Consider the following 121040-nt stretch of genomic DNA (forward strand, 5'->3'; position numbering starts at 1 on the left):
AATAAAAAGTATTGTTAGACCAGGACGCAAGAAAAGACCACTGACTCCAATTAAAATCAAATTAAAGCAAGCTTATTATTTTGACCGGCCAGGTTGCCTCTCCCTCCCCAAACCGGGCAAACAAGACAGCAGCAGCAGCTTTCCTGCAGCCCAGCTTTATAGCCCAGAAAGTTACACAAAGGGGGGTTACAGATAACAGAACTCTGTCTGACAAGCATCACACTAATGGTAGTTTGCATTTTTTGCTGGCCCCAACATCAGAATTTATGAGGACCATTAGAGCCTCAGAGAGGGTAGTTATCTGGCCAGGGAAGGCCAATATTTATGAGGTGTCACTAAAGTTTCAGAGAGGGCTGCTATCTGGTCAGAAAGCCAGGCATGGGTGAGTTCAAGGCACTGGCAGGCATTCCAAGCAGATTCAGAATTTGCAGTAATTTATAGTAAAGCCGAAATTATCTTTTCATGGCTTTGTGGTGAGATGGCTCCCAATTTTAAGAAAAGATCAGGTTGGGTCTATTAGTATCTCATTTTGATATCTAGCCTCAATTACTATTAATAGAGAAGGCCTTAAAAATCACCTACTGGAACCTAAGATCAGAGGGGACCTCTCAAAATTAATATAAACCAGAACAAATTCAGGGAGATTTTCAAGAGATCCAAATACATGTATTGTAATATTTCAAAATTTATGCCAGATGTCTAACCTTACCTAAAGAAATATTATGCTATTACTTAGCTAAACTTTGAAATAGAAGGCCATCTTGAAAACAATTTTAAAAGAAATTTATCTTAACTATGTCCCAGTAACACAGAATAGGGACAGACCTGATTGTCTGAAATACAGACAACCCCCCAAAACATATATCCAACAGATAAACAAAATGCCTAAAAAAATAATTTTAGTAAGCCTTTAGAAAAATCCTGCTATTTTCATAGAGAGACTTAAAGAGAAAATACAACACCTAAACTTATAGGGGGGCACTCATTTTCTAAAGATGAGTTTATCATCCAGTTAACCCTAGACATTCCAGGGGATTTACAAAGGTTAGCATATTCTAACCAAGTTTAGATATGACACCATAGATAAATGGAGCCCAAATGAAGAAAAAGAAAGGCAAACATACAGAGATTAAAATGCTAATCTTACCCCAAGAAAAATAAGCTTTCTGATTAAAAATTTTATTCCTCTTCTAAGTTAAAAACAGATTTTAGAAGCTTCTAAACATTGAAACAGGGCCTTACTTCTGTAAGGGTCCGGCGAAGCATCGGAGAAGGAGAGACCACACGAGACTAGCTTCATGCAATGGCAAGGGGGATTTTTATTAGAAGGATCCGTTCCAGTGCGCTGGGACTCTGTGCTCACTCAAGAAGGGAGAGCAGCCCAGAGCCCAGAGCAGAGGTCAAGCAGAGCTTAAGTACACTTTTTGGAGAGGGCGGTGGGCTTTGCATACATCAGAACAAATCATCATGAGGCGCGGGGAAATTGAACAACAATTCTGATACATGATTAGTCCATTCATTGGTGGGAACAGTTTGGGCAGGGGTGATTGGTCGCTTCCAAGTGGGGTACACATTCAAACTGATTGGTCCTGGGGCCTATATGCTTACGTGTCATGTTACCTGGAGCCCTTAGCTATTAAACAACCAGGGAATCAATAGAGATATTTACTGGGCAGCTCTCGCATTGTCCTAACAACTTCACAGAGATTACAGGTTCCGGGGATAGCAGGGGAATTGTAACAATAGACTTTTACCTTTTAGCCCAGGCCTTGTAATCTAGAAGCTTTACAATGCCCTAGTCTTTTACACTTTAACTCAGACTTTTGTAGCTTAGAATCAGCTTAGAAATTTTACCCTTACACTTCAAGCCCCTATCAACAGTTTGTCACTGAGGAAAATAACACTAAAATAGTTACCCCTAAAATATCAGACAGCTATAAATAAATCAGCTCAATAGCTGGTAGATAATTTTAATAAAAAAAAATTAAAAAATGATAGACCCTTTTCAACTTTAATAATATGAGATAATGCCCTACATATATTGATATTTTTAAATTAGCAAAGTCATACATAATTATTAGAGCTAATTTTACTACATTAAATAAAGTTACTAAGGATACTCATAGAGCTATTTATTTATACACAAAAATTGTTTTGACAATAATCCCTCAAGATGTCATTGCTAGGTCAGTGTAACACAAATTCTAAATTAGATCATTTTCTTAAACAACACTGTTAACTTTTTTTACCCATTAATATTTAAAATACTAACTCCTCCTCCTTAGGTCAACACTAAACTTGATAACAGTAATGATAGTTTTTTATGGATTCATAAAAAAACTATTTATTTCTCTATTTCATTCTTTATTAACGATAAAAACCAAAACACTGTCTCTGGACTTATTTAACATATGTACTTCCTATTTTGGATGTTTATATAATTTCTCATTGCCCCTAGTAAAAGCCACCATTCCTAAGTTAAAAAGTCTGTTTCTCACTTCATTCCAAATTAAGATAATTATTTAAGTTAATCTAGAGCTAATTTCAAACTACAAATTTTTATATACAAATTATTGTATTCTTTATTTTTGGTAATTCTGTTAAAGTCAAAATCAAGTCATACATTTAATAAAGGCTAAATTTTCATTTATCATGATCCCTTTAAATGACTTTTGCCAAGTCTCATGACCAGCTAGAGATAATAAATCTTTTCTAATCATTTAAATACTTGTACTATTGTCAATAATTTAAACTAATGATATTATAATTTATGCCAGCCTTTCACTCGATGTTAATATAGTAAAACAGGGGGAAACAGGACCCACAGGCACATAATACATCTTACAAAATATTTTAAAAATTTTTCTTAAATTGTAATATTGAGAGTCTTACTGCTGCTGAACATGATTCAGTAAATTAAATTAGATTTCAAAGATGGAGTTTAAATCGGTCATCAAGGAAATGTTGAAAACACAGGAAGGTAAATCTCCCAACTGCAGAGTTTACAGCCATGCCGCTTTACAGGCTTGTCAGGTAAGTAAAAATTATGAACAAAGTTCTATGGATCCATTTCTCAGGTCCACCTTTAATATACCTTCTACCCATGTAACTAGATTAATCATACTGACTGTAATGGTCAGTTATCCCTATATGTTGATCCTATGGTAAACAGGTTGTCTGGGAGTATCTTTTGAGAAAAAGACAGCATATGAGAAACCTCAACCAGCCAATTATGCTGGTCCTTAAAAATTAAGACTATGTATCTGGACAATTGTCAAAATAGAGAGGTTGTTGAAATGGAACTTTCCTATACAGGTCAGTTATTTACATAAAATATCCACCAATGCATTATTGCCCTAATCATTCTATAATAGAAATTGGCATCTTTCCTAAATTGATAGATTGTGCAAATGTTTTGCAAGTACAACATAAAATATCTAGAAATGGTGGATATATTTTAGGCTGGTCTCCTAGAATGGACAAGTACAATTGCAGAAGGTTGCAATGACTCCTAGAAACCTTAACCCGCAGTGAGATGGCACCCAAAAGGATGTTTGATGTTTGACTTTTGCCTTCAGAGTATTTACATTACTGACAGACCTAGAAGACTTCTTAAATGTGAGAAGTGAGAGAAAGGATGATTAAATATCCTGTGACAACTTACCTAATTTTATCACTAGTTATAGTAGAGGAAAAGGACATTGATCCTTCATCAATGTTCCTTTGTCCTATTGCCAGATAGCATGCTGAAGTTAACATTCAGGCCTTGAAACAGGTTCATGTCAATTAACCAGACCTAGGCAAGCTCTTGATCTTATGATCCTTGAAATGACTACTCAAAATATTATTCATTGTTCCTACAATACAGTCTTCATGGCTATGTTTTAAAACTTACAACATAGATTTTCTTAATAATTTGACTTAAATTACTTCCAAGATCCTTCATGGTCAGATAAGTGCTGATGGAAGGATTGGAACTAAGTTAAAATGCTGTAGAAGACACAGTGATGAATAATGTGAATGAGCCCTCTGCTCTATGGTTTATGGAAAGGCTTAAATGCCATGCCAAATAAATATGTCTATGTCACTAGGCCAAACACAATGCTTCCCAGTAAAATTGGGAAAAGATTAAGAATCTTCTGATGAGTGTTTGGCAGAGTAACAATAATTACCTGAATCTTCCAAGTTGGTTATGTTATTGAAATGATGTTTTCTACTAATTCCTTTTGTGTTTCAATAATAGATCATGATGACCTTGGACCAAGAATCCAGTAACTGGAAGATATAATTCCCCAGTTGCCTTTTTTTTTTAATATTAAGAAAAGGGGAGGATGTTGGGAGCTGCCCTGGATGCAATCCTGATGCCCCAGCACACTGATCAATTATTGCCTTTGGTGCCAGGCCTCACTGTAACTTGGGTGTTACCCCAGCTCGGGTAGCAAGGCGTGCATGGCTCCAGGTGTAGGCGTCACCTTCAGGGGTTGAGCTACACTTACCTGATCCTTTGTAATCCTATTCCTTTGCCCTTTTTGGGATAGAATGTTCCATGGAACCTCCCCTTGTGTGTTCCCTATGTAAGAATAAAGAATTCAGTGGCTTGTTCTCTTTCCACAGAACTTTAAGGTTGCAGAGCCATCTCCAGAATATTGAAAATGGCATTTCTGTGTGGTTGCATGATTTCCTTGTCATTTTCTTGAGTTATTGGAATAGTCAGATTTTGTGAACCCAGCATTAGGTCGCCAGCTGGGACAGATGGCAAAAGCCTGCTTTCAATCTGACATTAAAATTCAGGCTCATCTGGAATTCCAGATAGGTGACTATTTTACAAAACTGAGCCTTTTTGGTGGACACCTTATATCCACATGAGGTGGGTTGCTTTAGTGCAGGAGTAATATTTGAGAGGCAGTGTTCTTGGTTGGGGTTGGCTCTAAACAGGTCATCCACATAATGCAAAAGGAATCCTTTATCCAGATGTAACCCTCACAGCTAACACTTATGTTAGACACTTATTATAATATATAAGAATATAGAAGAGATTTTAGATCCCTGACATGACGCAGTCTGGAAGTACTGGATGTGTTATTTTCATATTGAAGTCTTGTCACTCAAAAGCAAACCATAATTAGAATTTTTTTTTAATGGAATGCAAACAATTCATCTCTTCAATGTAGTGCTTTGAACCACCATAGTTACCTGGCCCTGCAATTATCAGAGTGTATGAATTAGAACCTGTGGGCTGAATATTATAAACAATGTTAGTTTTATCAACAAGACCCTTATTGCACAAATTAGTATTCATCAGTGTGAGGTCTTGTTTTTGTTTTGAACTAGCAGGGCTGGAGTATTGCAGCAAAGCCAATTCCATCCTGTAAAAGAATTTGTCTACAAGAGGCTGGATCCCTATCAGCACTTCTGTTAAGGGGGTACTGTTTCTTCCAGGGCAGGTGACCTCCTCCTTAAACAGCATTGTATTGGTGATGACATTGATCCTCCTCCTCATTGTCCCTTTGGCCCACACAGCCTTACTCACTTTTTATCTGAACTCCAGAAGAGCTGGCTGTTTCCTTTCCTGGATGGCAAGAGTAGAGACTGAATCAGTGCATATTCTGGTGGCACTTGCAAGTGGAGTTATGACTTATTTGGGTGATGAGTTCACCTGAGAACTTAATTTACACAGCAGATCTCAACCAGGAGCTGCATTGGACAACCTGACATGTACAAAAGCTCTGCCTTACTCTTCATTTCCCTGGTAGCATTCTAGGAGTTGGAGCACAGGGTCTGGTTGAGACTGATTGGTCCTGTTATGCTCGAATTCGGGACCCCCAAAGACCACCAGAGACTGACCCAAGATCGATGTAAGCAGCAAAGAGGTGTTTATTGCGAGCTAGCTCGGTCCTCCGTGTGCACACAGCAACTGGTGACACTGAGAGGCCCCGAGCCCAGGGTTTGCAGCAGTTTTATACATTCTTTGGAGAGGGCAGGGACTTCACATACATCATAGCAAATCATCACACACCACGGGAAAATCAGATAACAACTCTAAAACATGATTAGCACATTCACTGGCGGGAACAAGTTGGGTAGGGGTGATTGGTCAGAACAAAAGGGGTATTCATTTTAACTGATTGGTTTAAGCCAAGAGGGGTGTATGTGCTGAACTACATGGTTTCCCAACATGTTATCAACCACCATAAACTACTGGGAGGGTCATCTGGCATCCCAGGTATTTCCCTGTCCCATGCTGATTGGTGGCTGCTAGGGGGGTTGCTATGGATCTCCACCTAGCCTGACTGAGTCAGGGACACCTGGCACAGCAGATCTCTCCTGTTATTTGTAGATAAACAACTTAGCAGGGTGGGAATGTGCTTAGGAGTGCTCTGTGGGTTTTTCCAAGGACAAAGGCCATGTCCCTTCCTTGGACAGGCTTTGCTCTGAGATAGAGGCTGGTTTTTCATTCCCTGTTATTATCACAATGTCATCAACTTCAGAAGAGTCCCCACTGTCAATTGTACCCTGCTGGGCCTATTCTTACTGTGGGCATGTTTTAAATGGAGGGAGGCCCTGCCCATGCTGTCTTTAGGCTCCCTTGATGACCTCTTTGTGGGGGCAGCCAACCCAACACAAGCTGGGTTTAGTGTCTGTTCTTCCAGGCATTATCTTAAAGACACTATCAATTGGCTTTGAGGGGTTTATGTCATTTTGCCCCCTCCACCCTTCAAAGCTTTTTCTCTATGTCTAATGAAGATCACACTGACCATACAGAGTTGTTTTTGTTTTTGGTCAATGGACCTTTATTTAATTTATTTACATACATTGCTGAGAATAAAGCCCAGCCCAGTGCCTCACACATGCTAGGCTAGCTCTCCACCACTGAGGCATGACCACAGCCTCAAGATTTTTTTTTTTAATACCAGGGATCGAGCCCATGGTCCCTTAACCACTTAACCATTTTTAAGTTTTATTTTTGACACAGAGTCTCCCTATGTTTAAAGCCTCAATAAACTGCTTAGGGTCTTTCTTGCTAATCTGGCTGAGACTGGCCTCAAACTTTCAATCCTCTTGCTTCGCCCTCCTAAGTCCCTGGGATTACAAGTGTGCACAACCAAACCTAGTCCATACAGAGATGTTTAGAAGCCTCCTTTTGCAGAAAACAGGAGGGCCTGAAGCAGGTGTGTGCATACATGTGGACTCCAGGAGGCCATTGTACCTGCTAAGCTCTGTGGGCAGATGGCAGGACCCCATTCAGAGCCATCTCTTTCAGGAATAAGCTGAGGTTCAGTACACACATGGTGGAGGAGCTTGCACTGAAGGCCCTGTTTGTCCTCAGCCACCCTGGCCTTAAGTGACAGTCAGCGCCTGGGTGGTTGGACCTGGGCTCTGAGGCCGAACAGGTGGCTCCTATGTATCTCCACATGGGTATGAGCCCTGTGCTTGTGGTGCGGCTGTAGTGCAGCCTGGGGAGCCCAGGGTCTTTGGCCTTTTTAACCAGAACTTATCTGCTGCTTTTGCCCAGAGCCTATGAGGCTGGAGATTTCTCTCTTCTGTAGCCATCTGCTTTTCTCCACAGCTGGTTTTCCTTTCTGCAGTTGTTTTTCCTTTCTCACCTCGGTAAGTGTTCATGAGAGAGTTGGTATGAAATCTCAGTCTTCCTGACTTCCTGAACAGCAGTGGGGCCTCTGAATCCCCTATGTTTTCTTCCGTTGCCCCCCACCATGATGGGATGCACCAAGAGAGCCCTTAGCAGAACTGAGGTGTCCAGGTGCCATGCTGTGGAATCTTCAGAACTGTGAGCAAAGGAAACCCCTTCTCTTTATAAAGTTAGCTTGCATTGAGTAATTTATACCAAAGAAAGCTCTTCTAATAGGTATGCTTTTATGAACAAAAACTTACCTTCACTTCCTCCTTGACCCATCTAAGATTTAAAATTTTTTTATAATTATTATTTTAGGGGTATGCATTGATTTATATAAATCCAAAAGCATGTGTTTCTCCTCATAACAGAATACAATTTGAAACCTTAGTTATATTACCAATGTGCTCAATGACATGTCATATTTAAATTGTTTACAGGTTTTTTAGAGAATGTTAAACTTGAGTCTGTATGGCTATCTAGCCACAAGAGGCTTTTAAAAGAACAGAGATTATTATGTGGTCAATTCACTATTCTTCCTGCAATTTCACAAATAATCAGGCAAAAATTGATAAAATTTAATGGGTCAAGCCAGGATAAAAGGATCCTATGCCATGTACTCCCTGTGGAGGTGACTGGTGGCCTGGGATGTAGGATATCTGGACCCCAATCCTGTAACATGCTTCAATGAGGTCCACGATGAGAATCACAAGTTTATTACATATTTTTTGGTAATGTTTTTTGTTAATTTCTGTTTGAAATCCCACTTAAAAGTAATCTAGACCATATTATTTATCCTTTCATTATTGATACATATTCAAATGGTTTCCAGATTGTACATAATGTTGCTGTGAACATTCTTTCACATGGTGAACACAGGTCGGCATTTCCACTGGGTGTATGTCTTAGAGCAGGATCTCTGAGCATCAGCTACAGTCTACTTCCATCTCAAGAGAGGCCACCTCGGAAGTTTTGGAAGTGGTTGTACCCATTTGCATGCACAGCAGCGTGTGCAAGATTCCAGTTGCTCTACATTCTTACAACTCCCATCAGTGGTTTTAAGCCATTGCATATTTGTATCATAATGTGGTCTTTCTTTTAAATGAGCTAAACCTCCAGCTCTGTATTGCAGTTTTAATTTAATATAATTATTAATGGTGTGGAGCAGCTTCTCATATACATGGGGGCAATTTTGTGTTGTTCTGTGAAATGGCTGATCAGATACTTGTCAGATACTTGATCAGATACTTGTCCATTCCCCCAACCCTCAATCATCTCTTCTTATTCACAGAAGGAGGAGTCTGGATGTGGGGTAAATGCATAGGGATTGCCCTAAGGCCAAGACCTTTGTGCTTGTGCAAAAGTGTATGGTGCTGTCAGAGACCTGGGTATTCCAAAACTCACGTCCATCAAGCAAAAGCCATGTGAGAAGGCTGGTAAACCTGCACGTGCCTGCCTGGCCCAAGTTGGCACATCATACAGTATTTATGGAGCCCAAAACTATGTCCTCATTCAGTATGTAGATATGCTGGTTCACATCAAACCCCTCATTGTATTATCAGAAACTGAGGCCCAGACATAAAAAGGGACTGGTCTAGAAACAGGACAACAGCTTTCAGTAGGGTGCTGTTCCCTCCCATAATGTTTATTTTGGAATGATATCACCTGTCATCCTGGAAATCTATTCCTCATGTTGTGTTGACCTTGTTTTTTCATTGAGAATACACTGTATTTCTTCACATGAGCAATTTTCCACTCCTTACTCACCTATGAGTAAGGAGTGCATACACACATACATACATGTGCATGTACACATACGTGTGTGTACATAACACATGCACAACTTCTAAGGTTGGCACCCTGATGTTGGGGACAGAGAGAGAGAAGACAATAAGGGAGTAACTAGTGGGAAAATTCAGCTTGTAGGTATGCCATCCATGGGGCAGTGACATCTAAAAGGTTTTTAGGGATCTAAGGAAGACAGGGTAGTATTTTATATTCTTTCTACCTAAAACTAAGATAAGTCCATCTACCCTGTGTAAAAAAGAATAAGAGAAGATAGAGTTTCGGTTTCTTCCCATATGAGCTGGGTGTTTTAACTGGATGACTTTTTCTTAGAATGTGTTGACCTTGTTTTTTCATTGAGAATACACTGCACTCTGATTTTTTTTAAATATTTATTTTTTAGCCCCTGCACTCTGATTTTATGGGGAAATCAAGACTAAGTTCCCTATAAATCCTTCAGATTAATGTGAGTCTCTTGAAAGAGAAATATTTATTACTGGACCCCCTCCATGTTGAGAGTAAACTGATGTTATTCTTAAGCTACGTAGCCTAGGGGACTGTGTTGCAGTGAACTGTATTTTCTGGTAGAGAAGCAGCATCCCTTCGATTCTATTGCACATTATTGTTAAGAATCGAGTCACTAACTGCCTAGTGTTGGGACCCACTGTGTGAGCTGGGCCACACATCCATCTAATTCTAAACATAGCAAGATAACAGGGCAGGGTTTATTGTCAGAAGATAATTGAATGTGAGCTTCATTTGATTTCAACAAGTATCTTGCTGATGCAGAATGCAGTGAGTCCCAGAGGAGGAGGACCTGCACAAGATCTGCTAGAACTCAGACCTCTAGAGGTTAGTCTCTGGTGTTTCTCACCTGTCGTGAGCCATCCATGAGCTGCATATGGACTTTGTTGGCATTGCAGCTGAGTGGATAGGAACATCTGGTGTCTGGGAACGTCCAGTGGACATTTCCTCTGTATAGGACTGCCTAGAGACATTGTGCAGTTCCTATTCCACTCTGCCATATCCCACACAGCACCTGAGATGGGTGTGACCTGACAAGATGCCAATCAACCTGCTGACTGCAAGACATCATGAAGCAAGACTTTACCCTGGCAACTTTATCCCTGCCTCTGATTCACCCCCTTAAATAAACCTCTGGAACCATTTTCTTTGTCTAGCTCCAGCACCTGTGTGAACTAAAACTATCAGCAGTTCCACTTTTGAAAATAGTCTTTTGTTCTTTACTAATTATTCTAGACTTTAATTTCTCAGGTGGATTACAACCTCCTCAGCTGGAAGAAGAACCCCCAACAAGATGCTGGCCATCACCCCGTATTCACCCATTGTGATTCTCACCTCTCCAAGTTTCAGGATTTTCTATGGTTGACACCAAATTGTGAATTGAAAGGGTTTATTTTATTTATGCTTTGTGATCTCCCCAGGAAGTAGATGCCAATGTGATCCCCATTGTGTGTGGGGGGAAAGCCTGAAAAATCATGATCACTTCTCTAGGATCACAGGAATGGTAATAAAATGTAAATTCTGAAGCCAAATCTGTCCACTAAGGCCCTTGGCTGCATTTATGACTGCCCAAAGAGGTTGAAAGGCCATCTGTGTTTGCATACTTTTATACAGTTGAGAAGATTAAAAAGTCAGTACCCCAAAGAGTACTTGGGGAGTCCTAATTATAGGAAGAGGCTCACTGAACTAAATTGTGAAGAAGTGACCTCAAGCTTTTGGCATTAGAACCCAACAGAACTTAGAACTCTTTTAACCAGACACACATTCTAGACACAGTCCCTTATCCAGCTCCCATGAAGGAAGATGCTCAAGAGAGCAAGCTGTTTTCTTCATGTGTCCAAAACTTCCAAGGTTGTAGCCACAAAAATGTCCAGAATGGGAGCATTTGTAGATGTTGACAAGGCCAAACACCAGACCCTATGGCCATCGATCAGGAAGCACCCACAGATAAAAGAGGGTGGGCCAGAGAAGACCAATCCAGAAAAACCCCTTCTGTGGTCACACCTGAGAAGTCCTTGTCCTTCCCCTTATGTGTGTGTGTGTGTGTGTGTGTGTGTGTGTGTGTGTGTGTATGTGTGTGTGTATATGTGTGGGGGAGAGGGGAATTGCAGGGGACCTGCAATGACAGGAGGAGATTACCAGATGCTGGAACTCTAGTGGTCTTTCATATTACTACCACTGGGCATGGCTGGCCAGGGTGGATATTTAGGCATTGGATAGTAATTTTTCTACTCAGGTATTTATACAGGGTTCTTATTCTGGTGTTACCCCTAGATGGAGGTCTATATGTATATTTGTAAATTCCTGATCTGGGAATAGAATTTTTCAATGGAAGTGTTTCCTCTGGGGCCAGCCAGAGTCATCAGTGTTATATGTTGTACTGAATGTCAGGTGATCTGTTTGCACAGTGCCATGCAGATCATCAGGGAGCCATTTTTAACTGTGTCTACTTGAGAAAAGATCAGGTGCACCACATAACCAACAATAATAACTTTGGACTGAGGTTAGATGACCCCCTCTGGAGAAGGGTTTCCACAGGCAGGTAGTTGAGATGGCCAGGATAGGGCAAGTTATAATACTCAGGTATGAGGACTTCTCTATATTCTGTTTGAGCACTTTACCACTTAAATGACCTGCATTTTCATTCCAAAAGGAATCTGGACTGTATTTACTACCCCTGGCAGTATAGTAGGTATAAATCTCCAGATCACACACTTGTAGAAATAACAAAGAAAGCATTTGGCATCATTTTCAATTTGTACTGGGCATTGGGTATTTTTTAAATTTTATTTTACTGTTACTAGTTTTTGCTTCAGTTTCTGGCCCCAGGTAGCTCATGTAGCGGTTGACTCCTCTATGCTTCTAGTCCTTCTATAAGACCTAAAAACTAGTAGCCTTACCAGGAAAGTGTTTCCATGAGGAGGACTGAGGGTTACACAAACAAAGGGAGTCAAACTCTGCTGCATGGTTTTTGGAACTGTGATGTATCACAAATCACATTACTATGTTCCCACCGGGTAAGGAGCTGATTCCTCACCTGCCTTCAGAATACTCCAGTAAGAAAAGCCATTTCTTGCAGCAGTTCAGCCTTTCAGTGCTGGAGGAAGGTGATGTGATCCAGTTGCATCTTCAGTCAGCCGTGCTGCAGGGACAGTATGTGTGTCCTAGTGGGCTGCCTCCATTTCATAAGGCTGCCATAAGACACTACCACAATGGTGGGCTTAAGGACAGTAATTACTTTGGTAATTTCTAATTCCAGAGGCTACTCATCACTGTGCTTGCTGGAATGATTTTCTTTTTTTTAATATTAACTTTTTTAGCTGTAGTTGGACACAATACTTTTATTTTTATTTATTTAAAAAAATTATTTTGTTTATTTATTTTTATGTGGTGCTGAGGGTCGAACCCAGGACCTCGCACAGCTAGGCGAGCACTCTACCACTGAGCAACAACCCCAGCCCCTACTTTTATTTTTTATCTGCTGCTGAAAATCGAACCAAGGCCTTGCATATGCTAGGCGAGCACTCTACTACTGAGCTACAACCCCAGACCTGGAATAATTTCTTTTGAGACCCACTCTGACATGTATCACCATCTTCTGTCTCTACATTTGCACAACATTATTTCTATGCTCCTTTGTGTCCTTATTGTCACTTCTTATAAGTGGGACAAATGGATTTAATTAGATTAGGCCCCACACCAAATAACTAGATAAACATTGATTATGTCTTTAAGAATCATATGTGCAAACAGTCACAGTCTGAGGCACTGGGTGGTTAGAACATCAACATGAGATTTAGGGAGGGGACACAATTCACCTGAAAACGTAAACTGGTTTCCTAATGAGGGTAGAATCTGAAGAAAGGGAATACTGAGTGAAAGAATATGCACATGTAACATTGCAGTAGCTACAGGCAGAGCATGGTCACATTGAAGCTGCAGCTCTTACATTGCCACCAGAAATCTCTGACTGTACCTGCTTCTCTGCAGGCAGAAATCCCTGGGCTTTGGCCTCCTTTTTACTTTTGGCCAATCTCTTGTCCATGTGGCAAATAAAATCACACTGTTCCATTCATTTCCAATTTCCCAGCTGATCAGCTTGAGTCATCTTTCAGTTAATTCTCAGTCATTTAGGTTTGTTCTTAACCGAGTCAGATTCTGGACCCTGTAATGTACTCTGTTGCACCTGTAGTCTCCAAGCATCTGCCGCTAGGAGGAACCTGGGGTGACAGCTCTGTCTCTGAAGACCTCCCATAACATAAAAGGACAAGCAACTGTGCCTCTTAAGACAAAGGTTCTCCTGGAATGTTTTCTCTAGGTGCTCACTTCTAACTATGGAGGAGAGAGGTTTTCTCCCTACAGGAGCAGGTTTGAAGGAATTTCATACAGTCCTGTCTGGGCAGTTCCCAATTGGGATGCATACTGCCAAGAAGCCATTTGACATGTAGAAGCCTACGTTTTCCCTGTATTGGGGATGTTTTTGGAGGACTCAGTCGGATGAAGATCCTCATGGAGGCTATAAAACACATATGTGCTGTAGCTCCATCACGGACAAAACCCTGGAAGACACCTTGCAGATAATAATTGTTTCACCACTATCTGCCACTCATACCAGTTTTCTTTTGCAAGTTTACTATAACCTTTTCTTAATAGGGACTAATGCCATCCACACGCCCAAATACAACATGTTGAATCTTCCTGGTCTGAACTCCAGATTCCTATATCAGATGATTCATGGCACTGCCAATAATCACAGGTCCCCTTGCCCTCCTCTGATTCTATGCCTACAATAAAGAAGTTTTTTTTTTTCCTGCATTTCTGTATAGCCCATGTCCATCTGTGTTTGAAATCATAGGACTTGGTAGTCTTTTACATCTCTCTAGAGCAGCCTGTTCCATAATTCATAAACCTACCACATTTTCAAAATCAGCCTATATTTTTATTTGCAAAGGGGAGTTGAGATTAATTCTAGCTGGTGTTTGCCCTTGATGTAAACTGAACCAAGTTTTCCTGGATCCTGGAATTGGAGTCTCATGATGACTCAGTATATAAGAAGGTTCCATCTGTGCTATGATGTGTAACACATAGTACTGTGTTTCATATACATATAATCACAAGTGCTGTTTTTTTTTTTAAATATTTGTCACTTTCCAAGTTTTTTGAGAATAAGCAATGTTGCATGAGTCCTTTGGTCTGGTGGAGGGGTTTTGGCTTTGGAATAAGGTACAGCTCATGCTGAGTCCCAGTCCAGCTGCTAATTAGCCATGGGGCTTTGGCCACAGCATGAAACAGACATCATAGCCTGGCCATTAGGTCTAAGGCCAAATTGTCAAATAAGAAGTATTCATTTCATGTTTGAAACAATAGAGTCAAGTCTGTGGACAGATCTGAAGACATGTGTCCCCCACCTCCTAGGACCCCATTTTCCTTTGTTTGCTCTCTGATAGCTGCAATGGGAATGGACCTGTGGCCACCTTCCAGTGGGAAAGAGTGACCTACTATGGCACTTCCCTGTCCTCACTCAGGGCACTGTCTCCTGGTAGGTTGGGTTGGAGGAGAATTATTAATAAGAAACTGTGTCCCTCATCTCTGTCATAAAAAAAACAGGTAACCAGGCCCTTCACATTTCAGAGGACAGGGCACCTATAGCTGTCAAATCTTGAATGTGTTTGCTACAAAATGAGATATGCTGGAGGCTTTAAGTCCAGTGAGTTTGGGGATATACTTCCTAAACTACATATGCTTCATTGATGATTTCATATGGGTCACACTGATGCAGGACAGATGAGGTCTGAGTCTCAAGGAATTTGCACAATGCAGATTGATTAGCTTTAGTGGTCCAGAGGAACTAAGGCTGGATAATCTCTGATCCAGGGTTGATAAATCCTTTGAGATTCATCTTCAGTGAGTGTTTACGTAACAGTGGGTGGTTACATAGCAGAGAGTCTTTGTCCCAAATTTTTGGGACAGACAGGTTTTTCCAAGGAAAACAAATAATAACGTTTTTACAGAAAGCTCTCTTGAGACAGAGCCTGTTACAACAGTCTGCAAACCTGGCATTTACAAGAAAGATGAAGCTTCAAACCATAGTGAGCTCTCTGAAAGAAAAAAAAAAAAAGAAGAAATCCTGCTAACATTCTTTTGGGGTTACATTAGCACAATGATAATAATTTGGATAATATTCAGGATATATTGGTTTATGTCGTTACAATCAATTTCACCTGTTTTAATTTTTAATGTGAATATTAGGAAAATTTAAATGACCCTTGTGATTCACATAGGATTTTCATTGGCCATTGCTGCCTTAGGGGATTGCTTCCCAGGCCAATCTGCAGACTCACAGGGTGAGAGAGCAGGAAAGTTAAGTGAAATTGCAAAGTGATTGTCATTATATTATTATATTATTTCCAGTGAATACAATGCAGACATATAATTCATAAGGTGAAGTCACCTTGTATGCGAGGTTCATCGCACACGTCCTCTGGCCCTGCTAGATCACTCTTTTAAGAGGAAACTTTGCCTTCGATTAGCTGTAGTCTGAGGCCCTCTTGTTCAATTCACAGACCTCAGGAGGAAAGTAAAAGCTGACGCCAGGAACCTGTCATTCTGGCCTCACTGATTCCTAGGTTGGATGTCATCTACTGTCACTCAGAAAGAAGGCTCTCTGGGTTCAGCCTGCGGGGCGGGTCTGCAGCCCTGTGCAGTGGAAAGAGCACTCAGGGAGAACCGTCCAATCCCGGCATAGCCCGGGCGGCTTCCGCGTCTGGCCGTGCCCTTTCCTTCTGAGCCGCGCTTCTCGCGATTTCGGCTTCCGTCGCCAGCCCTGGGGTCCCGCTGGCTTTGCCCTGCAGGTGCTGAAGATCCCTGGTGGCCGCCTGGCTCCCGAGCGCCAGGAAATGGTGAGTGGGGCGGGGCCTCTTGAGCCCGGGGAGGGAGGTCGTTGGAACCGCGGGACTGGCTGCGGTGGGGCCAGGAGCTGCTGGGGACTCCGGGATCCGCGGCCTGAGCCTTCCTCCTGGCAGCGCCCCCTCAGTCCCCCTGGCCAGCTAGGTCGGGAGCTTATCGGCAGCGGAGCTCCTTCCCAACCTGCTGCACCCCTCAGCTAGCCCTACAGAGTCAGCAGCCGCGGTCTTCCCAGGTGGGTGGTGATTGACAGGTGGGATGGCGGTCGGAGAAGTCTCTCCAAGTGGGATTTTCTTGCAGGAGAGGAGCAATGGCTCTGGGCCTCGCTGCCGCCGTCCTCCTGAGCTAGATGGCTTTCTTGCTTTTTCTCCCTCCTTCCCAACCTTCCTTCCGTAGGGTGCTTTACCAGGAACTCCATCCCTGGTTCTGATGTAGGGAGGAGGGGGCGGCACCTGAGGAATTCGCGGGCAGCAGGTTTACTTAAGTCGCAGCCTCCAGAGGGAGCAATGCGGAGACCCTGGTAGGGAAATTCTCTGAGATTTATAGTCAGTGCGTGGTTACAGGGCAGCTACTCCTTATCCCATATTTGTAGGTGACACAGGTTGTTACTAAGGGAAACAAAAGCGAAGCCTCTGTTCAGCAAGCTCCCTGAGACAGTCTATGACATCTGTCCGCAAACTTGGCTTTTACAAGAAAGAGCAAGCTCAACCCACAGAGAGCGCTCTGGAGGAAAAATACTGCTGACATTCTTTGTAACGATCTTGCTGACAAGAAGAGAAGCTTAATTTTGCTAGTGGTTGTTTTGGAGCTACATGAGTACTTTCTATTTTTTATTTTGAGACAGGGTGTAGTTAAGTTGTTGAGACTGGCCTAGATATGGTCGGATTTATACAGACCTTTCTAGTGGATTTAAGAGTACACGTTTCAGCCGTGAAAGGACACTTGCAATGTCCAGGCAAAGTCCAAACACCAGGCCACACCCCGGAATCCCAAGCCAGAGCTTTATTGTCAGTAGCAGGAGGCAAAGCCTCAGCCCTCCCAGGGCAGGATTTAGCTGGAGGAGGAGTTCTCTAAGCCGTTTAGGGGTTGGGTCATAAGCCAGGGTGGGGTTGGATCCTTCAGAGCTCACATGTTCTTGTGGGAAGCTAAGCAGTGTTGCCTCAAAATGGAATTTAAAAGCCTCTAGATAAAATGGCTCCTGACCTAAAATGGTGAATCTGATGCCAATATTGATCTGATGCCAATAAACTGGGCTCGGTGATGCACACCTGTGATCCCAGAGGCCCTGAAGGCTGAGGCAGGAGGATTGGGAGTTCAAAGCCAGCATCAAAAACTTATCAAGACTCTAAGCAACTCAGTGAGACCACATCTCTACATAAAATTTCAGAAAAAATGGGATGAAGCTTGGTGGTTAAGCACCCCTGGGTTTAATCCCTGGTACCAAATAAACAAACAACAAGACAAAAACAATTATATGGATTCATCTATGGATTTTTTTTATACTGTGAATCCTTGATTATTATGGTAGTGTTATAGTTTCATGATATACACTATCTAGTAATGATAGCTATTTCTTTTGCTCTTATAATTAAAAGGTTTCTCTGCTAAGTCAACATGTGTTTAGCTTTGTGGATAAAATATAGAAACTTATTCTTTCGTTCCTTATTCCATTACAAATAAAGCATGCTGATTTTTTAAATTTGTTCATTATAGTCATACATGCTGTTGGGGTTCATTTGCTGTAATTATTCAAGCATGAGTTTAATTTGCTCCATTTTAGTGGTACTGTTATGCTTGAATTCAGGACCCCCAAAAGACCACCAGAGACCAAGATCGATGTAAACAGCAAAGAGGTGTTTATTTCGAGCTAGCTTGGACCTCCGCTCTCACACAGCAACTGGTGACGCTGAGGGGCCCCGAGCCCAGGATTTGCAGCAGTTTTATACACTCTTTGGAGAAGGCAGGGACCCCCACATACATCATAGCATCTCTTAGCAAATCATCACACACTGCGGGAAAATCAAATAACAACTCTAAAACATGATTAGCACATTCACTGGCGGGAACAAGTTGGGGAGGGGTGATTGGTTACTACAAGAGGGGGATTCATTTGAACTGATTGGTTTAAGCCAAGAGGGGTGTACGTGCTAAACTACATGGTTTCCCAACACGTTATCAACCACCATAAACTTCTGGGAGGGTCATCTGGCATCCCAGGTATTTCCCTGTCTCATGCTGATTGGTGGCTGCTAGGGGGTTGCTATGGATCCCCACCTAGCCTGACTGAGTCAGGGACACCTGGCACAGCAGATCTCTCCTGTTATTTGTAGATAAACAACTTAGCAGGGTGGGACTGTGCCTAGGAGTGCTCTAGTGGGTTGTTTCCAAGGACAAAGGTGATGTTCCTTCCTTGGACAGGCTTTGCTCTGAGGTAGAGGCTGGTTTTTCATTCCCCCCTTTGTCTGGAAACGGGAACCAATCATGGTTCCCTCAGTTGGGGCCTATTTGGTAAACAGTAATCCTCAGGGGACAGTCTTCAACTTCCCAGACTCACTCAAAATTGGGTTCCTAGATCCAACCTGACTCGATTTACCTATCTACACTGCCTATCTATTTCTGGCTTCACTCCTCCCTAATTTTAGAAACTCTTTATTGCTGTAAGGAGAAGGGGCAACGGCTCATTCTGGCTGCTTCAGAGTTGAAAAGGGGTGTCGAACAAGAGGGGGCTCGACGATGTGGGGGATGACATGGGGGACGACAATGTGGGGGACGTGAGTTCCCTTTTAGAAGTCATTTCCATTTGAAGTCTGGTTGGGGAAAAACAGGTTGTCATCTGGGGATGGGTGCTTCTATGAGAGAAACAAAAACCATGAGTACTGACTAAATGTTGCAGCAGCTGGATCATGTCACTGTACAGAAGTTCCCTTACCAGGCTTTAACATCCCCAGTTATCAGGACTGTAAACATAACATTTAACTTTTAGGGTTACAGATGTCCTTCCCCTTAAGATACAGTTTAATAATTTAATGTAATCTGATCTTGCAAAATCCTTTTACTAGTATGACCTCTGTGTCTAATAGAGAAACCTTTAATTCTGTTACTTAGGGATGGATAACCTTACTAGCAAACACCAAGCCTACCTGTGTAGGTTAGAAATATCTGTAGGCCTTAAACTAAAAACTACTCTGGCAGTTCCTTTTGATAGTTATCAGGCATTCCTGCCTAAGAATCTCTTTTGTAGCCTACATTTTACTTATTCTTGGAAGTTACATTTAACTATTATTATTATTTAAAATGCCCAGAAATAGCTGTGTTTTTGGCTTTAACTGTCTTTGCTAGGTGTTTAAGATGAAGCAAGTCAAACTGACTTTTTTCTATCTATTGTTAACAGTCAGCTGAGTTTCCCTGGGAGTCCTGGGGGAACTTTACAGCAGCTTCTCAGTTCCACTAGTGCCATTTGTGCTAGGATGGGTCCAGGCCTTGCTTGACCATGTGGCTTCCCTTGGAAGCATCAGGGATGTCTCCCTTCTCTGATGACCCTCCTCTTCATAGCAAATGCACTGATTGGCTTTCCGTTCTCCAGTGGTCTCATTAATCTCCCTGATCGGGAAGTTATGTGGCCCAGAGTTGCAAAGCTCTTTAGAGAAGTCCCCTGTTCCCTAGATTCAGACTGACTCAGAGGGAAAGAGCCAAATATTGGTTTTCTTGGCCCTTTTAATTTAACTTTAATTTTAAAACTTAATCTTAAACATCCAGCAAATAAATTTCAACAGCCTTATATTAAGAGTACTGGGCTTTAATGTCTATCTCTCTATCCTGTAGGTGATAACTCATTATCTTAAATCAACCCAGGTTGTGTGTTCTTAAATCAGTACCTCTGCAAAACATTAACAGGCAATCTTTAGCCCATTTATAAGAAAACTACAAAATAAAATTAACAAGAGTAAAAACATATTTAGTTCATGTAATAGCTACCTTGAATTTTGGCAGAGTTATACATTATATCCCCTGTTTGAGATCCAAGTAATCTTGACAAAAACCAACTTTTGGACACAACTTTAAATGTACTGAAATCTGGCCTACTTCCTTCGTAGTCATTTTTACAGTTGTGAGATGGGACACAGAGCCTTATCTCAGGTAAAGCGGGGCTCTTCATAAATCTTAAGTACTGTAGTTCTGCAGCTAAAATTTGCTTTTTAGACAACATTTTACAAAGTCTACATAAATTGTTGCTCAAGTTCACATGAATATTACCTAACACAATATAATATCACATCTAAAACATGAATTAAAGAAAGGCTTAAAGCTTTTAACCTTTTGTAGAAAAATAGCAAGTACTTTTGTGTTTTATAATATCAACCTTCACACAGATTAGGTTCTCATTAACTTAAAAATACATTTAAATTGTATCTCAGTGTACAAAGTAACATAGAACTTTACATATCTTATTGATAACAAGTCTAGTTATACAACACAAATGATATAAATAAATCTCCAACATGTTTTTCTTTTAAGCCTAAAATTACCATACAACTTTAGAACCCCAGCTTGATATAATGTTCTTTTAAAGCTTCTACCTTACAGACTTGTATACCTGGAAAATATGAACACATTAATAGCACCACAATTACATTGATGATTTTATATTAATCAAGTTTAGCTTTTAAGGAAATAACATATTACAATATTGAGAAATAACAGTTGTTGTTTAACTATAGTTGTATAATTTTTAATTTCTTTAAGATTACTTGCTCAAAAAAAACTTACACATATAACAAATTTATAGAGACCTTCTTTATCGCTTACTTAAACCCTCTTATTTACTTAATCACATAGACTCTCTTATCCAGAAACACATTTTCCCTCTATTAAATCCATACCTAAAACCTTTTAATTTCTCTTTTCCATCTGTTAACCTCTTTTTCTGTTCACATTTTTAAATAATCCTTATAAATTTCTGAATTTTGGCAGATTATTTTATAGGCATCAACATTTATTAGTTTTTTTGAACACCTAGAAAAACTTATAAGTTTAATTTTAAAGACATCTTTACTTCCATCTATTTACCCAATTTAAATTGAACCATTTAAATCATGTGAATCAAAGATATTTGGGTCCATTTTTTTAATTTCATGAGGCTCCTCATATATCTGCCAATTGTCATATTATTGCATGATATATGGACATACACACATACAGACATACAACACATAACACAAGTGTGCACACATAACACAAGGCCTTGTAGCTTTTCTCAGGTGAAATCTCCATTGCAATGCTTAAAAAATCTCCACAGTTGATCAAAAATAGAAGTGATCAGAAACACATTAACTTAAGTCTGTAGGATCAAAATCATGAGCTCAAAAAAAAAAAAAAAAAAAACAGAATCTAAGAAAAAGCAAGAGTCCTAGAAAAAATGACTGGCCAGTAATTAGTAAATGCCATACAATTTACTTTTTGGTTTGGTCTAGTTTGAGTTCCGGTAAAAGACACCTTTACTTTTTTTTTTTTTCTTCTCTTGGGCCTCAGATCTGTCTCCTACTGAGCTTGCAGGCTTCTTCTATTGCATTTTAACTTAAGTCCTGGCGGAGGTCTGGAAGGAGCAAGAAAAACTGGAATTCTGAGGAGAAGACTCATGCCTAAGGCATTTTAACCATAAGTCACAATTTTCAGGTTTGGATGTTGAAAATTATGACACAAGTTTAAGATACAATTCACAAAATTTCATACCTTTACATCTTCCTACACTAGAAAAACTTGCTCACACAAAACTGAAAATAGGATCTTGCTTGATAATGTAAAAGCTACCATCAGAAGAAATTCCTTCAGGATCATTAAGCCACTTCCTTTGTTCTGAAATTCCTAAAGTAGTATTAAGTTACATTAAATTACCTGAAAAAAATTTCAAAAAAGAACCACATACTACCATGTACATCCAAAATTAAGTTTTGAAAATTCCCAAGACTGTTGCTATTCAATGTCATTCAATAAGCTAGACTAACGTCCCAATCCAACACTTTCCTTTCCTAAATCCTATACACTGAGGGGAACAGATACCATATCATAATTTACTATCCTTGTCCAAATTAATGCACTGGTACACCTAGTGAAATCTTTTCAGGCTACCCTGTTCAAAAATTGATGAAAAAATAAAACTAAATGATTGGGAGTTACTTGCCAACTTGGAAGTAGAGTTCTTTAATTTTCTATCCTAAGTATTTAAGTTCTCTGGCATGAATTATCTGGAATCATAAACTAAACAATTACCTATACCCAACTTTTAACTGCAAGATTGTGCAATGCTTCAAAAACCCATTCAGATACCAGACTGTTACAATAAAAAAATCATCTTTTAGATACACATTTAGCCAAGATCATCCCCAAGAAACAATCTATAATAACCTTTAAAACAGACCAGATAAGAGAAAAATCTCCCCAGGTTTCTAACTCCCATTACGACTCCTACATCAGTGGCACCATAGATTTCCCCATGAGTGGACCAGATGTTCTCACATAGGGGCAACCAGAAATGTAAAATCAAGGGTCTCAGTGTGGTGACTTTACTGCATTCAGTGTCCCTTTCTTTTTAAGTAAACAGAGATGGAGCAATCCTTACAGTGCAGGGAAGAAATGAGGGAGGTTCCCCGAAGCAAAAGGGGCTTCAGCAGCTGCTGGGAGTCCCTCAGTCCCTCCTTTTACTTACAGGATTAGCTCCTTTGGTTAGGTCTGATCCCAGGCACGCTGGCATATCTCCTAACTTTCCAGCAGTCAGCTCTCAAAAAGTTAATCCTCTGCTTGCAGTTGTTTGAGGGCTAGGCTTCCCCAAGAAGGCAGAATGGGGACTCCTCTAAAGTCCCCTCTGGGGTGCCAAAATTTGTGACTGAAAGTTTGGTTCCTGTCCTCAAAGCCAATTAATGCCAATAATGAAGACAGGGTTTTGAGAAAAAGAAAAAGTGAGATATCAAAGTTCTTAGATCCCCAGCAGGCATTTCCCTCTGCAGTGGGTGCACTCAAGCCAACTATGGTAAGAAAAGAAAACATTGCTTCCCTAATCTCACTTAACAAAGGGGAGTAAAGCTTATCAAAGTTCTTTAAAACACAGCTAAAAAGGATGTAAAAGTTGAGAACAGAAAAGCTGGCAGTTCTACTGACTTTTGGTCCCTTACAGGAGAAGCATACTAGGGACATTCTTAGGCTAAAATTTAGCTAAAGTTACCTCCACACATCTAAGGCAGATTGGAACTTGGGACACTGCATCTGTCCAAAGTAAAACAATGCCATCACACTTAACACAGACACAGACAAAAAGACACACAAAGACATAGATTCCCTTTTCAGATTGTCAAAAAACCAAAAGTGGGTGCTGGCCCCAAGCCAACTGGGGCCTTCCCTTCAGACAAAGGGATTGGGGGATCATCCCCCTCAGATTGGATCTGACGACCCCAGATTGGGAGATTAGTTCTCTTGCCAGGGTGTTGGGGTGGAGACAGACAGGACAATAGAAACAAACACACAATTCACAGCGTGGCCACAGAATTCGCAGCACATCGTGGATTGCTACCCAGAAACTAAAGGCTCAGGCAGACCGCAGATCTGTCAGCTACAAAATACTTTACCAAATACTTCACAAAATACTTTACTACAGGCAATCCACTCAGAACCCAGAAAGGGGCTGGGGATGTCTCCCACAAACCCCGTCGGCTGCCCTTCGGTGCGTCCACCTGGACCTTTTGCCAACCACATAACACAGAACCAGAACCTGCATGCAACCAGAGTACAGAAACTTACAGATCGGCAATGCCTTTACTTACCGGCCAGGTTTTCATCACCTCTGGATCGGGGTGTCTGGGTAGGCTTATTAGGGGATCCCGGAAGAGCCCCCTATGTTATGCTCGAATCAGAGACCTCCAAAAGACCACCATAGACCAAGATCGATGTAAACAGCAAAGAGGTGTTTATTGCGAGCTAGCTCGGTCCTCCGAGCGCACACAGCAACTGGTGACACTGAGAGGCCCTGAGCCCAGGGTTTGCAGCAGTTTATACATTCTTTGGAGAAGGCAGGGACTTCACGTACATCATAGCATCTCTTAGCAAATCATCACACACCACGGGAAAATCAAATAACAACTCTAAAACATGATAGCACATTCACTGGTGGGAACAAGTTGGGTAGGGGTGATTGGTCAGTACAATAGGGGTATTCATTTGAACTGATTGGTTTAAGCCAAGAGGGGTGTACGTGCTGAACTACATGGTTTCCCAACTTGTTATCAACCACCATAAACTACTGGGAGGGTCATCTGGCATCCCAGGTATTTCCCTGTCTCATGCTGATTGGTGGCTGCTAGGGGGTTGCTATGGAGCCCCACTTAGCCTGACTGAGTCAGGGACACCTGGCACAGCAGATCTCTCCTGTTATTTGTAGATAAACAACTTAGCAGGGTGGGAATGTGCCTAGAAGTGCTCTGTGGGTTTTCCCAAGGACAAAGGTCATGTCCCTTCCTTGGACAGGCTTTGCTTTGAGGTAGAGGCTGGTTTTTCAGTACCAAATAAACAAACAACAACAAGACAAAAACAATTATATGGATTCATCTATGGATTTTTTTTATACTGTGAATCCTTGATTATTATGGTAGTGTTATAGTTTCATGATATACACTATCTAGTAATGATAGCTACTTCTTTTGCTCTTATAATTAAAAGGTTTCTCTGCTAAGCCAACATGTGTTTAACTTTGTGGATAAATTATAGAAACTTATTCTTTCGTTCCTTATTCCATTACAATAAAGCAAACTGATTTTTTTTATTAGTGCATTATAGTCATACATGCTGTTGGGGTTCATTTGCTGTAATTATTCAAGCATGAGTTTAATTTGCTCCATTTTAGTGGTACTTCCCCCTTTCTCTCTCTTCCTTGCTCACCATTCCCCCTCCTCTCCTGGTCTTCCTTCTATTTATTTATAGTTTTAAACTACTGCTTTATAGATAAATTCACTGTGATATTTTCATATATGTGCAGAGCAGTTTTGATGGGATAATATAGATAAGTATGGGGGAAATGGTCATTGCTGTAATGATGACTTTTTTTACTGGTGCATGGGATGTGTAATGGAGTCTTTTATGGACTTCTATATATTTTAGTTTCTCATAAATCCTACACATTTCTCTTAACAAACATGTTCCCATGTGAGATACAACATTTATGTGAATCTGTATGAAACTCATGTGGTGTTGGTCTTGGTGGCCCCGAGTCTGTTACAACAGTCTGTAATCCCAGTGGCTCAGGAGGCTGAGGCAGGAGCATCCTGAGATCCATCAACCTCAGCAACTTAGCAAGGCCATAAGCAACTCAGTGAGACCGTGTCTAAATAAAATATAAAAAAGGGCTGGGATATGGCTCAGGGGTTGAGTGCCCCTGAGTTTAATCCCCAGCACCAAAACAAATCAAAACCAAACCAAAAAAACCTCAGGTGGTGTAAACTTGCATGTGTCCCTCCTCACCTTGTCAAGATGACTTTCCCCCATGTAGACTTTATGTCACTGGGTTCTTATTATGCCCTGGACCCATGTTTCAGAACTGCCTGATGTGAGGGTCCCACAGCTGTCTAAGTTCTTGGAGTGTCTCATGAACATCAGTACCTGGGTACATTTCTTTTTTTTTTCTTTTCTTTCTTTCTTTCTTTCTTTTTTTTTTTAGTTGTAGATAGACACAATATTTTTATTTTATTTGTATGTTTATGTGATGTTGAAGATCGAACCCAGTGTGCCCACTGCATACGAGGCAAGCGCTCAACCACTGAGCCATAAACCCAGCCCTAAATACATGTCTTGATGTGGTTGGATGTGTAGGCCCTTCTGTTGCACTTAACAATACAAATGGTTTTGATATACATATTGATGTATCTGTGGAATGTTCTGTGTTGTGATTCTTGGGTCCTTATTATTGTAATAATATAGTTCACTCATATACATTAGAGTCAGGAAATGATAGCTGCTGCTTTTGCTATTGTAGTTCAGAGATTTCTTGGCTAATTGGATACATAGTTATCCTTCCAGAAGAATTACAGAACTTTTTGCTGTGATCCCTTCTTTTATTAAAATAAAGCATGATGAAATTTTGATGGAATATTATTCTAGATTAATTTGGGGGAAATGGTCATCTTGATACTGAAGAGTTTGGTCATCTATGCATGGAGTGTGTAATTGAGTCTTTTATGTTCTTCTGTGTATTTTATTTTCTCATAAATTCTACACATTTCTTTAAAAATATGCTTATGTGTTAAAAACAACATTTGTGTGACATTTATTGAAAACTGACATGTTGTATACTATTTTAATAATTGTATGTACTATGACATAAATGTGTCTGGCTCCTAGAAACCATTATTCCCCACAGTTTGTTGTTCCTCTTTCTGAGTGTGCAGGCTCCTTAGGCACACCCCTGGGCCTCAGGCCTTTGAGCAATACAGCTGTGTCCTTCTATGTTATTAGGGTTCACGTGTTTCTGGTGGGGGAGTATCATGTATCTTTAGTGGCAAAATAGTTTCCACAGATAGATAATGACAACTTAAACTCTACCTTCACTTCATGAGCATTCATTTACTTCATATGTTCTTCATTACTATTTACTTTTGTGTGTATGATGTGATTTTATTTTACATTTCTCTAATTTCCTAAGAGGTTGAGTCTGTTATGATTATTGAACACTTAGATGTCTCCTATAAAAAGTGATTTTTCAAGTCTCTTGCCTGCTTTTCTTTTGGGGTGTCTCTCTAAACCTTTCTTCCTGTGTTTGATTATATGTGAGGAAATGAGTTTCTTTGACTCTGTCACTTCTCTTTGCATCCTTTAATGACATCATTTTATTAACAGGATTTTCATTTTAATATTGTGTAACATGAAATTTTAAAAAATATTGTTTTGTGTAACTTTGCAGAGAAATAGGTCTCTTTTTATTTGTTGTTATTCTTTTCCCCTTCTACTGTGATACTGGGGATTAGAGCCAGGGTGTTCTATCACTGAATTGCATTCTTAGCCCTTTGAAAAGTTTTACTTTGCCTCAGGGTGTTGCTGAATTGCTGGAGCTGGCCTCACAATTGTGATCCTATGGCCTTAGCCTCTAGAGCAACTGATATTGCAGGCATGCACCATGATATATACCCTAGCCCACCCTTTCTTACATTGACTTTCCAATGCTTTATATTTTCTTTTTATTTCAGAACTTATTGCATCTGAAATGAGTTCTTATGTGGTAGGGGTGAAAGGTACAATAGAATTTTTATTTTCACACAGGTGTCCCATTATTATTGTATTACTTTCTTTGGAAAGAATGCCATTTTTTTCCTTCCCTGCACTGCAGTCTCTATCATTTATTATTGTCTAATAGCAAGAGATGTATAAAGGGTTTTATTTTTAATTCCACAGCCTAATAATTCCTTTCATTACAAGGTCTACCACTGAACACTGTAGCTCTGTAACATACATGGGTAACCTACATGGTGTTTGGGTTAGGGATAGACTTCAGGTGCACTGGCTGTAGCATATAGCCTATGCACACAGTGGTTCATACCATCTAGGGCTTGTCATTACTCTCTATGATGACAGAATCATCCCACAATGAATGTTCTAGAATGTATCTTCATCATTAAGTGAAACATCATTGCATATGTACATATATGTGCAATTATATAATATATATTTAGCACAAATTTTCTTGTCAAATTTACCAGAGCTCTGTCAATTTCAATTGTTTTTTAAAAACACCAACATTTGACATTAGTGATCCTCTGTGTAGGTTCATTTTTCAATACCTTCAAATTTTGCTCTTTTGCTTAGGATTTTCTTTACTATTATTTTCATAAAGTTTGCTTTTTCTAAACTATTGAGCCTGATTACTTGCTAATAAATTCTTAGTTCTTTTATAGTTAACTGGTTAAAGACTGTATATTTTCCTTTTTAACCTCAGCTTTAGATGCATTCCACTTTTTTACAGCCTTATGGAGGTTTGATGGACATATATGTTAACCTACATACATCAAAGGTTTATGTTTTTATGTTTAGGCATATATACACACATGCTCAAAAGAGTTCAATCCTGACAATAACCCCACCAGGGAAACTTTATTACCCCCATATTTACAGAGGAGGAAGCAGATCCTAAGAGAATAAATAACTACCCAAGTTCACACAGCCCAGAGTTATGAAGTGGCCTTGTGGGAAATCATGCTCAAGACTTCTGGCTAGGAAGCCTCTCTTCCCACCACATCTGAGTCCATTTAGATTCACCACACTTAAGAAATAAGTGGATTGCAATCAACAAAATTATCATATCCATTACTAAAAATGTCCTCTAGTGCCCATTTAAATCCCTCCTTTATGCTCTTACCTAAACTTTTATGTAATAAATTTGATCTTATTGAGCAAGAAGAGGGCAAACTTCAAAATGATAAAGATCCCTGAATTACCATGGAGGGAGCACTTCCTGTCTCTACTGCCTCCAACAAGACACAGAGCGTTGATGATCCCCCAACAACCCCCCCTGCCCTCTTCCTCTTACCACCCTCCATTCTCCCCAGTGGTTAGTGCTGCTTTCCTTTTTCATGTAGTTCTAGAAAAGAGTTAGTTAAAGGCAAAGCAAGCAAACAGTAAAAGGGAAGTGTGACTCCCTCTTTACTCAATCATAGAAAAAGGGGAGGAGAAGGGGGCAACAGTGGGCTGGGCTGCAGCACTGACCCCAGCCCAGCCTAGTGCTCTCTGATAGGAGGAATGTGAGGTGAATCCTAGGATGAAGAAGAGGCTGGGCAGGACATGAGGCTGTGGTTGCTAGGAGAGGCTGGCAGACTGCAAGCTGTAGGAGTGGGGAAAGGAGCAGGGAAGCGGGGGCAACTGGAGACCAGCTGGAGGCTCAGATGCAGCAGGCTGGAAGGTGTAACTGTGGCAGAGGGAGGGGGAGTGCCAGCACCTGGGGAGGTGGAGTTGAGAAGGCTGGTGTGAACTCAGAGACATGGGATCAAGGGCTGTGATGAAGGGAGACTAGGTGTTTCAAAGTGTGAGGAAGAGGACTCAAAATCCATGCTGAGCTCCCTGAGTTTGAAGAACAGAGTCCCTGAGGTTTTATTGTAGGATCATAGAAGATATGAGTATAAACATTGCAGTGGATATATTGTTTAAAAAATGCTTCTGGATAGGACTTGGTCAAAAGTGAAGTAATTAGAAAGTATAAATTTGCAGAAAGATTATGAATCGTTCATCTCCTATCACTCAGCTGTTTTATTTCATTTTGTAGAAGTTTTCAGTGTAACAGAATCCACTGAAGACTCCCAAATTTGTTTAGTGAGTGACAGATTCAAAGAGAGTGAGCATATTGTCGTCTAATTTATCATCAAATTCAATGTAAAAGAGGGACATGAATTTTTTTATGCTCTAGATTACTTTTCTTAAAAATTAAAAATTTTTTTTTTTAGTTTTAGTTGGACACAATATGTTTATTTTTTATGTGATACTGAGAATCAAACCCAGTGCCTCACTCATGCTAGGCAAGTGCTCTACTGCTCAGCCACAACCCCAACCCCTATATTTCTTCTTTTCAGTTGGATAACATCAGGCCAAGGAGCAAGTTTCCTAGTTTATTCTTTGTTTCTTTTGTTATATAAATTTATGTTGTTTAATAGTATGTTTAGCAATAAATATAAAGAGAAAAACTAGTTATACAGGTAACCAATTTAACATATGCATCAGAAAGTATGTTGTGTATTCACAATGGTGTATTATTATCCATCCTAGACAAAGATGGGATCCTGTCATATCCAACAAAATAGATGGAACTGAATACTGTAATGCTAACTCATGAACGACAGGCACAGAAAGAGGTATCACATGCTATCTATTAGACATGGCAGCTAAAATAAAACTGATATAAACATAGAGTGTTGACTCTGGCAGGAGAGGGCTCTGGGTCATTAGGAGTGGAAGAAGGGTGGTTGGACATGGTCAGAACATGTGCGTGTGTATATGAAAATATGAAAACATCACACCAAATCTCATTAATAAATACAGTGGATATGTGTTAATAAAATTTATCATCTCCCATAATTACTTTATTCTGTAGTAACAACATCTAAACTTTTACTCTTTGGAAGTTCTGGTATATGATACACCATTATTAATGTTCAACCTCTAGTAACCACAGTTCTCTGTGCATTCAAAAATTTCCCCCAGATTTCACATACAGAGTGTGCAAAATGTTTCTTTCTTTGTCTGGATCATTTCACTTACCATGATATTCTTCAGTTTCATCTATGTTATTTTAAGTGGCAGCATATTTGTTTCTTTTGTTACTGTTTGGCCACTGAGATGTATCCACAGCCTTTTTTTTTTTTTGTACTAGAATTTGAACGCAGCATATTTCACCACTGAGCCACATCCCTAGCCCCTATTTTGTATTTTATTTAGAGACAAGGTCTCACTGAGTTGCTTAGCACCTCACTTTTGCTGAAGCTGGCTTTGAACTCATGATCCTCTTGGCTCAGCCTCCTGAGCTGCTAGGTTCAGTGTGTGCCACTGAACCTGGCCCTGGTTAATTTTATTTTTTATTTTTAAGATAGCATCTTGCAAAGTTGCTGAGGCTGACCTTGAAATTTTGCCACTGCTTCCAACTATAATATACTTTAGTATAAAAGCTGAATGATAAGCCAGGTGTGGTGACACATGCCTGTAACACCAGGTATTCAAGAGGCTGAGGCACAAGGACCACAAATTTGCAGCTAGTCTCAGCATCATAGTGAGATCCTCTGCATCTTTAATAGACCCTGTCTCAAAATGATCTTAAAAAGTGAACAATTTTATGTAGGTATGAATTTTTATATATTTGACAGGAAAGCTAAGAATAACCACTGAATACTCAGATTTTTGAAAAATATTGGAGTTTGGGATGTGGCTGAAGTGGTAGTGCACTCGCCTGGCATGCTTGCAGCCTGGGTTTGATCCTCAGCACCACATACAACAAAGATGTTGTGTCTGCTGAAAACTAAATAAATAAATAAATAAATAAATATATATATATATATAAATTCTCTCTCAAAAATATTATTAGTTGTAGATGGACACAATATCTTGATTTTATTTTTATGTGGTGCTGAGAATGGAACCTAGTGCCTTACATGTGCTAGGCAAGTGCACTATCATTGAGCCACACCCCCCGCCCCAGGACATTCAGTTGTTAAATATCTTTGTACCTCTTCTCAATTTATCCTCCCTAGGCACAGTTACCATATTACAATGCCATTTGGTTGTGTCTCCCCTTAGGTGACTTGACAGGATAAAATGTCCTCAGTCACTGAAATATCTCTTCCTCATCCTCATTTAAGACCTGCATGAGACTGACACAGGCACCCACAGGTTCTTTGTCCCTTACAGTTTCTAGGGACATATCAGCCTCTCTGTTCTCTCCTACAGAGCAGCTTGAGTTCTGGGGATGGAGGTTCTTGTGGGAGCAGCTGGATCTGCTGGAGATTACAGGAATATTCTGGCCTAGGTTTCCTAAGGAGGTCATGGATTGGGGCTTAGGGTTGTCTTCCTCCAATGCTAATTTCAGTTCTTTGGAGACACATTGTTCTTCAGTCACTTAGCTTCTCATGTTGAAGAGAAAGGCAGGGTTTCTCCTTATTCTTGGGTTCTCAAAGTTGGGAAAGGAGATAAACAATTCCAAAGAAGTAGACAGATTATCCCAGTGAATTTTCCAGGTGCTTGGAAAGAAGGGCCCAGCACAGTGCCTCATGGTGGGGAATGTCATCCAATACTTGGATGAGCAGGATACTTGTGGAAGAATTTCCCATTTGACAGGATGACCTAGACCCTGAGCCAGACATATTTGTATTCTAGTCCGCAGTGCCCATCTCTGGGTTTGTCAAGGCTCAGCTTGAAATGTCTGTTGTTCCTTGACAGGAGTCAATCCAACTATCCACCGGCCATTGTCCATGAACTTGCTTTTATCAGTGAAGAGGCCTAGTCTGGCTCAATGATAGCCAACTGAAGCAAATCTCACTTGCTGAAGAGTCCCCAAGCTCTCTGAGAGGTCATGCTGTTTGGCCCATTACCTTCTGCTGGTAACAGGGTTGCTTGATTTAAGGTGGGCATGGTTCTCTTGAGGGTGACATTTGGATTGTCTAATAGGATAGCCTGGAGTCTTCCTACCTTCCCAGCAGTCCATTGATACCCACCCTGTTTGAGCAGCACAAGGATTCGATGAGGAACATGCAGAGTACTTGTTTATCCTAGAGTGGGTTTCTCAACCTCTTGTAGTAAATCACAAAGGCAGGGGACCTTTCCTTTCTTGTGTGGTCAAAATGTTTCCACAGGTAGGCTACTGGTTGCAGTGTCTCCAGTGTCCATGGGAGAACTCCAAAGGCTGTACCTTCTTCCACATTCATATATGGTAGTTTTAAAATTTGTTCTAATTAGTTATACATGACAGCAGAATGTATTTTGATTCATTGTACACAAATGTAGCACAACTTTTCATTTCTCTGGTTGTACATGATGTACAGTCATACCATATGTGCAGTAATACATGCACCTAGGATAATGATGTCTGTCTCATTTCAACATCTTTCCTGCCCCCATGATCCCTCCCCTCCCTCCATTTGTCCAATCAAAATTCCTCCATTCTTTCCACACCCACCCCCATTATGGACTAGCATCCACTTATCAGAGAGAACATTTGGCCTTTTTTAAACAGGGGATTTGGCTTACTTCACTTAGCATGATATTCTCCAATTCCATCCATTTTCCTACAAATGCCATAATTTTGTTCTCTTTTAATGCTGAGTAATATTTCATTGTGTATATACCATAGTTTATTTATCTATTCATCTATTGAAAGGCATCTAGGTTGTTCCACAATTCAGCTATTGTAAATGGTGCTGCTATAAATAGTGATGTGGCTGCGTCATTGTAGTATAAGTTCTTTAGGTATAAACCAAGGTGTGGGATAGCTGGGTCAAATGGTGTCTTAATTCCAAGTTTTCTAAGGACTCTCCATAGTGCTTTCCAAAATGGTTGCACCTATTTGCAGTCCCACAAACAATGTATAAGTGTACCTTTTCCCTCACATCCTCACCAACACTTATTATTATTTGTATTTTTAATAGCTGCTATTCTGACTGGAGTGAGATGAAATCGTTAGAGTAGTTTTGATTTGCATTTCTCTAATTTCTAGAGAAGTTGAACATTTTTTCATATATTTATTGATAGATTGTATATCTTTTTCTCTTCAGTTCCTTAACCAATTTATTGATTGTGTTATTTTTTTTTTTTTTTTGGTGTTAGGTTTTTTGAGTTCTTTATATATCCTGTAAATTAGTGCTGCATCTGATGTGTGTAGTATAGATGTTCTTCCACTCTGTAGGCTCTCTCTTCCTGTTATTTATTTTTAGTTTAGCTGAGAAGAAGATTTTTAGGTTAAATCTATCCCATTTTTTGATTCTTGATTTTATTTCTTGCACTTCATGAGTCTGGCTAAGGGAGTTGGAGACTAATCTGAAGATTTGGGCCTCAGTTTTTCTTCTAGTAGGTGCAGGGTCTCTCGTCTAATTCTTAGGTCCTTGATGCATTTTGAGTTGAGTTTGTACATGATGAGAGATAATGGTTTAACTTCATTTTTCTGCATAAAATACTTGGAAATCAATCTAATAAAAGAGGTAAAAGATCTATACAATGAAAACTACAAAACATTAAAGAAAGACATTGAAGACCTTAGAAGATTGAAAGATCTCCTTTGTTCTTGGATAGGAAAAATTAATATTGTCAAAATGGCCATACTATCAAAAGCATTATGCAGATTTAATGCAATTCCAATCAAAATCCCAACAACATTTCTCATAGAAATAGAAAATGCAACCATGAAATCATTTGGAAAAATAAGGGACCTAGAATAGCCAAAGCAATCCTTAGCAAGAAGAGTAAAGCAGGAGGCATCATAATACCAGACCTTAAACTATAATACAGAGCTATAGTCCCCCAAACAGCATGATATTGGCACCAAAATAGATATGTAGACGAATAGTACAGAAGAGAAGACACAAAGACAAACCCACATAAATACAGTTATCTCATATTTGACAAAGGTAAAATATAGTGTCTTCAACAGATGGTGCTGGGAAATTCATATATATTTTTTAGTCAGGCAGGCCTCAAGCCAGGGCTGTTATGAGGCTTTGTTTTAACTTCTCAAAGGCAGCTTGGCATTCTGGTGTTGAAGTCAAATGTTAGATTTCTATTCCTTTTAGGGCTTAATATAGATATTTATCTATTACTAAAATTAAGGAAAAAACTATGGCAGAAGCAAGACTATTTCAGGAACAAATGTAACTGTCTCTGGTCCCTGATGTTTTAATATAGCTTCCTTTCAATCTGACACACAAACTCAGGCTCATTGGCTAACCTGCAATTCCAGATAAGTGACTTTTTTACAAACTGAGCTTCTGGGGCAGTGTAGTACAGAGAGGTGCTGTTTTTGGTTGTAGGTTCTAAGCAGGTTATCTATAAGTCGTGGCATGATACCGATAAATCACTAGGTAAGTCTTGAAGCAGGACCTAGGACTTTATTCATCTGCAGGTCAGAAAATCAGGAAATAAGTCACCCCTGCAGCCTTCAATCTCTTGCAGAAGAAAGGGTGCACTCTTCTAGAAAAAAGCTGCAAGCCACGAGTAAGTCAAAACCGTAGCAACATAGGGAGTGGGTCGGAATGACCCAGTACAGTCAGGGTACATTGCCAAGGAAAGATGGGAACCAAAAAGAGAAAAATTTTACATTATATAAGAAGACAGATTTTTCAAAGCTGTGTGTTTCTAAACAGGGTGGACTGAGCAGCATCAGGATTACAGAGGCAGAGTTTCCTCACAGGAGAAGTACTTCTTATATGAAATAGAGTCTCAGGGTAAAACTGAGTTTGTCTGGTCAAGGCATTTATATGCTGGCCCATATCACACATATTGCAAAAGGAGTCCTTTATTTACCCTCACAGCTAACTCTTTTGTTAGATACCCATTAAACAAAACAGATATATTTTAAATTACTGAGGTAAAACATTCTGGAAATACTGAATAATTTGCATTTGTATTGAAGTCCTGTCACTCGAAAGCAAATCATAATTACTAATACCTTTTCAGTGGGATGCAAAAGGATTCATCTTTTAATTGTACCAGTTTCAACCAGCCATAGTGACCTGGCATTGCAATTAGCAGTGTGTATGAATTAAGTCCTATGAATTGAATATCATAAGCAATGTCAGTTGTGGGAAGCCATTCTGACACGTGATTGGGTGACTCCCGTTAAGGGCCTGAGGCGCTTTGGCTCTGTCGAAGCTTTCCCGACCCTTTCCTGATGAGAGAGCCCATCCGTGTGGGGGTGTGCCTGACCACTGACCCCGGGGACCCAATCACTGACCCTGACCTTGGAGTGCAGCCCCCCCTCAACCTTCATTGGATGGAATTCTCCCCTGAATCTTTTGTTCCCCAATAAAGGGCTACTCCCAGGCGTGTTCACTCTCTCTCTCTCCTGCTAGCCCTGAGTAATCCTCGCTGCCCTGCTGGGCGGCTAGAGGTGGGAACCAGAGAGGTGAGCCATCTCGGACCTAGCAATATAAATAAGGTAACTGGTCTGTGTGTTTTATTTCGATCTCTTCTAACTAACTTTATGCCTAGAACCTCATTAATGAAACCACTGCACAGGCCGCATGGTAGAATTGGCGCCCACGAGGGGGGCATTCTAGATTAGTTAGATTGAGTGGGAGTGTGCTATAAAGATAAGGAAAAAATAAAGATAAAGGAAGATAAGGAATAAAAATAAAGATAAAGGAAAAGGTGACAATTGGGTCACAAAAGTACCTGGAGATATTGAAGGAAAGAGACGTTAAATTACTTAAAATGGGAAATTCAACTTCTATGGATAAGGAAATGTATCTGACTATTTTAGACAGTATAATTAATCAGAAAGGAAAACAGATAAAGAAAACTCAGTTATTACAATTTTTAAAGATTGTAGGTGAATATTGTCCTTGGTTTTGTGACCAAGAGTCTCCAAATTTACTTACTTGGGAGAAATTAGGAAGGAAGTTACAGAGAGTCTGTCTTTCTAATGAACTACCTGGAGGCATAGAAAATATACAGAAAACTTGGACAGCCCTAGAAGTTTGTCTTTTTGAATATATGGGCCAAAGTTCGTGGCCCCCTGAAGACCTTTTAAAAGGCATTCAAAGAGCTGTTAAGTCTATTCAAATGGAAAATCAGCCTGAGGCTAAGTTAATTCCCTTTCCCTTAAGCTGATTAAAAAAAAAGGCACTAGGGGCCAAGCCAAAGGTTAGAAATGTGAACTTAAACTCGCAAGATCAGGCTAGCCCGCAGGCAGATTGTACAGAACAGCATCATACAGGAGAAACATCCCTAATCTTAGAAAGTCCGGAAGAGGTAAACGATCTTCCTAGAGAGGAAAATATGGAAGAGACTCCTAGAGGGGCTCAGGGTTCTTCTCAACCACGTGGTTTAGAAACCCAAATTCCAAATGGCGATAGTGCAGAGTCTGACCTCGGCTCACAGTCTGAGGAAGAAAAATCAGACGTTGAAATTCAGGACTTAGAGAGAAATTTTAATAGGCTGCGTTTAACACTGCCTGCCCAAGCTATTCGAATTTGGCCGGTACCTGCTAGAAGGACCAAATTTAACAGGTATGCTGAATTAAAGATGACTTTTCTTACTCCAGTCCAGCAAGGTATTAAGAAGGCTCAAGAAATGGGAGAGGATACTACTGGTTTTCACCTCTTTCCAGTTTTTGAGCAAACTAATGAACAAGATCAGAGAGTTAGAGTTCATGCTGTAATCCCATTTAAAACTATTAAAGAATTAAAAAGTGCATGTGAGACGTATGGTCCAAATTCGCCTTTTGTTCAGAGTCTGATAGAAAATATTTGCTCACAACCCCTTCCTCCTAGCGATTGGATTTTTCTAGCCAGATCTTGTCTGAGCGGGGGAGATTACTTGCTTTGGAAGACTTATTGGACTGATTTTTGTAATGAACACGCAGAAAGAAACAGAAGACAGGGCATAGAAACGCCAGTAATGATGTTTTTAGGGACTGAAGATTTCGCTGATTTAGAAAGACAGTTAAATTATGATTTTGTAGTATACAATCAAATAACTGATTGTGCAAAACGCACTTGGAGACAGATCGTCCCCAAGGACCAGTCCAATTTAGTTCTTACCAAAATCAGACAAGGTGCCAGTGAGACTTATTCAGATTTCGTAGCCCGACTGTATCAGGCTGCGAACAGGTCCATCGGGGACCCAGGAGCAAGCGAATTTATCGTTAGGCAATTGGCTTTTGAGAACGCAAATAAAATTTGTCAGGATGTTCTCCAACCACATTGTAAAAAAGGAACAGTTTCTAAGTATATTCGCCTGTGTTCTGACTTAGATTCCACACAGTTGCAAACAGTAGCCTTAGCGACTGCATTAAAAGAAACTTTGGGGCCGCAAAATTTAGGTCAAAAGTCCCGCGGTAGATGTTACATTTGTGGAAAAAACAATCATTTTGCCTGCGAATGTCGCATGCGCAATTTTAAGTTTAGGGCTCCATCTACTGGCGATAATAGATATTACAGGACTCAGCGCCACGGGGTGGATTCAGATGGCGCGCATGAGCCTGCCTTCTCGCCGCCGGCATTTCCTCCTAGCAAGAGGACAAAAAATTCCGTTCGGCCCCTCCCCGGGCCGGGCAACAATACGGGGAAATTCAGGGAAGGTCGCACAGTGTGACGTCACTGGCGCCGACCAGGACAGTCCGCGATTTTTACCGGGACAGGGACAGAGATCACAGACAGTTTTCTTAGGACCTTCAAAGACAGTTGAATTAAATCCTGAAACTGGGCCAGAACAAATTCCTACTGGGATTTTCGGGCCGCTTCCTGATAATACTGTAGGTTTGATTTTGGAACATAATGAATTAAAGGGAGCCATTGAGGTAATACCTGGTGTGATAGATTCAGAATTTAAAGGACAGTTATATGTTACTGTAAAATCCAATTATGCCCTAAGGCTCACCCCAAAGGATATTTTTGCTCAATTAATATTACTGCCTTGTGTCTCAGAAAGGCACCTGCCGGTAGATTCAGTTTCTAAACTGCCGGAGAGAGTATACTGGTCCCAGTTAGTACGGCAAGAACACCCTTTATTAAAACTTAAAATTAATAATAAAAATTTCCTAGGAATAATAGACACAGGGGCAGATATCTCAGTATTGTCCAGTAGATTTTGGCCTAGGAACTGGCCTTTGCATGTAGCACCAGCTAACCTAGAGGGAATAGGACAGGTTTCACAGCCTGCTCAAAGTGCCAACTATCTCCGTTGGGAAGATTCCGATGGGAACAGTGGAGTATTTAAGCCTTATGTGTTAGAGTCTTTACCAGCTAACCTATGGGGAAGAGATATTTTAGCCAAAATGGGATTGTTATTAGTTACTCCAAATTCTATAAGGTCAGTTGAGGAAGTTAATCAGAGTTATTTTCCTGGAGATGATAAGGAGACCCTTCAGGAAGAGTATCTGTTTACAAGCCAGTCTCCACGACAAAGATTAGTAAATGCTCCAAACCAAAATTTTTACTAGGGGCCCTGAGTACTTCCCCGATCCCTAAGACAGCTGAAAAAATCACGTGGCTCACAGAGGAGCCTATATGGATTGCTCAGTGGCCCATCTCAGGGGAAAAGCTTAAAATAATTCATAGATTAGTTGAGAAACAACTTCAGGCTGGTCATATTGAACCAACACTTAGTCCTTGGAACACACCTATTTTCATTATTAAGAAAAAGTCAGGAAATTGGAGATTACTACAGGATTTAAGGGCAATAAATCATGCAATTCAGCCTATGGGATCATTACAGCCAGGACTTTCCTCCCCCACAGCCATTCCTTTAGATTATAGCTTGATGGTAATAGATTTAAAAGACAGCTTTTTCTCTATAAGGTTACATCCTGAAGATTGTGAAAGATTTGCTTTCACTGTCCCAACAATTAATTTTAAGAAACCTGTTAAAAGATATTGCTGGAAGGTACTTCCCCAGGGAATGCGTAATAGTCCTACACTGTGCCAAAAATATGTTGACCAGGTGATAGATCCCATAAGAAATAGCTTTCCTGATGCATATATTATTCATTTTATGGATGACATATTATTGGCTCATGCTAATCCAGAGGTACTTTCAGAAATTTTTACTCAGTTAGAGACTTCACTTACAGCAATGGGTTTATGTATAGCTCCTCAAAAAATTCAAAAGGTATCTCCTTTTCAATATCTAGGTCAAATAATTCAAGGACGTACAATCCATCCTCAAAATCTTCAGATAAGAGTTAAGGAGTTACGTACACTTAATGACTTTCAAAAACTATTAGGAGATATTAACTGGCTAAGGCCATCCTTAAAACTAACTACTTCTGAGTTCAGTCCTTTATTTCAGATATTACAAGGAAATCTTTCTCCAACCTCTCCATATCAACTAACCTTGGAGGCTAAGACAGCCTTAAGAAAGGTTGAAATTGCAATTAAAAATGCACAGCTTACTAGAATAGATCATAAAGAAATAGTGTATTTATTAATATTTCCAACTGAGCATACCCCAACAGGAGCCATATGGCAAAGATTAGGAGTTATTGAGTGGATTTATTTATCCTACTCCCCTCAAAAAACGTTAATTCCTTTTCATGATTCTATAGCTCAATTAGTAATTAAAGGTAGAACTAGGATATTACAATTAATTGGATCTGAGCCTGATGTTATAATTATTCCATTTTCTGTTCAACAGACTAATTGGCTTTTTCAAACTTCTAGCTCATTGCCGATAGCTTTTGCTGATTTTCCCGGCCAGATAGATAGCCATTATCCTCGTGATAAGATTGTACAATTTGCATCATTAATGTCACTTATCTTTCCAAAGATTGTACGTGCTTATCCAATAGAGGAAGCTTTATCGGTGTTCACGGATGGTTCCAACTCCGGTATGGCAGGCTTTTTCAGCCGTGTTCACACAGAGGTAATACAAACTTCTTATACTTCTGCCCAAAGAGCAGAGCTTCAAGCTCTGATTTGTGCCTTAGATTACTTTTCAAATGAGCCTATTAATATCTATTCTGACAGCTTATATGCAGTCGGAGTTACCAAAAATATTGAAACCTCAGTTATTGGGTTTACTTCATCACAGGAGTTATTTAAATTATTTCATAATTTACAAAAGACAGTGCTAATGTGAAAGTTCCCATGTTTCATTGGACACATCCGTGCGCATACTAACCTTCCCGGACCCCTAGTTACAGGTAATGATAAAATTGATAAATTAGTAGCTTTTTGTCAACAGATGTCTTCATATGACTGTGCACTAGCTTCCCATTCCTTACATCATCAAAATGCTTCTAGCTTACGTAAAAAATTTAATATTACCAGAGAACAAGCTCGTCAGATTGTAAGCCAATGCCCTAAGTGTGTTATTCACACTCCATCTCTGCCATCAGGGGTAAATCCCCGTGGATTAAAACCAAATCAAATATGGCAAATGGATGTAACTCATATTCCTCAATTTGGTAAGCAATGTTATGTGCATGTCATAGTGGACACTTATTCTAGATTTATTTTTGCCACAGCACGTACTAAGGAAAATACTCAACATGTAATTTCTCATTGCTTAGCAGCTTTTTCCGTTTTAGGGTGCCCTATGCAGATTAAAACAGATAATGCTCCAGCTTATGTAAGCTCTTCTTTTCAACAATTTTGCCAAGAGTTTCAAATTAATCATAAAACAGGAATTCCTTATAACCCCCAAGGTCAAGCCATTGTAGAACGAGCTCATTTATCTATTAAGCTTCAATTACAAAAATTAAAAAGGGGGGATAAGATTGTGACTCCCCAAAATAGCCTTAATCATGCCTTGTTTGTTTTAAATTTTTTAAACTGTGACACAGAAGGTCACACTGCTGCTGAGAGGCAAATGTCTCTCTCAGTAACAGGCCCTTTAGGCAGAGTTCTGTGGAAAGATTTACAGACTGGTCAATGGAAGGGTCCAAACCCGGTAATAATGCGGGGAAAAGGCATGCTTGTATTTTTCCAGAAGGTGCTTTCCGTCCTATTTGGGTGCCTGAACGAGCTATCAGACATGGAGGAGATAGAACCCAGATTCAAGCGACTGAGGATCGACCCGGAGGAGCCACTACCCAGAAGGAGGAGATATCGGAAAAAGATGAAGAAAAACCAGATTGAACCAGCCGAAAAGCTGATTTCGTGGAAAGATGTGAAAAAACTAACAACCCAGGCTTCCCGAATACTTCGATGCCTGGGAAAGAGCAGGACCCCAGTGATGATGGTAGCGACCGTAATTGCCCTACTGGGCTGTCAGGTAAAAGGGAATCAAGTAGACACTTATTGGACATATTTCCCAGATCCACCCCTGGTACACCCAGCTGTGTGGACTGGAGAATCTATTCCAGTATTTACTAATGACTCATTTATGATGGGAGGATTTACAGATACTCATATTACTCCCAATCATGTGACTAGATTTAATTATTCTGGCTACAGTGCCCAATTACCTTTGTGTTGGTCACATGATAAACATGCTGGCTGTCTGAAAGTATCATTCGAAGAAAAGACAGCAATTGGTAAACCTAGACTGACAAATAATTCTATTTATGTGGACTTAAAACCTAATACTAGATCAGTAATTAAGATGGGACTTTCCCAAAACAAGCCAGTCATTTCTGCAAAACCTCCACAGATACCCCACTGTCCAAATAGTTCTACAATTGAAATTGGCACCTTTCCTAAAGGATGGATTGTGTAAATACCTTTCCTGTACAACATAAGGTGTCTAAAGCTAGTGGGTATATTTTAGACTGGTCTTCAAAAATTCATAAGAGACAATTACGAAGAAATTCTGCTATGACACCTGCAGCATTTGTTAGTAATATTTTGACTTATAGTGAAGGAGGTGTTCAAAAAGATATTTGACGTTTAATTGCTGCCTCAGAGTATTTACATTTTACAGATAAACCTTTACCAAAATTTGTCGGCAAGAACTGTAAAGAGGGATCTTGCTATGGCTTACGAGCTTTTGTCCAATCTCCTTATGTTTTAATTATTGGAAATGTAAAAGTTAGATGGATAGATGACAGATATGCTGTTACTTGTAATAAGTGCAACCTAACCAATTGTATTACTAGGTATAATAGAGGAAAAGGAGTGCTGATACTTCATCAGCCCTCTTTCGTTTTATTACCTGCTAATATTTCAGAGCCATGGTATGCTGATGCTGGTTTACAAGTCTTGCAGCAAATTCATGCCCAGCTAACAAGACCTAAACGTGCTATTGGAGTCATAATTGTTGGTGTTTTAGCACTGGTCTCTTTTATTGCCTCAACTGTCTCTGCATCTCTGACATTGTCTCAGAATATTCAGCATGCAAAATTTCTTAATAATTTAGCTCAAAATACTTGCAAGGCTGTGCGTAATCAAGGAAATATTGATGAAAGGATTGAAACTAAATTAAATGCCTTAGAGGCGACTGTTATAGACATAGGTAATGAACTTTCAGCCTTAAAATTTAAAGAAAGGCTTAAATGCCACGCTAATTATAAGTATGTATGTTTTACAGCTGCCAAGTACAATGCTTCTCTCTGGGATTGGGAGAAGATTAAAAACCATTTATTAGGTATTTGGCAAAATAGTAATAATAGCTTGGATATTCTGGAACTTCATCACCATATCCAAGACATTCAAAATAATAGAGCTGATTTTTCAGATCCTTCTTCTTTGGCTAACCAAATATTGAAGGAGTTAAATGGATTCAACCCGGAAATATTCTTAAACACTCCGCTTGGTACATTATTGGATTATTCTCTTTGCTGTTAATTCTCTTTTGTATTGTAACTATAGGATGGCGATTCTTCCAATCAAGAATCCAGGAACTCCAGAGAGTGAACTGCCACCTCATTGTTAAGAAAAGAAAGGGGGGATATGTGGGAAGCCATTCTGACACGTGATTGGGTGACTCCTGTTAAGGGCCTGAGGCGCTTTGGCTCTGTTGAAGCTTTCCTGACCCTTTCCTGATGAGAGAGCCCATCCATGTGGGGGTGTGCCTGACCACTGACCCCGGGGACCCAATCACTGACCCTGACCTTGGAGTGCAGCCCCCCCCCCCAACTTCATTGGATGGAATTCTCCCCTGAAACTCTTGTTCCCCAATAAAGGGCTACTCCCAGGCGTGTTCGCTCTCTCTCTCTCCTCCTAGCCCTGAGTAATCCTCGCTGCCCTGCTGGGCAGCTAGAGGTGGGAACCAGAGAGGTGAGCCGTCTCGGACCTAGCAATATAAATAAGGTAACTGGTCTGTGTGTTTTATTTAGATCTCTTCTAACTAACTTTATGCCTAGAACCTCATTAATTAAACCACTGCGCAGGCCGCATGGTAGAGTCAGTTATAGCTCTTAGGTCCTTTGCACAAATTAATGTGTATTAGTGTGAGGTTTGTTTTGTTGTTGTTTGTTTTAAAACAAGCAGGGATAGAGTATTGCAGGGTATTTGGCAAAGCCAATTCTATCCCTGTTTTATGAATTTGTCCACAAGAGCCTGGATCACTATCAATACTTCTCTTACTGGGGTACTGTTTCTTCCTGGGCAAGTTACCTCCTCCTTCAACAACATCATGTTTGTGATGACATTGATCATCCTCATCATTGTCCCTTTGACCTACACAGCCTTACTCACATTTTAGATGACCTCCAGCAGAGCAGGCTGTCTCCTTTTCTGGATGGCAAGTGGAGACTGGATCAGGACATGTTCTAATGGCACTTGCAAGTGGAGTCATGGCTTTTTGGGTGAGCAGATCTCATCCAGGAGCTGCATTGGACAACCTGGCATGTTCAAAACTCTGCCTTAGTCTTCATTTCCCAGGTTGCATTCTAGAGGTTGGAGCACAGGATATGGTTGAGCCTGACATGTCACTTTACCTTTATCACAATGTCATCACCTTCAGGTGAGGCCCCAGTGTCAGTTGTACCCAGCGTCTCCTGCTGGGCCTGTTCTTACTGTGGCATATTTTTAATGTAGGGAGGCCTTTCTCGTGCTTTCTTAAGGCTTCATTGATGACCTCTTTGTTGGGGCTGCCAATAAAAGAACTGGCTTTACACACCTGTAATCCCAGAGGCTCAGGAGACTAGAGCAGGAGGATCCCAAGTCCAAAGCCAGCTTGAGGAAATGTGAGGTACTAAGCAACTCAGTGAGACCCTGTCTCTAAATAAAATACAAAATAGGCTGGGGATGTGGCTCAGTGGTTGATTGCCCCTGAATTCAATCCCTTATACAAAAAGCAGGGGGTTGTAGAGCTGGCTTTAGTTTCTGTTCTTTGCAGGCATTTCCTTAAAGACAGAATCAGTTAGTTGTGAGAGGTTTATGTCAGTTTCCTTTTCCACGCATTGTTCAGGGTACTCTGTCTGATGAAGGTCACATTGACCATACAGAGATTTTTTTTTAAACCAGAGATTGAACCCAGGGTCTCTTATACACTGAGCCATATTCCCAGCCTTTGTTTTATTTTCAAACAGGGTCCCCGAGGTTGTTCAGAGCCTTCTAAGTTGCTTAGAATCTTGCTAAATTACTGAGACTGGCCTCAAATATGCAATCCATCTGCCTAAGCCTCCCAAGTCATTGGAATTATAAGCATGCACAATCACAGATGTCGCATTCCTCATGACTATATCACTCAGGGTCACTCAGGGGAAGTGGGCTGTATAAAATAACCACACAAGAGACAGAGATACATTTTTCTTTGGGGGTTTTGTGATGGCTCCTCTGACCTTAAGGGTAAAGAGAGAGAGAGAGAGAGAGAACTCCTGCTGACCACTTTTATTGTGGAAAAGCCATTCAAATGAGGCAAGGGGTCAGGTTTCAGGGGGCTGAGTCTAGCTTTGTGATGCCTGCTGTCCGCAGGTTGACTTACATCTAGGAAGGCCACACCCAAAGGCAGAGTAAGAGAAGGGGGAACACAAAGGATGTTTCCTTGGAATTTTCTATCCAAAATAGGGCACAGGGGTAATATCACAAAGGAATAGGTGAATGTAGCTCAATCCATGGGTGACACTCCTACATCTGCAGATGCATCGTCAAACTTCCAGGACTGGGGCAATGTCCAGGTCACCATGAGATGTAGTGATGGTCAGAGCCTCTCCACTCCAGGATGGAGATGCAAATCATTCAGAGTGGCCTCTCACATATTTCCCCTTTCTTAATAAAAACAACAACAACAACAACAACAACTGGGGAATTATATCTTTCAGTCACTGGATTCTTGATCCAAGGTCATCATGATCTACTATTGAAACACAAAAGGAATTAGCAGAAAACATATCATTTTAATAACACCATCAACTTGGAAGATCCAGGTTGTTGTTGTTGTTGTTGTTATTATTATTATTATTATTATTATTATTATGACAAACACTCATCAGAAGATTCTTAATCTTTTCCCAATTTTATTGGGAGACATTGTATATGGCCATAGTAACAGACATTTTTATTGGCATGGCATTTAAGCCTCTCCATAAACCTCAGAGCAAAGGGCTCATTCCCATTATTCATTACATTGTTTTCTAGAGCATTGTAACTTAGTTCTCATCCTCCATCAGCTCTTATCTGACCATGAAGGATCTTGGAAGTAATTTAAGTCAAATATAAAAAAAAAATCTGTATGTTGAAGTTTTAATATGTAGCCACAAAGGCTGTAATTGAAGAAGCAAGAATAATATTTAAAGTAGTCACTTCAAGGATCATGAGACTAGCAGCTTGCCTGGATCTGGTAAATTGACATACATGCACCTGTCTCAAAGCCTGAACATTAACTTCAGCATATTATAACTCTGAAATATTAGCTGGTAATAACTAGTGATACAATAAATTGTATTCTTACAGGCTTCAGGATATTTATTATCTTTTCTATTAATTTTCACATTTAAGTAGTCTATTAGGTCTGTCAGTAATGTGAATACTCTGAAGGCAGAAGTCAAACATCAAACATCCTTTTGGATGCCATCTCACCGAGAGTTAAAGTTTCTAGGAGTCATGGCATCTTCATGTGATTGTTCTTGTCCATTCTAGGAGACCAGCCTAAAATATATCCACTATTTCTAGATACCTTGTATTGTACTGACAAGACATGTACAATCCATCCACTTAGAAAAGGTATTAACTTCTATTGTAGAATGATTAGGGCAATAATTCACTGCTGGATATTTTATGTAAATAACTGGCCTGTATAGGAAAAATCTATTTTAATAATCTTTCTATTTTGACAATTGTCCAGATAAGTAGTCTTAATTACTAAGGACCAGCATAATTGGCTGGGTTAGTTTTCTCATAAGCTGTCTTTTTCTCAAAAGATACTCGTAGACAGCCTGTTTACCATAGGAGCAGCATGTAGGTCTAACTGACTGTTACAGTCCGTATGATTAATCTAGTTTCATGGGTGGATTTTTCAGTCCACACTGCAAGGCACATTAAAGGTGGACCTGTGAAGTGTGTCTATAGAAGGCTCTTTATAATTTTCACTTACCTGACAAGCTCATGAAACTACATAGCTATAAACTCTGTAGCTGGAAATTTACCTTCCTGTGCCAGGTTTCTCAGTCATTTTCATGATGACAGGTTTAAACTCTCCTTTGAAATCTGATTTAATTTACTGAATTGTGTTCAGTAACATTAAGGCTCTCAATATTACAATGTAAGAAAATTTTGAAATATTTTGCAAGACCTAGTATGTGCCTCTGGGGTTCTATTTCCCCCTTTTCTTTATTTAATAGAATTGAGTAAAGGCTTCGCATAAGCCATAGTATCATTAGCTTAAATTATAGATAATAGTACAAATATTTAAATAAGAATTGATTTACCTTTTATTGATTATTGTAATTTCCCAATATAGACTAGTTGATCCACCCTAACCATTTAGAACTCTCAATCTCTTTTTGAGAGAACATCTCTATATTTTAGAATATTATCCTTTAAATAGGTGTCTCTTAATTGTCTTGGGATTTACAGGAGTGGTTGGGAGGCCACTCTGAGGCCAAGGCCTAGAGCACTGGGTGGGCACAGGGGCCATGATCTTGTGCAGGAGCGAAATATTTGGATAAACAAATATTGCTGATTTGTTTTCTTGTTGTCTCTTTCATAAAATCTTGGTGTCATACATTCAAGTTTATCCACATACTTGAAATTTTTATTTTTTGATATGGGTTTAAAATTTTTAATCATGGTTTAAAAATAGGAGTGAATTAGGTGAAATGCTCTAAAGAAGCCAAGGTAATTCTTTCCATAAAGCAATGCTCTGTTTCAATAATGAGAACCTAAACACCCCTGGGGTCCTCATTAGATAAACACATGGGTTTTGGCATTTCTGGTGTGTCTCATGGACCTCCTCTTCCTTCTGCACACAGAGATAATGACAGTCCTGTGACTATTTAGTCACTGCTCATAATTTTACCATGTATTTATCAAAATCATTTTTTTTTGTTTTGCTTGCTTTATTGTACTACTTTTGAGTTTTGCATAACTTACTTTTCCCACTGCTATTCCATTAGGATTATGTTCAGAATTTCTTTCTTTTTTTCCCCATTTTCAACCATTTCTTTGTCTGTGTCTCTTGAACACACGCTGCGGTGCTGCTGTCTGGGGCTCTGTTCTTCTTAATTGATTCCTTAGTTGCACTGCCTGTGGATCTTGAATTGTTTCAAATTTGTTTTTTGATCATGTTGACAGTGTTTTTTTTTTTTTAAACTTTTCCCAACATATTAATGATTCATGAATATTTTAATCCTTAAGAAAAAACAGTGGATTGAGTATTATGCATAAATTCAGATCTACTGGTAGATGTCAGTGAAATGTGCCAATCATCTGGGCATGCATGCTTGTGTGTTTGTTCCTCATGAACACTTACCCTTACTTATTTTGATGTCATTTTACATTGCTTTTATTCATAATCTGACATTGAGCACTTTTCTTATATGGTTTTTAATTTAAACACAGTTTCCATCATTTTATTACATTTAATTAATTTGTATGTTTATTACTTCTTCCTGTTTTACATATTTTACTGACAATACATTTTTACCTATATTCCTTTCATATAAATAACTTCTTATGAAGCAGGGTCTCTTTTCACTTCATGCTACATTTTTATGGACCTCTCTACATTTTAATGGAGTTGAATTGATCAATCTGTTTTTTGGATTTGCTTAATTTTCTTATATAAATTTCTTGGAGAACAGAAGGAGGTGTTGAGCTCCCAGAGTTAAATCCTTAGTTTCCAAGCCTCAGCTCCAGAGACTGATTCATTCTGGGGTTACATATCACCCATCCATCTGTCTCCAGAGCTTGTGAGTTCTCCGTACAAGTTTATTCCTCGGGCTTTTGCTGAGTGGATTCTTTTGGAAGATTGGCATACTCCCCCTTCTACTCCTGGGCCAATAGATCTCTCCTTACTTGTTTCTTCTTCTCCTTTTCTCTTTCACTCAATCAGATGAGAAGTTTTTGAGGTCTAAGAGTGATGCAAGAGAACTCTGTTTCCTCCAATGTATTTCTAAGACTTTTTACTCTTGCTTTTGGCTCCCACTTTAGATGCCAGTTGTAGTTCCAGGTCTCTGGCACTTCTGACAGACAGATCAGGGGTTTCCATGACACTCTTCCTGGGTTTGATAATTTGTTAGAATGGTTCACTGACAGTCAAGATACTTTACTTAATATTACCAATTTATATAAAGAATACAACTCTGAATCAGTCAAGTGGAAGAGGTACATAGGGCACTATATAGGAGAAGAGAAGTCATCTATCAGGACTATCTCAGAATATCAAGAGGGCTTCCCTGCCTTCTTGCATCCTATTGGGTTTGATTGATAGGCAGATCTACCGGGAAGTGCAAGGAAAAGAGGAAAATAAACGATCACTAGGCAATGCTGAGCTGACGTGGTTCTGGGGCAAACAGTCTGGGCCTCTCAGAACACACACTGAGCCCGGATTGGCTGAATTCAAGCTCCCGTTCACCTGCTTCCCGCAGACAAACAGCTGTGACTCAGCACCAATCCATCCGGCTGAAACAAGTGGTCAGCCCTTCTGATCCTATGGAGGTAAATGCCAACTGAGCCTTCATAGGTAGTGGCCACAGGTTTGAAATGGGGCTTGGGAGAGACAATAAGGACCCACCTATTGCATTGGTCACCCGGCAAAGGGAAACGAACTGTCGCCATTTGCAAGAGATACCACCATGGCAGAGAACTGATGTCACCAGTCTGCAGCGGAGAAGATAACTTCATTGAAACCTGTGGCCACAGCATCAAATAAATCTATAGGAGTAAACAGTAACTCAGCAGTCAAACAGAACAAGAAGTAACATGAGCAGCATGAAAAAGCAAGGAAGAAAAGGAGTACAAACAATGCAGGACAGCCTAAATATTCAGGAGGACCTAGAGTCATCAGAAAAATGGTCATATAAAGAACTCAAGGAACACCTTAGACAGATGGAATGGAACCTTAAAGAGGATACGAGACAGCAAATTCAAGCAGCGAAAGAACACATTGAGAATGAATTACATAAACAGATAAAAGAAGAAGTTAAGCATCTTTATCAGGAGATAGAGATTATAAAAAAGAATCAAACAATAATTCTAGAAATGAAGGAAATGATAAACCAAATTAAAAACTCAATTGAGAGTATCACTAACAGAGTGGAGCAAGTAGAAGCCAGAACATCAGATAATGAAGACAAAATATATCATCTTGAAAAGAGTCTAGCCAACTCAGAAAGGCTGGTAAAAAATCACGAGAAAAACATCCAAGAGTTATGGGATAACATAAAAAAACCAAACTTACGAGTCATCGGGATAGAAGAAGGTACAGAGATTCAAACCAAGGGAATGAGTAACCTGCTGAATGAAATAATTACATAAAACTTTCCAGAAATAAAAAAGAAAACAGATATACAAATTGAAGATGCATACAGGACACCGAGCACACAAAATCACAGTAGACCAACACCAAGACACATTGTTATGAAGATATCCAATATACAGAACAAAGAGAAAATATTAAAAGCTACAAGAGAAAGGAGGCAGATTACATTCAGGGGTAAACCAATAAGGTTAACAACGGATTTTTCATCACAGACGCTGAAAGCAAGAAGGTCCTGGAACAATGTTTTTCAAACACTGAAAGACAATGAATGCCAACCAAGAATTCTGTATCCAGCAAAATTAAGCTTCAGGTATGACAACAAAATAAAAATCTTTCATGATTAAACAAAAGTTAAAAGAATTTGCAGCCAGAAAACCAGCATTGCAAAGCATTTTGAGCAAAACACTACACGAGGAAGAAATGAAAAACAATAACCAAAACCATCAGTGGGAAGTGCCTCGGTAAAGACAGAGGGCAAGGGGAAAGATAATCATGGAGAAACAAACTAAATTTTTTTTTAAAAAGGATAAATAATCAAACATGGCTGGAAGTACAAACCATATATCAATAGTAACTCTAAATGTTAATGGCTTAAACTCTCCAATAAAGCGACATAGGCTGGTATCATGGATTAAAAAAACAAATCCAACAATATGCTGCCTCCAGGAGACACATCTGATTGGAAAAGACATACACAGGCTGAAGGTGAAAGGATGGGAAAAAATATACCACGCACACGGTCCTCGTAAGCAAGCAGGGGTGGCCATCCTCATATCGAATAAAATCGACTTCAAGACTAAGTTAATCAAAAGGGATAAGGAAGGACATTATATACTGTTAAAAGGAACCATTCACCAACAAGACATAACAATTATCAATATTTATGCACCAAATAATGGTGCTGTGACATTCATAAAACAAATTCTCCTCAAGTTCAAGAATCAAATAGACCACAACACAATAATTATGAGTGACTTCAACACACCTCTCTCACCATTGGACAGATCCTCCAAACAAAAGTTGAATAAAGAAAGTATAGAACTCAATACCACAATCAATAACCTAGACTTAACTGACATATATAGAATATATCAACCATCAGCAAATGGATATAGTTTTTTCTCAGCAGCATATGGATCCTTCTCAAAAATAGACCATATATTATGCCATAGGGCAACCCTCAGTAAATATAAAGGGGTGGAGATAATACCATGCATTTTATCTGATCATAATGGAATGAAACTGGAAATCAATGATAAAAGAAGGAAGGAAAAATCCTACATCACATGGAAAATGAACAATATGTTACTGAATGATCAATGGGTTACAGAAGACATAAAGGAGGAAATCAAAAAATTCTTGGAGATAAATGAAAATACAGACACAACATATCGGAATCTATGGGACACAATGAAAGCAGTTTTAAGAGGGAAATTTATCGCCTGGAGGTCATTCCTCAAAAAAAGAAAAAGTCAACAAATAAATGAGCTCACAGTTCATCTCAAAGCCCTAGAAAAGGAAGAGCAAAACAACAGCAAATGTAGCAGAAGGCAAGAAATAATTAAAATCAGAGCGGAAATCAATGAAATTGAAACAAAAGAAACTATTGAAAAAATTAACAAAACTAAAAGTTGGTTCTTCGAAAAAATAAATAAGATCGACAGACCTTTAGCCATGCTAACGAAGAGAAGAAGAGAGAGAACTCAAATTACTAACATACGGGAAGAAAAGAGCAATATCACAACAGATGCTACAGAAATACAGAAGACAATTAGAAATTATTTTGAAAACCTATATTCCAATAAAATAGAAGATAGTGAAGACATCGATAAATTTCTTAAGTCATATGATTTGCCCAGACTGAGTCGGGAGGATACAGACAATTTGAACAGACCAATATCAATGGATGAAATTGAAGAAGCAATCAAAAGACTACCAACCAAGAAAAGCCCAGGACCGGATGGGTATACAGCGGAGTTTTACAAAACCTTTAAAGAAGAATTAATACCAATACTTTTCAAGATATTTCAGGAAATAGAAAAAGAGGGAGCTCTTCCAAATTCATTCTATGAGGCCAACATCACCCTGATTCCGAAACCAGACAATGACCCCTCAAAGAAAGAAAACTACAGACCAATATCTCTAATGAACCTAGATGCAAAAATCCTCAATAAAATTCTGGCGAATCGAATACAAAAACACATCAAAAAAATTGTGCATCATGATCAAGTAGGATTCATCCCTGGGATGCAAGGATGGTTCAATATGCGGAAATCAATAAATGTTATTCACCACATCAATAGACTTAAAGATAAGAACCATATGATCATCTCAATAGACGCAGAAAAAGCATTCAACAAAGTACAGCATCCCTTTATGTTCAAAACATTAGAAAAACTAGGGATAACAGGAACTTACCTTGACATTGTAAAAGCTATCTATGGTAAGCCTCAGGCTAGCATCATTCTGAATGGACAAAAGTTAAAGGCATTCCCTCCAAACTCCGGAACAAGACAGGGATGCCCTCTATCACCACTTCTATTCAATATAGTTCTCGAAACACTGGCCAGAGCAATTAGACAGACAAAACAACTTAAAGGCATAAAAATAGGAAAAGAAGAACTTAAATTATCACTATTTGCGGACGACATGATTCTATACCTAGAAGACCCAAAAGGGTCTACAAAGAAACTACTAGAACTAATAAATGAATTCAGCAAAGTGGCAGGATATAAAATCAACACGCATAAATCAAAGGCATTTCTGTATATCAGTGACAAAACTTCTGAAATGGAAATGAGGAAAAACACTCCATTCACAATATCCTAAAAAAAAAATAAAATACTTGGGAATCAACCTAACAAAAGAGGTGAAAGATTTATACAATGAAAACTACAGAACCCTAAAGAGAGAAGTAGAAGAAGATCTTAGAAGATGGAAAAATATACCCTGTTCATGGATAGGCAGAACTAACATTATCAAAATGGCGATATTACCAAAAGTTCTCTATAGGTTTAATGCAATACCAATCAAAATCCCAATGGCATTTCTTGTAGAAATAGATAAAGCAATCATGAAATTCATATGGAAAAATAAAAGACCCAGAATAGCAAAAGCAATTCTAAGCAGGAAGTGTGAATCAGGCGGTATAGCGATACCAGATTTCAAACTATATTACAGAGCAATAGTGACAAAAACAGCATGGTACTGGTACCAAAACAGGCGGGTGGACCAATGGTATAGAATAGAGGACACAGAGACTAATCCACAAAGTTACAACTATCTTATATTTGATAAAGGGGCTAAAAGCATGCAATGGAGGAAGGATAGCATCTTCAATAAATGGTGTTGGGAAAACTGGAAATCCATATGCAACAAAATGAAACTGAATCCCTTTCTCTCGCCATGCACAAAAGTTAACTCAAAATGGATCAAGGAGCTTGATATCAAATCAGAGACTCTGCGACTGATAGAAGAAAAAGTTGGCTCCGATCTACGTATTGTGGGGTCGGGCTCCAAATTCCTTAATAGGACATCCATAACACAAGAGTTAATAACAAGAATCAACAAATGCGACTTACTTAAACTAAAAAGTTTTTTCTCAGCAAGAGAATCAATAAGAGAGGTAAATAGGGAGCCTACATCCTGGGAACAAATTTTTACTCCTCACACTTCAAATAGAGCCCTAATATCCAGAGTATACAAAGAACTCAAAAAATTAGACAATAAGATAACAAATAACCCAATCAACAAATGGGCCAAGGACCTGAACAGACACTTCTCAGAGGAGGATATACAATCAATCAACAAGTAGATGAAAAAATGGTCTCCATCCCTAGCAGTCAGAGAAATGCAAATCAAAACCACCCTAAGATACCATCTCACTCCAGTAAGATTACATTAAATGTGGAGAAAAGGGTACACTTGTACATTGTTGGTGGGACTGCAAATTGGTGCGGCCAATTTGGAAAGCAGTATGGAGATTCCTGGGAAAGCTGGGAATGGAACCACCATTTGTCCCAGCTATTGCCCTTCTCGGACTATTCCCTGAAGACCTTAAAAGAGCATGCTACAGGGATACTGCCACATCGATGTTCATAGCAGCACAATTCACAATAGCTAGACTGTGGAACCAACCCAGATGCCCTTCAATAGTTGAATGGATAAAAAAAATGTGGCATTTATACACCATGGAATATTATGCAGCACTAAAAAATGACAAAATCATGGAATTTGCAGGGAAATGAATGGCACTAGAGCAGATTATGCTTAGTGAAGCTAGCCCATCCCTAAAAAACAAATACCAAATGTCTTCTTTGATATAATGAGAGCAACTATGAACAGAGCAGGGAGGAAGAGCAGGAAGAAAAGATTAACATTAAACAGAGACATGAGATGGGAGGGAAAGTGAGAGAAAAGGGAAATTGCATGGAAATGAAGGGAGACCCTCATTGCTATACAAAATTACATATAAGAGGTTGTGAGGGAGGGGCTGGGGATGTGGCTCAAGCGGTAGCGTTCTCGTCTAGCATGTGTGTGGCCCGGGTTCCATCCTCAGCACCACATACAAACAAAGGTGTTGTGTCTGCCGAAAACTAAAAAAATAAATATTAAAAAAAATTTTAAAAAAAGAGGTTGTGAGGGGAATGGGAAAATAAACAAGGAGAGAAATGAATTACAGTAGATGGGGTAGAGAGAGAAGATGTGAGGGAAGGGGAGGGGGGATAGTAGGGGATAGGAAAGGTAGCAGAATACAACAATTACTAATAGGGAATTATGTAAAATTGTGGATGTGTAACCCACATGATTCTGCAATCTGCATTTGGGGTAAAATTGGGAGTTCATAACCCACTTCAATCTAATGTATGAAATATGATATGTCAAGAGCTTTGTAATGTTGTGAACAACCAATAAAAAAATAAAAAAAAAATAAAAAAAGTTTATTCCTCCGCAAAAAGATTTTCCTTTTGAAATCTAGGTCAAACAGACTCCTTACATGAGCTAGCCAAAATATTTGTTTTCTTGCTTTTAACTCTTTAAAAAATATATTATTGCTGTACAACTCCAATTTTTATGTGTTAATTATTGTATTCTTTTTGGGATCTTTATTTTCTCTGGTGAAATAGACCAAGAGAGAAAGTGTCAGAAGCCTTGGTCATGCAGGCATGAGCCTCACCTAGCTCCCTCCTTCCTGATGTAGCCAGGGTTGGCTTTTGCTGTTCTCCTGTGCTGAGGCCAGAGTTGGCTTGCTGCATCAACTGAGTTGTAATATGACATCATCACACTGGGAGAAGCTGACTTGGTGGATGTGGTCTTTGTGTAGGAGGTGCTTTGTTGAGAGCAGACATCAGATTTTCCTTTCTTCCCAGGGTTATTTATTTTCTCTGATTCTTTCACAATATGAGAGGCAGGATCTCAAAATTAGATCTTCTTCCCTCTATAGCTGCTCACAGGGCTGACAATAAATCCTTTATTTTTGAGTTTCCTCCACAGATTCCAAAGCATCAATTTTCTCTTTGCAAATCACAGGATTATTAACAGTTTTTACCCATGCAATATTTGAAGCCAACACAGTATTTTAATTGTCATATACCCCTCAGTAATGGATGATGGTTTTGAAAAAGTTTGTTTTCTGGAGGTTAATGTTGCACATGATTTGAGGGCAGAGAATAATCTCCAGACTCTGCTTTTAAAAATCTTTGTGCCTTCTTTTTTCTTCCTTAGGCACAGTCATCACCATATTTTTAACAAGTATTCTGGTTTATATCTGGGATGTCTCCAAAATCTCACATGTTGAAACATGGCCCCCAGTTGTGGCAAGATGGAGAGATGGGCTTTTAGACTATGATTGGATCTTGGGGGCTCTGACTTCTGTGGACTAGTCCTGTAACAACTGAATGGATGATTGGAAGGGAACTAGTTGGAGGATGTGGGTCACTGGAGCAGCCCTGAACGGGATCATCTTCTCCCAGCACCTTCCTCCTTCTCTGCTGCCTGGCTGCCATGAGCTGAAGAGCTTTTCATGCTCTTCTTCCCTGATGTTTCTGTTTTGGAGTGAGACTACCCTGGCCTGAGTGCTCTGAAACTGTGAGCTGAAATAAATGTTTCCTCTTCTAAGTTGTGACTTTTAGCTATTTATGTCAGAAATGAAATGCTCACTACAACAGAAAACCTACTAGTTGGAATGTCCTTATCCAGTGTCCTATTTTTTCCCTGGTGCTGGATTTAAGAAATTCCTGGTGATGACACTTGATACCCACAGGGGTATTTCACTAAGATTGTCTGTAGACCATCAGCCTCCTGGTCATCTCTTCCTAGAGGACAGGCTGAGGATTGGGGTGGAGACTTGGGGGAAAACTGGCTGGTGTGGGGCTTAGCGGCATCTCCTTTATCCATTTTTATTTACATCATAACCCCTTGGAACATGAATATTTTTTCCTGTAACTTCCATTACATGAAGATTTTTGTTGGCCTACAAATTGGATCATGGTGTTGAGGGGGAAATACAGAATTCCTTCTCCTCTCTGCATTTTCTCTGAGTTGTGAATACAATGAGAGTATCCCAAAGTTCAAGGAAAACCCACACCCTTCAAGTGTACAAGAATCCACACTGTACTTCAGTAAGAATGGTGTGGGAAAAGGTCCAAGGTGTCAGGATGCCTTGACTTTAACCTTGGGTCTGACCTGTCTGTTTTACAGTCCGCTCTGCTCTTCCTGGGCTTGTCACCTTGAAAAGATTTCTTTACTTACTTCAGCTTCAACTTTTCCCTAAATGTAAAATGTGTTTTTCTAGTAAAGCTTCAAACATAAGAAAATATATCCAAAGCTACAGTATACAGTTGTACTTTAGGAAAGGAAGTCAGTCTTATGTTACTTTATTAAAATGTTTTATTTGCCTTTCTTCTTCTTCACAGTGTTTTTCATGGGATTTTCTTGTGCTCTGTGTTTGGGAGGTGATTTCAAATGGAATTGCCAGGCTTAGCTTTGGAAATTTTACCAGAAATAATAAATAGGGAAAACTATTTCCTATTTTGGCAGCATAAAAATGAATGTAGTTTAAAAAAACTGATTGGTAGCTGCCTGGGTTAATCCCATATACCAAGTCATCACCTCCTCATCTATGAAACCATGTGATAGTCAATATGTGGTAGATCTTATCATATGGATATTGGAGTTTAATACTAAAACATGTGAGATAAGGTTTGGCAGATCTTAGAATTATTCACATGATTTGTCTTTAGTAAATGATTTGTTATCCGGAGATAGTAACCAAATATTACATTTGTTTTCTGAAAAAGGTGGATGCTTTTCCATTTCAGGTATGAATGTAAGTCCTTTATACTTTTCTTGCCTCCCATGGACTGAGTTTGGCCAGGCATTGTGGGTGATGCATGCCTGGGATGCCAGCTACTCAGGAGGCCAATGCAGGAGGATTCCATGGTTTACATCAGCCTTGAATGCTTAGGGTCACCATGTCTCAAAAAGTAAAAAAGGACTACAGATGTTGCTAGTGGTAAACCTGAAAACAGTCCCTAGATTCAATCCCAATCAGAAAACAAAATCCCACTGAGTGTGAATACTTTTACCTATTAAGTAGTGATACTTTCTCATCTAAAACTAAATGAATAAAATTGGGAAGCAGAGAGGTTTGAGTTAATAATCTTAAGCTTACAAAGGAAGGTCCTTGGGACCCATTTTTTTTTCATGAGTCCCATATTTTCCAGATATGGGTTTGAATGGTAGGTTATCATTCCTAAGAAGGAAGCCTAGAGAAGAAGGAGGAAGATGTAGTTGTTCTCCAGGAGTTTCCCAGGTCAGGGGCAGCATTGAATTTTCCTCCCAAACTACTATGGAACATGCAGACTGTTACTTCTCCACTGTTCCAGTATTGTGTTTAACATGTTTAAATCCACTTTGCTTCACTTTCTTATCACAACAGTCAATTTGAACTCTGTTTAAAACATATATGGTGCACATATCCCCCCTATATCAGGAGCCCTCTGTTCTTTCACTTCATCAAAGCCAGGCCAGGCATACGTGACCTGCAGGGTTCAAAAGGTTTTCTTTTTGGTAAATGGACATCGGATTGTCTTGGTATCTTAGATTCCCATTGTGGATGTTTCTGGGTCATTAGAAGAAGTGAACCCTGCTTTGTTTTCATTCCATCTGGATTCTCCACTATCCATAAATACACAAAAGTTAATAAAATGCACATTCATTGCCCCAAAGAGCGAAGTAAGTCTAAAAGGACAGAATGATTAGAAGAAACTCAATCTCTACAATGCCATGGAAAGTCTGCTGAAATACTTACTATGTCATTTAGTTTTGATTTGGCCACAGACATCACAGCAGTGACTTTTTACCAACTTGTTCTATTTGTTCTTCAACTCTTTTAACCTTATTTGCTTGGTATAAATGCTGTCTGCCACATTTCCCCTATAATGTTATATGTCTTTGTCTTTGTCTTTAGGTGTTTGGGTAGGATTTTCTAAATAATCTACATAAACCATCATATTTGATACAAAAACTCTTCTTTCTTAATAATTTTTCTTCATGGCCTGCTTTGGGTAAAGCAGCCTCTGCCTGTCTTTTGCTTCATAGAGACACTGGCTTTATTAACAGAGCTCCTGAAGCAGACCACAATCCCGAAGGCTTTCATTTTATTCTACCTGCAGCTCACAATCATAATCTCATAACATCTTGCATTTTCCATGAAAGAAATAAGAATTATATTTTTCCAAGTGTGTGAAAATTATAATGTCTTCTTCAAAATAAATTTTTAGTAACAGGGACAACATGAAGAGAGTAAAAGATTCAGTAACTGTGGCTCTTATTTTATTCCCTATCCTTAAAGGTGTCTATCTCAATGCCTTTTAGGACAGCATTCATCCAAAATTGATTTATGTTTTAGAATCAGGGATATATGTCATATTTACATTCACATGAAAATTTGTTTTTTCAATGTATAAAGATGACATATCTACTTATGTATACATGAAACATAAATAAATATCATTTGATCAATCTGATCCTGTTTCTATTTAGCATTTTTCAATTAGTCCTCTCATTAATAATCACTGTCCTGCTCTGAAAATTCTAACGCTAACACTTTATGTTGACTTTAAAGCTCCCCGTGCTTTTCTTTGAATTACAGGTCAAATAGACTTGGGTAAAAATCGAGCTCTACCATTTACTTGGTGTTTGACAAATTGTCATAAAAGATGAATACCAGTACTACTATCACATTCTTTTGGTTTTCTTCATTAAGACCTGAAAAACTCTTAGTGAGAAGTATATATTTGCAATGATCTGTGAATGATCAAATGGTCAGTGTGCTATTAATTGACCTATTCTTATTTCAGATTGGAATTACTAGATTGGAATTACTGCTACATTTTCAGAAAACCAGGTCATATTTTAGTGAATCTCTGATTCATGGCTGTGCATTTGAAAATTTAGAATTACCCTTCTTACTCACCAGAACATTCTCCTTTGAGAAATAATTGATCTTATGATATATAAAATCACAATTAAAATGTATTTTCTTGTGTTGATGCCTTAATTTTACATTTTATTTTATAAAGTTGGAGTATATAAACTTTTTGTGGACTTATAATACTCTTTCCTCAGAATTAGAGAATATCACTGTTACAAAGTATTTTCTTGAGTAATTAAAGTCACTTACCTACTTGAGAACCAGTTCTACTAACTCTCATATCATCTTCAGTTAACTTAGAAGCTCTGTGAATTGTCAATTGGTCAGTGTGCTATTAATTTACCTATTCTTGTTTCAGGAACTGTTGACATTCAGGGATGTGGCCATTGATTTCTCTCAAGAGGAATGGGAATGCCTGGAGCCTGCTCAGAGGAATTTATACAGAGATGTGATGCTAGAGACCTACAGAAACCTGGTCTTCCTGGGTAAGCAGAGCTTCCTTTCAGTGATATGGAATGATGTGACCTACATGTCAAAATCCAATTTCTTCCCTTTATGGTACCAGAATAGAAGCATCAATACTCTCAGTGATAATTCCAACAAATAGTCAGTTCATTTTGCAATGAACACATTGCCTCTAAGCTGTATTTGGACACCCTCCCCTGGTGCAAAGGAAAGAGCCCTGAGCTATGTACCCAGCTGGGCAGAAATTCATGAAACAGAGGACACAATTGAGAGGTCCAAGGCAAGGAGGAAGCCAAATTCAAATGTTGGTGGAAAAGTTATTATGCCATAGAAATGGTCTTCCAGGAGCTTAGGTTTATTTCTCGTGCTGTCCTAAAAGGATACATACTGCCCTATGTTGAACATGGTTTCCTTTTTAGTCTCCTCCTCCTCCTCCATGGATGTCTGTGTTGAGTCAAATCAACAGCCCAAGCACTCCCCTTTGCTTGTGAGGTCAGCATGATCTGATGGCATTTTCATCATTTGATGTGTCTGTCAGAAATCTATGCACAGTTCTGGAGACCTCAAGGTGAATCCATTTTAATATATTAGTATCATACAGCAGTGTATCTGATATCACTTAAGTATTTATTAATTAAAATTCCCATATCAAAACTCATTATGAATACTTATAAAGAATATTCTGTGGAATTTTTCTGCCATAGAGTGAATGTCAGTGATTCACAGTGGCTGTTCATTTTGGTTATATGGTCACAGGGAATAACTACAATTATATAAAAGGGTTTGCAAAATAATCCATCCATGGTTATTCAGAATTTTGTTGGTTAAATTTTTTTCTTTTTTTCTTTGCTATAGTTCATTTTATAGGTTAGATTTCAAGTTATAGTATAGGTTTCCTCACATCAGTTAATGTTTCCATTTTTTTTAAACCTACATTTTATAGTTTGATGGCCATCTCCAATATTTCACAAATTAGGGCAGTGTAAGATGAAATTAAGTTATGCCTGATTCTTGTTTCCATTGTCAATACAATTATATTTGCTTCTGTTATTTTATTTTATTTTTGTTTCTATTGCCAGTAAAATTACATTTGAGATAAAATATATTGTATCTCAAAAGTTTTTGTTTTAAAATATGTTACACATATGATAATTATTTCTGGTCACTTTTGTGTGTACTATTCATATACACCTTTGCCTTCACATTGCATCTTTAGATTTAGTCTCTGGTAATCTGCATACAGTTGTCATTTTTAAAATAAGTTTCCTCTGCTTCTTTTAATTCTTTTCCCTTCTTTTTAAATTGGTTTATCTTGTGGTTCATGAATTGTTATCATGACATTATTTGATTCCTCTTTCACTTCCCTTAATTCTATGAGTATTTTGTCATTTGCTTTGATATTTTACAAAAATAATTTTAAGCTTACAGTAGGTTTTTATTTTTTTATTTTTTTTAAGAGAGAGTGAGAGAGGAGAGAGAGAGAGAGAGAGAGAGAGAGAGAGAGAGAGAGAGAGAGAGAGAGAGAATTTCTTAATATTTATTTTTCAGTTTTTGGCGGACACAACATCTTTGTTGGTATGTGGTGCTGAGGATCGAACCCGGGCCGCACGCATGCCAGGCGAGCGCGCTACCACTTGAGCCACATCCCGAGCCCTACAGTAGGTTTTTAACTGGCAACAAATTAACTTCAATTTCATAACAAAATTCAGTATATTTATGTATCCTTTGAAAATTATGTTATTGATGGCACAGTTATTTTTATATTCCATACATATTTAGAATTTATGATGATTTTTATGTTTTTATATTTCAAACTCTATTGAAAAAGTAAGTGTTTTATGACCCATCATTCCCATAAAATTAAATTCTATATTGGTATATGAATTTTGTAGTACCTACCATGAAAGCTTTAAAATTTCATATGACTTGTGTTGCTGTGCACATTTATTTTATTTTTCAAATGGGATGATTCACTTTAGTATTTTTTGAAGGAGAGGTCAAGTAGTTATAAATGGCTGCATTTACACATATTTAAATCTTTATTTTTACTCACATGAAAATATAGTATTTCTTTTTTAAAATATTTTATCTTGTAGTTATAGTTGGATACAATACCTTTATTTTGTTTATTTATTTTTATGTGGTGCTCAAGACCAAACCCAGGGCCTCATACGTGCTAGGTGAGCACTCTACCACTGAGCCACAACCCCAGCCCAACATGAAAATATAGTATTTCTAATTATAGTATTATCAGTTGGTAATTTTGTTGTTTTCCCGTTTGATGCTATTCCTCAGTTCCTTTCTGTATTGCAAGGTTTCCATTTCATCTCACTCCAGTCAGAATGGCAGCTATTAAGAATACAAACAACAGTAAGTGCTGGTGAGGATGTGGGGGAAAAGGCACACTCATACACTGCTGGTGGGACTGCAAAATGGTGCAGCCAATACAGAAAGCAGTGTGGAGATTCCTTGGAAAACTGGGAATGGAACCACCTTTTGACCCAGCTATCCCATTCCTTGGTCTAGATCCAAAGGACTTAAAAACAGCATACTACACAATTCACAATAGCTAAACTGTGGAAGCAACCTAGATGCCCTTCAGTAGATGAATGGATAAAGAAAATGTGGTAAATATACACAATAGTATATTAATCAGCAATAAAAGAGAATAAAATCATGTCATTTGCAGGTAAATGGATGGAGTTGAAGAATATACTGCTATGTGAAATTAGCCAATCCCAAAAAAACAAATGCCAAATGTTTTCTCTGATATATGACACTGATTCATAGTGAGGTTGGGAGGGGGGACATGGGAAGATTAGAAAAACCATAGGACAAAGAGGAGGGAGAGGAAGGGAGGGGACAAGGGTGTAGGAAAGATGTTGGAATGGGATGGACATCTTTACTCTAAGTACATGTACAAAGACATGGATGGTGTGAATATACTTTGTATATAACCAGAAATATGAAAAATTGTGCTTTATGTGCCGCAGTCTGGCTGGGCACAAATCACGAGCCACTCAAGCAGGAACAAACTTTATTTCCAAACTCTCGCGAAAGCCACTCACGCGGCCTTCTCCAGGACACACCACACACAAACCGGAACTCCCTCCACTGGAACTTCACCAACCAACTCGAACTCTCCAGGAATCCCTGAGAGAGCTCAACCGGAACTCAACGGGAACTCCGTGAGAACTCAAAAGTACTGGCAAAATGCTAGGCGCCATCCCAACTCGGCTGTGGCTCTCAACATTTATGTGTAATATGAAGTATAATGCATTCTGTTTTCATATATAACAAATTAGAATAAAAAATTTTAAAAAAAGAAATTGACTATTGACTATATTGAAATTATATTCAAGTACCCTTTTTAGTTACACAGTTTTCTTTTGGTTCTCTCAAGATTCTCTCTTTGTGAATGTTGAAAAATTAAGTGCAATGCACTTTGAGTCTTTTTGTTTCTTTCTACTTAGGAATAATTGAACTTCTTTGATTTTGATTTATTTTTTTGCTCATATTTATCATTTCTCAGGCTGTTAAAATTGATACTGGAGATTGAATTCAGTTGCTTTTTCACTGCCCTTTGCCTTTTTCATTTTTAATTTCTGACAGTCTCACTAAGTTGCTGAGGCTGGCCTCAAACTTGTGATCTTTCTGCCTCAGCCTCCCAAGTTGCTAGGATTACAGTTGTGTACAAACCCTCCCCCACCACTCTCTCAGACACTATTTCTTAAGAAAGTCTTCAAGTACACTAGTTTTGCTTATTTGTAGTAATAATTTTTGTCTGGATTTTATTCAGTTTTCTGTGTTCTGGTTTAGTTCACTAGACTTATATACTACATGCCAAATCATGGCATTTGCAGGTAAATGGATGGAGTTGAAGAATATACTGTATTTGAACTTGGGATCTCTTTTATTGCTGAGTAATATACTATTGTGTATATTTAGCACATTTTCTTTATCCATTCATCTAATGAAGGGCATCTAGGTTGGTTCCACAGTTTAGCTCTTGTGAATTGTGTAGTATGCTGTAGTATAAGTAATATAAGTCTAGTGAACTAAAGATTATTTAGGTTCCTTGTGTAATTCATAATTCCTACATTCCCAATGTTCAATTCCTGTGTTTCATTTTACCCCTGATTAATCAAGTGTTCATTTTTCTTTGCATACCATATTATTTTTGATCTGTCCATATAAAAGCCAGCCTATAGTAGATTAATAGTCATTTTGGAAAACAATATGGATGCTAGTAAAGAACTGAAAAACAGGAAGCACTGTGCCACATGCTTGAAATTCCAGGTAATTGGGAGGACTTGCAAGAGGTGTGTCACACCATGTCTCAAAATAAACAATTTTAAAGGGGTTTGTGTTGTAAGTCAGTGCTGCAACACTCTTGGGCTTAATCTTAAGCACCACATATAAAAAGTTAGGAGTAGAATGCCCCTGTGATCCAGAAAAGCAAGTTCTAAACAGGTAACCAGAAGAGATTAAGTCAGCATGTTGCAGAGAGAGCTCCACTACTGCTTCAGTGCAGACACTGTTCACAGTACTCAAGACATGGACTCCACCTATGTGCCCATCTGGGGTTGGATGGGTAAAAAATGTGATATTTATACACAACGAATTAATAATAGAAAAGAGACATCTTGTCAAGTGAAGTGACATGGGATAAATATGTAGGGCTTTGCATTACATGAAATAAGGAAGTCACAGAAAGTAATTTGCAGCCTCTTCTGACTCACATGTGGAACTCACAAGTGCAGAGAGTAAAATGGTTACTAGCTCCTGTGTATTAGGAGTGTTGGTCAAAGACTGAAATACATTATTTTAAAGGACATAAGAAATATTGATCCCAGAAGCACTTAAATATTGAGCCACATCCCAAGCCCTTTTATTATTTTTTATTTTGTTACAGGGTCTCACTAAGTTACTTACAGCCTCAGTAATTTGCTGAGGCTGTATTTGAACTTGGATCCTCCTGCCTCAGTCTCCTGAGTTGTGAGGATTCATGCTTGTACCACCACATTGGCTAATGTACTGTATTCTTGATGAATGCTAAGAGAATGAATGCAATGTTTTCTAAGTAGTAAAATGATTATATAAAATAAAAAATGTTTTTTAGCTAGATTTAGTCATTTCACCATGTATTTATATTTTCAAATACCATGAAATACTTGGTAAATACATGCCATTTTATTTGTCAATGAAATGAATCCATGAATAACCAAAATTATAAAACTTAAAAAGCAAGTCATTTGTCTTGGTCTCCATGTGTTGACTTCATCCAGATAATACTGACACAGGGTGTGTTGTGTGTGTGTGTTTATCATTAAAAAGATTAGCCCATTTTTCTCCTTAGACAACATAGGTTCTTTGTCCCTGTAGAATATCTGTGTTATGGTCATTCAAAATCTGTTACAGACAGGTCTTTCTCATGGTAGACTGACAGTGATTTTCAGACAATCCCCAAGAAAACCAGAAATGTTCACATTTTACATTTTCCTTTTCCTATTGAGAGAGAAGAAGGGAGTTGGTAGCTTTTCCCTAATTGTACAATGGTGCATTCTAGAGGAGGAAGGCCAGGAGTGGATAAAAATAACACACTTTCCTTTCCTCTGTTATATTACTCTTTAACTATATACTCCTCTTGGACACTGTGAATTCTCAGATGATTTGGATAATTCTCACAAAGTAAACTTGTCTGTCCATTGTTATTTAGCTCATATATTTATGGAGTAATTATGGTCTTTGATGTACTATTCTGCCACCACATTGACGTCCTGACAGCTATAATTTCATGTTATATTTTTAAAGTATATTCTCAGTCTAATATGTAAAATAATTATTATTTTCATTTTTTTTAGGCATGACTTCTCATCATACCCAGGAAATTTTACCAGAACCCATCAGGGAACATTTATTTAAAAAAGTGATAAAGAGAAGATATGGAAATTGTGACCTTGACTATTTACAACAAAAGAAAATACAGAACAGTGTAGATAACAATGAAGGTCAGAAATCATATCATGAAGGACAAGACCAATTAATAGTGACTGTCCTTAATACCATCAATAGTCCTCAAGAACATTTAATAGCTCAGAAGAGTATTCAATTTATAACTGAAGGACAAGTTTCTCAAAGTGTTGATTTTGAAAATTTCTTTACAAACTGTCCACTATTCTGCAGTGAACAAAGAATTCCTTCTTGGGCCCAAACATACACTTTTAATGATGGTGGAAAGGCCCCTATATACTCCATACTTCTTAACCAAAATTCAGATTTAGATTTCGGCAAAGTGTGCAACACATATAATGAAACAAGCAACACTTTCAGCCAGGTCTCTACACTAAGCAATTACCAGTGTCCTTATGTTGGAGAAAAAAAGTATGAATGTAGCAAAACACAGAAGAACTCTAGCTTTGGTTGCAATAAAAGAGAAAATCAGTGTGGCCATTGTGCACAGAACCTTTACAGAGATGACAAATGTGGGAACATCCTTCTTCAGTGCTCAAAGCACCATGGGAGTACTCAGAGCCAAGAGGAACCTTGCAAATGTGAGGAATGTGAGAGAGCTTCTCACTCAACTGCAAGCCTTCCTCAATACAGTGGAGCTCATCCTGGAAAGGAGCCCCCCAAATTTAAGGAATGTATTCAAGCAGGGAGTTCCACACCACTTTCTAAACATCACAGGTACCATAGTGATCAACACTACAAATGTGGAGAATGTGGCAAATCCTTTAATAATTGCTCAACCATTTCTAAACACCTGAGATGGCATAGCAGTGAGAAATCCTACAAATGTCAAGAATGTGAAAAAAAAATTAAGAATTTTTCAACTCTTACTCAACAACAAAGGATTCATATGGGAGAAAAGCCCCACATATGTGAAGAATGTGGCAAAGGTTTTACTAAAAGAAGACAACTTACTCAACACCAGAGAATTCATAGTGGAGAGAAGCCCTATAAATGTGAAATTTGTGGCAAGGCTTTTAATAAAAGATCACATGTTACTCAACACCAGAGTACTCATACTGGAGAGAAACCCTACAAATGTGAAGAATGTGGGAAAGGATTTACTCAAAGAGCATATTTTACTCTACACTACAGTATTCATACTGGAGAGAAGCCCTACAAATGTAAAGAATGTGGGAAAGGATACACTCAAAGAGCAGGTCTTACTCAACACCAAAGAATTCATAGTGGAGAGAAGCCCTACAAATGTGAAGAATGTGGGAAAGGATTTACTCAAAGACCAAGCCTTATTCGACACCAGAGTATTCATACTGTAGAGAAGCCCTACAAATGTCATAAATGTGGGAAAGAATTTACTCAAAGAGTACATCTTACTCTACACCACAGTATTCATACTGGAGAGAAGCCCTACAAATGTAAGGAATGTAGCAAAGCTTTTAGGTGTAATTCATTGCTTACACGACACCAGATAATTCATACTGGAGAAAAGCCCTACAAATGTAAAGAATGTGGGAGAGGATATACTCAAAGAGCACACCTTACTCAACATCAGAGAATTCATACTGGAGAGAAACCCTACAAATGTGAAGAATGTGGGAAAGGATTTACTCAAAGACCAAGCCTGACTCTACACCAGAGTACTCATATGGTAGAGAAACCCTATAAATGTGAAGAATGTGGGAAAGGATTTACTCAAAGAGCCAACCTCACTCTACACCAGCGTATTCATACTATAGAGAAGCCCTACAAATGTAAGGAATGTGGCAAGGCTTTTAGGTGTAATTCATTGCTTTCTCGACACCAGAAAATTCATACTGGAGAGAAGCCCTACAAATGTAAAGAATGTGGGAAGGGTTTTATTCAAAGTTCACACCTTACTCAACACCAGAAAATTCACACTGGAGAGAAGCCTTACAAATGTGAAGAATGTGGGAAAGGATTTATTCGAAGAGCAGATGTTACTCGACACCAGAGTATTCATACTGTAGTGAAGCCCTACAAATGTAATAAATGTGGGAAAGCTTTTAGGTATAAATCAGGCCTTACCCAGCACCAGAGAATTCATAATGCAGAGATTCAATGTTAAGAATGTGGGAAAGGTTTTAATCAAAGAGTATGGCTTATTCTTCACCAGACTAATCATAACAAGGAGAGGTAATGCAAGTGTAAAAACTGTTGCAGAACTTTTAGCAATTGCTCAGGCTTATCACTGGAGAATTCATAGTGTATAGAAACCCTAACAATGTAAATACTTTGCCCAAGTCTTTACTCAAATTTCAAATTTTCCTTAACATCAGAAACCTGATACCTATAGGGGATGTGGAAAGACATTTGCCTGAAATATATGCCTTAAAAATAGCAAAATATCAACAGTGAAGAAAACACCTTAAGGAATATAAAAATATATAGCAAAGCTCTTATCTGTACCTTGATTCTTGATGTATGTGAGAGGGAAATGAGGGATTGCCTTTAACTTTTGCTTAAAATTTGTTAAGCATCCTTACCTGATGGGGTAGAAATAAAGAAATTCTCACAAGTATCATAAAATAGTGTAGAACTCTTGTCTCTGGAAGGAGGTAAATTTATTGTAAATCAAAGATTTCTCAATATTTTCACTTTTGAAAACTGGAGGAAACAATTGTAACTTAGATTCATTTATCAGAAGATGACTTGTTCCTGAGAGTTGTCAATCTATAATTTCAACTATTTACAGTGGATTTTGAAATACTTTATTCACATTATTATGAATTTTGTCACAAAATAAAAGTAAAATTTGTTAATGTATTAGTATTGTTAGGTATTTACTCGTGGTAGTATGTCACAGGTATTACAGTGTTCTTCTTTACTAAAAGTTCTGTGCAACAGATAGTAAAAACATATGTTATAGTTAAAGCTTCGTCCCGGAGTTTCATAAACTGACTTCCAGACCACTCACATATAGTCAAATCAAGCCTTTATTGAAGCACACCAGTGGCCGCTGACCAGAACTTAAAGCTATTCCCCTGATCAGCCCGAACAATTGCAAGGGTGCTCCTTATAAGCCTGAAAACCGCAAAAGGGATGTTTGGGGGTCTAGCCAAGGCAAGCAAGTCAGGTTACAGAGGCAGGAGAGTACAGTCAAGCGGCTGGAAACCTAACCAATCTCAGTTAGCCCAGTCACCCCAGTTACAGAAACAGAGCCCCGTTACCCTAGTTACAGAACAAATGCCCCATTAGGTAGTTCCCTTTTCTTAAAGGTTTCTATAGTAAAAGGAAAAAGAACATTTTGCCCTGGTCATGACCCTTCTACTTGGCATGGTTGTTTTACAGGATGAAGTCATAAAACAAAATGGAGTCACATTTGCTTCTACTATCATGCATACTAAAAAGTGTCCATTAATCTTTTTAGAAACATCAACTCATTTGGAGAATAGTATTCCTCCAAATCAGAATACTAATTATGTATTATGGTGATCTTAAGACAGTTATAGATAAGATATAAGAACAGGAAAATAAACCCCAAATTTCTCTATCTTGAATTAGTACTTTCAAATTTTACCCTACAGGGGCTGGGAACAGCGGCACATACCTTTAATCCCAGCAACTGAAGAGGCTAATGCAGGAACATCCCAAGTTTAAAGCCAGCCTCAGCAACTTAGTGAGACCCCAAGCAACTTAGTGAGACCCTGTCTCAAAATTAAAAACCAAAAAGACCTAGGAATGTGGCTCAGTCTTTAAGCATCCCTGGATTCAATCCCTGGTACCAAAATAATAATAATTTTTTAACCTTATAGAATAAGAGTAGTCCTAAGGGCTCTGCAATTTTGGAGAGCAACACAGCTTTCCAACATAGGGATTTTAAATACCCCAGAAATTAGGAGCCACCAGTGCATATTTTGTAAAAAGAAGGGCCATTGGAAGAAATATTCCTAATGGTTGCCCAGGAGGCCATGTGGACAGCTGGACACTGGCCCATCCTGGCTCCTGGTATGTTGGTAGAAAACAACTAAAATACTGAGGAAGCCAAGGAGTTCCTCAGGAAGACCCCTCTGAGGGTCTCGACTCACATCGAAAAATTTAGAAAACTATTTTTGCCCGTTATTAAATACCTATTTAGCCTTGGACAACCAGCAGGGAAGTATAACCAGAAACAAGTACCCAATAATGGGGGGAAAAGAAAAAGAGCCATACTAACAGAGCATCTAAACTCCCACATGATTATATATCATTTCACTTTGGCTACTTTTTATTTGACTCTAAAATTTATCGTAGTAATTATACATCGGGGATCAAAGGATAGAGAGTACATGGCACAGGCTGACACTGAGTCCTGATGAAGTATCCAGATTACACCTGTCCCTTTTTAGGTCTTACAGGAACAGGAGCACATGTCATTACAGAGAAGAAAACAAAGGTCTTGTTTAGATGAGCCACTGGAGTATATATAAGTCATGTTCAAAAGCTAATCACAGGGCTGGGGATGTGGCTCAAGGGGTAGCGCGCTCGCCGGGCATGCTTGCGCCCGGGTTCGATCCTCAGCATCACTTACAAACAAAGATGTTGTGTCCACCGAAAACAAAAAAATAAATATTAAAATTCTCTCTCTCTCTCTTAAAAACAAAACAAAACAAAACAAAACAAACAAAAAAAAAAACACAGCTGGGAATGGTGGTACATGCCTGTAATCCCGCAGCTCAAGAGGCTAAGGCAGGAAGATCTCAAGTTTACAGCCAGCCCCAGCAATTTAATGAGGCCCTAAGCAAATCAGTGAGATCCTGTCTCTAAATAAAATACAAAAATGGGCTGGGGATGTGGCTCAGTAGTTAAGCAACCCTGGGTTCTATCCTTGATACCAAAAAACAAAATAAAACAAAAAACTAAACACAAAATAAAACATATTACCTTACATTTTTTCTTTGTGTTAGCCCTTTGGGTCAATGGAACAGCAGGCAGTTTGGGGATATACTTCCCAAACTACATATGCTTCATTGGTGATTTCATATAGGTCACACTGATATAGGACAGATGAGGCCTGAGTCCCAAGGAATTTGCAAGATGCAGGTTGTTGATTAGCTTTAGCGGTCCAGAGGAACTAAGGCTGGAAAATCTCTGATCCAGGGCTGACAAATCCTTTGAGATTCAGTGGGTGTTTACATGACAGTGGGTGGTTACATAGCAGTAAGTCTTTGTCCCATATTTTCGAGACAGACAGGTTTCACAGGTTTTTCCAAGGAAAACGTTATTTGTATAGCAAGCTCTCTTGAGACAGGGTCTGTTACAACATTCCTCTGCAAACCTGGCATTTACAAGAAAGATGAAGCTTTTGGGGTTACATTAGCACTTTGATAATAATCTGGATAATATTCAGGATATATTGGTTTATGTCATTACAATCAATTTCACCTGTTTTAATTTTTTAATGTGAATATTAGGAAATTTTAAGTGACCCTTGTGCTTCACATAGGATTTTCATTGGCCATTGCTGCCTTAGGGGATTGCTTCCCAGGCCAAGCTGCAGACTCACAGACGGGAGAGCAGGTTACTAATGTCTACACAAACATTAACATTCTATATGGTTAGGGTACATTGCCCCCTCCCCCCCAGTGGAAACCAAAAAGAGAACAATTTCATATTGTATAAGAATTGCCATTTTGTGTTGCCAAACATGTTATGCTAAGCAACAATTGATGGGCACAGAGGTGGAGTGTTCCCATGGGAGAAGCATTTCTTACATGACATCAAGTCTCAGGGTAAAATGGAGCTCATTTGGTCATTGCCAATATGGCCAGGCCCATTACAATTTGAGTACTTATTACAATTTGAGCAGATCTCATCCAGGAGCTGTGTTGGACAACCTGGCATGTACAAATCTCTGCCTTTGTCTTCATTTCCCTGGTGGAATTCTAGGGGTTGGAGCACAGGGTCTGGTTGAGAGTGACTGGTCCCTGTTGTCATTATCACAATGTCATCAACTTCAGGTGAGTCCCCACTGTCAGTTGCACCCAGGGACTCCTTCTGGGCCTGTTCTCAGTGTGGGCATGTTTTCCATGGAGGCAGGCCCTTCTCATTCTGTCTTTAGGCTCCCTTGATGACCTCTTTGTGGAGGCTGCCAACACAACCTGAGGTGGCTTTAGTTTCTGTTCTTTGCAGGCCTTACCTTAAAGACAATGTCAGTTAGCTGTGGGTGGTTTAGGTCAGTTTTCCCCCTCCACCCACTACATTTTTTTCTCAATGTCCAGGCTACTTTGTCCTGTGAAGGTCACATTAAGCACAGAGACATTTTTGTTGTTGTTGTTATCTATTTATTTATTTATTTATTTAACCAGGGATTGAACCCAGGTCCTTTAACCACTGAGCCACATTCCCAGCCCTTTTTATTGTTTTATTCTCAGACAGGGTCTCATGAGTTGTTCAGAGCCTTGCTAAGTTCCTTAGGGCCTTGCTAAATTACTGAGGCTGGCCTCAAATGTGCAATCCTTCTCCACCATCCTCCCAAGTCACTGGGATTATAAGTGTTCAAAACCATACCTAGTCCATACAGAGATTTTTTTAAAAAAATAATTTTAGTTGTTGATGGACACACAATATCTTTATTTATTTTTGTGTGGTGATGAGGATCAAACCCAGTGCCTCACACATGTGAGGTAAGCACTTTCCCACTGAGCTACAGCCCCAGCCCCATACAGAGGTGTTTTAGGGTTCAAGAAGCAGGTGCCTGTGTACAGGGGTAAATAGCTCAGGGATTCAGGACACAAGGTGGGGAGCTTGCACTGGAGGCCTTGCCTCTCCTCACCTGCTCTGCCTCAGGTGACAGTGCCCGGGAGGTTGGACCTTGGCTCTGAGGCCAGCAGGCTGGTTTTGATTTATTGCCACATGGTCCTGGGCCCCGTGCTTGTGGTATGGCTGAGGTGCAGCCTGGGGAGCCCTGGCCTTTGGCCTTTTTGTTAGAACTTAGCTGGTTCTTCTTTTGTCCAGAGCCCATGAGGTTGCAGATCTCTCTCTACTGTAGCCATCTGCTTTCATCCACAGCTGCTTTTCCTTTCTGCAGTTATTTATCCCCTCCATCTTCCTGTACATTTAGGCTAATGGGATACTATCTTAGGAACAATTGCTCTGCCTCTGTACTGAGTGTCCCTTGAGCAAATGGGGTGTCCTGTAAATCTTAAACAGGAGATCATCCCTGTCTCCAAGTCATAATCTAGTGGTTCTAACACCCATTGCCATTGTCCTTTCATGTCTCTTTCCCCAGCTTGGGCAAAAGAAGTAGAAGACGTTTATTTTTCTAAACCCCAGCAGCTTTTCTGGGATTTTCTTCTGACATAGGGCTGGTTTTCCTGACCCACAGTGGGATGATCTGCAGCTGCCTGGGACTGGGCTGAGAAACAGTGCTGGGCACACTTCTGTTTTCTGGTGCCTTGCTATCCTTGCACACCATGAACTTTGTCTTTTTACACCATGAACTTCATCTCAGACCAGTCAGACTCCTTATGCAACTGCGTGGATACCTGCCCAGATAGGATTTCTTCCACTCACCTACCTCTGACAGACAAATTCCAGTAGCAAGATTATATAACAATTCAGAAAGTGAGTCCCTGGCACGTCTCTTCTCTAGGGTAGCAGCCTATTTTCTGTTTGCCCTCTCTTCCACCTAAGGATGTGCTACCACCCCATGGAAGATTTGGTGGATATGGACATGAGCCCCTGAGACCCCAGAACTATCTTGTTGACTACTACCATTCTGAGAAGTTTTTAAGTGCATCAAACTTTAATTGTAAAACTTTGTGCCTGACTTTGAAGTTGTGAGCTAAAGGCTGACAAGAAGTGATTCAGTGGATTGATAGAGTAAAACATCAGCTTTTTCTTAGACATATCTATTTAAGGACCTGTTAGCCAGGATTGTTCCCAAGAGATAAATGTAGAATTGCCCGTGTGTTAAGGGGCCAGCAACATTTAATAAAAAACCCAGAGACAACCAGAGTGAATCCCTCAAACCAGGGCCAACAGAAGAGATCCTTTAAAACAGACCAGTTGGGGAAACACCTCTTAAGTCCCCTACTGTCATGTAAGCACAACTCTGACACCAGTGGTGCCACAGATGTCCAGACAGAGGTACCTGATGTTCCCCTGTAGAGGACCTGATGTGTGGAATCAGTGGTCTCAATGTACACACAGGAGGAACTTGCCAGATGTCCATGTTGGCAAGACTTCACTGCATTCAGTTTCCTTTTTCCCAGAGTAGGCCCATGATGGAGCCCCACACCATTCAGGGAGAGCAAGAGGCCCCTGAAACCAAGGGGCCTTGGCAGCTGCTGGGAAGGCCCCCTCAGACTCTCCCTTTACTTACAGGAACAGCTCCTCCAGGACAACCTGAGGCAACTCACCTGTCTCCTAATTCTCCAGGCTCAGCTGTCAATGAGCTCATCAGCCAACTTGCTCCTCAGTGTGGAAGTGGGGTTGCTCAGAGCACCAGACCTGCCCAAAAGGGCTGGAGAAGGGCACTCTCAGTTTTCTCCCTGGTGACCAAATTTAATCCTGAAAGTTTGATCCTTGACCCCAGTGGTGATCTAATAATAATAACATGGTGTTGAGAAAAAGGAAAATTAAGTTTTATTGCTTTGCTACCAAAAGAGAAACACAGGGGACTCCTGTTTCAGAGGCTGTGATTCTAATTGCTAGTGAACAGAGGTCCTTTAAAATGGTGACTCAAAGACTACCCTCCAGCTGTGCCCTGTCCAGAGTCATAATTCCCTTGTAGCCTCAAGAGAGCTCTTTCTAAAAACTTCTTGTGCAAGCTCTAACGTCTGGATTTCTTGGTTCCTGTGGTGCATGAGCTGAAGGACATGTAACCTGGCTTAAGTCCTGACTTAATATAGGAAGAAGTTAATCTAATTTTCCCCATGGTTAGGGAGGCATAGAGGGAAAGGTAAAGGATAAAACAAGTCAGTTTTAAGACAAGCCACAGTGGTAGAGCAGCAAGGAGTATGTTCAAAGCATGAAATGGACCCTGTTACATTTCTAGGGAGAAGCAAATAAAACACCTGGCAGATGGGAATGGTAGGATTGATGAAGAATAGAAAATTCAGATCCAGCTGGGCATCATGATGGATGCCAGTAATCCCAGAGACTCAGACAGAGGCAAGAATTTCACAAGTTTAAGGTCAGTCTGGGCAACTTAGTGAAACCAGGAAAGATCAAAACTACAGAAAGAACTGGGGATATAGCTAAGTTGTGAAGTACCTCTGGGTTCAGTCTTCAGGACCATGAAAAAAAAATCAGAGGTAAGATCAAAGAATCCTTTACCATGCAGCCTGCATGTTCTTAGGAGGGGACAGGAAAAGTGTATGTGTTGGCTGAGGCTGAGGTGCTTCAGACTCCATGGGGCTTTAGGCAGGAGGAAAATTTAGGCCAATTTTTAGTTAGCAAATATTTTGTGTGGGCCACTAAAAGCAAACTGTTCAGTTCATTGTTTATGAATGTTTGGATTGTTATAGTTAGTTCAGGAAGACCATCAAAGTCATAATGGGAAGGGTGACTTTTTTCTTTTTTCTTTTTTTTTTCCCCTTTGGATACCAGGGATTGAGCCCAGTTGTGCTTAAATTCTGAGCCACACCCCTGGCTTTTAAAACATATTTTATTTAGAATCAGGGTCTCACTGATCTGCTTAGGGCCTTGCTAATTTGCTAAGCCTGGATTTGATCCTGCTGCCTCAGCCTCCCAACCTGCTGGGATTTCAGTTATGTACCACCATGCCCTGCTTGGGAAGGGTGACTCTTTAGTAAGCTGCTATAGAAGAACACTAAGGATGGGACCATATTTTCACTCAGCTCTTCCCTAGGATTACCTGCCTGCTGCATCTTTTTCTGCCACATTCCATAATCTGTCCATCTTTTCTGTGTTAACTTCCTGAGTTATGAGAAGCTGGTATGCATAGTCAGTGTTTTCCTTTATTCTGAGTAGTTATGTCAAATTATTCAACATATTAGGGAGTACTAGGATTCCTCAACTTATAGGAAATTGATAAGAACTATAGATAATATCCTGGGGCTTGTAACTGGATTCCCAGGAAGATGAAATACTGCAGGTTTGAGCCCCAAGTAAAAATGACACCATCAATATCATCAAAACATAAACTTGAAACAATACAAGATCCATGAAGTAGAGCAATGAGGGAACCACTTGGGTAGAACAAAGCCCTGGACAGCAGCACAGCAGTGTTCAAGAGACACAGGCAAATAAATGGTTAAAAAAGGAAAAAAATACTTTTAACATAATCCTTATGGAATAGTAATGGTAACAATAAGTTACAAAAACTCAAAAGTAATATAAACAAGGAAAACAATGATTCTTACTCCATGATCTTTCTGTCTTGGAGTGAGACTACCATGGACTGAGTCCTCAGAAACTGTGAGCTAAAGTAAATGTTTCTACTTCTAAGTTGTGACTTTTTGCAATTTAGTTCCCAGAAATGAAATGCTCACTACAACAGAAAACTTACTAGTTGGAATGTCCTCTTCCAGTGTCCTATTTTTTCCCTGGTGCTGGATTTCAGAACTGCCTGGGATGACACTTGGTACCCACAGGGGTATTTCTCATAGAATGTCTGTTGACCATCAGCCTCCTGGTCATCTCTTCCTAGAGGACAGACTGAGGATTGGGGTGGAGACTTGGGGTAATAATGGTTGTCCTGGGGCTTAAAGGTGTCTCCTTTTTTCCACTTCACTGACATTTATAACCCCTTAGAAGATGAATATTTTTCTTGTAACTTCCATTTCATGAAGATTTTTGGTGACCTAAAAATTGGATCATGGTGTCAAGGGAGAAATACGGAATTCATTCTCCTCTCTGCATTTTCTCTGAGTTGTGAATAAAAGGAGAATATCTAAAAGTTCAAGGAAAAACCACACCCTTCAAGGTGTATAAAAATCCACACTGTACTTCAGTGAGTAAGAATGGGGTGGGAGAAGGTCCAAGGTATCAGGATGCCTTGACTCTAACCTTGGGTCTGACCTGTCTGTTTTACAGTCAGGTCTGCTCTTCCTGGGCTTGTCACCTTGAAAAGATCTCTTTACTTACTTCAGCTTCAACTTTTCCCTAACTGTAAAATGTGTTTTTCTAGTAAAGCTTCAAACATAAGAAAATATATCCAAAGCTACAGGAGACAGTTGGATTTTAGAAAAGGAAGTCAGCATTATATTACTTTACTTAAATGTTTTATTTGCCTTTCTTCTTCTCTGGAATGTTCTCTATGGGATTCTCATGTGCTTTATATTTTGATGGGTGATTTCAGGTGGAATTCCAGGGCTTAGCTTTGGAAATTCTACCAGAAACAATAAACAGGTAAAATCTATCTTCCATTATGGCTGCAGAAAAATGAATGCAGTTTTTAAAAATTGAGTGATAGCTGCCTAGGTGAATTTCAGATTTACCAAGTCATCATCTCCTCATCCATGAAAGCCTGTAAGAGTCAAAAAGTCATACATCTTGTCATCTGGGTATTGAAGCTTAATGCTAAATCATGTGATACAAGTTTTGGCAAATCCTAGAATTATTCACATGATATATGTTTTAGCAAATGACTTGTTATCATGGACATAGCAACCAAATATTACTTTTATTTTTAAAAAAAGATGAATGCTTTTGCTTTTCCTATTGAGGTATAAATGTAAGTATTTTACACATTTGTTGCCTCCCGTGGACATAAACACTGAGTTTGGCCAGGCATGGTGGGTGGTGCGTGCCTGGGATGCCAGCTACTCAGGAGGCTAGTGCAGGAAGATTGAAAGTTTGAGATCAGTCTTGGAAGTTTGGGGAGACCATGTCTCAAAATAAAAAGTAAAAAGGGCTATGGATGTTGTTCAGAGGTAATTCTGCAAACAGATCCTGAATCCAGTCCCTACTGCAAAACAAAATCCTACTGAATGAGAATACTTTTACCCAATAAGTTATGGGTCCTTTCTCATTTAAAACTAAATGAATGAAATTGTGAAGCAGAGAGGTTTTTGCTCAGTTAATCTTGAGCCTACAATAGAAGGTCCTTTTGCTTCTTGAGACCCGTGTTTTCCAGGAATGGGTTTGAACTGCCCACACTCACTCCTAGAAGGAAGCCTAGAGGAGGAGGAGGTGAAGGTGGTTTCCAGGTGTGTGGCCCTGGCAGCATTGAATTTTCCTCCCACTGCCTTCTATTGGAACATGCATTTTTACTTCTCGGCCATTCAGGTTCATGCTTAACATGTGAGCACTTTGCTTCCTTTTCTTCTCACAGCCATAAAATTGAACTCTTTAAACATGTGTGCACATGTATCCCCCCTATCTCAGGAGCCTTCTCTGTTTACACTTTCATCTAACCAGGCCAGACATACATGACCTGCAGGATTGAAAAGATTTTCTTTGTGATAAATGGACATTGGAATGTCTTGGTATCCTGGAGTCCCATTGGAGATATTTTGGGGTCATTGGATGTTAATGAAGAAGTGACCTATGCTTTGTTGACTTTCACCTGGATGCTCCATCATCTATAAATACACAAGAGTCAATAAGATGCACATCTGTTGCCCCTAAGAACTTTGTCCTGAAAGAACATAATGATTAGAAGAGACTCAATCTCTAGAATGCCAAGGAAATTCTACTGAAACACCCTACTATATCATTTGGTTTTGATTTGGACAGTGTTGTCACAGCACTTATTATATGTTCTTTCACGTTGATTGACACTTTGACAACTTGTTCTATTACAGCTGTTGTAAACTTACTTGCTTGGTGTAAATGCTGTCTGCCAGATTTTCCCTATAATGCTATTTTTTTTTTCTCCTTGTCTTTAGGCAACTAGGTAGGATTTTCTAAGTAATCTACATAAACATTCCTATTTGATATAGAAACTCTTCTTTCTTAGTGGTTTTTCTTTGTGCCTTGCTTTGGGGAATGCAGCCTCTGCCTTTGGTTTGCCAAATTTACTCCTGGACGTTGCCTTTACCCCTGGAGCTTCTGAAGCTGACCAAGTCCTGGAGGCTTTCAGTTCATCCCACCTGCAGCTCACGAACATAACCTCATAACCTCCTTGCATTTTCTGTGAAAGAAACAAGCATCACATCTTTCCAAGAGTCTGAAAATTATAAAGTGTACCTCAAAATAAATTTGGAATAACAGGGTAAAAGTCAGGACTGTAAAAGCCTCAGTAACTGTGGCTCTTATTTTATTCGCCGTCCTTTAATGTGTGAATCACAATAGTGTCTTCTAAAATAGCATCCAGCCCAAATTGATGTATGAGTTTTACAAAATGGAATATATGACTCATTTGCATGAAAAATTGTCTACTGTTTCGATGTATGTGGGAAGCCATTCTCACACGTGATTGGGCACCTCCCTGACTGGGTGTGAGGCGTTCTGGCCAAACTGTGTTGGAGCTATCCCCACCCTCTCCAGGTGCTAGAGCCTGTCCATGTGGGGGTGTGACTGACCATTGACCCTGAGACCAATCACTGACCCTGACCTTGGAATGCCCTGCCCCCCTCGACCTTCATTGGATGGAATTTTCCCTTGAATTTCTTATTCCCCAATAAAAGGCCACTCCCTGGCATGCGCTCTCTCTCTCTCCTGCTAGTCCTGAGTAAGCCTTGCTGCCCCACCGGGTGGTTTGAGGTGAGAGCCAGAGAGAGCCGTCTCGGACCTGGTCATAGAAAAAGGTAATTGAGTCTGTGTGTTTATTTTGATCTCACTAGTTAACTTCTATGCTACGAACCTCTTTAATGAAATGGTCGCTTGGTGGAGATGTATAAAGTTGACATTTCTATGTGTGAATACATAAAACACAAATATCATTTGATCAATTTCATCTTGCATATTCTTAACATGTTTCCATTAGTCTTCTCATTTATAATCACTGCCTTGCTCTGAAAATTGATCTAACATGCAAACTTTATCTTGACTTTAATGCACCTTTCCCCCACCCCTGTATTACAAGTCAAATAAACTTGGGTAAAAATCAGCCTCTACCATTTACTGGGTGTTGGCAATATGTCATAAAATATGAATACCACTACTGCTGTCACTTTCTTTTGATTTTCTGCACTAAGACATGAAAAGCTCTGTGGGAGTCCAGCTCCAACAGCAGGTCTCAGGAGATGATGATGAGGAGTCTTGAAAGTGGGTGTAGAAACAACACAGACATAAAAGTGAATGTGCTGAATCCCAATCTTTACTTGTGAAGTTAATCATATTTACTTTTCATTTTGGCAGGCTCACAATACTTTGTGGTATTATTCAAAGAAACAAAATATTACGTAGCTACAATTAGATAGAAAAATGTATCTTAGCTTATGCATAAGCAAGCATTTTTACTTTCAGTTTGCATTTTGCTTTGAGCTGTTTCTGCTTAGTTAGCTTTTAATAATAGTTAGAAATGTCCCAGACCATTGGCCTATACTTTGACTATTCTTTCTTGACTTACTGACTAGAACCGGTGCCACAGTTATGGCAAGTGGTTAACTTGAAAAGAGAGGCTACTAATTTTAATCAAACAAGAGTAAGAGCACAAACCATTGTGCACAGGAACAAGAACAAGTTGCCAAGTATTAAGCACTAATCTGTCTTCTTAACATTAATTCTTCTTCTCTATATTTTAATTTAATTTCTCAAAAACTTCCTTGACTGTTTTTCCTACAGGGGGTTTTTCATTAAACATTAACAATTTACGTTCCACAACTGAATCATTTCATTTAGAGCAAACAGGTTTATTCTTTAGAAGTAGTTGCATTAATTGGGAGAGTCATGCTTTTTCCTTCATACTTAATGGTCATATGAGAAGTCACAACTATACTTATTAAAGGAATACAAAAACAAGCCAGCCCATTCCCAGAAACATATTGTGCTCCTCCAGAGGATGGATGCCTTTGCCATCCACCTCAGTAGGGCCTTGCCATTGCCTGAGTCAGGGGAGGGGTGCAGCAAAGCTCTTAGAGTGAGAAGTATGTATTTGAAATGGTCAAAAAGGATTGTTGTTTAGTTGCTGTTTTAATAAAAGTGCATAAATACCTTAAAAATTGAACTCAAATTCATCAGTGTTTTTTTTTTCCCTATGGTGGTCTACTTCATTGCTGTTCAAGAGTTTCTCTTGGACCACTGCCAGTAAGATCCCTAGATTGGAATCACTGCTACATATTCAGAAAACCAGGTCACAGTTTAGTAAATCTCTGATTCATGGTTGTGCATTTAAAATTTTAGAATCATCCTTCTTACTCACTGTAACTTTCTCCTCTGAAAAAAAATTGACAATTGATCTTATATAAAATCACAATTAAAATGTATATTCTTATGTTGATGCCTTAATTTTACATATTATTTCATAAAAGTGTATCTATACACTTTTTTTGGACATATCTTACCTCTGAGTTAGATAATAGAGAATATCACTGTGTTACAAAGTATATTCCTGAATAATTAAAATGACTCACCCACTTGAGAGCAGTTCTACTAACTCTCATTTCATCTTCAGTAGGCTTTTAAGCTCTGTGAATGATCAAATGGTCAATGTGCTATTAATTGACCTATTCTTATTTCAGGAACTGTTAACATTCAGGAATGTGGCCATTGATTTCTCTGAAGAGGAATGGGAATGCCTGGAGCCTGCTCAGCAGAATTTATACAGAGATGTGATGCTAGAGACCTACAGAAACCTGGTCTTCCTGGGTGAGCAGAGCCTCCCTCCAGAATTCCGAATTAATCAGAATTGCTAACTATGTAATTTCCTTCCCCTGCAGAATATCTTTGGGAGCTTCTGCTCTTCATGAATGAATTTCAGATTCTTGCTTTCAAGAAAAAGGCTTGGGCGGTTTTTGTTACTGAGAAAAAAATGTTAATGCCATTCTTTTAGGTTAAGCCTCTCCCTTTCTTTAGGTGATATATACCCTTCACTTTATATTAGTGGTACTTACAGTAATTCAGTGATATGGAATGATGTGACCTACATGTCAAAATCCAATTTCTTTCCTTTATGGTACCAGAATAGATATAGGTTTCCTCACATCAGAATAGAAACATCAGTAGTCACAGGGAGAATCCCAAGATTTCATTTTCCAATAAACACATTGTCTCTAAGCTGTGTTTGGACACCTTCCTCTGGTGCAAAGGAGAGAGCCCCGAGCCATGTATCTAGGTGGATAGAAATTCATAAAGCCAAGGACACAGTTGAGAGGTCCAAAGGTCAAGGAGGAAACCAAACTTCCAATAGTTGGGGGAGAAGTTGTTATGCCACAGAAATGGTTTTCCAGAAGCTTAGGTTATTTCTCTTGCTGTCCTAAAAGAGCAAGTACTACCTTATATTTAGCATGGTTTCCTCTTCTTTAGTCTCCTCCTTCTCCTGCAAGGATGTTTCAGTACATTGAAATTAATAGCCCAAGTACTCCCCTTCGCTTGTGAGGGTCAGCATGATCTGATAGCATTTCCATTATTTGGGGCATCTCAGAAATCTGCGCACATTTCTTGAGACCTCTAGGTGCAACCACTGTAATATATTAGTATCATAAAGCAGTTTCTCTAATATCACTTATGTTTATTCATTGAAATTCTCTTATCAGATCTAATTATAAATACTTACAATGGATTTTCTGTGGATTTTTTTTCTGCCATAGTGAATGTCAGTGATTCACAATGGCTGCTCATTTTGGATGTATAGAAACAGGAGAAAATTGTAGTGATATCAGAGTATTTGTAAAAATAATACATCCATGGTTATTCAGAAATTTGTTGGTTGAATTTCCTTTTTTTTCCTTTTCTGTATTTTATTTTATAGAGTAAATTTCATCTTGTAGTATAGGTTTCCTCTCATCAGTTAATAATCTTTTTATTTTTTAGCCTACATTTTATGATTATATGGCATTTTCCAGTATTTCACAAATTAGGGAAATATAAGATGAAAATAAGCTATGCCTGATCCTGTTTCCATTGCCAACCAAATTATATTTGCTTCTACTTTTTTGTTTTATTTTTCATTTTTGTTTCTATTGCCAATAAAATCAAATTTGATAAAATAGATGGTAATGCATATAATTTTTTTAAAGAATGTTATTCTTACGGTAATTTTTGCCACCCAGCTTCTGGTCACTTTTTTTATGTAATATCCTTACTTTTTTTTTTTTTTTGCCTTTATGTTGCTTCCTTAGATTTAGAGTTTCCAGTAGACTGCATACAGTTGTATTTTGTATAAGTTTTCTTTTCTTCTTATATTTCTTTACTTTCTATTCTTATTACTTTAACTTGTGGTTCACTCATTTTATTCCTTGATTCCTCTTTTGCTTTCATTCATTGTATGAGTATTTTGTCATTTACTTTGGTATTTTCTAAAAATCATTTTAAGCTTAGAATATATCTTAAACTGGCAAGAAATTAATTTCAATTTTAAAACAAAATTCAGTATATTTATATATCTTTTTTTAAAGAGAGACAGAGATAAATTTTAATATTTATTTTTTAGTTTTCTGCGGACATAACATCTTTATTTTTCTTTGTGGTGCTGAGGATCGAACCCAGCGCTGCGCACATGCCAGGCATGTGCGCTACCACTTGAGCCACATCCCCTGCCCCTATATATATCTTTTTAAAAGTATGTCATTGATGGCACAGTTATTTTTATATTACATACTCTTTAAGAGGTTTATGGTGATTTTTATGTTTTTGTCTTCTAAATTTAATGAAAAAGTGTTTTATATCCTATCATTCCAGTAAATTGAAATCTATATTGGTATATTACTTTTTCTTATCACATGACTTGTGTTGCTATGCACATTTATTTAATTTTCAGTATGAAGGATCTACTTTAGTATTTTTTGAAGGACAGGTCAAGCAGTTATGTTTGGGTGCATTTATATATATTTAAAGTCTTTATGTTTCCTCACCTTTGAAGGTTAGTATTTCTGGTTGCAGTATTCTTAGTTGGTAATTCTGTCTTTGACCCCTTTGATACTATTGCTTAGTTCCTTTCTGTATTGCAAGGCTTCTACTAAGAAATTGACAATTATATTCAAGTTCTTTTCTCAGTTGCACAGTTTTCTTTTGGTGCTCTCAAGATTCTCTCGTTGTATCCAGGTTCGGTGGCACAGGATGGCGAGTTCAAAGCCAGCGTCAGAAATGGTGAGGTGCTAAGCAACTCAGTGAGACCCTGTCTCTAAATAAAATACAAAATTGGGCTGGGGATGTGGCTCAGTGGTTGACTGCCCCTGAATTCAGTCTGTGGTACCAAAACAAAGGTTCTCTCTTTGTTAATATTGAAAAATTAAGTAAACTGTACTTTAAGTCTTATTTTTTTCCTACTTGGAGCTAATTGAGCTTCTTTAATCTTGACTTCTGTTTTTTTTTTTTTGCTCATATTTATAATTTCTTAGATTTTTTCAATGATACTGGGGATTGAACTCAGCTATTTTCCATGGCCTTTTGCCTCAGTCCTTTTCATTTTCAATTTTTGACAATCTCACTATATTGCTGAGGCTGACCTCAAACTTGTGATACTACTGTCTTGTCCAGTGAGGAGGTCCATAGAACAGGGTAGAGGAGAGTGTGGCTGCGGAATTGCTATTTCAAGCATGTGGCACAGTGCTTCCTGTTTTTCAGTTCTTTACTAACTTCCATATTGTTTTCCAAAATGACTACTAATCTACTATTGGCTGGCTTTTATATGGACAAATCCAAAAGAGTACAGGACACAAAGAAAAACGGACACTTGACTAATCAATGGAACAAAATGCAACACTAGGAACTGAACATTAGGAAAGTAAGAGTTATGAATTACCCAAAGAACCTAAATAAACATTTGAAATAAGTTTAGTTTAGTGAACTAAAGCCTATTCCCTTAAAATGAACTCATACTCAGAAAACTGAATAAAATTCAAACAAAAACATCATTACTAGAACCAAGCAACAATTGTGTACTTGAAGAATTACTTAAGAATAATGTCTGAGAGAGTTGGGAGGGATGTTGTGCACAGCTGTAATCCTAGCAACTTGGGAGTAAAGATGAGAAAAACGGGAACAGCAAGCAAGCAGCTGAAACATCTGGGTGGAAGCCCCTGAGTCAGTCTCACCCTCGCTTAGTGGCAGAATCCTCCTGAGCACTAGGGTCTGCAGTGTCCGCAGTTTGGCATTCCATGCAAATGGTTAAAGCAGTCCTGAAATCTTCTTGCAAGGCAGAGGTTGTCTTCACATCTGAGGATGTTGAGGCTGGGGTAGGTTAAGTGCATGGGCTCTCTCTCATCCAGTGAGGAGGTCCATGGAACAGGGTAGAGGAGAATGTGGCTGCAGAGTTGCTATTTAAGACCTCCAAAGACCAGGCTGGAAGCAGGTTTGATTTTATTATGCAGTTACCATGTGAATATACTCAGGCAGTAGCTAAGCAGATTACAGGCAGCCACCAATGCAATTTCTTGCCATCTGTCCTGGCAGAGACCAATTGAGGAGCAGGCTGTGGAGCAAGCAGTGAGACAGCAACACATGGCCTCACACAGAGGGCTATGCCTAAGGGATAAGGCCTGACACTCAGGTGCCTAGCAGAGGGAGTGGCCTGCCACTCAGGCACCCTTACTCTCTGTCATGTATGCAGTACTCCATGCACTTGTCCCCATAAATATGGCTACAAGTGGTGCAGCCATAGCTCAAGTCTTGTTCCAGGCAGCTCCAAGTCTCCTACACTTACTATGCTGCTTCTTAGGGACAATAATAAAAACAGTTGCAGGTTTTGTTTGAACTTCTATGAGAACATACAACCAGGGAGTGGTGCATAGCTTTATAGAGACATAATACATGTAGCATTCAATTCACCCATTAAAACTATTTAATTTAGTGCTTAGTATATTTGTACCACTACAATCAATTGTAAAGCATTTTTATCATCCTCAGAAGAAAGCCTATTCCCTTAAAATGAACTCATACTCATTTTCCTGCAGCTCACTCAGCTCCAGACAATTGCTCATCTACTTCCCATCTCTGTGCATTTGCCTGTTTTGGAAATTTCACATAAATGGAGTCATACAGTGGATGGTGACAGAGTGACTACAACAGGGCATTCCAGAAACATTCTTGCTCTATCTTGTATTAACAAGTGGATTCCTTCTCAATGCAGACTGTTATTTCCCTCAACCCTGTGACCACCGCTTACTTCTACCCTCCTCGCAACTGCCCTTGGTAAGGTCTGCACTTTGGGCACCTAGTGGGTGTTTTTAGCACTTCATCATTTATCTGTCTTTCTTACTAGTCTAAACCTTTGAAGTCAGAGACATTGTGTTGTTGATACTTCAGGTACCCAGCATGTGATCTGGCACTAGTAAGCCTTTCAGTGTTTGCGGTGGAAATCCTCCTGCCTAGTCTTTCGGACCAGCTGCTGCTGGTGACTGCCTCCTTGCCCCTGCTTTCATCTTAGGTGCACACATGCCTGCCTCTCCCAGATTCCTCCTTGGCCATCTTCATGTGGATTTTCTGATTGACCTGCTCTCTCCCCACTCTTGCTGTTCTTTCCTGATCTGGTCTTTAACTTGTCTCCTGAGTAGGCCAGGGCTTTAGGCCATGGTAGAATCAAGAAGGTAGTCTAGTTCTGGAAGCTGTGTCCCTTGTCACAGAAGTCTGAAAATAAGCATGTCTCTCTTGGACTGGAGATACCAGAGAGTACCTTCTTCCTCACTTGTTGTTGACTGACGCAGTGTGGAAAGAGCATTGGATTTGGCATCAGAAGAGTCTTGGTGAGAGACTGAACTTCCCTACTACTTAGCTCTGTGGCCTTTACAAATTCATTAGTTGATTCTTTTCTTGTTTGTATTAAAGTAGGACTAGTTTCCTCTTCCATCCTTATGGGGATTTGATGAGGTTCATTTAGGCTGAAGTGTATTGAAATGCTGCCCTCAGTTCCTTTCTACACCATTTTACAAACATTTTCTGATATATTGACAGAAAGGTCATGACACATTTGCAAATGAGCCTTGCAGGGAATAGTGTTATAGTGTTATAGTGTTATAGTTAAAGCTTTGTCCCAGGGTTTCATAAACTGACTTCCAGACCACTCATGTATAATCGAATCAAGCCTTTATTGAAGCACACCAGTGGCAGCTGACCAGAACATAAAGCTGTTCACCTAATCAGCCCTGAACAATTGCAAAGGCACTCCTTATAAGCCTGAAAACTGCAAAAGTGATGTTCAGGGGGTCTAGCCAATGCAAGCAAGCCAGGTTACAGAAGCGGGACAGTGCAGTCAAGCAGAGGGAAGCCTAACCAATCACAGTTAGCCCAGTCTCCCCAGTTACAGAAACAGAACCCCATTACCCTAGTTACAGAAACAATACCCCGTTAGGTAGTTCTGTGTTCTTAAAGGTTTCTATAGCAAAAGGAAAAGAACATCTTGCTCCAGTCATGACCTTTCTACTTGGCATGGTTGTTTTACAGGATGAAGTCATAAAACAAAATGGAGTCACATTTGCTCCTACTATCACAATAGATCAATGTGGAGCTAGGAGAAGGGAAAGGGCGCTGGATATTTTGAGGACTCTTTATTTATGGTCTATTAGGTTTCAGGGAAGCATTTGTTTTGGTGCTTCATTATGTTTTCTCTTTAAAGTTGGCCACCCCCATAACATATATGTTCCATTTTTGCTTTTTATTTAGAATTTTTTAATGTGAATAGCCATTTTGGCAGAACTTCAGGAAAGGCATATAAAATAATTGTTCTATATAACAGGTTTGAATCACAGTATTTTAGAAACATTAAATTGGAATATCTCAGGAAGTGTTGATGTTCAAAACCCATCTCTCCAAGTTGTTTTTTTTAAAGGCCTAAATTATGTCTCATTTCAAGTTTTTTTTCTTGAGTTATTTTTAGAGGACAGTCTTATTACAAGAATGAAGAATTCCCACGTTGTTGGGATCTCTGGCAGTTAGTGGACCGAGCAGTGAGCATTCTCTGTATATAAAGTGCAGATTTGTTTATCACCATCCATCATGGATACCTGGGTTGAGAAGGAGGTTTTCCTCAGAGGCACAAGGCTGGGAGGAAGGAGAGCGAGAGGAGAGCAGTTTGAAAAAAGTAAGTTGGAAGCAATCAGATGCAAATTAACAATGCTGGATTATCCACCAAGGTGTCCCTGAGTGTTTTTGGAGCCTAGAAGTTATTTTGACTTGCTTTTTTCTCCCTCACTCCTCACACCCATTTGTTCATCATCAGGCAGTATTCCCACGGATCTTTGTCTCTTTATCCCACGGTAACCAGCATCACTGTTAGCCTTTTTTGGCCTATAATAATGGTTTTCAATTTTTTTTTTTTACTAAGACTCACAGTAAGAGGTAGCATTTTATTTGATAGCCTAATCAACCGAAACTTACAAATTGTGTCGCAGTTTTTATAAGCAATATTTGATATTTCAAGCATAATGATCTCCAATATTTTCCCATTTCTGCCCCATTTTCTCCACCCTCCTCTTATTACTTTTTAAAAAAGGAGGGAAATGAAATCCACTAAGTGGATTTTATGACACACAAATAATAATGGTAGCTAGAAAAGCAACCCTTGGCCTTCCTTGGAACAGAAAGTCATGAGATCTTCCCATTAGAGTCTGTTCGTATTGCATGTTGGAAAGTTAGATTAGAGGGACAGCTCTGCTGCCTACTCTCCTGTGTGACTTTGCATCGTTATTTTGCTTTCAAGTTTGGTATCCCTGTTTATGGGAATTATTTAAGGAACAAGTAAAAAAATGCTTAGTAAGCCATGCATTTAAAATATTAATAGTATGATTAGTAACATGCACTTTTTATTGAGGTATGGTTTACATACAATGTATTGTACCAGTTTTGAGGGTGCAATCTGAATTTTGACAAACATATGCAGTTATGTATATGCTATAGTCGTGACAGGAAGCAGTTCATCACCCTAGTTGTTTCCTCTGTGCTCCTTTGCAGTTGGTTCTCCTTGTGGCGCTTGACAGTCCCTTTTCTCACTATAGTTTAGTTTCCAGAATTTCATATAAAGGGGATCACACAGTATGTTATCTGTGTCTGGATCATTACTTGGTAGAACTACAATTGGTTGGCTTCTTTCCACTTTGAGGCTTTTATGTGTGGGGAGCCATTCTGACACGTGATTGGGTGACTCCCGTTAAGGGCCTGAGGCGCTTTGGCTGTGTCGAAGCTTTCCCGGCCCTTTCCTGATGAGAGAGCCCATCCGTGTGGGGGTGTGCCTGACCACTGACCCCGGGGACCCAATCACTGACCCTGACCTTGGAGTGCAGCCCCCCTCAACCTTCATTGGATGGAATTCTCCCCTGAATCTCTTGTTCCCCAATAAAGGGCTACTCCCAGGCGTGTTCAAACTCTCTCTCTCTCCTGCTAGCCCTGAGTAATCCTTGCTGCCCTGCTGGGCGGTTAGTGGAGGGAACCAGAGAGGGGAGCCGTCTCGGACCTAGCAATAGAAATAAGGTAACTGTCTGTGTGTTTTATTTCGATCTCTTCTAACTAACTTTATGCCTAGAACCTCATTAATGAAACCATTGCGCAGGCCGTGTGGTAGATTTATGAATGAAGCTACTGAGAACATTTTTATTTCAGGGAATTTCTTCTTTATTTCATCTGTGTTTTTGAATTTGTGGACATACAGGCATTTGTAATATTTCCCTATAACCTCTTTTTCAAAGTTGATATGGATACTTTGTGGATTTTAGTTTTTTCTTGTTTTAGCTGACAAGCATCATGTCAATCTTTCAAAGACCAGCTAATTAAAAAAAAAAGTTTTAGTTGTAGATGGACACTTTATTTTTATTTATTTTTTTATATGATGCTGATTATTGAACCCAGTGCCTCGAATGTGCTAGGCAAGTGCTCTACCACTGAGCTACAGCCCCAGCCCCAGATAGTTTTTATTAATTTTGATATATAGTTCATTTTTCCCATTTATTTATTTTATCTTGATTATTTTATTCCTTCTGGGTTTTTGTCCTGGTGTTTAAAGATAGAAGTTTTAAACATTGATTTGAACTTCCACAAATGAAGACTTATTGCACAATGTACTTATAGAGAGAGCTGCTGTAGCTTTGTCTCACAAATTATGTGATGTCTTCATTTTTGTTCACTTGAAAATATTTTATACTTCCCTGTTGATTTCTTCTCTGATCTCTGGCAATATGTTTTGGTGTATATTGTTTTATTCTCAAATATTTGGGATTTTTCTGCTGTCTTTCCCTATCTGATTTGCAGTTCCTTTGTGGTCAGACTATGATTTGTATGATTTCAGTCCTTCCCAGAATAAGTCTTGCTATATGTCCAGAATGTTGCTTGTCTTGGTTAATGAGTTCTGTGTTTCTGCTTTTGTTGGATTGAATCTAGAGATAATAAAGAGGTCATGATGTTTGGTAGTATTCACATTTCCTATATTGTTATTTATTTTTTTGTCTCCACTGCTAATCATTATTAAGAGAGCAGGATTAACGTCTCCAACTATAATTTTGTATCTTATTTATGTCTCCTTTCAGTTCTACCAGTTTTTGCTTCATGTATTTTGAAGCTTTACAGTGACAAGCATATAGTTGTCCCTTGGTCTCCATGGGGTATTGGTTTTAGGATCCCAAATTGTAAGAGCATAACTAAGGGTGATCCTGGAGGAGGCTGGGCATCCACAGTATTAGGCTAGGGGCTTTGGAGCCTCTCCTCTGGAACATGTGTGGCCAGTAAGCTGCTGGTGCAGAAGCAGGCTTGGCATTCTTGTGCCATTTTCTGGACTTTAAGCTACCTGAAGCTCTCCCTGTGTAGCACAGAAGTCTGAGTCTCCTAACCATGGGAGAAGAAGCCCAGGCAAGGATCCATGAATGGTGGATTCTAGAGTCCTCCATAATATTATTTTAAAGGACATAAGGAGGGCAAGAGTTCTATTGTACCACATGGTGAGCATTATATTCTTTATTGGGGTGTGGTATACCAAGTATTGAACCCAGAAGCACTTAGCCACTAAGCCACATCCCGAGCCCTTTTACTATTTTTTATTTTGATACAGGGTCTCTCTATGTTACTTTGGCCTCACTAAGTTGCTGAGGCTGGCTTGAGATCCTCCTGCCTCAGCCTCACGCGTTGTGGGGTTTCCAGGCTTGTACCACTATACTGGCTAATTAACTGTATTCTTGATGAATGCTAATAGGTAAATGTCATGTTTTCTAAGCACTAAAATGATAATTATATGAAATAATGCATTTGTTCATTAGCTGGATTTAGTCATTTCACCATATATATTTATATTTTAAAATACCCTGAAATACTTAGTAAATATATAAAATTTGGCAATGAAATGAATCAGTAAGTAACCAAAGTTATAAAAATTATAATGCAAGTAATTTTTCTTGATTGCTGTGTTTTGACTTCATTCAGGTAACACTGACTAGGCTGTGTGTGTGTGTGTGTGTGTGTGTGTGTGTGTGTTTACCATTAAAAATATTTGTCCATATTTCTCCTTAGAGACCATAGGCTCTTTGCCCCTTTTTGTATATCTGTAATTGTCATCCAAAAATCTGTTATATCCAGGACTCTGCCACAGTAGACAGAAAGTGGTCTTCAGACAGTCCCAAGAAAGCCAGAAATGTTCACATTTTACATTTCCCTTTTCCTAATTAGAGAAAAGAAGGGAGTTGGTGGATTTATTCTGGAGGAGAAAGGCCTGTAGTGGATCAATATAATACACTTTCATTTCCTCTGCTATATCACTCTCCTAATGGTCTATTCCTCTTGGACACTGTGAACTCTCAGATGGTTTGGGTAATTCTAACAAAGTAATTTTGTCTGTCCATTGTTATTTAGCTCATATATTTATGGAGAACTGATGGCCTTGGATGTACTATTCTGCCACCCTGCTGATGTCCTGACTGCTATAATTTCATGTTATATTTGCAAAGTAAATTCCCAGTCTAGAATGTAAAATCATTATCATTTTCATTTATTTCAGCCATGACCTCTCATCATACTCAGGAAATTTCACCAGAATCTGGCATAAAACATTTATTTTAAAAAGTGATAAGGAGAAGATATGGAAATTATGACCTCAACTATTTAAACAAAAAAATGGAGACGATGTAGGTAAGAGTGAAGGTCAGAAATCAGAAATCATCTTGTCAGTACAAGACAAATTAGTACTGACTATGCATAATGAAAATTTTACCATCAGCAGACCTCAAGAACATTTAGTGCCTCAGAAAAATATTGAACTTATAACTGAAGGACAAGTTTATAAAAGGGATCATTTTGAAAGTTTCTTGACAAACTGCAATAAATAAAAAATTTCTTCTTGTACCCAAATGTACACTTTTAATGACTGTGGGAAGGCCCCTATGTACCCCATACTGCTTAATCAAAATTCAGATATAGATTACTGGAAGGTGTGTAACACACGTAATGAAATAAGCAAGACCTTCAGCCAGGTCTCTACCCTAAGCAACCAGTGCACTTAATTGGAGAAAACAATTACAAATGTAGCAAAACAGAGAAGAACTCTAGCTTTGGTTGCAATATGAGAGAAAATCAGTGTGCTCATTGTACACAGAACCTTTACAGAGATGACAAATGTGGGAATGTCTTTCTTCGGTGCTCAAAGCTGATGACCCATCCAAGTACTCAGGGCCAAAAGACGCCTTGCACATGTGAGGAATGTGAGAGAGCTTCTAACTCAGCTGCTAGCCTTCCTCAATACAGTGGAGCTCATCCTGGAAGGGAGTCCCCCAAATTTAGGGAATGTGTCCAAGCATGGAGTTGCTCACCCCTTTCTAAACACCATAGGTACCATAGCAGTGATCAACACTACAAATTCAAAGAATGTGGCAAAACTTTTAATCGAGGACCTCCCCCTGTTAAGCACCACAGAACTCATAGTGGAGAGAAACCCTACAAATGTGAAGAATGTGGCAAATCCTTTAAACATCACTCCTTCCTTTCTAAATACCTAAGATGGCATAGCAGTGAGAAAACCTACAAATGTAAGGAATATGAAAATATTTTTAAGAATTTTTCAACCCTAACTCAAAATCAAAGGATTCATACAGAAGAGAAATTCTACAAATGTGAAAAATGTTGCAAAGGTTTTACTCAAAGAACAGGCCTTACTAAACACCAGAAAATTCATACTGGAGAGAAGCCCTACAAATGTAAGGAATGTAGCAAAGCTTTTAGGTATAATTCATCTTTTACCAAACACCAGATAATTCATACTGGAGAAAAACCCTACAAATGTGAAGAATGTGGGAAAGGCTTTATTCAAAGAGAACACCTCACTCAACACCAGAGAATTCACACTGGAGAGAAGCCCTACAAATGTGAAGAATGTGGTAAAGGTTTTACTCAAAGAACAGGACTTACTCAACACCAGGGAATTCATGCTGTAGAGAAGCCCTACAAATGTAATGAATGTGGGAAAGCTTTTAGGTATAATTCATGCCTTATAAAACACCAGATAATTCATACTGGAGAAAAGCCATACAAATGTGCAGAATGTGGGAAAGGGTTTAATCAAAGAGCACACCTTGCTGGACACAGGAGAAATCATAATGGGGAGAGGTAAATACAAGTGTAAAAACTGTTGCAGACTTGTCAGCAATCACTCAAACATTGTTAATCACTGGAGAATTCACAGTGGAGAGAAACCCCAAACAAGGTAAATACTGTGGCCAAATCTTTACTCAAATTTCAAATTTTCTTTATCTTTAGAAACCTAGTACCTATAGAAAATATGGAAAGACATTTGCCTGACATATATGCCTTAAATAACAGCAAAATATCTATCATGAAGAAAACACCATGAGAAATATAAAAAATATAGCAAAGCCCTTGTCTTTACCTCCTATCTTGATGTGTGAGAGGAAAATGAGGAATTGCCTTTAACTTTTGCTTAAAATTTGTTAAACATCCTTAGTTGATGTAGGAAAATAAAGAAATTCTCACAAATATCATAGAATAGTGCAGAAAACTTGTCTCGTAAGGATACAAATTTATTATAAACCAAAGATTTTTCAATATTTTAACTTTTCAAAACTGGAGGAAATAATTCTTAGATCTTTTTATCAGAAGACTTGTTCCTGAGAGCTGTTATTTTTGAGATTTTCCAGTGAATTTTGAAATACTTTATTCCCATTATGTATGAATTTGTTCATTAAATAAAATTAAAATTTGTTACTGTGTTAACATTGTTATTTATTGAATCATGATCATATGTGACAGGTAACACACTGTTCTTCTTTACTAAAGGTTCTACATAAAAGATAGTAAAAATGGACTAAAATATCTCCATTAATCCTTTTAGAACTGTCAACTCACATGGAGAATAGTGGTCCCATCAATCCAATCTTTATTTATTCTGTTTGTAATTATGGAGATTTTAAGACAGTTATAGGTAAGATATAAGAACATGAAATCGAGCCCAGATTTCTCTATCTTGAATTAGTACTTTCAAATTTTACCCTATAGGTGCTGGGCCCAGTGGTGGACACCTTTAATTCCAGGAACTCAGGAGGCTGAGGCAAGAGGATCCCAAGATTGAAGCCACCCTCACTAACTTAGTGAAATCCCAAGCAACTTAGTGAGACCTTATCTCAAAAAAAAAAAAAAAAAAAGAACTAGGGATGTGACTCAGTGTTTAAGAACCCCTGGATTCAATCCCTGGTACAAAATAGAATGACAGTACTCTTAAGGACCCTGCACTTTTGGAGAGCAACACAACTTCCCAGGGATTTTTGAATACCCCAGAAACCAGGAGTCATCAGTGCATATTTTGTGAAAAGGGGGGCCATTGGAGACAGAGATTCCCAATGCTTGCCCGGGAAGCCTTGTGGTCAGCTGGACACTGGCCCATGTGTAGTAGAAAACAAAAAGGCGAAGACCCAAGCAGTTCTCATGAAATACCCAAGAGTAGCCCTGAGGAGATTTGGTTCACATCAAAAAGTTTAGAAAAACATTTGCCCAATATCAAAGACCTCTTCAGTCTTGGAAACCCAGCAGGGAAGTGTAACCAGAAACAAGTGCCAATAATGAGGGAAAAGACAGAGCCGTACTCAGGGAGCATTTAATGCTCCCACATGATTTATGTAATTATATATCTTTTGACTTTTGACCTTTTATTCTATGATCTATCGTGGTAATTATACATTGAGGATTGAAGGCTAGAGTGAGTATATGGCACAGGCTTCTGAGATTTCTCTGCCACTGAGTCCTTGTGAGATACTCCAGATTACACCTGTCCCTTTTTAGGTCTTAACAGGAACAGGAACACCTGCCATCACACAGAGAGAAAAACAAACGTCTTATTCAGAGGAGACACTGGAGTACCTGCAAGTCATGTTCAAAAGCTAAATAAAAAAGAAAACACAACCTTATATATATATTTTTTTGTGTTAGCCCTTTGGGTCAAAGGAAGACCCACAATCATTGATTTGATTGAAATTGATTAGGATTTGTAACTATTGGAGGGTCATGATCAATTTTAGGCCTACGAGACATGGAAGCAGTGCATGTCTGGAATCCGGGGATTTCAGCTACAGTCATCAGCTGCTCTTCATCCCAAGGCTGATTGATGGCTCTACTGTTTCTGCTTGTCTCCACCCCAGGTCAGCTCACCCAGGAGACTGCTTGGTTCTGATGACTCACTTAAAAGTTTTCTAAGGCAAGTTAAATTGTAATTTGGGAGTGACTGGGGAGTTACTGCAATTATTAAGAATATTTGTAGTTTTAGGAGGACACAAGGCCTTTATTTTATGTATTTATTTTTTTGTGGTACTGAGGACCAAACCCAGTGCCTCACACATGCTAGGCAAGCGCTCTACCACTGAGTTACACCTGTGGCCCAAGTTATAGCATTTTTGGAATAATTTTCAACTTACATGTAAGAATTGTTATTATTGAGTCCACAGGGAAGTTTCAATACATGTACGTATTATATGATCCAATTAATAATTCACGTAGCTTTAACTCACATAGTTTGCATCATTATGGGAAAAACACTGAGAATGTTTCTTCTCATCTTTGAATGCACCACACATTAATATCTATACTCTTCCTACTGTGTAATTGGACCCTAGAGCCCTAGGACTTTTTTTTTTTTTCGTAAAACTGTGTTTATGGACCCATCATTCATTTTCAACAGATAACCAAAAGTGAGATACCTGAATCACAACCTTATAGATTTTTAAGAAAAGACCAGTAGCTCCTAATGGCTTCCTCTTTTTGCATTAGCATGTGTTCCTATCTTAGGCACCATGATTCCAAATGCTACTATATGTGCTCATCAGCAAGTCATGACAGCAGGCTTTGAAATGGGAAGTTTATGTTTCATTTTTAAATGTGTTGGGTGTGTGTAGTGTGTTTCATTTATTTGCCTCACTACAATTGTGAGATAGAGCATGAGTCTTTCACTTTCTAAACACACACACACACACACACACACAGTATATTTACAACTCCCCCTAATTTTCCTTGTTTTCATGAAGAATAATCAGTTTCCCAAATGAACTAGAACATACCTACTTCAAGTTGGTGAGTCTGGAGCCTAGTTGTCTATGAGAATCTTACAGTTATTCTCCTTTAATAGAGAAGGGAGACTGCTAAGCAGATGGGGGACAGGTCAAGTGCAATTAGCATGATTACCCTATTTCTGTTTTACCTAGGGTGACACAGAATATTGGTGGTATTTTTTTAAGACCTATGTGTAAAAAAGTATTGCAGTATTTTTATTTTTATTTATTTATATTTATTTACTTTATTACTGGATATTAAACCCATAGCTGGCATACCACTGAGCAACATCTCTGCTCTTCAGTTATTTATTTTGAGAAAGGGACTTGCTAAGTTGCTGAGGCTGGCTTTAGAAAAGCACTTCTCCTACCTCAGCCTCCTCAGTCACTGGGATTACAGGCATGTGCCACTGTGCCTTGGGGGGAAAACCCCAACAGATCTGAAATGTTCAGGGAAAGAAGTTTTCTTATTCACTTGAATTATCACAAACCCCATGAGTTTTAGAGTATTTCTAATACACCCAACAACTTCCTCATGTTTGCCTATTCTCAAAATGGAATGAATAATAGTCAAAGTAAAACCATCAACTGAATATTAAAATATTTTGGGGGAGGTCCTGGGGATTGAACAAAGAGATGCTTGGCCCCTGAGCCACATCTCCAGACTTTTTAATATTTTATTTAGAGGCAGTCTCATTTGAGTTGCTGAGGCTGGCTTTGAACATGGAATCCCCCTGCTTCGGCCTGAGCCACTGGGATTACAGGTGTGCACCACTGCACCTGACTTAAATGACCTTAAAGGGAGTCTCACAGCACCCTTCCGGCCCAGTAGGCAGAACAGAGGACTGTAGGTGTTTGTCCATGGGGATGTGTAGGTTGCTATCTCAAATGTCACCAAAGGTGTTGCCTTAAGAAAACTTCGAGAGCAGCTGAGCACTGTCGTTTGAGCATCTGCATGACTCCCACAGCATCCCCAGGTGCTCTGCAAAGGAAACTGCTAACAAAGTTTGCTTCACTGACAATCAACTGAGTTGCTGGAGGAAGATCACTTCTCACGGAGTTGGGGACTCATAGGAAGGGAGGGCACCCTGTACTAATGTTTCCCTTTTAATCTTTTTTTTTTTTTTTGTAGATTTGATGCCCTTTAGAATCTTCTGTAATATTGGTATTTGCTGTGAACAAGCATGTTATTAATGACTATTTGAAGCACTCACAAAGTAGATAACATGCCCTCAAGTGCTGCCATTTAGGTTGTGCTAGCAGAGTGGCACTGTTCATTATCTGCTCCCCAGGCACAAGCCCCTCACTCCTGGGCTCCTGTTCCTCACACAGGCTCTGACTTTACTCATTTTTGCATTTGAAACCATCAGCGTTAAGATCGTCAGTCTGCTCCTCTCATCACGCTCCTCACAAAGAAGGAACAGGGCAACTGGCCAGAGTTCTCTGCAGTGGAACTGATGAGGGGCATGCAAGCACTCCAGGATTTGTTATTACCACTTCAGACACTCCCAGAAAGTGTGTGGGCCCTGAAGATTCAGAAATCATTCTGGCTTCTTGGACAAACACTAATTCCACTGTAGTTGTGGGTGTACTTGCCCACCTAGGTCTTCTGCAGAGGAAAGGAAATGTCAAGCTGCAGGAAAGATTGGCTTGTATTGGGCACCCCTGAGCCTGTGGGTACCTTTCCAGAGGGCAAGGAACTCCCTGGGTGCCATCTGGGTAATGAGGGCTCATGGCTGAGCATGAAGTCAGAGAGGTTCTGTGATGGCCTGGTAGGTGCCCAGGGCTGCAAGGGGGTGCAAAGTGAGCCCAATTGATGGTGCAAGTTGGAATCTCAGTGCAGGCAGGGAAAGCACAGCAAGCATGCTGCAAGGGCTGCATTGTGTGTGCGTTTGACACATGTGCAGTGTATACAAAGGTGTTTAAACTGGATGATTTGGGTATATTTGGAAGATTCATCTATACACATGCAGAAGAGGAGCCAGCAGGTTCCTTGAGAAAAGAGCTATACTATCTTTAAATTTTAAAAACTTTCACAATGTCCAATTTTAACTGCCAAATTAAAGCAAACAACTTAAGTTTTCGGAAATTAATTGCACTTAAATTTCCAAAAGTAAATTTACAAACCCAAACCACATTTTCAAATTTTTATTTTTAAAACATTCAAAACTACAAGTTAACTTTTCACACACAAAAAATCGAAACTTCAAAACACATTGTTTTCCTTTTTAAAATTGAAATCTATTAGCTTTAAAATTGAGTAAAAGGTCAACTTTGCTCACATCTGGATCCTTGAAGAAAACACTATTTTGGTTACAAAAAGACAGAAACAGATCAAACTCAGGGCTGCACACATGCTAGACAAGTGCTCTACCACTGAGCCACATCCTCAGCCCTCTTTATTTCGAGATAGAGTCTCATTAAATTGCCCAGGCTGCCCTTGAACTTGTGGTCCTCCTGCCTCAGCCTCTGGAGTCACTGGGATTGCAGGAATGCACTACTGCACCAAGGAAGGCAATATAGCCTTTTTTATTTTTTAATTTTTAATTGCCGGGCTGGGGATGTGGCTCAAGTGGTAGTGCGCTTGCCTGGCATGCGTGCGGCCCGGGTTCGATCCTCAGCACCACATACAAACAAAGATGTTGTGTCTGCCGAAAACTAAAAATAAATAAATAAATAAATATTAAAATTCTCTCTCTCTCTCTCTCTTAAAAAAATTTTTTTTTAATTGCCGAGGATGCAGCTTGGTGGTAAAGTACCTGCTTAGCAAATGCAGGAGCCTGGGTTCAATCCCCAGTACACACACACACACACACACACACACACACACACACTCATATGACTGTTACCAGCCAAGCTTGGTAGCACATACCTATCATTCCAGTGACTCAGCCAGCCTATCTCTCTGTGTGTGTTTGTGTGTGTGTGTGTGTGTGTGTGTGTGTGTGTTTATGTGTGTGTGTGTGTGTGTGTGTTTGGCACACATACATTTAGTACTGGATATTGAACCCAGGGTCACTTTACCACTAAGTGCCCCATCCCTCTATTTTGAGACAAGGTCTTGCTAAATTGCTCAAACTATAAATATATATATTTGCTACAGGGAATTTGACTCAGTATCCCTTAACCACTAAGCCATATCCCCATCCCTGGTTCAGGTTTTATTTTGAGACAGGATGTCACTAATTCCTTAGAGTCTCATTGAGTTTCCCAGGCTACCATTATTCTTGTGTCCCCTGCTTCAGCTTCCTGAGCAGCTGGGATTACAGGTGTGTGCCAGTGTCCTGGTTAAGGCAATATATTTGATTGATTGATTGATTGATACCAGGGATTAAAACCAGGGGTGCTTAACAACAATGCCACATTCTCAGTCCTTTTTAATGTTTTATTTATTTATTTTGCTTAAGTAAAGTTTATTTATTTATTTATTTAGAGAGAGAATTCCAATACTTATTTTTCAGTTTTCGGCAGACACAACATCTTTGTTTGTATGTGGTGCTGAGGATCGAACCCGGGCCGCACGCATGCCAGGCGAGCGTGCTACCGCTTGAGCCACATCCCCTGCCCCAGAAAGTTTATTTTTTTTAAAATGTGTTTATTTTTACAATGCCATGTTTAGGGCTTTATGAAGAGGTAATATAATTTCCTTTTCCTTAACCGTGGTTTTTTATTTTCAATCTTCTGCACAAAGATAAAAAGTTTTTGTTAATTTCATAGTGAATGATATAAAACAAAGATCAGCAAATTTTCTCCAATGGTCTAGATAGTAAATATTTCAGGTTTTATGTATTCTTTATCTTATAACCTCTGAAAATGTAAAAACCATGTTTAGTTTGTATCACACTAAAAAAATATGGCCAAATTTTCCCTGCAGTTGGTAATTTGCTAACCAATGGTATAAAATATCTACATTGTCTTATCAGAGAAAATGCTCTCTTTAGGCGGCTTCTCCTTCTCCTTCTCCTTCTCCTTCTCCTTCTCCTTCTCCTTCTTCTTCTCCTTCTTCTTCTTCTTTTTAGGTGTAGATGGACACAACACAATGCCTTTATTTTTATGTGGTGCTGAGGATAGAATCTGGGTCCCGCCCGTGCTAGAGGAGTGCTCTACCGCTGAGCCACAATCCCAGCTCTTCTTTAGGCTTCTTGACAATCTACTATTGCCTGAAGTTAAGTAGAGAAAAGCCTTATTTATAATTAAATGTGGCTTGTGAAAAAGGTAGAAATGGGAAGTTCTTGCTCACTTTTGACTCTCCCAGGCAGTTTTTCTGTTCATTCATTCAATAAATCTGGTAAGTACCTCAAGTTTTCTAGTATTTCTTTTCTTTAAAAGGACGATTTCTTCAGTTTCTCTAAATCAGGAATTACCAGGTCTTAATACTAACATTTTTAGGAAAAATTGGGATTAAAATTTCTACTGGCATTCAAGAGAATTCATGATTATAAAAAAACAAATCTAGCTTAACAATACTATGTTGCCCTCAAAATTGACACATCCTTCTTAACATTACAGCCTAAATGAGGAAAATATGTAACTATCTTTACCTAAAAAGATACTTTTTTTTCTCCCACAGGTTGAAACTTTCTTTAAAAAAAAGATCTCTGATCTTGAACAGACTCCAACTAATTTCTTCCCACTTTCCTACTTTGCTGTCATGTAACATAAAATCTGGATCCAGGTAGGGTTCACATTAGTTTTTGTTTGTTTGTTTGTTTGTTTGGCAGCACTGGGGAATGAACCCAGTGGTGCTCTACCACTCAGGTAAGTCTCCAGGCTCCCCACTTTTTTGCTATTTTGCTGTGCTGCCTTGTGTGGGCGTGAGCCTAATTCTTGGGCTGAGACCCAGTTCTTTGTTTTCAGCCACTCCCTAGAATGGAATGTATCAATTGTCCAGCTCCTGGAACAAACTGTTTTCAAGAAGTGCTTGTTGTTTTGCACAAGCTGGAACTGGGTGTCTCTTGCCTTGTGTGCAAGTGCTGGGTCTATCATTCTATTGGCTGCTGCTGTGTTGCTATGCGCTCTTTGTCCAATGGTGTACGAGCAGGGCTGCAGTTGAAGTATATAAGGGGTGGTTTTTTCGGGCTCGGGGTCTTTCCTCTCATCTATACCTAATGGATGCTCCCAATAAAGCGTGTTAAAGAAGAATCCTGTTGTTGTCGTCATTCCTGCTGGCGGGTAGACGCGACAAGACTGGTCTCACTAAGTTGCCCAAGCTGGCCTCAAACTTGTGATCCCCCTGCCTCAGCCTCCCCAGGATCTGGGATTACAGGTGTGCACTGCCCCACCTGGCTCCATATTAGCTTTTTGTGTCATCCATAAAACTACAGATTTACAAGTAAATATTGTCCCTGAAGCAATTTGTACTTGTACCCTTTGTTTCAGAAATGATCATGTTTCTTCAAGGTGAGGGAAGACATTTTATTAAAAAAAAGGAGGCAAAAGGAGCACAGGGCTTCAATATTAAAATATAAAGATTGCCCCAACTGCAGCTCTTTGGCACAGACATCAAGTGTAATAACCTGATCACCGGCATCACCAAAATATGGCACATGTTGTAATTAGAAGTGGTTGTGATTTTCCTTTTAATCATGTAAACAAAAGGGGAAGTGCTTTGGAAAATCACTGTGCAGTGTTCTCTCATTTCTCTTAAATACACATACATACAACCAGTTTTCCCTTTCATCAGGTTCTTGAAACAGGGGAAGAACCGAACAGGCCAGGGTCACCACTTTTGCTCTCCTCTCCATGTCCTTTTCTTCGAATTCATGCTTGGCTAGTTTTTCTCTCTCCCTCTGCAGCTTGCCCTATTCCTTCGTCCTTGGGGATTCATCCTGAAGGACTTTCTCTTCGATGTCTGGGCATTGAGGACATCTTCCACATTGGTGTTTCGAAACAGACTTATCAGAACCAACATTCATCTTGTACCTACTAGGAACCCTCCTTCTCATGGGCCTCATCCTCTCCATCTCTTCCATTAGATACCGGGCCAGCAGCTGTTCTGCTTGTCCTCTTCTAACGCCACCCTAGGCTTCCCCACAATCTGTGCCTGCTTCTCCATGAGGGTACCAATGGCCTGTACCTCATCTTCTTTTTTCACTTCAGGTGACAACATTCTGAGTTTCAGATGATTGTTCACAATTTCCTTGAGGATATCAAGGAGGGAATCTTCTTCGAGAAAAGTGGATAGGATACCATGCAGAGTGTCCAACTTCTCTATTCCTCCTCCTCCTGAAGGACACCAAGGATGTAGGAATTGTAAATGACTTGGACCACTCCCAGCGCCTCCAACCAGCTGTCCAGTCAGGATCCAAAACCTCCACCCCGCCGTCACTTTCCCTAGAGGCTGCCATGGCCACTTCACAGGGTGCCACCATCTAGGGGTTCCTTTTTATGTTTTATTTTTATTTTTTCTTATGTTTTATTTTGAGACAGGGCCTCACTCAGTTGATTAGGGCCTCGCTAAACTTCTAAGGCTGGCTTTGAACTCCTGATTTTCTTGCCTCAGTATCCTGAGCCAATGGGATTACAGGCTTGGCTACCACATCCAGCTGTTGAGTGAATTTAAATGCAATAAAAATACAATTGCTTAGGTCTTGGATGATGTAATAGAAGTTAGTGGTAAAACAAATTTGATTATAGTTATAAATGTGTAAAGTCAAACTATAAAACTTTTAGAAGAAAACATAGGCAAAAAATCTTTTCATGACCTGGCATTAGGCAAGATATACCATATACCAAAAGAATGATCTAAAAAAAATTGAACTTCATCAAAATTAAAAACCTCTTTTCTGCAAAATACACAATTAAGAAAATGAACACACAAGCTACAGATGGGGACAAATGTTTGCACATCACACATGTGATAAGGACTCATAGCCAGGATATATAAAAAATTCAAGCCAAGCATATCAGGGATGCCTGTAGTCCCAGTGACATGGGAGGCTGAGGCAGGAGGGTCAGAAGTTCACAGCCAGGCTCTGCAACTCAGTTAGATCCTGTCCCAAAATAAAAAATAAAAAGGGCTGGGGGTGTGGCTCAGGAGTAGAGCATCTCTGGGTTCAACAAAAAAAATCAATTCAGTCATAAGACAGGAATCAATAATGACCCACTTAATATATGAGCAAAGTAGACATTTCACCAAAAAACATGTAAAATGACTATTAAGCATATATATTATGAGCTAGGCTACATGGGCAATGACAAACAGACTCCATTTTGCCCTGAGACTCCATGTCATGTAAGAAATGCTTCTCCCATGGGAACACCCCACACTGCACCTATCAATAGTTGCTTAGCATAACATGTTTGGCAACACAAAATGGCAATTCTTATACAACGTAAAATTATTCTCTCTTTGGTTCCCATTTTTCTTGGGCCATGTACCTTGTCAGAGAACAATTGTCTAGAAGTTAGAAACCATTCTTTAACTTGTGCTTGACTAGGGTCGTTTTGACCCACTTCCCCTTCTGCTTATGATTTTAGATCTCATGACATTTGTTTATGGTCTTAAATTATAGCAATAGCAGAGTGAGCAGAGCTTCCTGGGGAGAGATGGGAGGGACACGTGTTGTGTTAGTGTGGGGTCACGTCAGCGCCTAGAAAGCCGCTGCTCCTGGGGGAGAGATAAGGAGGACCTCAAAGCACAGGACCAGGAGGCAAGGAGAGGGGAGCTGGCCACTTGCTTGTCTCCAGACCTGGGCGGGGATCAAGCAGCGCTCTAGGTTGTGCAGTAAAGGGCCTCCTCTAATACCAGGAGAGCTGCCTCTGTGCAGCGGGCACACGCCCTGTTCTGAGTGTCCCCGTTTGCAGGTGCATGAGTAATAAAGTGTCCAGAGCCTCTGCGTCTAGTCCTCTAAGCTCACAAGCCCCTAAGTCTTCTGCAGCCCTGGGGTCACAGTCAGGATTCCTTCTGCAGTTGCGGCCTCTTCAATCAGGTTCTGGGTCTGAAACTGACTCTTAGGAACTGGGCAAGGACTGAGCTGAGGTGTTGGCGGCGCACTAACCCAGCCTGTGCGAACCCTGGGTTCCATCCCCAGCATCTCCCCAACCAGCTGGGGCAAGCGGGCAGAGGGCGTGGCTTTGCGTGGGCGTGGCCAAAGCCGCCCAACAGGGCCCTTTGGCTGGTTCAGATCCCGGAGGCCCTTGCTGACCACCAGCTGGTGCACCCCTAGCAGGCCAGGTCCTACCAGCCATCTCCACCACTCTTTCCTCCTGGCCTGCGAGCTGCTCCTCAGGCTGGCTCACTGGGGTCATCACACCCCTGGCTCTGCAGTTAGGTGCTGTCACAGCCTTGGCCACTTAGGACCCTGGCTCACTCCTGGCTGAGTCCCTTTTCAGAGGAGAGGAGAGGTCTGGGAGGGAGCAGGAGTGGTGCGCACTTCCCTCAGATCTCACAGCCAGAGAATGAGAGAGGTGGCGTCAGAACCGGGCCCCTGGTCCCAGAGAGGCTTTTACCCAGTTCCCATGGCCGCCTGCGAAATCCATAGATGGGAGTGGCTGGGACTCCACTGCCCCCATGTGGCCACTCTCCAAACTTCATCCTTGTTTGCTCCCAAACTGTTCCACTCATTGCGGTGGAAACAACCCCCACCCCCGCCCACCTCAGACAGCAATCTGAGAGCTGGGACAGGATGCCTGTCCTCCTGGGCCTCACCTGAATTCACTTAAAAATAAGATGATTACAGGTAAATTCCTTTTTACCCGCCTCTGGTACTGGGGATTGATCCTCAGGGTGCTTAACCACTGAACCACATCCCCAGCCCTGTTTTATGTTTTATTTTCAGACAGGGTCTCTGCAAGTTGCTTAGGGCCTTGCTAAGTTTCTGAGGCTGGCCTCAAACTTGAAATCCTTCTGCTTCAGACTCCAGAGTCACTGGGATGACTGGCCCGTGCCACCACACCCAGCCCATCTACCTTTCCTGATTGAACTAAGGGCCTATAAATGTTAGCTCTGGTGCTGTCCATCCCAGACCCTTTCTGTCTGAAGCAGGTGGCATTGTTGTCCCCTTACCTTTGCCATAATGAGTGAGTCAAAGGCAGCTGCAGATGCCAGGAAGGCTGCCCAGCACAGGCCCCAGCCCTTCCAAGCTTCTTGAGCCAAGTTCTGCACCCCCTTAGCCCAAACGGCATGAGGGCGGAAGGGCAGGCATTGCTAAGACCAGAAGGTCTGGCCCTGCGTGTTCCCTACTCAGGCTCAAGACCACTCAGAAGGGACGTCCCTCACCTGAGGAGGCTCTGCTGCCACTAAAGCTGGGAGGGCAGAGGGAGTTCCTCAAGGTGGGGGCATGGGAGTGTGTTCCCCGGATGCCCCCTGCCTGGACAGGGGCTGGCAATACCTGACGTGAGGCTGCCAAAAGCCGTCACGGACATGTCTGCTCATTGACAGCCAGCTGGCACTCACGGGGCAGGAGCAAGGCACCCAGATGAGCTGGGCCAACCTCAGGCGGAGGACTGGGCTTGCTCTGGGATTTGTTCCCAGGTCTGAGATTGCCAGGCCTGGTCCTGTGTCACCAGAGCAGCCTGTTAACAGCATGGAGCTGCTTCATGGTGCTGATCCCCAGCCTCACAGAACAAGGAAGGGAACAAGACCCCGCTCTGTACAATCCTCCCTGAACATCCCTCCCTGTACCCCCTTCCTGCACACCCCTCCTTACACATCTATCCCTGCACATCCCTCCCTGTACAATCCTCTCTGCACATTCCTCCCTGTACCCACCTCCCGACACAACCCCTCCCTGCACACCCCCCCTGCACACCCCTCCTTGCACACCCCTCCCTGCACACACCCCCTACACACCCCTCCTTCACACTTCTCCTTGCACACCCCTCCCTGCAAAACCCCTCCCTGCACCTCCCCTCCCTACACACCCCTCCCTGCAGAACCACCCCCTGCACATTCTCCCTATACACCCCCCTCCCTGCACCTCCCTCCCTGTACCCCCTCCCTGCACAACCCCTCATTGCACAACCACCCCCTGCACACCCTCCCTGCACACCCCTTCTTGCACACCTCTCCCTGCACACCTCTCCCTACACACCCTCCCTGCACACCCCTCCTTCCACATCCTGTCACCACTGAAGCATGTCTTCCACCACAAATGTAAGTGGAGGCTTCTCAGAGTCTGCTGCTCTGGTTCCCAGGAATGAGTCAGCTTGTCATCTTGACAGAAGAGGTTCTACAAGGTCAGCTGGGTGAGGTGCCACATTCCAGTGTCCCTTATGAAGGAGGGCTTCCTGCCTCAAGTACCCCAGTGACCATCTTGGAGACAGCATTTCAATACAGCCTAAGACCACCAGCTTGATTTCCAATCCTGTGAAGAAATTTGTGCAAATTCTTCTCCACTGCATCTGAGATCTTTGGTGGCTTCTTTGAGAGTCCGACCCAGAAGTTCCCCGGAGACCACTGTCCTTAGGCCTGCAGGACGCTTCTGAGAACTTTGACTGCTCGGAATCTGTTGTAGTGAAGGTGAGGCAGATCTTTAGGAGGGGTCAGAGCAAGCACTAGAACAAACCGGGAATGGTCTTCACTTTAAGTTCCTGTCCTACCAGATAACAGCTTGGGTCAGACCACTGGCCACAGGACCTGGCTTCAGCAGTGGTGGGACCTGGGGACATGGATTTCTCTCTGCATCTCCTGTTAAGTGTGCCCACGGCAGCTGTGTGGTGGCCTTGGGGGCTGTGGGGAGCACCTAGCACCAGCCACTGGCCAGTGGTGCTCCACAAGGTGGGCTGTGAGGGGTTGTCTCACCACATGGATTCAGACAGGTTGTCACATACACAGGACACAAAAGTAGTGAGCAGTAAGCATGGTGTCCTCGTCTACATGGTGACACAAGCTGGGGTCCAGACAACAGATGGCACAGGAGCAGGTGGCTCTGCAGCCAGGGGCTGACCCCCTACTGTGGCCAAGCAGCAGCTTGGACCTCACTGGAGCTGTAGACCATGGTGCAGAGGCAGGCGAGGCTCAGAGGGCTGCTGTTCACAGAAGCAGAGGGGATGGAGGAGCACTGGCCTGGGGGAGCATAAGTCTAGGGCAGCTGGGAGGCCTCCTGGCACAAGGCTGCTCAGCATCCCTGCTACAGAGGACACTTGGGTTCCTTCAGGCCTGGGAGGCCTCCTGGCATGAGGCTACTCAGAGTCCCTGCTGCAGAGGACACTGGGTTCCTCCAGGACTGGGAGGCAGGCTGGCCAAGCTCTGCTTATGCTGCCATGGTGTAAATGGGCAGGATGCTAGGGATCAAGGCTGAGCAGTTCCCTAAAGTTTGTCTATATCTGTGAAATGGAGTCACCAAGAATACGGATCACAAGGTTTCTTTCTTTCTTTTTTTTTTTTAAACAGGGGTTGAACCCAGGGACCTTAACCACTGAGCCACCTCCCCAGCCCATTTGTATTTTTATTTTCAGACAGGGTCTCACTAAGTTGCTTATGGCCTTGCTAAGTTGCTGAGGTTGGCTTTGAACTTACAATTGTCCTGCCTCAGCCTCCCAAGTTGCCGGGATAACAGGCACGTGGCTCCACACCCTGCTTTGTGTTTCATATAAACTTCAGGTAAAGGTCACCATTCCTACTGTGTTGAAGTGTGTGACTTGGGGTGCTCAGTGTTCTCAGGGAGCTGCAGGACCACTGCTCTTGCTCTGGGGCACTTCCTCACCGAAGAGCAGCAAACCCTGCACCCTGGGTAGCCCCACCCTCCCTGCCCTCAGCTGCTGGACAGGTTAATCCACTCCCTGTCTCTGTGCCTCTGCCTATTCTGGGCAGGTCAGAGTTAAGCAGTCTGTGGACTATTGGGACTGGCTTCTTGCACTCAGCAGGTTTTAATGCCTTTGTGTCTCAGTGCTGGGGTGGAACCAGGGCCCTCAGGTGCTAGGCAAGTGCTCTGTCCCTGAGCTACACCCCAGCCTCCCCTTAGGGTGCTTTCCAGGTGATCCAATTTGCTCTGTGTATCAGGGCTTCATTCCATTTCAAGACCTAATGCAGTTCCATTTCTTGAGTACAACACATTTTTGATCTTTTTGTCCACTGATGGACATGTGGGCTGTTCCATCTCTTGGCCATTGTGAATAATGGTGCTCTGGACACTGATGCTGAGTTTAGTGTGAAGGTACATTTCCACTTTCCTGGAGATACCTAGACAGGAATTGCTGGCTCATGTGGTTGTCCTGGTTAATATTTTAAGGCACGGCCACACTGTTTCCATAGAGACTAAGTGTACATTTTATCTCAGAATGTGGATTTAAGTAATAAAAACCATTCTCAACAAAGCCTGGCCCACAAGACTTATGCTTCCATTCCATGGGTATTTATGGAGAACATACTGTGTGTATTTTTTAAACATGGCAGTGGAATGCATCACAATTCTTATTAAAATAGAACACAATTTTTCATATCTCTGTATATAAAGTATGTTCACACCAATTCATGTCTTCATACATGTACTTTGGATAATAATGTCCATCACATTCCACTATCATTGCTACCCCCCTGCCCCCTCCCTTCCCCTCCCATCCCTCTGCCCTATCTAGAGAAAAACTTTTGAAGGTTAAAGTGAGGTCCTCGATCAGTGAGATCCTAATGGAAAGAGTGCTCTAAAGCATCCTGTTAATCCCAGAAATGAGAGTATTTTAAGCTTGATAGTGGGAACAGGAGGGTAAGAAATGAGGTTTCTTTGATCCATTATAATGGCCTTGTGGGACAGGGTTAGCTAGAAGCCCAAATAAGTGGCTGTGGGAAGAGAGAGCTGAACCTTAGAGAGGGAGATGGGATATCCTCATAAGGCCAAGAAGTTTAGTAACTTGGCCGTGTGGGCTTTACTGTGATACAATAAAGGAAGGGACTGCAGAGAAGGGAGGTCAAGCACATATTGGAGGAGGAGTGACGGTGACAAGGATAGGTGGAGAGGTCTCGGGCCAAAGCTTGTCCAAAAAGGTGGGGCCCATCTCTAAATCCCTGAGGAAGGACTGGCCATGCAAAGTGAGTGGATATCTGGGTATCTGGGTCAGTCCAGGTAAAAGCAAAGAGGTCTTGGGAATCTTGGTGTAAGGGAATGGAGGAGGAGGCATCCTCAAGCTCTAGGACAGAAACGTGTGTGGTGGAGGCGAGGATGGAGGACCAGTGAGTGCATGGATGTGGAGTGATGAGGTGTAAAGGACCACTGCTATGTTGATGACGCGGAGGTCTTGGACCAGATGGAAGGTGCCTGAGGGCTTTTTGATGGTGAGAATGGGTGTGTTATGAGGGAAGTCTGCAGAGGTAGTGAGTATTGGGATTGGGATGGAAAGAGAGATGGGTTTTTGTTTTTGTTTTTGTTTTTAAAGAGAGAGTGAGAGAGGAGAGAGAGTGAGAGAGAGAGAATTTTTAATATTTATTTTTTAGTTCTCGGCGGACACAACATCTTTGTTTGTATGTGGTGCTGAGGATCGAACCTGGGCCGCACGCATGCCAGGCAAGCGCGCTACTGCTTGGGCCACATCCCCAGCCCCAGAGAGATGGGGTTTTGAGTGTGATGTGGATGGGATCTTGGTGTGTGGCTGCAGAGGGGTTGTGAATGTCCCATGTGTGGAGATTGTCCAAGCACCAGGGCAAGGGTACTGATGAAGGGGTAGTTGTAGGTGATAGAAGAAGGAGGAGTGGGAATGAGGATGAGTCTGGGAGAGAGACCCACGTGGGAAAATGATGAGCCGAATTTACTCCGGAGATCTCTGCCTAGCGAGGGAGTGGGGCATTGGGGAATAATGAGGAATGAATGGGAGAAAGGGATCTCATGAATGAAGCATGTAAGAAGAGGGGTTCTTAGTGGTTGATATAGTTTGCCTTCCACCCCGACAATGGAGGTTGTGGAGGTAGAGGTGTGCCGCAGTCTTGGCTGGGCACAGAATCACGAGCCAATCAAGCAGGAACAAAACTTTATTTTGAAAAAGCCGCTAACACTCTCAGCGCCAGCAAGTCAAAAACCGGTCCTCCCACGAGGGTGTCCGACCGGACCCGCGCGCCGACCGGAACCCCCGGGGTCCCCCCGGACCTCCCCCGGAATTTCCTCCTACTATCCTTCCCCAACCAATGGGAACTCTCCAAGAGTCTGGTAACATGAGTCCGTAACATGAGTCCGGTAGCAGGCCAAGGTGAACAGCGGGAGTCCAATTTGCATATGAATGTAAATCTTAACATAATCATCTCAGTGGCTAGCTGGCGTCACTTTACAACCAAAGGTGCCATACATTGTATATTTGCTTGTGGCTCCTAGCATCTGCCCCCTTCTGTTTAATTAAGCAACAAGCAATGTGGCTAGGGACCGTGCCTGGTAGGTTGTCCAATTTAACATATGGTTCTTACCCGTCATGGGAGAACTGACCTTTAGGCGTCAGCTTCCTGTCTTAGGTTGAATCCACTGTAATCAGAGCAACCCGTCGCTGACTACCGGTCCAGCATTCAGCCATGCTCGTGGATAGGCCTATGCACCAGTGGGGGGGTGAGGTTCTTGCCTCACCTCTGTTGGCCCCCAAATTTTGCCTTGGTGCCAGTGGGGGGGTGAGGTTCTTTGCCTCACCTCTGTTGGCCCCCAAATTTTAGACCATCACTAGTAGAAGGGAGGAGGATACAGAAATGCCACGACACCAAGCCAATTGATGGCTCCTTGGAAAAATTGCGTCACTGGTGACACCATCAGCAAAGATATGCCAGTATTACCACAATAAACATGGGGTGAGCTGGCAAGGAAATTGCATCACTGGTGACACCATCAGCAAAGATATGCCAGCAGTACCACAATTCGGTGCACCAGATGATATTTTACAATGTATACAACTGATATATAGTCCAGGCAAGTTCTGCAAGCAGTTCAAATTGGAGGAGTCTATCAATATGTCCATTTCCTCCCAAAGTAAATCAAGTCCTTGATTGAGCATTACTTGTTGAGTTATATTCATTGATGCATCAGTTTATACAGTTTACTGTGATAGCTATCATAGAAGCTGTAGTTTGGTTTTATCTCAGTCTTCACCGGAATTGGGATGGAGATGGAAATTCTGGCAATGATGCTAAAGAGACATTATCCTGAACAGAGTTATTAAATATAATGAAAAGGAATGGTGAAAGTAAACAAACAGATCTGTTAACCATCTTTAACAACAATCATAAACAGCTGTTCACCTAATTTAAATTAAACCATATAAATCACGTGAATAAAGAAAAAATTCGGATCCATTTTTTCATGAGCGCTCCTCATATAAGAAATATGGACATACACACATACAGACATACAACACAAAACAGAAGTGTGCACACAACATACAACACATAAGACAATAGCAAATAAAGGCCTTGTAACTATACTTAGGTGAAATCTCCATTGCAATGTTTAAAAACTCCACAGTCAAAAAATAAATAAATAAATAAATAAATAAAAAAAAAATAAAACACAGTCAAAAAATAAAACTGATCAGAAAAACATTAACCTAGGTTTGTATGAGCTCAAAAATAAAATAGAACTTTATGATGTGGAAAAATGCAATAATAAAATAGATACTGAAAAAAAAAAAAAAAAAACACCTTGGTTAATCACTGTCGCCGATGTAAGAATAGCCAAGCTGGAGCTCTGGATGTCAGCTGTTATGGATTTGAGTCAAATCATCTTCTTTTTCTGTAGAAATTGTTTTAGTTAATCTCTCTGGAATCCAAATTGGTTGCTGTTCATCCTGTGGGAAAACACAGACAGCGCCCCGATTCCAGACTATCACTGGATCCGGGCCTTTCCATTGTCCTGTTAGAATATCTTTCCAAAGTACCTTAGGCTTATGTACATTTTTGGGGTACAAATGTCTTTCCGCAGCACTAAGTCCCGATGAATCTAAATTTAAAAAGTTTAGAGTAAAAAGGGTTATTTTAAGTTTATCTTTGGGGGATATATACCCCTTTCCAATTCCCTCCTTTTGTTTTAATAAGTACATTTTAATAGTTTGATGAGCTCTTTCAACTATGCCTTGTCCTTGTGGATTGTATGGAATTCCTGTTATGTGAGTAATACCAAATGATGAGCAAAATTGTTTAAAAGAGGAGGAAGTATAACCAGGACCGTTGTCCGTTTTTAACTGTTTTGGAACGCCCACAGTGGCAAAATTTTGTAAGCAATGAGCTATAACATCTTTAGTTTTTTCTCCGGCATGAAGGGAGCCCATCAAAAATCCGGAAGAGGTATCAACTGTAACATGTAAATATTTTAATTTTCCAAATTCTGGCAAGTGTGTGACGTCCATCTGCCAAATATGGTTAGGTATTAGTCCTCTAGGATTGACTCCAAGATTAACTTGTGGTAAAAATGTCACACAATTTTGACATTGTTTTATTATATGTCTGGCCTGTTCTTTAGTTATTTTAAAACGCTTTTGTAAAGTATTAGCATTGACATGGAACCTTTTATGAAAATTTATAGCTTCTTCTATTGTGGAGAAAATATGTATGTCATGTGTAGATTTATCTGCTAGTTCATTGCCCATACTAAGGGCTCCAGGCAATCCTGTATGTGCCCTGATATGACCTATGAAGAATGGATCTTTTCGGTCCCAGATTAGACTTTGTATAGCGGAAAACAAAGAGAAAACAGTAGAGGAAGGGGAAATCCTACCAGCATCTTCAAGGGAATTAATAGCATTAACTACATACTGACTATCAGAAAATAAATTAAATACAGAATCTTTAAACATCATAAAAGCTTGTAATACTGCATTAAGCTCTACCTTTTGAGCTGATTGTTTGGGTACTAAAAATGTAAAAGTTTGATCAGGAGTAACTACTGCTGCTGTACCATTGTTTGACCCATCAGTGAATATATTTGGAGCATTTATGATAGGGGTTTTTCTTGTCATTTTTGGAAAAACTACAGGATGCTTAGACCAAAAAGACAACAAAGGATTAGATGGTAAGTGATTATCAAATGAAACACTAGTTTTACACAGGATTATTGCCCAAGTATTTAACTCATTAGCTAACTCATCAATTTGATCCATAGTATATGGAGTAATAATTTTATTGGGAGAAATCCCAAACACTCCCTTAGCTGCTTTTATTCCTTTGAGTATTAATTGTCCTACAGCCTCAGGATATCTAGTAAGAATAGTGTTAGGGGAATAAGATAAATGTATCCACAATAATGGACCTTCTTGCCAAAATACTCCTGTAGGAATATTTTTTGTTGGTAGTACAATAAATAATAAAGGCAAACTTATATCAATTCTATCCAAATGCATATTTTCCATATATGTTTCAATGATTTTTAATACTTTTCTTGCTTCAGGCGTTAACATGCGGGGTGAATTTGGATCTGATGGACCTTTTAGAATATCAAATAAAGGTCCTAACTCTCCTGTTGGTATGCCTAGATAAGGCCTTATCCAATTTATGTCTCCCAATAACTTTTGAAAGTCATTAAGTGATTTGAGTTGATCTACTCGTATTTGAATTTTTGGTGGACGGACCATGGTTGAGGATAATAGAACTCCTAAATAATTAATTGGAAGATTTAATTGTACTTTATCTATTGCTATCTCTAGATTATAATTTTTCAATAAATTTGTAAGTGTGGCATAACATTCTAGTAATGTGTTTTTATCTTTATGTGCCAGTAACACATCATCCATATAGTGAAATATTTGTAGTTCAGGATTTTGGTTTCTAAGTGGCTGGATTGCTTTATTAACATAAATTTGACACATAGTTGGGCTGTTAGCCATCCCTTGAGGGAGTACTTTCCATTCATATCTCTGATCAGGACCTTCATGATTCAGTGCAGGGATAGTAAATGCAAAATGTGGACTATCCTCGGGATGAATTGGAATTGAAAAGAAACAATCTTTAATATCTATAACTAAAACATGCCAGGTTTTTGGTAAAGCAGACAATTGAGGAATCCCTGATTGAGCAGGTCCCATAATAACCATCTCATTATTAATGGCTCTTAAATCTTGTAATAATCTCCATTTACCAGATTTCTTTTTAATGACAAAAATGGGAGTATTATAGGGGGATACGGAAGGTTGTATATGTCCTTCCGCTAACTGTTGTCTGACCAAGTCATGGGCTACTTGTATCTTTTCTTTAGTCAAGGGCCACTGAGGAACCCACACTGGTCTTTCTGATTTCCAAGTAATTTTGATTGTCTCAGTGGCCCTTTCTGAAAACCCAATTCATGTCTATTTATTTCTTGATCTATTTGAATAGGTGCTGTCATACCTTGTTCTTGTTCTCTTAATCTTTTTTCTTTCCTAAAGCCTTGTTTAGCCCTAGTAGTGGGCGCGTTAGGATTGATGTTATTTGTTAATGTCAATCCTAATTGATCTAGGACATCTCGTCCCCATAAATTTACAGGAAGATGATCCAATACATAGGGCTGTATAGTTCCTTCACATCCTTCAGGATCCCTCCAATCTAATACCATAGCACTTCTATGGGGATTTGTTGCCACTCCTAGGCCTCGAAGCGTTTGAGTGGCTTGTTGTAATGGCCAATATTTTGGCCATTCTTGACGAGAGATGACACTAAGGTCAGCTCCTGTGTCCAGCAGCCCATTAAAGTCATGTCCTTGAATATTTAATTTTAGCATTGGGCGAGAATCTAAATTCAAAGACAGCATAGCCCAATCTACACCTGTGGAGCCTAATCCCTTGGAACCTCTTTCTACATTACAACTGGAAAATTTATCATGCAGGCTGGGTATTATTAATAACTGTGCTATTCTATCTCCTGGTGAAATTACTGATATACCTCTTGGAGAACTAGCTATAATTTTTATTTCACCTTCATAATCGGGATCAATTACCCCAGGACTTATCATAAGTCCTTTTAGTGTAGAAGAACTGCGTCCCAATAATAAGCCTACTGTTCCCTGGGGAAGAGGTCCTTTTACTCCTGTGGGAATGATTTGAATTCCCATCTCTGGGGTTAGTACTGCTCTGGCAGAGGCGCAGATGTCCAGCCCTGCGCTCCCTCTAGTTTGTCTGATGAGGGATTTAATGGATAATGCGTCCTGGGCACTACCTTGATGGGGCTGTTGGGTTCCTCCATTGCCCCATATATTTGTGGTTTGGGGCCCCGGGGCATTGGGCCCTCTAGTCCGTTTTTTGGCAATGGAGCTTGATACCTTTCTCCACGATATCGTGGGTAAACACTTGGTCCTTGTTCGTTTTTTGATAACGGAATACCCTCTATGGTGGTTTGAGAACGGCATTCATTAGCCCAATGTCTCCCTCTACGGCATCGTGGGCAAATACCTGGTATTCTATTCCTTTGATATCCAGCTTTGTTAAACCCTCCTCTTATGGGGCAACTCCTTTTAAAATGTCCTGTTTGATTACAATTATAGCATGTTCTTGGCCTGGCATCTAAAGCCTGTTGTACTGCTGCTAAGACTTGCCCCTGTTCATTAATGTCTCTACATAATTTAATATATGTGTTTAAATCCTCATGTCTCCATGGTCTAATGACCTCTCTGCAGCAACGATTTGCTTGGTCATAAGCCAGTTGTTTTATAAATGGCATTACCTGTTCTGTATTTCCAAATATCCTAGAGGCTGACTGAATAAGTCTATCTACAAATTCAGCATAAGGTTCATTAGTTCCTTGTATTACCTTAGATAATTGACCTTGTAAGTCTCCATGCCCCTGTAAAGTTTTCCATGCCCTAACTGCATCTACAGCAATTTGTGCGTACACACCAGGGTCATATTCAATTTGTTGTCTTTGACCCTCATAAGGTCCCTTCCCCAAAAGCATGTCCATATTTCTTTGAGGGTACCCAGCTTCTGCATTTCGCCTAGCTGTCTCCATGCAAAATTCCTCATTGGCAACCTTCCATAACAAATATTGTCCTCCGTTTAGCACAGATCGACACATGTTAGCCCAATCTGCTGGTGTCATGTCCAAGTTGGTAACAGATTCAACCATGCTTATTGTGAAGGGAGCTTGCGGCCCATAGGTCGTTACAGCCTCCTTTAATTGCTTTATTGTTTTGAAATCTAAAGCACGGTGAATTCGTTGCCCTCCTGCCTGCTCAAGTACAGGGCATGCTAATCTTTGGGGTCCTGCCTCAGAATTCCGTCCATCAACTACGGTAGTTGAGGGCCGCTCAGCGGTAGATGGAGCTGTTGGCTGAGTTACGCCCTCTGGTGATAGAACGGAGTTGGTAGCAACCTCCTGTTGTAATTCTCCACCTGATGGCTGCTTGTCCTCTAAGCTTGCTTTCTTTAAATTCTCCTCTGTCTGACTAGCTTGAGAGACCTTCTCTTTTGCTTGACCTAGCGTTTTTTCTACCATAGTCTGGACCTCTAACAATTTACTTAACAGTTTTTCGGTTTGTTTTTTATTGGATTCTAATCTACTATAACCTAACCCAATAAGGTAGGATAAAACAAAGCCGAAGCAGAATGAAACAAAGACGGAGCAGACAATGGTTGTATCAATTTTCTCTTTCTCAGGGCTGAATAACTTCAAACCTTGAGCCAACCATTTTTTCCAGTTCGCCTGAGAAAATTCTAGGGCTAGGGAGCTCGAAATGAAAACAAAATAAATCAAAACAAGAACACATTGTTTTCTGAGAAGGTCATCCATCCTGTCGCCTTCCCTCAGGGGCGAGCAATTTACTCACCTCTAAGCTTCAGGCGTTCCCCGCACGGGCCGCCAAATGCCGCAGTCTTGGCTGGGCACAGAATCACGAGCCAATCAAGCAGGAACAAAACTTTATTTTGAAAAAGCCGCTAACACTCTCAGCGCCAGCAAGTCAAAAACCGGTCCTCCCACGAGGGTGTCCGACCGGACCCGCGCGCCGACCGGAACCCCCGGGGTCCCCCCGGACCTCCCCCGGAATTTCCTCCTACTATCCTTCCCCAACCAATGGGAACTCTCCAAGAGTCTGGTAACATGAGTCCGTAACATGAGTCCGGTAGCAGGCCAAGGTGAACAGCGGGAGTCCAATTTGCATATGAATGTAAATCTTAACATAATCATCTCAGTGGCTAGCTGGCGTCACTTTACAACCAAAGGTGCCATACATTGTATATTTGCTTGTGGCTCCTAGCAGAGGTGGGTCCCCCAAATTGGACAAGTATTGAGAATGTAGCCCAGGTAACCAAAACGAAAGAGATGGGCCTACCTGTTACCACAATGGTTACCTTGAGTTCCAGCATTATGATGGTGGTCATTGGGTGCTGGGATCCTGGGCACCATCAGTCATTTATAGCTAGTCCCAGAAGGTCTGCCTGCAGTGTGGCGGGCTGGATGACCTCCCGCCTCACTGGGCAAGAGGGCAATGAACAGCCCAATGGCCCGCCTGGTGGCATTTAGGACAGGGACCAGGAGGAGGCGAGGATTAGGGCAGGATCCAACCCAATGACCCAACTGACCACACTTGTAGCCTGCTCTAGGAGATCTTCTGAGGGTTGCAAGGGTAGTGATTGTAGTGGCAGGTTGTTGAAATGCTTTGGCTACCATTTGATATTGAGCCTGAGAGGCCTTTTCATCTCTACCAGTGTACACCTTGAAGGCCACCTCAAGCACATGAGCCTGTGGGGTGAGGGGACCTCGCTCCAACCTTTTAAGTTTAGCTTCAAAATGTCAGGGAAGCTTTGGGAGAAAAAGTAGGTCATGAGTGAGTTTTGACCATCAGGTGACTCAGGATCTAAACTGTGTATTGGAATAGGGCCTGAGTCAGGCAGTTTAGAAAGGAAGGGGGTTTTCAATTCACTCTAGGATGAAGACAAGGAGGTGCTTCTGGATGCCAAGCTGATGCCAGTGGTCCCTGAGCAGTCAAATTCCAGAGCCCTGGCACACAGAAGCACTGTAGAAGCCCAGACCCCAGGGCACTGCAGGCTGCCATGCTGCTCTAGGGAAGTTTAGAAGCCATGTCTGAGAGCCAAAGCATCAGGTCCTCTCTGAGGATGTTGATTGGGGTATGCTGGCACCAGGAGGGACACGTGGCAGTCGTGTTACTCTCCTGGCCATCAGGAGGCTCTGAGACCAAGTTCACGCTGGCAGCTTCAGGATGGAGCTGCAGAAGCTGGCAAGGTTACTCTGGGCATGTCGGTGATCTCCTGGGTGCTGAGATAGGAGCTACAGTCGAGTTGGTCATAGGATTTGGGAGCTGCTGCTGGTGCTGAGTTCTGTGGTTGGGGCCTGGAGGCTGGATGGAAGCGCCAGCTTCCTTGAGGGCTCTCTGTGAGGACAGCTTCCACCTTACCCCTGACTGCAGTCTATGATTAGGCACAGTGTCAGGTGCCCAGTCAGTCCCCTGGGTAGCCCTGGCCCTTTGAGGGATTGTTTATTATCATATGTGTCATGGAGGAGGAAACTGAAGCCCAGAGAAATGAGGTGACTTGCCCCCGTCGTGGGCTTCCCAGCACTGGGTTTGGGTGTTAGATCCAGCCTGCCCACACTCAGTCTGAGGCTTCTCTGGACCACCTGGATCCTGGCTCTACTTCCTCCAGCACTTGACCATGATCTCCTCAGTCTTCTGGGTGTCACCACATGTTGTGGATGCAGGCTTCAGCTCTTCCAACTGTATAGTTCATGGATGTCTGTGAGGCCACCAGGAGATGCACTTAGGCCTCCACAGAACCTGGAGGCTGGTGTTCTGGCCATCACCAGGCTCCAGGTGCAATGCTGAGCCTGGGCTCCAGATTCAGATACTCCAGAGCTGATTCTGGAGACATCCCACCCTCACTGTCCACAGTTCTGCCCAGCCTCACCTCTGGGCTTCACTGAGCTATACCGCGGCCCAGAGGCAGGCACTAAAGTGTTCCTCTGGCAGCGTGCCATGCTGTTGCAGGCCCTCTGCAGCAGCTTGATCAGGAAATCTCTTCAAATTCCTGGGCCTGAGGGTGCCAATGGGTGAGCAGGATTCAGTGCAAATAGTTCTCTCACTGATGTCCAACGCAGTCACCATAGAGATGACGGGCAGTGCACTGGGCACTCAGAAGCCAAGTTTGATGCATATAGTATTACTACGTCTTTCAGTACATGCCGGGGTCCTGCCCTAGCGGGGTCCAGGGAGTCCTGAAGGATGAGTGGCGTCGGCAAAAAGATGAGACAGGAGTCATTCAGTTGGAGCAATCTCCAGAGAGAGAGAGCTCTAATGCAGCTTTCTCTGGGTCATCTTTTATTATAATTTTTCCTCATCATTATAGATTCAGAATACGTCATTGATTATATAATTTAAAACTTTGCCAAGACATGACATTTCCTTAACCATGATTGGGGGTACAAAAAAATGTAACATTAATTTACATTTTCCAGGATATGACCTTTAGTTATTTAATTATTAAAAGTACAGAATCATTAATAAAATACTTCACTAATTTACATTTTTCAGATTTTCCCAAGATTTACTATTTTCCCCAAGATATGCTATTTTCTTATTATTTCTTAATGCCAAACTACGTAAACAGACTCTAAGTCTCCTAACCAATCATTAACCTTTAAGTTTAAAGTACACTTGTACTTTATTTCTAATCTAAATCTAAAATTCCCATCTAAAAAAGTCCCCTTAAATCTTGTACTTAAAACATCCTAAAGTTCCACCATGTGACCAGCGCACTGGTTTCATTAAAGAGGTTCTTGGCATAAAAGTTAGCTAGCGAGATCAAAATAAACACACAGACTCAATTACCTTTTTCTATGACCAGGTCCAAGACGGCTCCCACCTCTCTGGCTCACACCTCGAACCACCCGGTAGGGCAGCAAGGATTACTTAGGGCTAGCAGGAGAGAGGGAGAGGCAGAGCACTCTAGGGAGTAGTCTTTTATTGGGGAACAAGAAATTCAGGGGAGAATTCCATCCAATGAAGGTTGAGGGGGGCAGCACTCCAAGGTCAGGGTCAGTGATTGGCCTCCAGGTCAGTGGCCAGTCACACCCCCACACGGACAGGCTCTCGCACCAGGAGAGGGTCAGGAAAGCTCCGACTCAGTTTAGCCAGAGCGCCTCACACCCAATCCGGGAGTTGTGAGAATGGCTCCCCATACTAAAGTTTATAAATCATTCTTAAAACATATCAGAAACCCATACAACTAAAAACTTAAGAATTTCTAAACTTAAGAATCTAAATAAAATAATATTTCTAACATTATTTTAAAACTGTGTCTTATAAAGCTATTTTAATTAATTCCTAAATTTATTCTCATAAAACTGGTTGAGCTGCTTTCTCAAAGAGTTTTTTTGTTTCTCAGTCAAGGTGCACTAGTTCTCATATCTTTATAATCTTTCTCAATAGAAAGTAAGTTCTAAACATCAATCCACTTTCCACCAATATTAACTATGCTCATCATATATCCCTACGTAAAGTAAAAAAGGGTTTATAAAAAGAGAAGAATA

At 40.3% G+C, this 121040-nt stretch overlaps 2 protein-coding genes and 1 pseudogene across 4 annotated transcripts; 2 read left to right on the forward strand and 1 right to left on the reverse strand.

Annotated features, from left to right (window-relative positions):
- The first annotated feature begins 16175 nt into the window (after nt 1–16175).
- LOC308632536 (uncharacterized protein) lies at nt 16176–76673 on the forward strand. The gene is made up of 3 exons (XM_081264692.1): nt 16176–16338; nt 60154–60280; nt 66125–76673. Exons 1-3 carry the CDS (start codon nt 16336–16338, stop codon nt 68317–68319), a joined length of 2325 nt encoding a protein of 774 aa, XP_081120818.1. The 5' UTR covers nt 16176–16335; the 3' UTR covers nt 68320–76673.
- Nucleotides 76674–79863: 3190 nt separating this feature from the next.
- LOC308632537 (uncharacterized protein) lies at nt 79864–94358 on the forward strand. Of its 2 annotated transcripts, XM_081264693.1 has the most exons (4): nt 79864–79891; nt 81767–81893; nt 84288–84332; nt 92152–94358. In XM_081264693.1, the coding sequence occupies exon 4, from the start codon at nt 92713–92715 to the stop codon at nt 93754–93756; it is 1044 nt and encodes a 347-aa protein (XP_081120819.1). In that variant the 5' UTR covers nt 79864–79891; nt 81767–81893; nt 84288–84332; nt 92152–92712; the 3' UTR covers nt 93757–94358. The 2 variants fall into 2 exon arrangements, with proteins under 2 accessions (XP_081120819.1, XP_081120820.1); XM_081264694.1 differs by lacking the exons at nt 79864–79891; nt 81767–81893; nt 84288–84332 and adding exons at nt 88240–88260; nt 89560–89645.
- A 7918-nt stretch (nt 94359–102276) lies between these two features.
- LOC308632391 (coiled-coil domain-containing protein 43-like) lies at nt 102277–103068 on the reverse strand (annotated as a pseudogene). The gene has a single exon. The product of its transcript is annotated as a coiled-coil domain-containing protein 43-like (transcript).
- Between the last annotated feature and the right edge of the window lie 17972 nt (nt 103069–121040).

The sequence above is a fragment of the Spermophilus citellus genome, assembly GCF_964194105.1.
Source record: "Spermophilus citellus genome assembly, chromosome: 13".
NCBI classification, from domain to species: Eukaryota; Metazoa; Chordata; class Mammalia; order Rodentia; family Sciuridae; genus Spermophilus; species Spermophilus citellus.

Bases quoted from the DNA above. Each gene is read 5' to 3' on its own strand.
- LOC308632536 (XM_081264692.1), top strand. The intron at 60,281-66,124 runs GTAAGCAGAGCT...CATTTTTTTTAG, and splicing joins CAGAAACCTGGTCTTCCTGG to GCATGACTTCTCATCATACC.
- LOC308632537 (XM_081264693.1), top strand. From the start codon at position 92,713: ATGAGAGAAAATCAGTGTGCTCATTGTACACAGAACCTTTACAGAGAT.